The sequence below is a fragment of the Nothoprocta perdicaria genome, unplaced genomic scaffold, assembly GCF_003342845.1.
Source record: "Nothoprocta perdicaria isolate Ctin4 unplaced genomic scaffold, notPer1 scaffold_11, whole genome shotgun sequence".
NCBI lineage: Eukaryota > Metazoa > Chordata > Aves > Tinamiformes > Tinamidae > Nothoprocta > Nothoprocta perdicaria.
The window spans coordinates 8,451,445-8,574,742 of record NW_020454205.1 but is presented as its reverse complement, the minus strand read 5'-3'; the positions used below and the strand labels follow the sequence as shown (position 1 = coordinate 8,574,742).

General features: G+C 49.8%; 2 protein-coding genes across 2 annotated transcripts; both read left to right on the top strand.

The window, feature by feature from the left end:
* The first annotated feature begins 2,797 nt into the window (after nucleotides 1–2,797).
* PCBP3 (poly(rC) binding protein 3) lies at nucleotides 2,798–70,749 on the top strand. The gene is made up of 17 exons (XM_026048898.1): nucleotides 2,798–2,934; nucleotides 10,916–11,003; nucleotides 22,168–22,246; nucleotides 23,447–23,568; nucleotides 45,205–45,276; nucleotides 46,035–46,058; nucleotides 46,660–46,692; nucleotides 47,425–47,541; nucleotides 47,868–47,999; nucleotides 48,246–48,374; nucleotides 49,610–49,684; nucleotides 53,781–53,822; nucleotides 59,452–59,530; nucleotides 60,193–60,252; nucleotides 63,308–63,360; nucleotides 67,722–67,891; nucleotides 70,515–70,749. Exons 4-17 carry the CDS (start codon nucleotides 23,503–23,505, stop codon nucleotides 70,549–70,551), a joined length of 1,089 nt encoding a protein of 362 aa, XP_025904683.1. The 5' UTR covers nucleotides 2,798–2,934; nucleotides 10,916–11,003; nucleotides 22,168–22,246; nucleotides 23,447–23,502; the 3' UTR covers nucleotides 70,552–70,749.
* A 20,435-nt stretch (nucleotides 70,750–91,184) lies between these two features.
* COL6A1 (collagen type VI alpha 1 chain) lies at nucleotides 91,185–118,087 on the top strand. Its single transcript, XM_026049359.1, has 35 exons — nucleotides 91,185–91,293; nucleotides 92,161–92,290; nucleotides 94,218–94,418; nucleotides 94,606–94,765; nucleotides 95,068–95,190; nucleotides 95,282–95,302; nucleotides 95,533–95,553; nucleotides 95,664–95,708; nucleotides 96,111–96,164; nucleotides 97,485–97,529; nucleotides 97,629–97,655; nucleotides 98,041–98,067; nucleotides 98,173–98,217; nucleotides 98,462–98,515; nucleotides 99,422–99,484; nucleotides 99,938–100,000; nucleotides 100,337–100,390; nucleotides 100,472–100,507; nucleotides 100,792–100,854; nucleotides 103,357–103,419; nucleotides 106,720–106,782; nucleotides 107,431–107,493; nucleotides 107,773–107,823; nucleotides 107,908–107,943; nucleotides 108,246–108,308; nucleotides 108,812–108,877; nucleotides 109,629–109,664; nucleotides 110,320–110,356; nucleotides 111,537–111,545; nucleotides 112,383–112,516; nucleotides 113,619–113,728; nucleotides 114,357–114,540; nucleotides 114,901–115,075; nucleotides 115,241–115,270; nucleotides 116,105–118,087. The coding sequence occupies exons 1-35, from the start codon at nucleotides 91,185–91,187 to the stop codon at nucleotides 116,713–116,715; spliced, it is 3,072 nt and encodes a 1,023-aa protein (XP_025905144.1). The 3' UTR covers nucleotides 116,716–118,087.
* The last annotated feature ends 5,211 nt before the right edge of the window (nucleotides 118,088–123,298 follow it).

Here is a 123,298-nt window from a genome sequence, read left to right as displayed (position 1 = left end):
AGGCTCCTGGGCACCCCATCTCCCAACCACCCGAGGTGCACCCAGCACACCAGGAACCTCCCACCTTAGATGCCCGGGGCACCCCAGGCATGTGGCACCCGACATCACCGGCACGCTGTGCACGTGGCACCCCGCAGATCTGGTGGCCCACGCGCGGCGGCACCYGGGGCACCCCACGCATCCCGGCACCCCACGGCACGGACACCCCATGCAGCCGGGCGCCCCACGGCGCGGGCATCCCACTGCRAGGGCACCGCGTGCACCCGGGGCGCCCCATTGCAAGGGCACCCACGCACCCAGGCACCGCGGGGGCGGGCAGCGCTCACCACGGCATTTACCTGGGCATGCGGCGCGCATGGGGGCGGCGGGGCTGGCGCTGCCGCTGCCCGAGCCGCAGGAGCAGGACGGGCAGGAGGCGGGAGCGTGGCGGGGGCTCCCGGGAAATGTAGTCTCTGCCCACGTGCAGCGGGGCCGGGAACTACAAACACCACAGTGCAGTGGGGCAGGGGGAGGAGGAGGAGGCGGGCGGGAAGGCCCGGCTGCCATTTTGGATGCACGCTTGTCTCCTGCGTGTCCTTCTCGCCCCGCCGGCGCTGCAGCCGCCCCAGCTGCCTTAGGGAGCCGGTGCGGCCCCCCTGTCCTGCCCCACTGATGGCCCAGGGSACTCTGCACAGGGCGAGGCAGTCCCCACGTCTCGGTGTGCACCCGAGCGCGCGGGGCTTGTCCGCTGCCGCCTTGCAGGGGCACGGGCACGGGCAGGGCAGAGCCCTCTCCCCCCGCAGCCCGAGCTGTTGGGTAGTGCTGGTTCATTAACTCCGTCGGACTCCGGATGCTGCCAAACACGGGCGCCCGCAGGATGTGTTGCACGAACAGCCCCTGCTTGTCCTTACAGCAAGTTCGGACAGAAAAAATGCATCTCTGGAGGAGGGCAATCCCCGCCGAAAAGCACCCTGTCTTTGCATGCTCTTAGCCTGGGGCCTCCAGCTACCAAACATGCCGGGATCTTCTACCTGCCCGTCTGGGTGGCCTCCGGGCTGGGGCTCGCTCTGCCCTTTCCCAGCAGGCCAGCGGGGTGCCAGRAGGATATCCGGATCCGCGCCTGCTCCCAGCGGGGTCCCTGGCTCCCTACGGCACCRCTGGCTGTCCCATTAATCACGAGGCGCCGCTCTCTCCACGGGCTTCGGTTCCTGCGGGTGCTGCGCGGCCGTGTCCCTGGGGAGACGCTGCCGGCAGCACCGCGCGGGGCCGCCTCCTCGTCTCCCCGCCGCTGATTTAGTGCCCCGCAGTCCATTAGCTGATTGGATTTATTTCTGGCCCCCATCTGTTAGAGGGGGATGCAGCCGCCGAGGCGTCACGTCCCTACGGGCTCTGAGGCTTCGCCGGGGACATCCAAGCCCTCCCCCTTYGTTCCCCACGCTTTCCTCTTGCAGCCCATGCATTTCCCTGCTGCCTGCAGTCTGCATCCTCTGCAGGGACCCCCCGAGGGCCGTGGGGAGGTTTAATCCCCTCCCTGGGGCTAGCTCAGTAGATGGTGCTCTGCTGTGGAGGTACCTGAAAAGAGCTGAAAATCATCCACTGAACTGTGTTGCTTGGCTGCTCCCGGATGCAAGAGCATCCTAGGAGGAGATGGAGACCCTTTAGTGCTGGGGACCAGGTCTGGCACCAGAACCTCCCTCCCCAAGGATGCGCCTCTCAGGACAGAGCTTCCTCCTCCCTCCTTGTCCTTCTTCCCACCCTTCCTCCTCCCCTCCCAGCAGTTACCCTGCCAGAAGCAAATGCAAACTGACAGGCCTCGGCTACAAYGCTTAAATATTTATACTCCCCCGGGCCCGGCTGGAAGCCAGGAGCAGGATTCAACAGCCAGAGCCTGCTATGGTGGCTCTACAGGCAGCCCCCTCAGCTGGCGCTGCGCATTGTCTCCCCGTGCCCAGGCCCTCATGCCCAGGCGGTATTGAACAAATAATGGGGATGTGGACAAGGATGAGATTAAAGGGGTGCAGAAAGTGTAAAGAAGGTGGCTAGGGACAAGCAAGCCTGGCGTCCCACTTGTACCATGCAAGACGGAACCTCATGGAAGCCCCATTTGTGCTGGCCTTGGAGGAATCCCTGTGGTTATCACCACAGGGGTTCATGTGGTCACAGGAGACATGGGAACACATTGTACCTGCAAAAGGACACCAGGTCACCTGCCACATTGGATGCTTAATATGCCACCATGCTGCTGGTGGCCTCCTACACCATCATGAGCATGGGGAGGCTGCCCCGCAGGCTGCATCCCCTCTGACATCCTCAAGTCCCAGCATTCCTTAAGAGCAAACACAGTCCATTAACACAGTGGAGAAATCATCAGAGGAGGCAAACACGGTGCAACTTCCACTTTTTCCTTCCAGCCCAACCTCTCCCCTGGATGGCAGCACATCTGGATGTCTTCCCCCCAGGTAGGAAGCCCATGGGCAGGAGAGCGGGGAGCATGGCTTGCATGGAGCAGAGCCGACTGGGGAAAGCTGCAGGACAAGCCAGCCGCAGGGGGCTGCTAGTTTGCTGGGGCGGTGGCCACTTGCTTATGTGCCTGGGGACGCCAACAGGACCTAGGAGCAAGGCCACTACAGGGCACATGTTCCTGACACCAGTCACAGCACAGATCAGAACAGGAGYTTGCAGTATCCTGCTGGACTATGGGGACCCTCATAAGCTTTAATTGCCCTGAGCAGCCTCACCTGAGACCCCCATCCACCCACCCCTTAGCTTATGGGCCCTATTTAAGGCTCTGCTCTTGGTACTTAGTTTTGCCCTGGGCTGCAGTGAGGTTCTGCATGTCTCCAGCTCTGTTACCTGCTCACTCCCTTTGCAGTTTCTGCAGCTGTTGRTGGACCCTGCACTTGCTCCTGCCTGGTTCAGGCAGGACTGTGGACTCTGTAGGAGTGTGTGCTGTTGGTAAGAGCCCTGCCTGTGCTGGGGTTTCCCCCCCAGCCCATACCACCCCATGGGGCAGCCCTGCTCTTGCTGCTTCCCTGCTGTGAGCTCCAGCCCTGAGCTGCGTATGATGGGAGCCTGCCCTGTGTCTCCACCTGACTGTGTGGTGACTTCTCAGTGATTCCTCTCCCATGTCTACCTGTCCTGGGGCTCCTCAGGGGTGGCCTGACCTTCTCCTACCTAGCTCTGTGTCCCCGTTGCCCTGCTTCCCTGCCGTGGTCTCTGCCCACGGAGTGTCTCTGCTGATGGCCTGGGTGTTTTGGCCCTCTCTTTATCTTACTGCAGGGATGCTCCAGGGCGATGCAGGTATTTGTGTTGTGTCTGGTATCCTCACCCTTGGCTGAGGAGCCTGAGCCCCCTTGGTCCCTGCTGCCTCCCAGTTACCTCGGGATTTTGCTGGCACCCAGCTGCCGGGATGAGGTGTCTCCACGGCCCACCCTTGCCACAAGCACGGCTGCTACCAGCCCRTGTCACTCGCTGGGCCGCTCGGGCCCGCAGCAGAGCAGGGCCCGCGAGGCGGGCGGTGCTCCCCACAGAGGACAGGGTGCTCACAGGACSAGGTGTCCGCGGCCCGGCCGGCAGGGCCGAGCATTCCCGAGAGCCGCCTTCCCTGTGGTGCTGCCGGGCCGCCTGTTGCCGTCCCCGCGGGATGGCCCYGCTGCCGGGGTTGGCTCCGCGTGGGGCCGCACGCCCGCTCCGGCTCCGCGGTGCCCTGTGCGCGGGATGGGAACGGCTGCAGGATGGGGTGGGCTCTGCACGGCGGGGTGGGCAGGGCCTGCGGGATCCAGGGCAGGGAGCATCCTCTGGCTGCTGCCTCATTCGGAGCAAGCCCTGCTGCGCYGCGAGACGCGTCCCCCTCCCCGTCCCCTTCCCCAAACTCTCCCTGCTCTTTCCTCACTCCCCCCTCTCCCCCCCTTCCCAGACAAACCTCCTTCCCCTGCCTGGACCAGCCCTGATCCCTCCCCACCTCTTCAGAGCTCAGGCATCTGTCACTCCACCCATCCGTCTGCGGGACAGGTAGGATTTTTCCTTCTCCGGGGCTTTGTTCTCTTTGCTGGACTCTCGGCACACTCTGCCTGGTGTATCCCCTTCCCCAGCTCCTGCGTGYGAGGAGGGCCAGGTCTGGTGTTGCATGGGTGGCCGCCGTTCCCTACCCTTGTATCCGCTCCGGACGCGCCTGGATGGGACCTCTTGCCAGGCTGGGCTCACTCGGCAGCGTGGAAATGCCTGCGGGTGGCACGGCAGGTCCTGCGTGGGGCCGCGGGAGGCGGGTGGGTGCGGGCGGCGTCTCCCCTCGGCTCCCTCTGAGGCATCAGTCCTGCACAGCCAGCCCGTGAGTCAGCCAGAAGCGGCTGCCGCTGCAACGGGTGGCTGGAGAAGCCGGTCCCATCTCAAATCTAGAGCAGTTTCTCAGAGAGATGAGGTTTCTAATGTCAACCCAAAAGGAGCTTTGTTATCCCACCTCCCTGTGCGTGTGGCTTTGTAAGACGGGGACTCCTGAGGGTTTTTTTTGTTCCCAACTCCCATCTGAAGTTGCTGCCTTGCTTGGCAAGGGTTGGTCTTGAAGGATGCAAGGTACRAAGTGCTGTCTTTGTCCCTGCGGGAGAAGAGGTTTTCCAGGCCTGGTGGGTCTGGGCTGGCATGTGCAGAGTTTCCTTGTTGTGATGGGTGAGGACAGGGGACAGCGGGGTGCTCGCAGGTGTGCTCTGTGTGCTGACTTTCGGATGGTGGCTTTTGGGTGCGAGTTCCCCCAGGGCTCTCCYGGCTCAAGGCAAAGGGCTCCATGGCAGGAGGCTCTTGCAACRTGTCAGCTCGGTGTCTGTTTCTGAGCCCTGGGGCTGGGTGTGCTGCTCTCCAAGTGCCTGCCAAGCCGTTCATCACTGATCACTGCCAACCACGGTGAGCATAGCCCTGCCCTCGGGAGGGAGGAAAGGGGCCCAGGCTTTATCTTTTTGGAGCACACATCTCCAAGCTTGGCAGCGTTCACCCTGCTGAGGAGTCCTCCAGGGTGTGGATGAGGCCTTGCTGCCTTGTCCCGTGATGGGAGCWGCAGGGATCCGTGAGGCCGTGCAGGGCTCCCGTCACTGCCCAGCCCTGTGCAGCCTCCTGCAGCAGCTGTTTTGCTGCAGAGCGTCCCCACCCTGGTGCGGATGCTGCATGGCCCCCCGGGAATGGCGCAGAGTCCGGGCGTCACCGGCATCTCCCCCAGCCTCGGCCTCCTCGGATGGGCCCTTGCGCATGCGGAGGGGTCCTTCTGGTCTGTGATGCCCTCGGAGATGCCCACATCTGCCCACCTGCGGTCCCAAGGATGTGGAGCACAGTTGGAACCTCTTGGATAAGAGGTGAGGGGCGCTTGTCCTGGGGCTTTCCAGGTCTGCAGCCAGTATCAGGCCCTGGGTGATGCCTGTTCTCCATCCCCAGGTGTGGAAAGACCCAACCGCAGGTCCTTTGGAGTTGGGGAGAATTCCCTGTGCCACGCTTCCTCCCTAAGGGAGGGATGCCGGAGGTCTGTACTGGCTGGTCCTGGTGGAGATGCAGCAGATGCTGCTGGTGTTTGTGTGCGTCAGAAGCAGTGGGGTCCCCAAGGGATGTATCCATCCCAGATGGAGGGGGTGGATAGCAGCTCCTAGTGCAGACCAACTCTGGCTGTAAACAAGTGGCCTGGCACTGCTCTGGGATGGGGATTTACGTGGACAGAGAGGTGAGGAAGGCACACAAAATCTCTGTAATGCAGTCTATGCTTTCTAGGACTTTTTCCATTGCAGCCTGCAGGAGGATGTAATAGGAGTCCATACCTGAATCTGTCTTAAATGATGGCCAAGAAGGGGTAGCTCTGCCCCTTAAATCAAGGTGATCTAGCCCAGGTTCCTAAATTGGTGCTGAACACCACCAGGCTGGGTCTAGCAATGCTTTCCCTATCCTGGGCTGAGGACTGCACCTCTGGGTACCATCGGGCTCTATAAGGATATCGTGGGTGAACATATCAAGTGAAGAGGCGTCTCAAATGCAGGTCTACCCATGGTGTCAAATCACGGCAGATGTGAGTGTCCTGAGCTCATTTTGCTGCTTTTGACCGTTGTCCTGAGCGGCTGCAGACCTGACTCGCGTGGCTGCCGGGGGAGCTGTGTGGGCACACTGGGGCTTGCCTCGCAGGTCCTTGTGCACTGCGAGATCTTGGCCCAGTGAGGAGCTCCTTAATGGAATTGCTTCCTCTCAGCATCATCGCCCTCCCGGAAACGATGCTAATCTGCTAATTAGACTGATGAATTAAATGCCCTCTCTGCGAGCAAGCCCCCTCCTGAGCGCTCTGCCTGGTGCTTTGTGCAGCTCATCAGGGCCCCTGTGGTCCCTCCTGGCTYGTGCAGCCCCGCTGTGGAGAATGGCATGGGCTGGCTGGCGATGTGGGGGATGCAGGCCAGGCTGAGGAGCATCCTTCTGTCCCCTTCCCTCCAAGCCATGCCCCAAAGCCCAATGTTATACCAACATGTGCAGCACGGAGGCACAGTGGTGTTCCCTGGGGAAGGGATGCACACAGGAATGCCTTTGAATTTCCCRGTGGAAATATGTTTCCTTTCTAAGACGCAAGTTGTCATAGGATTGCACACTGCAGTTATCAGGAGGGCATCTTCTCCTGACCTTTGGGGGCAACTTGTTAAGACACAGCACCCCTATCAGGGGAAACTTCCTCCCTCTGACATGCACATGTAACCTGCCCACATTTTGCTGCAGTGGAGAGGGAGGGCTGAAGGAGGGATGGAGATGTGAGAGGAAAGATGCTCGACACTGTAATCTTAGGCTCAGCGCTGGGAGGAGACATTCAACAAGATTTCCTCTCTTGGGTGGACCCAGGGTTTTCCTGCAAGGACTTCCCTTGGAACTGAATGCAGCACAAAGTGGTTGTTTGGTTGGCTTGCACCCTGGGAAGAGAAAGAGTGACAACTTTTCACCCTGGATTCAATGAAAGATTTGGATTGACTCAACACCATGTGTGGGGCCTGGTTTACTTGCTCCTCTCAAAGGATTTACAGGAGCTTTGGACAGTTGGTTTTCTAGGTGAATGGGGCACTTGAGAATGGAGCCAAATATTTTTCTTGGGAAATGGCAAAATGGAGCACAAAATGGAATGTCCAGCACTACAGAAGTGGTTTTGATCACCTTGGAAGTGCATTTYTGCTGTGAGCAGTACTGTGAGAAGAGATGGAATGCCTTCCCATCAGCACATCCAGGGACAGGAGCTCTGCCTGGACACACGGGAGCACCTGCAGGGCTTCGAGACCCAGCATTTAAAGGGGGTCGGGTATCCTCGGGGATAGGAGCAGAGAAGACGCTTCCCTGCAACAGTGAAGGAAGCTCAGAGGATGGGAGTCTGCAGACCAGGTGGCAGAGAGCTGRTGCCATTTCATCATGCTCCCAGGAGGAATATGGAAGCTCTGCTCCTGAGGATGTCATCGCCAGAGACCCACAGTGTAAGCCCTGCGTGGGGGCAGCATCATGTTGACTACCTTGCTTGTCCTTCCCGGCTCTCCAAGCTGCAAGGGCTGAGTTTGCACACCTCCACAGCTTGTAAAYGTGATGGTCACTAAAGGACAAGGGTCCATGTGTGACAGCAGTGCCTTTCTGGAGAGCCAGCTGGTGTCTCCCAGGAAGGGGTTAATCCTGGAGGAGCACTCAGGCAATGAACCTCCAAGATCTGATATCCTATTGATGGCTGCTTTGCATCTGGGTTCGGTAAAAGCTTTTATGCCTTGGCTCCATTTCAAGGGCAGACACTTCAGGATGACTCATGCTCCCCTGCCACAAAGAAATAAACCTGTTATTCCAATTTCTTTGCAGAAGGTGAAGCTTTCCTGAAAATTCAAGTGCTTGCAGGGTCCTGGTCTGCTGTTCCAATGGTGTCATGAACACTTAGGAAATGCTGCTGCTCATCAGAGCCTCCAGGTACTAGAAGGACATTCAAAAGGAATACAGGCTGTGATGCCCTTCCTCTTTCACAGATGTAGCAGAGTGGATAAACTCCAGTATCTGTCATGGGTGAGCCTGCATGCATGTCCAAGCATATGGCTGTGCGAGGACCCACCTGGGTGTACATCTGTGTCCYGGGAGGATGCTGCTGCTCGGGGTGAGACAGGTACCGTGGTCTCATGTGGCAAACTCGGAGGCCTTGGAGGTGGGATTTCAGTCTGAGGCGCTGTTGGTGCCAACCCTGTCCCTTCTCYCTAGTTAAGTAAATAGCTCTTTTGAGGTGTCTTTGGGCTTCCTTAGGGCTGTTTCTACCTTTTTAAATGCTCGGTTACTTTGCGCCATCCCTGGTCTGGGCYGCCTACTTTATGTCCTGCCCTATCCAGCTGGGACTCCTGGTATGCTGCTCCTAAGTGCTGTGTCGGACATCTGCTCCCTAAATCTCCAGGGAGCTCAGGCACTTTGGTCTGGCTTCTCTCCTCCGGTTTCACATGGACTCAGGAAAACCATAATGCGCAAGGYAAGCCTGGGGAGAGGAATCCGGCCTGTGACACTCGACTCTAGCACAGGACCTGCTGTGGAGGGCACGTGGTGGCCAAGCCCTGGTGTTGCCCCCCAAGCACTTCCAGCAATGCCCTGCTGCACTGAGAAGGATGCAGGACCAGAGCCATCCTCACCACCACAGACATGCTGTAAGAGATCAGAGATACTGGGTAGCATCCATTGCAATGGAGACTGTCAAACAGAGCCCTTGTTTATGACATTAATGACCAATTTACAGCCAGACTCTTGCCCATCCCAGCTCCTGTGTTTCAGTTCTAGCTTGCAAAGGCCCTCGCAGCCCCTGTGCTGCATGTGGGCACGGCAGCCTGAGTTACAGGGTACCACTGCATCTCTCTGGTTGACTGACTAAAGCTTTTAGCAGRAGGGATAATAAATAATGCACCAGCATTTGGCCTCTCTTCCATTGGTGAAGCTGCCTGGATTTGCAGGGGTTTTACCCACACGCCACAGTCCATGCGAGCTTCATGTCACTGCTGCAACAAGCTCTGCACTTTCAGTTGCACAAAAATGCTCCTTATTGTCTGTTTTTTACCTCAACCCAGCCAACTGTCTGTTATATGACCTATGTATGCCAGGTGGGGACACAGCTGATGGAGTCCCATCAATGAGACTCCCAGGCTCAGCATGCTCAAAATCAAGCCTCTTGCTGCAGGGTGTCCAAGCAGCTGCATGAGGTTCTTCAAGACAGGTTKGGAAGTGCAGCCCGCAGACACGCCGAAGGCTTCCAAAGCTAAAGCAAAATAGCCTGAATTAAAATCATAAATRTTTCAGGCCCCAATGGCTTTTGCTTGAAGCTAGAAGACTGGCAGTAACTGAGACCTTGGGCACATGGCTTGAGTTTGTTTCCCRAAGAAGGTGTGGGGTGTCTTTAACCCCCCCCACAAAAGTTGGACTTTCCTTAAAAGGTATTGAARAATATTAGCTTAATCCTTGCAGTAGGAAATATGAGCAGTGTGTTGCTGCAAATGGACATTATCAAAGACTCTGCTTATCTCAAATTTTGTCGGTTAAAGTGTTGGTTGTAGAGAGAAACAAATGATTAGCAGAAATTTCTTACTGTTACATGCATCTTTATTTGCACAGTTTGCTGTTCCCCCATRAGTGCTCAAAAGTGATCAGTGACTGGTGCAATTTGAAATCTCAGCTGCCATTAAGTAGATGGGCCCTTTCCACAGGGCATTAGATGGTGCTCGTAGGAGGATTGTTTCAAATGAACCTGATAATTTGATATTAGCCCTGCTCGGTTTGAATCTGATGGTCTAATATTGAATTAGAGAAGCTGGCCGGTGATAAGTCTCTGGGGTGTCTCTCTGTTGGCTGTCGGGAGTCTAATCGTGGAAGTGCACATGTGGAGGAGCTGCAGTTGTGGTTTTATTCCAGGAAAGCTATCGGCTTGTCTTTCTTGGGAGCTGTTAACCCCCCCCCCAGCATGTAGACTTGAGCCTCGTTTGTGGGAACGCAGGCCTGCAGGGGCACCCCAATGCCTGGGGTTGGGGTTGGGGCCCTGCCTGTCCCAGCATGTTTCTGTGCAATGGTGCACGGAGCGAAGCAGCTGCCTCTCATTTTAGATGACTTCCTGAGGGACCATMGCATCCTCTGGGAGGCCAGTACCGAGCCCTGGTGGAGCAGGGAGTTCAGTGTCACTGTGGCCCAGAGGAAATGTTCTAGTAACGTGGGTCCTTAGACTGATGCTCCTTCCCTGCCCTTCTCCAAGAGGGTCTGCTCGTCTCTGCAGTCGGTTTAGTGGTCGGTTCCTCTCCATTAATGATTAAAACCAACACGATGGAGCAGAGGTGAAAGGCATTTGGGAAACATGGCGCTTCTGCCAGTGCTGCTGACTAGCACCAGACTGGAGATGTTTCCTCCCACAAATGATGAAAATGGTCGTGGGAGACATTTTAAGCTCACCCTGAGCCGCTCTGGACACATGCCCCTTTGTGCACATACAGGTGCCCAGGACAGCTCAGTGCCAAGGTGAGATGTGGCCCCTGTTTTCCAGTGCCTGCAGGTAAAGCCAGTGCTGTCCAGGTGGGTCCTGAGCCTGCAGAAACAAAAGCACTACTGTCCTCTCAGCTAAACACTGGCTGTCCCGGGGACACCTGCACAGCTGTGTGTCCCAGTGCGGTCTGATTCCTTCATTCTCTCTGCTAGGGCTTTCTTTGGACCATGTCCTTGAAGCCTCTGACCTTGTGCAACCATGAGCTCTGCTCCCTTTTCCCTGCTCTGTATCTCAGATGCTCCTGCGTGGTGGGCATACGTCTCTGGTTTTAGTACCCTGTTCTTCCAAGATTTTTTGGTGGAGGGGTTGCTGCTGGATGGCAGAGCACCTTATATTGCATAGTGGTGTAGGAGATGCTTCCAGTGACGCTAGCCTGACCATAACAAAGCCTGACTCTTGTATCTCCCTTTTTTTCTGCAGGGCAAGAGCTGCTTGGCCAGCACTGCAAACTTCCTCACGCCACCAAATGTGCCTCCGAGTTCCTCTGCCCAGGGGATCAGCTCCAAGGGTAAGGAGACGGGGAAGACCTGCAGCCTCTTGGCATCTCCTGGCTGCTGGGATGGTCCAGGGGCCATGATGTGACAGTGACAAAATCCCTCCCTGCCAAGCAGGTCCAGTCCTGCTCGTGGGACTAATTTGAGGGAGCTGATCTGTGTGTGGAGGTGTTTGCCACAGGTTGCCACTGGCTGTTAAGCCTGCTGGTTGAACACTCACCTCAACAGGCACAGAGACAGTGGCCTGTTGCACYCCTGAAAGGAGAAAGGGAAGACTTAACACTTCTGTACATGTCCAGGTAAYGTGTCAAGGTTCTGGCTTCTGATCATCCTTTACAAAACACCAGCACTTCAACTCTTTATTCATTCTTTATTCTGGGCTCGGCAGAGCCAGTCTGTGATGCAGGATTGCCATCTAGTGCCGTTGCTGAGTCTTTCATGCTTGCAGGAGCAGAGCTCTGAAGGCTGAAGTGTAGCACGCTTGCTGGGCAGAGTAAAATGCAAGAGATGARCATAGTAATCATGGGGAAAAATGTTTGAGTTTTCAGGGTAAAATAATTTCCACTGGACAAAGTCTCAGGCAGTCCTGGAGTTGTCCTGCTTGGACAGGGGTGGAATGGAGGCCTTGGAATGGAGGCTTCCCAAGATGCCTCACAGGCTGAACCTTGCTGTGATTCTCTGTTCTGTTTTCATATTGAAATGACTCGCTATTTAAAGGCATTTTTTGTATTGATAACGTGAAGCTACGGGAATAGCACCGTGGGTATCCCAAYGTGAAACTTCTTTCTGAAGATGCTGCTGGCCTCAGCAGCCTGGATGACGCTCTCCACATCCCCAGCTCCTGGAGCCTGAWGCCACTTTGTGAAAGCATCAGTACCCTGCAGCATGGAGAAAGCTTGGCAAGCCACAATGCTGAAAGCTAGCGGGCAAAAATGTTGTTTCTGAAGTCTCACAGCTTTGGGGAAGATCACACTGATGCAGATATTTTGGATGCTTAGTTTCAGGGACTCTGGGGTCTTAGCAGGGCCTGTGAGAGAGAAGGAATGAGATGCAGGGTCCAGGGACCTGTGCCATCTCTGCAAGATAGAATGAAAATACTGTTTTTTCTTCCTCTTGATCTTCYGAAGCTGTGCTTGACAGCCTCCCATGGGAAATTAAAGCTGCCACGTGTCCTCCTGCAGAGCAGAGACAGTCACAGGGGTCCTCTAGCGGGGACAGCAAGTACAGAGACAGGCTGCCTGCGGAGCAGGAGCAGCCAAGGGGGAGGATATTTTGGGCACTGCTCAGGTTTGGACGCGTGGCTCCTTCCCACCAGCTCTGCAGCAAGACACGGTCCATCCACCGTCCGAGTGCCCACCTCACTGCCCAGCATGGACACCTTCACTGCCTGGTACAGCCAGGATCTCTCGGTTCATCCTTGCAGAGGAAGCCGAACCTGTGCTGGCACCATGCAAGGGGCTCTGAATCCAGAGGTGCATGAAGCTGGGCAGCCTTTGGACAGCCATAAGATGATGGAGCACAGGCTGAAGAGAAGCATCTTGCAGGATGGTGGGGACAGGTGCRAGAGTCGGATGGGAAGGACCCACACACACACCTCATGTGTGCTGAGGTGCAGAGAAACAGCTGTGCGGGTCCTCGACACCCCAAGGAGGTCCGACCCCACTGCCTTTCCTGGGGAGCACTAAGCTGTGGCAGGAGATCACCTGGCACATCCCTGCCAATGTTGCCTGGCTTTCCAAGCTGKACTGCGCTAGCAATGCCTCCTCTCACCCCCCGGGTGGTGACCTACATTGGGTACTTGGATAACTCCCTCTCTGCTGGGCTGCTTGCAGCTGCTGGCCCAGGAATAACGCACAGGCAGGGTTGTCCTCTCCTCTCTCCGCAGCATCCCCCTCCCAGGCCTGAATCCTCGTCTGTTGGGAGTGCATGATTTCCCATTCCCACTGCCTGTGGGGGCTAAGGCCAGGACGTGGCTCTGTTGGGAGACAGTGCTGCACCTGCATGTGGGAATTGGGCATGCAGAGGAGAACCCTCCGCACCCCTGCTCTGCCTGTGCCCTCTGCTAAACCAAGCGCCGGGTCTAGCAGTGTTGGGCCTGGAAAACAGTCCCTGGCCTTGGTGGGAGCTGTGCTGGTGGGGGCTGCTCCTGCCCTGCTCCCAGTCAAACCCCAGCGGAGGCACTTTCCTTAATCCTGCAGCTTCCTGGCTAGCAACTGTGTTGAAATGACCTTTTTAATTCCTGGAGGAAACAGCAGCAACAACAACAACAAAAATCCTTCCCCTGCCACGTCTGCTCTTTACCAATGAGTGCCSTGGATTCTCACGTGGCATGTTAATGCCACGTGGATGAGTGAAGCCCACGACAGAGACTGGGAGAAGAGTGGGGGTCCAGAGGGTCAGCGGCAGATTGTCCCAGCAAAGAGCAGTTCCCCTCTCCTGTATGCCAAGTTTCTCAATGAGAGCCATGGAAAGTTTCTTACTTATCTCTCCCCTCAGTCCAAGTGCTCAGCTCATTCCTGCAGCCCCTCTCCAGGAAGCAAACATCAGCCCTGAGTGATGCTGCTTTGGGGCCAGATAGCTCTCAGTGGTAGTTTTGTCAGCCCTTAAGCAAGGCACAGTGATAAAAACAGTGGAAGGAAAGCAAAAGGAGGAAAGCTGGAGAAGAGTAGCAAATTTGCTGGCTTTCTTGCTCTCATTTTTCCATGGAATAGAAGGAAAATGAACAGGGGCAGGGTTGCTTCTTGGAAATGGCCTGGAGAAGAGGACTAGGCTGTGTGCCCAAATCCAGGCTCAAGGAGCCTTCTGTTTCAATGCCCTCCACTGCAAAGCCACCTAGCACAAGCTTGCTGCAGTACCAAAGCCTGTTAGATCCTTGGACTGACTTTGTTCGCAGATATTTAGAAAGAAGTGCCTCCCAAGTCTTCCCAAATGTGACTTTCCACTGGCAGAGAGGTGGATTTGGCTGCAGCTGTTAGAACTACATCCTGTGTCCCGCTGGTCTGTTGGTGACATTTTCCAGCTAGTGCTCAGCTCTCCTGATGCCTTGGCTAGGTGTTGTGAGAGCTGGTACATAATTGTGGTTTGAAATCAGCTTGCTGTGTCACTCCTAATCCTTTTAGTAATTTCCATGGTTTTGAGAGGGCATCAGCATGTTTGACTCTTCAAATCCCCTCCCAGTGACCCAAAATAGTCCAGTCTAATGGACCTAGTCCTTTTGTTTCCATAAAGACAAAAAAAAAGGGGGGGGGGGAGGGGGGAAAAAAGGAAGGATTTTAGGATTCCTCTGTAAACTCTTCATTTTATCCTGGGGGCAACACCGCAGAGCTTTAGAGCCCTGGGGCAGGGAATGCTTTGGAAGTTTTAAAAACTTGCCAGATGTGGTGCTCCCCAAGTAGAAAAGCATCTGCCTTATCTCCCTATGTAGGGCATGTATCGCTTAGCTCGCTCTGACCTAGAAGCAGTGTCTGCTTGTCTCAAAAATGAGAAGCAATCAGGGCTCCACCAGCTCTGCTGGGAGCTCAGATGCCCACTGCAGAGTGGACCCCAGCGGGTTGTGATGAGCGAAGCTGTTCTCAGCTCTGGGCTTTGTTGCTGCCTGCTCCTTGCCACTGGGGCAGCCTTTCCTTCAGCTCCTCTGAAGACGCTTYGACTCGCTCTCAAGAGCCCTGTTCTCCTGCTGTCATCTTGATGTAGCTACATGTKCTGTTTACATCTCTTCCCCCAGGTGAGGAATAGGACGGTGTGGGTCAAGCACAGCCAGTCTGTACGATGTGATTGCTGGGTTTTTGGTGTAAGATCAAGTATTTGGATCCCATAAGATAACTGACTTTGGCTTTGCCTTAAGCCATAATTCACTATGGCTGTGGCCTTGCACTTCGTTAAAGAGAAAAAGAAGCAAGGAAGCCATTACACAAAAACCTTTGGAGCAAGAGGAGGARAAAGCTGAGATCTGCCTGTGGAGATGACTTTCACCGTGGCTTGTTCTCCTCCTTGAGCTTCCARGTAAAATGACTTTAACCATGGTCAGGAATCAGTTTTTCTTAAGGAGCTCCTGCCTTTGCTGGATATCTGCAGGTCAAGGGATGCAGCACATCCTTCACCAATGTGAAATTTCTGGTTCTGTAAGGAGTAAAACCCCTGCCTGGGCATTGCTGTCATTCGTTTTCGTTCACAGAAAAGCATCTGAAAAGCACCATCAGTTCTCGCTTTAAGAAGGAGAAAAAGCCAAATGCTGAGCTTCCCCCTCGCCACCCGATCTGTCCTCTAAAGATTAGTTGCCTCTGCGGGCTTACAGGAGGATTTGAGGTGGCTCCATCTGCTCGCGTGCAGCGGGTCACCACGAGCCTGCGTGTCCCGGGCAGGGCGCAGGCCCCGTCCGCAGGGCGCGATGTGCAGCCCGGCGCCGCCGCTGCGTTTCCTCCCCGGSACCGTGCTGCGGGTATCAGCATCCTGTTGGGACTTCTCTTACTGGTGGAGTCCACCCTGATGCTGCTGGTGGCCAAGCCTCCGGAAGCCTTGGTCCGCTCCTCTGGTCAATTCCCCAGTAAGAGTTACACCGTGCTCTTTTGTGGGGCTCTGTCTCCTTCCAGCATCCCTCTACCCGGGAAGGTGAAGAGCATCTGGCTTTACATCAGTGTGATTGAAGGCAGCACGTGCTGCTCAGCTCTCAATTTGGAGTGGGTCCCCAGGCACGGACTGTGAGGTCCTCCCAAAGCGGTTCCTTAGCACTGACCTGTGAGCACTGCCACCCTCCTGCCCACTCCCACCGAGGCCCCCAGCCCCTCTCTGGTCCCAGGGCTTCCCTCGCTGTGCCTCACGTGCCCCAAGCCACCCCGGTGGCCACTCATGTACCCCCAGGAGCCCTGCACTGCTGARGAGCAAGAGCTCAGGAAGAACTAAAGGGACAAGCAAAGCCTCCACCAAAGCAGAGGAAGCGAAAGCTCAGCGGAGGAAAGCTGGTGGCCACAAGCTATTTCAGATGCTTGGTGGAAAGCCCTCCCTGAGATCACATGCTGGAAGGGCACACATATCCCAGTGATGCTCTGGGACCAGGGCTGTGCTGGCCCTGCAAGCAGCCCGTGCACCTGGACCTCTGGTTGGAGGCTGTGTCTCRTCTCCTGTTCCCCACTGACTGAAGCTCAGCAGGATTGAGGATTGTGGATCATGACCATGGGTTTGCTGTGCACCCAAATGGCTGCACGTGAAGTTTTGGACCTGCAGATGCACCTCCTCTCCTAGGGCATCACCTTTGCTTCGTGCACACCTTCTGTGCACCAGAATGAGGTACTTCCTTGCCATGATAGTTAGAGACTGCAGAGAGCAAAGGGGGCTATTTGTGGAGCCCCAACCCAGGGAGACGCGACCCACACCAGAAGTAGGATCAAATCCCGCATGCTGTATTCTCATGGCAGGGCAGCTGCATTGTAGGAAGCAAGGCTGGAAAGTTGATGGGAGGAGCAGAGAGAAGCATCTCTGCCTTAATGACAGGAATCTAAATATCCCACCTCAATGGTGCTGATGAAAACAATACAAATTGCTGACAAAGAGGGCATAAAAATAAAAAATAAAGCTTGAGTTAGCTGCTAGAAAGGTTTGCAGATGCTAGAGCATCTCCCTCGAGCTGGGAAGAGCTGAGAGAGAGCTTTTCCCTGGGAAAAAAAWTAAGACTAAACAGACAAACCAAAAAGGTTTGAGAAAGGAAAACACCTTCATGGAGCATGCGAGGAATGAGCTTTCCCAAACGGACGACGTGGGATGGACCTGCAAGGACTTCRGGGTTATTTATAGTGGCAGGGAGGGGGTTATTAGCTGATGTTCACAAGTATTTTAGTGTGAGTGGTTTTTGGAGCTTTGCTGAGGGCTCCGATACTGGAGAGAAGGGAGCTCTATCCCATTGCTCGCGCTCCACTCCGTCAATCCCATCTCGTCACCAGATGCTGTTTCAGGTGCTAGCTAATAAAGAGGCTGGAGGTGAGTTAGGAGAGAAAAAAAAAAAGAAAAAAGAAAAAGAAAAAAGAAAAAAAGAAAAAGTAAGAGCTAATGACAAGCAGGCTTAGGCAGGGTGGATTTATGCGGCCTGACTGAACTAGGTTTGCGGAAGCAGAGGAGGAGGGAGCGGGCTCTGGGGGCGATGCCGGGGGCTGGCKCTTCCCGAGGCGCCTCCCTTGGCTTCCAAGGGGATGGAGGCGCTGAGTACAGCCCTGCTACTCCGGCGCCGACCCCAGCGCAGCCCGAGGCTGCTGGACGGGCTGGTGCCGATGCGTTGCTGAAGCGGTAGAGGGACGTGAGATCGTTCGCTTGTGCTCCRACTGCCCCAAAGCGCTGGAGGGAGCTGGATGCAGGAGTCTCCCCGGCYGAGCGGGCCCCGGGAATGCTCTCTCCCAATGCAGCTGCCTGTCCAAGGGGCGTGCGGTGCGCTGGCTCCCGGTGGGTCTCCTTGGCGGCGCCGCGGAGCGCAGGCTGCTCCTGCAGCGCGGGAACGCGGCTGCAGATCGAGTCGGGCACGAGGTGCTGCACGAGGCGCCGCCGCGGCCCTCTGCCCCGGCCCGCTCACCCGCCCGGCTGCGGAGCCTGCGGCACGGGCTGGGTTTCCATTCCCCCACATCCCTCCTCCTGGCAGGGCTGTTTCCCACAGGAATACTGATGGAGACTACAAGGTGTCAGCATGGAAATCTTTTAACTTTACTTCATCTCCCCAAGTGGACAATGTCTCCGTTCATTAGGTATCCACCCAGGGGGCAGATGTCAGCTCTGCTCATGTAGCTCGTGGCTTTTCTCAGCTTATCTCTGCRGAGGCTCTGATGGCTTCGGAGCGCTCACCTCCTATCACGTCACGCTGGCTCCTCCACGTAGGGCTGTCCCTTCTCCCTCTCGTGCAGCCACCGCGTGCAGGATCTCACCTGCATGCCCCATGCAGTCTTCTCCTCACTTTCCCATCCCCAGGAACTGGGTTTGGGAGAATGATTTATTGGGAAAAACAAAGGAGTAGTGGTGGTGAGCGCGTGTGCAGCACTTGAATCGGTTTTCCGTGGCCAGGCTGCGCCTGGGAGGAGAAACCATCACTGAAAGCTGCCCAGTGAGGCTGATTCGTTCTGACAGCTTTTTCACTGGGACATTAAAATCATTGCCTCTGTCTCTGTAAAACATACAGTAAGTCGAATGATGGGAACACAGGTCAGAAAAGGATTGTTCTCTCTTTTTTTTTTTTTGTGATGAACATTGTCACTAAAAAGAAAAAATAAAGGAAAAAAAARAAAMMCACAAAAACAGCCAGACAAAACCAATCCCACCAGCCCATGCAGAGGAGCTGCTACCCCTCATCTAAGTGGAGCACAGCGTGGGGGTYCCCTCCAGCCAGAGGGGAAGCTGTCAGCCTGAGAACGCAATGCAGATGGAGCCAGCTCCATGAGAGTCCCAGCTATAACATCTGCAAAGTGCATCATGGCTCGTGGACTTGGGGACATGGATGGTGCCAGCTGCAGTGCATGCCCTCCTGGAGATAAATAAAGACGGTTGTGTTTTCCTTGGGGGATTTGCAATAAAGTAAGAGGGTATCTGTGAGCCTTTGTAGCTCCCTGCATGCCTTAGAAGGAGCTCTAAGCCCATGTAGGAGCTTTGGGTTTCCTTTAAGTCCTAAACTCCATACAAAGAACCAAGCAAGCTCCCTTTGAGGAGCTAAGAGTCAAGTATTCACAAGTGAGGATAGGCTGAAATCAAGCTCTATTGCAGATTTAATTTGGGGCAGCTGTGCAGGCAGGTTGCATTAGAGTCTTTAAATAGAGGGGCAGAGGCTGCTTTTGCAGTCTTCAGTATGCAGGAAGGGCAGGTGGGTTCTGCAGTGGGTGTCTTGGGGCTCTTCCCTGCAGCTGAGCTGTGTACAATGAGGTGGAGGACATCAGAAGGTCTGCAGTTGTCTGGGGAGCTGGGGTTGTGGTATGGGGCAGCCGTGCCAGCAGCAGGGGAAAGTTTTAATTCCGGAGGAAGGCAGCTYTTGTGCTCCAGGAGGCAGCCAAGGGCATTAGGGCTGTAGAGTAAACAAGGTGAACCTCTCGTTTCTGCCCTCGAGCTGCCCAGCAGCCCTTGTCCAGCCCCTTTTCCTTGCCAGCTGGGGGGTCTGATGCCCAGGGTGGATGCATGGCTTGCAGGGACCATGCTCTTGGCTGGGGTTTAACCTTTGAGGGAGCAGGCTGGTGATGGTGGTGGGAAGGACCAGCTGCTGAGCCTTATTTTTCATCTCTTCCTTTAGCTGAGGCCGGTTCTTATCCTGCTCTTTTTAGTAAAGAAGAAACCTTGCCCAGCTGTCTTCTAGATTCATCTGAGCATAAAATCTATTAAGAAAAGCTACAGCCTGAACCCCTATTCCCATGTTGCAGAGCTGCAGTAGTCACACTGCCTTGGTGAAGTTTCTGATGCCTTTGAGAAAGGAAAGTTCCTAAGTGCCTGTGTGGTTATTTTTAACTAGTGACTTTCCCAGGTCTGTCCGTGCTATTCCCAAGCAAGGCTGGGAGCCAAYGTGTGGTGCTCCAGGTGTATGTGGCTCTGCCTCTGTCCATTGCCCTAAAGGATGTACAGGCCTGAGGTACWCTTGGAAAATCCACAGAGTGCCAGCTGTAGCTTTGGCTTCCAGATGTCACTTTGGATGGCTGCAAATGTCCTCAGGAGCATTACTTACTCTATTCCAGCCAGCGCRGAAGAGAGAGAACTGTGACAGCCTCCAAGGCGGCCTCGCGGAGACGCGCCCAGGACCAGCTCACGCGTGGAAATACTTGTCAGTGTGCCTCAAAATAGCTCCGTGCACGAGGAGGGGGTTTGCGGCAGCTCCTGTCTCCAATCTGTTCAAGTGGATGATCTCTGCAGGCTCATCCTTCTYGGGGGGAAGAGCAGCGGTGGCTTCGCGGTGGAGCAGGGCTTGTGCCTTGCCCTTGAAACTGCTTCTGCTGCTTTGTGTGTTCCAGTGAGACCCAGTTTCAGCTCTTTGCCTTAGGATGTAGAGCTTGTTTTCCAAGAGCTCGCAAGGAGACCAGTTGTGTGACTATATAGGCTCTCTGATTCCCAAATAATTTTAACAAGAGATCAGACAGGATTTATTTTTGTTTCTTTTGAATTTAATAGGATAGCATGGGCTCATCAGGCTGCTTTCAGATGCTACTGATGGTTTTGGTGTAATGTACCCTAAAACGAAAATCCCAAGGCTTTCCTGTGTCTGTCCATTGTTCAGGGCATGTGTGGTGATCAGCACGGACCTTTGCCTGCCATTGAAATCATATGGTCAAACCTTTCTTTAAAGAATGCTTGGTAACATCAATGTGATTTCCCCCCCCCCCCCCTCTTAACTATGCAAGACTAAATCTGGCAAAACTTTCAGTAGATTGAAGTGGCCAAGTCCCTCAGCATATTCTGGATGCTTCAAGTAAGGAAACAGTCCTGCTGAGCTCTGTGGGAGTCAGCACGTGTGTTTTGGGCTGACCCCACTGGGAAATAATTCCCTAAGTTGGGTTTGTGCTGCTCAGGATAGGACCCAGTTATAAGATTCAGTTGGCCCTTCTCTGGGCAGAGTTAAGGATGTGAAAATGTCCATCTGCCCTGGGTTTTTCTGGAGAACGCTGCTCTGACTGGCTGTGTCTGTGCTCCAGCATCTCCTGATCCTGGCCACCGATGCACACAGTGGGACTGACTGCATCGTCATATGCTCGTATCTGAGAGTAAGAGATGGGATTTTTGTGATGACCTGGATATCTTTGCCACTATTTCGTAAAGAAATACTCATGCATCCTGAGTGGCTTCACTTGAATACTGCGCAGGAGGTCAGGGCTGTTTAATGTTTATTGTTCTAATGAACTTGCGTGGGAAACAGCTGAATTGAGAGGATTGTCTGCAAGACCATACTATTAATGGAGATGAGGGGGGCAAAGGGCTAGGGAACAAGGCAAGCAGAGATTAATGCACTCTTGGTTTATTCTGGATTTATATCAAAAGTGGCCTGAGTGTCCTGAGGCAGAGAAGCAGTTGTGGAGGCAGAGCATAAGAGAGGGCATCTTTCTTCTGYCCTCCTTTGTAGGGCGTAGCTGCCACATGCAGCTGAACCTTCCTCTTTGAGACATAGGCTGAATTTGGGAATAGGACCTGTGTACTTGGTAAATAAGAGCTAATGGGCAAGCGGACCATGTGGGTAGAGAGCAATGCTTTCCAACTCCTCTCCTGTGTGAGGAAAGAGCAAAACATGAGAGGTTTTTTACCTCTGGTTTTGTTTTCTTCTGATCTCATTGCCTCACATTTGCAAGTCAGAGTCAGGCTGTGTACAGAGGAGAAGTGAGCAGGCTGCGGTAGGATGGCTTCTGCTGTGTCCCCTGCTTTAGTCTTTCCTGTGGGATCCTTCTTCCCTGGGTGCTGCAAAATCCTAGATGTTTTGACATYTCTGTGTGTCAGAAGACAGGGATTATTTCAACCCTCTTGAAGCCCCAGGTGCAGGGTGTTGAGGAGTGATGCAGGTGGTGGGAAGTAGGAGCAGGGTTTCCTTCTGCAGGCTGAATCTGAGCTTCCTCCTCTGCATTTGATTTGATGAAGCTCAGCTGAGGTTGGGAGGGATGCAGTGGGAACGGTGTAGGAGAAGGTCAAGGCTGCAGTGTGCTACTCACAGCTGGTCCCTGTTGGCTCTGAAACCCAGAAATCCCCCAAACTTTGCCTTTCTGTACAGCAGCCTCAGCCATCAGAGARGCCTGTGCTGTCCTGGCTATAATATATTTAAGAAAAGCCAGTAGCTGAAGAGGGGCTGCTAAAAGCAGGTATGGATGCCTCTGCAGGACTGTGGCCATGGTGAAAAATATAGAGATTTAATGTAGGAAAGGAGAAGGATAGATATTTAGGCTGTTCTCTTGCCCAGAATCTGAGTTGGTGACAAGCAGTTTGTGCTGACTGGGAAAATTACCAAAATTCCCATCACTTTAAATGAAATTATCAAAATAATTACCCCAAATTCACTAATTTGAGCCTGTTTTGACTGTAACAGACCCTGGGTCTAGACTGCCTGTTTGCTCACCACAGGCTGTCCCCTCCCTGGCCTCAGCAGGGACCTGTCCCCAGCAGGGAAATGCTGCTCTTTGCTGCAGGTCACCCTGCCCACACAGAGGAGAGGGGAATTTCCTGCAAACTCGGGTGCTGAAGTCTTGCTCTCTCTTTCAGGTCTTCCTCCATCGTCTCCATCGCTGACCCCAGAGCCCTCTGCCTCCACTGGCCTCCCTCATCTTCAGCTTCTCCACAGGTGAGTGTCTGGAGGAGGTTGGGAGAGTAGCATAAATCAGTCCTTATGCTGCAGGGCAGGGCTTTTGYTCACAGGGACCTACACACATGGATATTGGGGAGAAAGAAAAATGATGCYGCAGGGGCAGCGAGGCAGCAAAGCACAGATGGCCCAGAGAAGCTRTGTGGTCTCCATCCTTGTTATTTTTTGTAGGCCCAACTGGAGAAAGACTGGTCTGACTTCAGAGATGACCTTGCTCTAAGCAGTAGGTTGGACCAGAGACCTCCTGAGGTCCCTTCAAACCTTGGGAATCCTGTAGGCTCCCATCGCAGCAACAGGCTTTTTCCCATAGCCGCTGCATTAGCATTTCACATCCAATTTATTGGGGACAAACCTAGGGATTCTGGATTTTGCAGTGGCTCCATACACCAGTGGTGGCTGAGTCACTGGAAAGTGAAAGGTTTCCACCAAAAAGCATAAGCTGCCGTGACATGTTAACAACAGCACGAGGTCCAAGCGATGAGTGGGGACTGCAGTTCTCCCATCGTGATGCTCAAAGCTTAGGGTATGGAGAGGTTTTCCTTCCCTCTGGCACTCAGCTTATTAACTGCCCGGGCTGCTCGATTGATTTTATTGATGGGTGATGCATGCCCCAGTTAACTCGTCAGGAGCAGCAGCAAAAATGAAGGGATAAAAATAACCAGGCACCCATGTAACTGGAATGTGCTGGATTATTTCCATTGATGTCTGGAGAAAGCAGAACCACGGCTTGTGCTCTGGTTCTCCCTATGGGGACAGGTCTTGGCAGACAGACCACCTGGCTGTGGGCTGTCTGAGGCACTTGTTAGGGTCATGTCCCATGTGTCCAGATGCTATCAGCGAGTGCAATGGCATCTTGAGGAGAGAAATCAGTCCCATGTGTGTGGGACTTGGCTTTTTTAGTCAGGTAAAAGGCTGTTGTGGAGAACAGCTGGTAGCTGTGGATTCTGTGGACTCAATAGGGAAATGTCAATAACACCTGGATTCTGGCTAGTGATGTTTGATATTTTAGCCTTCTGAAAGAGGAAAATAAGAGCAAGGGCTGAGAAATGTTGCAAGAGCAATGGGTGAGCTCCTGCCAGTTCAGGGCTTTGAGCCGACTCAGTCCCGCATTAGCTGGATTGAGCTGCTGTTGGGCTCAGTTTGCCCTGGCCCTAACCTGTCCCTTGCCCTGGTCTGTAGGTCTGCACTGTCCGGCCGTGCTGTGGACTGTGGCTTTGGGCTCTGCAGCGCTCAGCATGCCCTATTCTGGTGAAACCAGGCTTTCCAAGGAGTCGCTCTGGAGCCTGAGGCCAGCCTGCAGGGTAAGGTAAGGCAAGACCATGCCATCCACTTACAAATGTTATTGTTGGAAGGGAGAGCAGTCTTYGCAGCTGCAGTTCAGTCGTAGTCTGTTACATGCTTGCACAGAGCCTGTTGGGGGTTGGGGTCTCCAGTGGTGTTGTCATGGTGGGGAYCAGCAGTGCTGTGGCATGGTGGAAAATGGCAGTGGGATTTACACCCTGCCAAGTGTGATCCTGGTAAAGGAATGTCTATTAAAGCGGTAAATCGAAGCCCTAGGAAGTGYTTAGTTGCTGTAGGTGTGTGTTGCTGCCAGGGCTTCTTTTGGCAAAGCGGGCAGCGTGGCCCTGCTGTCACAAAGGTTTTCCATCCTGCTGCCTCTGCCTTCTGTTGTACTCTGCTCTTTGCTTTCCACCACGCTGGCCACAGGGGCCCATTTTAACCAGTGAAAGAGCTAAGCTGGGGAGTGCAGAGACGAGGTCATTTTCATCAGCTGCTCTGCTTTTGTTACTAAAATAGATCTGCTTTGGCCTTGAGCCATCATGTTGTCCCACGCATTGACTATTGCAAATGGATGGTGGGGCAACATTTTCCATTAGCAAAGAGGAGAACATGTGTCTTGGTGAGAAGGCAGCTTCATAAAGCAGAAATGCTGTGGCTGGCAGCAGGCAACCCCACCTCTTTTCATTTAAGTGCCAAGCTTGCTAATCCCTGTTTTCTAAGCATAAAGTATTGGGAGAGAGCTGTCAGGGCAAATCTTTGTATCTGTGAAAAGAAGATGCAGTTCGTGTAAGTGGTAATTTTTTTTTTTTTGGAAATGCAGGTGACCCACTAAGCGTTAGGAGGGGTAGAATTTGCCTGAAAAAAAAAAAGAAAAAGTAGATGTACACAGTCATTGGTTATAAGGTGGTTTTCAGCACTTGTAGCTTGAGCTGCAACTTAGGCTCTTGATTCATAAGCAAGCACATGCTAGTGAAGCTGGCAGAAGATAAACGTGCCCCAGATTTGCTTTAGGTGCTGTACCTTGGGCTCCAGGCAGGGAGTTTGGGAAAGGTCAGGGAACACAGACCAGGCTTGTTTTCTCATCTGTAAAAGCACCCTCCTGGAGGACAGGTAAAGCTTGGCAGCTTGATGAAGGCCCCAGGCTCCTGKGGCTCTCTGCAGCTTGCCATCTCTCTGTTCCCTGGAGAACATTGCCCAGGGCTGTGTGYATCTTGACTCTCAGACTGAGTTAGAAGATGCTGTTCCAGCTCTTACCTGACCTTGGTTCACAGGCCCTCTTCTGTCTTGCAGAAATACTGTCTGAGCATAGAACCAATGTGCTTGTGGCCCATCTTTGGGGAAGAATGGGAAGAATCAGTAAATGAGCAGATGGGAACAGGCACATGCTGGCCATGGTGTTGTGGCCTAAGTGGCTGTAGTGTGGGACCTGCTGCCAACCAGTTAGGGCTGCAATGGTTAGGGCCCAGATGCTACAGGTGGGGCCTTCATGTGACAGGACCTCTATTGCCTCTGCTGTGGTGGTTCACTGGTTCTGTGTGCTATGGGCAGTTTCTCATACAAATGGGGTTCAATTGCAGTTTTTACAAGGGGCTGTGACTCTTCTATTTGGAGATTAAAGGTAATTTTGGGACAGGACTGGTTGCTAATAATGCTTTGAGGGGCATCCATTGAGTTCCCAATCTCTTCTCTGCTTGCTAGCTTCTTGCCTGTGCAAGGCAGATCTCAGGTGGGGACTTCTCATAGCCAAATACCAAGAAAAATGGGGGCATCCTTGCTGTGGGGAGCTGACTGTAGTGAGGACCAGCTTGGGATCAAGTCCCAAAGCTGATGTTCCCAAGCTGCCAGGCCATCTGGCACATGCGTTTTTTTTTTTTCTCAAGCTTTAGTGAAGGCAYTCTTCTACAAATAAGTTGTTAAAGCATCATTTGTACAATCTCCATGACACCCTGCAACTCCCACCTTCCTCTGGGCAGGTCTCCAACTTAATTTTTCTACCCTACCATGCAGCCCTGTCAAAAGCACTATTATTTCTACATTATCTGTGCCCCAGCCCTGCTTCTGCATCCCTAATTGGACAGGAGAGGTACCTGTGAGGAGCTCCTGGCTCTTCAACCTCAAAACACAAGGCAAGTTATGATTGTTATTTTTTCCTTAGGGCACCACCATCAGCTAAGCACCAACTAAGCTAAGCATCAGCCAAGTTGTTTTTGACTGCCCCAAAAGAGACCCAAAAAGTCCAAAGTGACCCAAAAGTCCAAAGACTCTCACAGAGGTGACCTGTTCAGCAATAGTGAGCTTGTGGTTACACAGGGCTGTGGTTTGGAGCCTGGTGATTGTCAGCATTGGGTCACACAACCACTGTGAGATGGCTCTGTCCTGCTTACTTGCAATCACACCTGATAATAGAGGTTGGAGGCTATTTAAGCCCATCCTAAGGGGAAGCACGACTCAAGTTCTTGCTGTCTGCAGCTTGAAGGGCAGCACAGCTGTAAGGGAAGGACTTTGCACACTCAAGTTGTGCTTGGCCTGCCCAAGTCCTCATTAAGGGTGCATAAAAGTTCCTTGGCCTGAGACGGAGGACACCGGCAGGTATTGAAATCACAGCGTTGTACGAAAGTGTTTTGCTCTTCCTAGCTTAGCAGCTTCCCGCTACTACAGTTAAAAGCTATCTCATGAAGGGGAGAGTTGTTAAAATGTGTCCGCTTTAGCTCTTTTCTTTTTAATGCTGAATTTTCAAGGTTGTGTCTCAGATCTTTCTCATGGGACCTGTAGGAACAACAGAGCAACACATTATGGAGACCTGGAGCGACAATCTCTGGTGTTGGTGACTTGTCCCTGTGACCTTGAGGATGCCTGCAAGGCCTCTTCTCTTCCCCTTCATCCCCCACCATTATTTGTAACCTCTGTATTGGACCTACTGCCCTGCCTAGAGCTATCTGTTGGCACCAAAACTGGACATGTTCTTATTTACAGCTGGTCTGTGCTGAAAAGCAAGGAAAGATGGRGCTATCTTTCATCCTTTGAACTTGGAGCTGATTCCATGTATGCAGTACAGTGATTTACTTATTGCATGCTGGTTACTTAATAGCAAAAGTACAAGTATGTCAGAAACCTGTTTTTTTCCTTTTTCTTTTTCTTTTAGACCAGCTGGCATCAGGAAATTGCCCTTTTCCTCATGTCTAAGCCATACTGAAGGTAGCCACTGTTGTTCCTGAAGGCTGGGGCTGTTCTGGGGTGAGGAAGGTGCTGGCCGTGATGCTGGCAGGAGAAGCATTGCCTGTGGTGCCGCACCGGTCTGCAAAGGGAACATCCGTGTTGACCACTAATGGCTTTTTAATGTGACCCTTCTGCTTAATCTGAATTTGAAGGTGAACTAGCCCAGCTACCAGCATCGATCCGGGCCACGAATTATCCGCGCGGCGCCCTGCCCTGCGGAGAGCACGGCCGCGAGCCCTCGGTCCCTTTCCCGCTGCTYTTCCCTGCCTCCCCTTCACGCTCTGCCAAGGCGATCAGTCAGCCCCCGTGCTGCGAGCGCCGCTGACCTTGCTGGGGACAGCGGGGACAGGGCACCGAGGCGCCTGCGAGGGCGGCCCACGGCCCTCTGCTTTGTGCTTAGCCGGTGCAAACCACGTGCAAGGGACCACGTTTCTTGTAGGTAACGATATTTTTGTGTTGAACTCCACGGTGATGGTTGTGGCGTGGGGAACTGATGTCTTGGCAAGCAATGCAATATCAATTGGCTAATCCAGCATRAGTTTGCAGAGTTGAAATAACTTGAAGTATTTTTTGACAGTTCTTAGTGAAGTCTGGGAATCTAGAAGCTAGCCTTAACTAACACACATAGTTCTTCTGGGGGGAATAAAAAGATGTTATATGTTTTTTCTGGCATCTTTCATGCCTTAGCCATGATTTTTTCTGCTGCTGAAAATAACCAACCGTTTTAATCTCAGTATTGTTCTGATCTTTTAATCCAGCTTGCTTTCTCTCGACAGAGCAGCCTAAAATGATTTCTGTCTGCCTATTATATAATTATTCAGAAGATTACTGTGGAGCCAGATTTAGCTGGACATTGCCTGCAGAGGGTGAGGGGGCTGTGACTGGAGAGCGAGGGTGCTAAGGTGGAGAGTTTCTCATACTGCTTCCTTGGATGTGTCCATTGCAAGGTGCAGGAGGGAAAAGCAGTGAGCTGGRTGGTTTGGGCTATATGGGGAAAAAAGTGTATTTGAGCATGCAATGGAGAGTAAGGTTGTCCCTTGGTTTGTGTTTAAAATAAAATGCCTCAGCTTCTGCCTGGTGGCTGGAGAAGAATGACCCTCTGGAAGAAATAGGCTTTTAATTGAAATATGGAATAGGTTAATGCTCTGACTGCCTGTCCATGGGGGAAATTGACTGTCTCAGATGGGCCGTGGTTACCTGGCTCCCTTCCCCACAGGGCTGGGAACTCAGCAGTGGGGCCAGCTGATCCCATCCTCCTAGGGCAGAGCATCCTTCGTGCTTCTGGAAACCCGTGTCCTAYCTGATGGTTCTGAAATATTTTCTAGACTTGCATCCACAGGGACATTGCCATAACTACCATTTTCTTTTAGCTCACATGTTGTGTCTACTTCTCTGTCCTGTTCTGATCACTTTATTGCTTTATTTCTGTCTTTGTTAACACCATGCGAGACAATTGAGTCTCATGAATGAACTGGAAAAAACAGACTGCGCATTGCACTTGCGGAAACATCTGACTTCTCCTGTCCTAGTGTAGAGCCGTGTCCTTGGGAAGAACTACAACAATTAGCAGCTGTGCTGAGCACTGGATTTTGGATGTGGTGGTGATGCTTAGAAGGCTCGGAGGTGGTTTTCTCACAGAAATCAAAGCTCAGATGATTCTTCAAGCCCTTACATAGTAGTGTGGATTGGGACAACTGCTTTGCAGAAATAAATTCACTGAAATTYGTGTCCACCTGCCAGAGGCAAGTTCACCTGAAACCTTTAATTTGTCATAAACAAGCATATCATTAGCATGACAAGATGTTATGRTGGGAATGTTTATTCCTTGTTATTCCTTTTTATTATCATTATAATCTTTTCTCCATTCTCCTTGGTGTTCTTTCTCACTTTAATGTGCTAGTACAAAAGAACAATGTTTAACTTCTAAATAAAATAGAAAGAAAATTAAAACCCAGAAGCAAAGTGAGCTCAAGAACATTTCCTCTTTCTTCAGTTGCCTAAAAAGGCAGCAGCTCCAACTCATTGCTCCTTCAGCTTCCAGACCTCAGGATATTCCTGGGGCTTGTGTTCTCGTTGAGCATTGGTGTGTGAGGCCACCAGGACCTGATGTTACCAAGGGAAGGCCAAAAGCTGCTTAGCAGAACTGTTGCTGACTCAGATTTGGTCTTTTTGCTTTTTTTGTGTGTGTGTGTGTGTGTCCTTCCTCCTGTGCTCAGCTGGTGAGAGCCAAGTGCTGGGATTTACAGTCAGACCTTGTATTTACAAACAGCTCCTTGAGTTGGTCCCCAAGATATATATATTTTAACACACCCCACTGCCAGCAGCCCCACAAGCGTTGGGTGCATGCACTGCTGTACAAACTCCTCTTCCTCGCAGAGGCCGTTTTCCCTGCAGCTCACGGACAGACAGCGTTTTGCTGACACCCTGGCTTAGCGGCTCCCAGTTTCCCCACACAAACAGGCAGAGCTCCAGTGTTCATCTCATACTGGGGCTCCTTTCTCTTTCATGTCGAAAGCATTGGCTGGCTTGTCCTCATCGCCTTGAGGCAACCTGATTTGCTCAGTGGCCTTTAAAAAAAAAAAGGAGAGGGAAAAAAAAAAAATCAAAACCCACTGAAATGACAAATATCGGCGGTGGGAGCATYCCCCTTTCCAACAGACCAAGGGATTTGGGAGAAAATAGGTCACATGCTCTCCATCCTATGCCACGTGGTTGCTATCCCGGGGCCAATGAGGCTTTGAGCCCTCTTTGCTCTACAGCAAAAGATCGCGGGGATTTTTCTCCCCGTTGCATTTTCCCTCTTTCCCCAACGTGAGGAGTGGCCATCTGTCCCAACGTCGCTGCCACGCGCCTTCTTTGGGGAAGGTAAGGAGATTTAGAAGGTTGTGCTGGTGGGAGACCACCTGCYGCGTCCAACATCTTGGAGGGGTGAAAAATAGCGTGGAAGCACCAAGTAAGTCCGAGCTCGGATTCCATAAGAGTTAAAAGAGCTCTGAACGCTTAAGAGCCTTCTTAAGTGAATTGCTCGAGTTGGGAAAATTTACGTCTGTGTTAGGTAAGAATAGTGTTATGGGGAAGCTAATTATATGCCTTAATATACTTAATAGCTTCTCTCTGCGTCCCTTCTATAAAATACTTAAATTTGGAAAATCATCGTTACTTGTTACAGWGTGTGCTTTATTTCCTGGAAATTCRGTTTTATTGTATGATTAGTGACCAATTATAAATACTAGTGAAGCTAGTGCCATTGAGCCGTGAAGCCTTTGTTCCTCTGTTAAGCCAGGAGAAGCTATATAGTCTACGTAGACATAACTTCTGGTGCGTGCTCTAGATATGGGTGTTTATATGCAGGCATAGAGTGTTAACAGCACACTCTGAATTGGCTTAAAGGAAATGAAATTTTAATCACTTCTTGGTGTGGCAATATAGCAGATCCCCAGACKAAGATGTTTTTAGGATACAGCATGTGAAACTTACTTGATTACGCTTCTACCTTTCAGTTGTTTCTTTTTTTCTTCTTTTCATGTACTGAAAATAGATTGAAATTTGAATTTTGGAAAGAGGATCATCTTCTATGAAGGTGATTTTTCTTCTTCGTTTGCCTTTTTTTTTTTTTGCTTTTTTTTTTTTAAAGGACGGCTGACGAGATCCACACATTACTATATTTCAGTCGTCTTCTCTTTGGTTAAACCATTGCTTTATCCATACAAAGGCAAAATAATAGTTTCTAATGCTTTGGAGTACTTAGTTGCTGTTAAAATCAATACCAAAATATCAGCATCTTATTATAAAGAGAAAGCTATATATTTTTCCTCTGACATTTTAGTTGAAATTTGAATTTCTGGGATAATGTAGCTTGAATTTCAGCCGTATGAGAAAATCTTACTGTACTAACCAAAAGTCATGTCTGGTTGAATGTCAGGCACAATGGATCAAGGGCATTGTGTTTTAAGTTTCCTTAAAATGATTGATCTTTCATTTTGACAGATGCGAACACAGATGCTCGCTTGCATTTTGATACGGAARCCAAATACTGAAATAAAGAAATTTTGTATAATATCAGGGGTTACATCCTCARTATAGAATTCCCAAACAATTCAATAATATTTTTTGAAACCCTTAATCAGACTCTTCTCTTATGGATTAATTTATATGAATGGTTTTAGTATTCACAGATAAAGGGAAATATWTAAATTTTTTCTTCCTGGAAAAAAATTGTTTAGAAATATTCTCAGACTAGCTAAAGGATATTAAAAKGATATTTCATTCTGAACAGCATAGATTGATTCAGGAGCGGGAGGAAAAAAATAGATCTGATCAAGGTCAAGAGAAAATTCTTCTAAAACAACCTAAAGGTTTTTTTAAATGGTTGTATTGCAATGGATGCAAGTTATCCTCAAAATGTTTTGAAGAAGCCATGGTATTTTAATGCAAATGGTCAGAAAATATGGATGCTGTCGCGATCTGTGCTGGATTGTGTGGCAGAGACCTGGCAAGCATCTCGTGCAGGGGGCAGTGGTTTTGTAGTGACGGATTCCTTTGCATCCATCTACAAAGACAGCGTTTGCCATGTTGTGTAAAGCTCCTTTAGATAACTTACAAGTGGGGATTTCATCCCTCACGTTTTTGCGGTCTGTGTTTGCCTGCACCTCAAGATGTAGAGCTGCCTTTCTAAGGTGATCGGGTAGCTGTGGCTCTCTTTGCCCATCAATCTTGACGTCTACCAGAGAAATAAAATTCCTGCAGTTAGAGGAAGTAGAGTTTGTCCAGGGGCAGAAAAAAAATAGGTCCCTTGTGCCTCTGATAGCCCCATCGGGAGCCCGCAGAGGGCTCAGGGCACCGGCAGCGCCTTCACGGTTAGAGTTTCTGCGTTSCTTGTGAAGCACTAGCTTGTTCTCCACGGCACAGGGACAAAGAAACAGGAATTCCACCAGGAATGGAGCATTCCTCATCCTGGGCTTGCTGCAGACACACGCTAAAACACACGTTTTAGCTTTTTCCCTTGCCTTTGCAGAGCGTTACACTCCGCGGGGTGCGGGTCCCGTGGCTGTGGGCATGGAGAGGGGGCTCGTGGCCGTGCAGGGTGTGCGCGCTGCGCTGGGGCCTGCTCCCCACGAGCTGAACAAAGGGTGCTCCCCGAGCGCGGCTGTGGCCCGGGGCGGTGTCGCATCGCCGGGGTGGTCATGCATCTGGCTTCACGTCTCCTTCCCTGCAGCATGAGGGCGACGGTCGCCGTCGCCTGCAGTCCRTGGAGCTCGGCTTCGGCAGACACCTACTGACTAGGGGAAATGGAAAGGGAATTTAAACTGGGCTTTCCCAGGGATGGGGAGAGGTGTTGAGCTGTCCTGTAGCAAGCTGCTTTCTGCTTTTCATGGTAATACATTCTTTGTGGTGCTACAGTTTTGTGTTTTTATATATCTGTGTATACATATATGTATTACTTGAGCTTTGCTAAACCAGTTGGTAACTTGCAATGGGTGCCAGCGCAGGGTGTCCTGCTGCAACCAGACCTGGTCAAACCCTTGAATGTACCTTTTGGGTACAACCCTAATGTTTTCGGAGAACAAGGAACCTTCAGAGCGGTGGGAAGCTGTAGCTGAACCTTGGCCATCCCTGGCATGCTGCAAGGAGGTGGGAGGAACAGCCCCAGCCTGGGCTGCAAGGTRCAGAGCATCCTTTCAGACAGCAGTGGGTCCCAGCCCCACCTTGCAGTGGCAGGTCCCCTTGCAGCCAGGGGCAGGGATGAGCGGTGCAGGCACAGCCGGGATGGGAGCTGGGGGTCGGAATAGCCCCTTCTCCGACTGCTGGCAGCCTGGCTTCCTGGTGAATCCTGGGCAAGCGGATTTTTGCAAGCCGGCTCATTTACTCGTTGGTGTATTCTGCTCGCTGTTTAGACCTGAGGTTATAGAGGACCTACTATGGGGAGAAGCAGAAAGGAAAACGCAACTCTCCCCTTGATTTTAATCGAGGTTGAGATTTAGTTGAAGTGAAAATAGATCGGGAGTGACAGTTTTGGAGCCTGCTGTCAGGGTCTGAACGCAGCGCGGCCGGCGATCCACCCTCGGCCGTGGAGAGCCGCATAATGACTTCCCCCATCCTTGGCAGCCGAGCTGGGGCACAACGGAGGCCCCGGGAGTCACCACCACCTCCTCCTTGCTGGCATCAGGCTGCCCAGCAAGCTAAGCTTTGCATGGGGCGCCTGCCACGCGGCATGGAGCGGGCTGCAGCGCTGGGCTGCACCTTCTGCATTGCAGATCTCCTGGCCCAAGGGCGGCCGGGCCACCAGCAGGCTCTGCTTCACGTGCCATCCTTGTGTCCTTGTTCCTCACAGTGCTTATGGCTGGAAGTGGGGGACTAGGCAACTCTTTGAGCTTGATTTCGCCCTGCTTCCATCTCCAGATTTCTACACATAGCTGCTTACAAGAAGGAAGGCTGTTGATGTGATGCCTCCCAAGCGGATTTGTGCTCCCCAGAGCTGCTGTGCCTTAGCTGAGCAGTGCCAGGTTGCTTCTCCAAGGCTTGGGAGACCTCTGCCCCAAGGGTCTCCCTCCACATGCTTCCCATGAGATGCCTTTTCCCGAGGAGTATCTCTCAGGAGCATTGCTTGGAAGCTTTTTCTCCAGCCTAGGGACTATTGATTGTGGGTGGAAAATGTGGACTTAGGTTTGCGGAGCAAGCACGAACAGGGGAAATGCTGCAGGCAGAGCATGTGTTTGAGTCCTGACCTGAACTCGCAGGCCCTGGAAGATGGACAAATATAGCCCAAGACTGGAGAAAACAGGGCAGCTTGCTTGCTGCCCTCTGTCTTGCTTTTCCCCCAATGTGTTTTTGCTAAGTGCAGAATTATCAGACGGGGATAAAGGCTTCCAAGCTGTGTCTAAGCTCTCTCCTGCACCCAGCCCATGGTGGGGAATATGGGAAAGCCTGCCCCCTTCCTTCACCTTGGGCTTSTGCTGCGCTGGGAGCAGGAGACATCTGGGCCCAGCCTTGAAGTGCTTTGAAAAATTCAGAAATGCTCGTGAGAGGGGCTCCAAACCCCGGCCCTTTCATACACAGCTTGGGCTTATCTTAATAATAAGAAATTGGCCAAATTGTGTATGTTTTGTAAAGACTGAAGCATGGTCAAAATAATCCCTGAGCATATCTGAGGAGACCTCGTTGTAACAGAATAAAATTCTTCATCAGCTGCACAGGGACACTATGCTAGAACATTGGGTCTAGCCTCTACCCAGTCATTGTAACTGAGAAACATGCGGGGTTTTTTTGTTTTTAAAATTTTTCATCTTTCCCTTTGCCCTAAAATTGATCTTTTTTTTTCCTCCTCTTTAACCTTTCTCTTGGAGGATCCAGTCCTCAGCCCACATCTCTGGTCCCAGGGACCTGGATGTTTTCCTGAGTTTGTAGGTCTTGCCACTAACGGGTTAAAATTTCATGGGTGATTTGGAGAGCAGTGAACTAGATTTTCTTTTCCCCTCCTACTTGGGGAATGTCCATTCAGCTGATAATCAAGGGAAATGTGATTTTTACTGAGCGAGGGATAGAAAATAATCTCATATCTGTTTTATTCAGACCCTCCCCAGCCCACCAAATGGAATTCTGCCCTTCTAGTGGCTTTCCTTGCTGCTCTGGACCTGCTGCATCCTGTTTCTTCTCCTCATATTCCCTTCTCCATGTCTCTCTGTCCGCTAGCTCCGGGACAGACTGCTCTAGAGCAGCCTTCCCTCCGCAGGGCTCATTCCTGTTTCTAGGGATTAGAGACAAAAAAATGAGATGGGATGAGATGAAGCAGTAAAGATTGCTTTGCTCTCAGGATGAGAGGATTTGTGGGCTGCCCCCAGATCAGTAGATTGAAAACTGAGGAAGATTATTGGGATGATGCTGCCTGTGGGATTAAAAGCAGGGCTGTCCATAGGCTCTGGTGGAAGGGACTAGGGGGGCTCCCAGATGGGCAGGCTGTGGGATGCCTGCCTTGTGTGTAAGCTGTGGGAAAATGGTCCTGGCTGCCTCTTTATCTGTTTAAAAGCTGTATGGTGGGGGAGAGGGGAGGGCAGTGCATATTGGAAGGGGAATGCAAAGATCTTTTGTTTTCTGGAATCCATGCAATGTAGGGGTTTGTTTTTTTTTCAATCAAATCTTCAGTTTGACAGGAAGGATTGTGAGAAATGTAGTTTTGGGAATATGGACTGGCTCTAGCCGTCCTTGCTGCTTGGCCAAAGCCTTTGCCTGATTCTTCATCTCCTTTGTCTTCCTGTGACATCTGYATGTGAGCGGATTGAAGCAAAATGGAAATGTCTGATTGAAGGAACACCTTCCTCCAGGGAGAGGGAGACGGAGGGGAAAAGACCTTGTCCCGGGGACAGGGCAGTTTTAGTCTAGCATGTGGTAGGCTCCAGCACGGGAAAGGGCTGACTGTGGCTGTTCCTCTCTGAAGCCCTTTTAGGGGCATTCTCTTTGGGGTGGCTTTTCCTCCTGAGGCCACAGAGGTGCTTTCCTCTAAGCTGTGCTGCTGTTCAATAAGATGCCAGGAATGTACTTGGAGATCTTTGCAGAAGCTGTTCTTATTTCTAGGCTGCTGGAGGTCAAATAGCTTGTCTATAATATTTTTTTGATTATTTATTGTCTCACTTTATTATCAATCCTTGCCAGGCCTAGGGCAGTGTAAAGTCTCTACAGGGCATGCATGACTGGAGGACTGCCATTGCAGGCCTTCCAGCGTGGATGATGTGGATCAAATCCAAGCAGAGGGAGGCGAATGACTTGAAAGTGGGGTTGGCAACCCGTGAGAAGGTGCAGAGAAAACTGCGGAAAGAAGGCCTGGGTTATCTTTGCTGCAGTTTAAGCACCTGATTTGAGGCTGTCGCCCCAAACCTTAGTTCCTCCAGCTTTTCCTCACAGGGAGTGTGTCCTGTCCCTTGGATGTGTCCTGTCCCTTGGGGTTTGTGTTGTTCCCCTTTGATTTATTGTCTTTAGTTTGCATCTTCCATTAAGAAATGCCTCCTCATTTTTCTTTTGTAGAACCTGAACTTTCGTGTTGAGTTGGTGCAACCGCACCATCTCCCTTTTGAGCTGAATGGAAAACTCCTRTTCTGTTTCTGTGCATTTAATTGCAGGCAGCCAAACTCAGTTCTACACCATGTTGAGCTCCATCTTATTTTCTCCCTTTTATCAAGTTCCTTTGGGCTTCTTACTCTATTCTGAATATATTGCCTTTCCTCTCCTGGGTTTTCAGCAGGCGAGATAACAGGACTATCACTAATAAATGTCTTTGGAGGCCCAACTTTCCAATCATCTTCTTATAAGCTCCATCTACACCAACCTTCTAGTTCATTTAGGTCAATGTCACCTAGGACAGTGTTAACTGTCTCACTACTATATTGCCAAATAGGACCTTTCCTCTTTCCTCAAGAGCTCATCACAGGGCATGTGTTTATTACCATTTCTTCCCTATTTCTACCCTTCATTTCAATTTTTTTTTTAATGTTCTCCACTTGCTTAGCCCACCTGCTGTCTGTGGCATAGTTAGTAGTGTTTGCCTGGACATGCTATAGAGTGCAAGCATGGAGTGTGGCATTGATCCAGCTTAGTCCAAGACTCAGCAGTGCAAGGAAGTGCCATTGAGTTAAAGCTTTGGGAGGGTTTCTGTCACTCGAATACTACTGCTTATTCAGCCATGTCACACAGTACYGTGGCCTGTAGCAGGATTCAAACCTGGCTGGGCAATGAGGTGCTTGCAGCTCTTAAGATGAACATACTTAAGATGTCCATGGTAYGTGCAGTAAGTGAAGACTAAACAAATGCTTGCTCCTAGCCGAGTGCCCATCAGCAGCTCTTCCTGGTGCTCTGGTAGACCTTTGCCACTCAGTCTCTACCAAAAAATGGTTCAGGAAAGGGTAGGCATATAATCTCAGAAAAATATTTAATGAACTGGTTTTATGTATTCTTTAATCTGGCCGAGTAAAATACTGCAATTAATGAGAAAGAGTTGCTCCCTTTGTCCTAAGAAATGTTGTTTCTCAGTGCATGGGCTCTTGAGTCTACCTGGCACGTACTAAAGGCTCAGACATCTGCAGAGCTGAGGATGCTCTTGATCATTGAGCAATAATAGTCCCARCAGAGTAGTGCAAATGGCATTGGCTCTCACTTTTGTTGGCAAAACACATAATGGGTTGAAATCTCTGAGGTACTTAAGCAGTTTAACATTCACTGAAAATATTATATGGGAAAAATGTTCCAAAATTAAGCAGGGTGAACTGTAAGCAACTGAATTAAATTTCATTGCCCAACCCCAGGTGGACAACCTCCTAAAAATGGTTTTAAATCACCACAAAGTAGGMGAATTAAATTCAGTGAAGATCTGTTATTCCAAGCAGGGTAATCTAAGCTTGATGAAATACTGCTCTAACAGATTCAGCTCATTATTTTGCTCATGGTCCTGGTGTTGTTGATCGCTGAAGCCAGCTGAGTTAGGGAAGATTTTTGAGGCTGCCCAAGGGCATGTAACCATTTAGTCCCCCTAAACTTAATTTTGCTCGCTGTTCTGTCGCCAGCCTCCGTCTACAGCCCAGCAGTGKTTTATGTGAATGAATGAAAATTCTGTATCCTATAGATATTTAGGTAAGAGTGCCTGAGATTGCCTAAGCCTGGTAATTAATGTGAGCCCGAGTTTTATGTCATTTTCTGATGTTATTGGGGGAAGAAAGCAGGTACTATTATTGTGCTGGCTTGTCATATCAAATGAAGCTATTGTTATATCCTCCTTGTGTGCAAGACCTCTTCCTCCCATGCTGATCAGTAAGAGAAATTGCAGTTTCAATCAACATCCTTCCCATGATAGATCACTATAATGGCATAGATATTGCAACCAATCCAGTTATTTTCAGTTGAGACTTACATTAGACATCAGGGATATTAACACAGTCTGACAAGAGGGGTCCAGTTCTTCACTAGAACATAGGCAATACCCTGCAATTGAGTTACATGCACCACTAATGCCAGGACGGTGCTGTTTTTCTGACATCTGACTTTTACATGAGACCATGATACCACAACCTATTTTCCCAGCATATCTGATGCAAGTTTCCAGTTTTAGATGAACACACACATCAACTATGCCAGGGTTACACTTCTGCTGTAGGCTGCTGCTGGTTTTCATTAACTGTTGAGGTGCAGGAAGTTGTGATGAATGACATGGCTTAACGGAGACTCTTACTGGACATTCCCCCATTCTGGGCATCCAGTGGCTCATTCCAGTGGTCTATGCTGCTCTTCAGTGCAGAGACTTGTCTGCTTTCATTGCATTGTGGGCCAAGTCTGTGTTGGAGGTATGTGATGCTGTGTTTCTGTTCCTTTTGGTTTGTCGATCAGGCCAGGGATCACTTTGAAACACATGAAATCTGGAGTAAAGAACAAAGAGTTCAGCCACTTAATGGTTTTTAAATTGCTACGAAAGGCTTGCAGTTTGTACTAGACATGTGCTCCTCTTTCTCTAGGAGTGAGTTCATCAGAAGTGAACCAGTATACCATGTTATACACTCCCAGCAAGGTGCATAGATGGTGGCTAGCAAAAAAATTAAAATAAATGACAGTTGTTTAAACTAGCTTACAGATGTACTGTATAGAAGAGGACGACTGTGCAAGCAGCAGAGCATTTCCCAAGAGGAAGAGTAGATTAAGCACAGGTTTTTCTAATTCAGAGTAGAGATGTGCGTTTGGTTTGGGTGTAGCAGAATCCATGATGATTTGGTTCAGAGTCCATGTTGATTTGACAGGGCTGGAYCAATGGGCCACTATTCAGAGGTACCTGTTTAGCTGCTCCTAATAATATACAGAGCAACTATCTCCGTGCCAGGCCATCCACTGTGAAAAAAGAACCTAGCTGTCAAGAGGGTAAAGGTGGGGAGGAATGGGAGGGATYTACAGAACCAGAGAGCAAATCTTGCTGACCTACACAGAGCTAGGAAATGATTATAAAATGGGAGACAGGCATTCCAAAGAGCTGTGGTTGGGAAAATTTGGTGGGAGAAGTAGGAATTAGAAGAAATATGAGGAAAGAAGGTAGCTACCAAGAGCAGAAGAGGCTTTGACAGGAGTCAAAGCTCTGAACTTGCAGGTTAAGGAGCTATTAAAWTGGAGAGAGTAAGGGAGGGAGCAGAGCAGGGCTCTTTGCAGGCATTTTGTCCAGCCCTGGTCCAGAGTAAGTCATGTTTGGAAACCCGTGGTAGAAATTGGAGTAATTAAGGTTCTGATCAATCGAGTGTAGAGGTGAGTGGGTCTGGAAGAGCTCTGGAGTGCATGTGAGCAAGGAGGGGAAAGTAGGTTATAATTGCTCATCAGCAGCCAACGAGTGACATCCTAGGCCATGAGTGGTGACACATTGCCTGGAGGAGAGCAGGGAGATGTGAGCAGGTGACCAGGAATGAAGCCTCGGGAGATGCCTGCTGTGAGGGTGAGAGCAGGGAGATGTGTCTCCGATGACACTTTGAAAGGTGAGGCAGATGAGGAGCAGGAATACCGCTGACGTGCTGAGGCCGCGTGGAGATGTGCCCTTGGCAGCAGGGCTTTTGGGGGGTTAGTGGTTTCTAGAGTAATTCCACTGGAATTGGAAAGTACGTTGAAGAAATATGAGCCAAAATGAGCAGCAGCTGGAAATACATCTTTATTGTGAAATAGTATTTGGCACTGTTCACGTAGATTTTTGCTAGTGCTCTCTCCTTAGAGCTTTGGACCTTCTGACAGCTGAATTCTGTTGATGGCTGATGCATTTCCTCATGGAGTCTGTGTTTAAGGAAATACTAAAAATTTACTTGCTGCTGTAGCAATTTATTTCCTTGCTCCTTCCATCTCCAACCTGATCTGGCTGGATTCTATTGACGTCATAATCCTGAATTTGTTGCATTGCGCAGCTTCCCAGCTGCTAAAAAAATTACCGAAAATCACTGGATTAGGCCTTAATGGCAGGATCAAGCTACAGGGAGATGAGTGGGGAGAAAGCTCCTACTTAGGCAACCAGGCAACTCTTCTCAGGAGAACAAACTAGAAAGTGGAAAATGGAGGAAAAGCAGGTGTCTTTCGTCGGTACTTTTTGACRTTTTTAGCACAGAGCTTTCCGTCTCTAAGGATCAGAAATTGTTGGTCTGAATTTTGTGCAGGGAGTGTTAGAAGTCAGAGGTGTTTAAACATTTCCTCCCTCAAAAAAGAATGTTTTTGAGTTAGGGACTTTCTGGCAAAGATGCCGATCTCCTGTGGGAAATTGTCATTCACGTCAGAAATTTGGACCTTGCTGTGGCACATGATGGTGTGCTGAAGAACACCGTAGTTTTGTAGTTTTTTGTTTGAATTTCTGGTCCTGGGAGTCCTGGAGCACCAAAGAGCCCATGACACTTACTGGATGTTTTTAGTAGTGATAGTGCTTTTAAGAAGCTAGCAAGATGATCCTAGGCAGGACCCCAGGGTCAGGCCCTCTGGACAGACTACATAAACTCCTCATGGCGGAGAGAGAAGAGATGGAACCAAAGAATTTACATGCAATTACATGTGCAAAAGTACTAATCATGTCCTATGCCTAATGCATACGTCGTTAACATGCTTTCCTTTACRCTTTCAGTTCAAGGAAGTCTCCTGGTCATAGTGGCTGGTTTCTTCCTGCCTGGTGCTGATGTCTGATGCATGTTCTTACAAACCTTTGAGGCCTTACAAAAACTGGATTTTTCTTTTTTKGGGGAGGCTAGGGAATGGATGATGTGGAATACAAAGATATTTTTCCTAAAGTCTGATTTGGCAGTTTTTACAAATTTCCATCCAAGCTCTTCAGAGAATAGCAAGTTGTGCTTGTGGAATGTTTTTCTGCAACAAGTTCGCCTCTCCGTTCTTCTGACATTTGCATCCCCCAAATATCTAGCTCAGTCCATGAAATGTGGGCTGCAGAACATCGGTGAGGACATTCTGTGATGAAATGTAGAACAAAAAGTCTACTTTGTGTTTAGTGTCTGGCATGAAAGAACCTCCCAGATGCACCAGGGTGACTTAGTGAAGATAACCCAAGTGTGTTGAGGACAGACTTGAAAAAATGCCATCAGCTTAGGGCTGATGGATAATTTTAATATGTATTTCACAGATCTCTAAGAAAGAGATAAAGAGCATCACCTTGCCACGAAGAAGAAGTATAGGAAGGAAAGCACCTGCCAAACCCGTGTGCTGGGAAGCGCGTGCCCTTGCTGGAGCGGTGATCCCAGCCCTGAAAGGCTGAGACCCTCCTCGCTCTGGGCTGAGGGCCTGCAGGAAGCAGCAACACTGCTTCGCAAAGCCACGGGAACGGCTTTGTGATGGACCACGTTTACGGGAGGGCAGCCAGCCCCTCCAGAACACGTGCTGGTGTTCCCAGGTCCTGGGAGAGGAGGCGGCTGTGGCTGCGGAGCTGATCCCAGGGGTGCCCAGCGGTGTCGGCGGCAGATGCCTCGCTCGGCGCTGAACCCTCGCAGCGTGGGGGCACGCGGTGCTGCATGTCGCTGTGCCCAGTGTGCCCAGGGAGCACATGCCGAGGTGCTGGAGGAGGAGGAGGAGGAGGAGGAGGAGGGCTGCCAGGGCAAAGGAGGGCGGCAGGGTGTTTCCGCTCGGTGCGGGCTTTGCTGCCTGCTCGTGTGAAGCAGAGAATGGGAAAGGCGCCTGCACCCATGGCATGGTGCAGCTTCAAGGATAAAGAGGTGCAGGGTGTGGGACAGACAGGAAGAGCCTTTGACCKGAGCTTTGCAGGGGGGAAAGAGTTAAAATGAATTCTGTGAAGAACTGGATTTGCAGGCTGGTTCAGGTGCGCAGGGACCTCCTGAGGTCTCTGGTCTGACCTCCTGTTCAAACAGGGCTGGCTTCAAACTTTGAGTAAAGTGTTTGAGATTTAAAAAAAAAAAAAAAAAAAAAAAAAGGAATGTTTAGAAGGGGAAAATTGGTCCATTTGAGTGTGTGTATTTTTGGGTTTTTTTTCCCCCTCCAAACTCACCTCAGTGACTGCAAGCAGGTGAAATGGCATTTTAGTTGAGAGCAAAATACCCTGAGTTGCTGTGTAGGCATTTGGATGCTGTTCCAGGGAGGCATTTCCAAGATAAACGTGTCGCAAGCTCAGCTGCTGTAACGCCAGGAGGTAGTTCTCCTTTTGAGGTGGCTGGCTGCTCTCTGCACACTGACCATCGTGGGTGTCTGTTGAGCTCTTACATGGAAACCCAACTGGATTGTATAGTCAAGTCCAGAGCTGTTCTGTTCTGCTTCACGTGCCTTATCCCAGCAGTGATCAGCATGAGGAATGACTGTGGAGATAGTCATGACCTGTGATTTAATATGTAATATTTGACATTCTTTTAATAAAGAGCTCAGGAGTAGCTTGGTATTTGGGACATTGGCAAGTCTGTAACAACACAATGTTAACTGATCAGTCTAACCTACTGAAAGACTGAGCTGGAGAACAAGCAATATGTGTGCAGGACAGTCCTGTTCTCATTTTTTATTTTTTCCCTTCTTTCCTTTCCTTTGTTATGTCACTTTCAATCAAGCTGCATGTTCAGACACAGGAAATTCCTGAAAGACTGAGAAAATTTTCCAGATTTTTTTTTTTTTTTGCAGTATCTCCCTGCTTGCAAAATGTTGTCCAGCTCTTTTGGGTCCGATTAGGGTCAAAAACCACATCCCTCTACCCTGTAGAGCTTCCCTTGCTGCAGTAAAGACCCATTCCAAAGACTAGTAAAGGCTGTTCCCTGAGATGCTCCTGCTTGAGGAGATGTTACTCTGGTCCTCAGTATTTATTTGCCTGGGCATTACGTTTGGCAAAGCCTTGATGGGCTAGCCAAAGCACAGATCATCCATCTTCTAATGCAGCATCTTCGGTTTCAGTGGGGCTTTACCTGCTTTGCACGGGGATGGATTTGGGCCTCTTATCTATTTTATCCATTGGACTGGACATAATGGTGTCTTCAGGGCTTTCAAGTAGAAAGACAAAGAAGCAATTTCAAAGCTTCTTTGAAATAAGCAGAATATGATGGCCCTGTGAAGAGGAAGAGCCCTGCATGGGTCTCTCTTCAGGCAGGAAATGCTCTGAAATGCTTAAAATATTGTTTGGGGGAGAATTGTTCTTTGTCCATGAAGAATTAACTATATGGGTGGGGGGAGGCCCATGTAGAGAGTAAATGCCTGTGCCCTATTGTTGCCATCATTTTTGTTGAGTTTATCAGCTCCTTTATAAAAGACATACCTTTCACCAGTATGATTAAGAAAAGGCCAATGTAGCTTTCCTGCTCGCCGGAGCATGAAGCGTGTTTAATTTAATAATGCTGATAAATCTTAAAGCCAGGAGCATTTGGCTAACACATGACCCACTTTTTCAATCAATTGGAAACATTTACATAACGGCCTGATTCAGGGTTCGTCATGTGAGGGATATGGAGCAAGGGATGATGGAAATTGCTGCAGTGATTATGCTGTAGTGTATTTGGGGAAAGCAGAAGGGCAAATCTGGGCAGTTCTTAGAAGGCAAATTGTAASCCATCTATTTGGGACCATTGACTCTTGGGATGAGCAAAGGGGGAAGCACTGTGGCTGTCCTATTGCTTGTGTGTGTGGTGRTGGGCTCTCTCTGTGTAACACCTCTGCCATCTAGATGAGTTTTGGGGTCTTCTACTCTGGTGGCAAAACCCCAGTTGTTCCTCAGTCCCACCCTTAACCTTAGCTGTTGGGCTGACACCCTGGGTCATCACTGCATAGGCCATGACCATCAGGCACGATATGTTGCAGATGACCTTGCAATTAGCACCTTTGGAGGCCAGGAAAGCCTCTGCTGTGAGGATACGTCTTAATTGTGGACATGTCTTAATTGTGGACAGCCTCAACMTTCTTCTGTTTGTATCATTGGCCAGAGATGTGTAGGGTCTGGGGAAGGGAGTTGTGCATCCGTAGTGACGTGCATTGGGCTTGTGGTGGCTGTACTGGAGTTATGCCAGTGTCTTCCCTCATGGCAGGGCTCAATTGCTACTTGTGCAGGATTCCTGGCTCTGTCACTCCAGCAGCTAGCAGTGAAGATCTTCATGACTTAACCCCCAAAAATCTGCATTTCKCACCGCATTTGTCCTCTTCTTGGTTGCCTGCCAAACGTGGGAGTTGGACTGGGCTTGACTAATACAGCCAGTTATTTACTTTTTATTGCTTGCCTGACCTCCATCTTAAAACTGGAAGCTCCTGCTCTTACGTTTTGTACTATTGCACTTCATCCCATTTCCATTACTCTGCTCTTCAAGATTCTCTGCCTATTTCTCTGTGATTTTTCTTCCTTCTCACCTTAATATCTTAACAAAAAATTGGCTTGGTATCTTCAGTACACTTCATTTTACTTTTTCTGCTGAGTRTGCTACAAATGAGGAAAAAGGGGAAAAAACCCCACAACTCTAAGTCAGTGGCCTTAAGACTGGCTTTTAGAAGCAGATTTCAAGCAGTCTCCATACCAGTGAGTTGTTCTCCTGTTAGCTCAATGGGAGTGTCATCTCCCTGATAATCAAGTGGTTTTTAATTCACTTTAGAGTTTTKGTAAGAATCTCTTGGAAGAGGAAGCTCTCTATCAACACCACCTTCCAGCTGTGGTTTGTGCATTGCTGATTTCAATACATCCCATGTGCCTCTTTGCATTAAAGTAAGACTCGAGCAATAGTGTAGCTCCCAAAGCAGCTGTCCTGAGGTTCTTTTATTTTTAGGCCACRTAAGTCCCCATTTGAGCAAAGGAAAGTGCCAGATGCCATCAMATAACCATGATGAAAAAGCTCCCATCAGTAATATACTGAGGGATTAAGTAACATGGAACAGAGTGCTGCAGATCTCAAGGCATTTCACATGGGAGGATCCTTTTTCCACCYTTCTCTGAGATAGGACACAGTATCCTCACTCAGCAGGCTGCAGAGACATTTCTTATATGTGGCCCTTATGCAGATGTTCAGTAATGTGTCATGAAAGAAGAGGGGGCATCTGTTATTTTGCTATGATATTTTGTTCTCCTGCCCTCAAAATATCAGTGATGTTTTTCCCTACAGAGGTCAGAGGAGGGAAGAGAGGGAATGGAAAAGGAAAGGGCAACACCTGGAAAAACTTAGAGATTTTATTAAATAGTATGTAGAGCATTTAGGGTTGGAAATGTCATCTGTTCCTCAAACACAGTGCCCAAAGTGGGGCACTCCAAAATCTGGATGGAAACACAGGAATGTAGTAATCAGGATACCAGCTTGGTCCTTCCTGCTTCTTGCACTTTGGGTCTGGTGCATGTCTGGATAAAGCCACCAAGAGGATCCAGGGGTGCCTGCGTGCAGGGGGTGCCAAGGCCTTTTCCCTTTCTGTCCCCACAGGTGATACKGTCGGGGTGCCGTGTCCTTGTGCGCCGGGGCTCCCCTCCCAGCTAACGCGCGTCTCCCGCCCCTCGCTAGGAAATGGAGTCGAAGGTCTCCGAAGGCGGCCTGAACGTGACCCTCACCATCCGGCTGCTGATGCACGGCAAGGTACCGGGGCCTGACTGTGACCCCTGCCCCAGGCTGCCTTGGGGAGGGCCCTTTCCCTGTGGGAGTCGAGGAGGTGCCAGCTTCTCCTCCTGCCTCCAGCTCCTGCCTGTGTGTTGGCATTCCCAAAGCCCCACGCTGGGCCTGTTGGCGGAGGAGCGGAGCAGCTGTCGAGTTGCTGTGGCCTATGTGGCCTGCTGGCAGGGCATTTGGACTGCTCCAAAGCCCCTGCTCCAAAGGGCTTTGCATGCCCACCAGCTGCCCTAGCCATAGGTCCCCACTGCCACCAGCAGACACCTTCACTGAGGTCCTGACACTCCTTTAGAGCTCAGGTGGGATGGAGCTGATTGCTCATGCTTGCCTTGAGTCTTAGCATGGGACTCCAGCTTGGGAATGGTGGCTTTCCACTATCCCAGGTGGAGGGGAACTATCYCCAGTCAGTTTTTCTCTGCAAAACAAGAACGTGGGAGATGGAGACAAGGTTGCATCTCTCTTCCCCCTTTCCAGCTAGTGTTGCAGCGTGCACTTTCCTTGCATTTGCTGGAGGAGCTGTGGCTGTGCTGAGTGTCTCCACAGCACGCTGCTCGCTGCCTTCTCAGATACTACCCCTGCACCCGCTTGCTGCCCTTAGATAGGGACAGCACACGCCAGTGACATTTAGTGTGTGCTCCAGGTCTCTCTCTTATTATGAAATTTGACTGGGTTATTTTCACATCTTGTAATGTCGTTTTCCTTGTGTCTGTTTTTTTCTTATTTTCTAGGAAGTTGGGAGCATCATTGGAAAGGTAATGATATCTTTAAAAACGTATTCCGATGCTTCTCRAATTGCCCACACTGTTTACTATCTTTGTTCACATAGATGTTAATTATCTTTTTCCAAGATGAAAATGTTCCCTGTGCATGAGCTTATTGCTGTGTTTTCATGATGGAAATGTTAGGAGACCAACAGCGAGATCAAAGAGTAATTCTATTAAAAAATAAAATAAAGCAAAACCTTACTTAATGCTGTTTGTAGCGCCTCTCTGCAGCTATTAAGGCCAGTTTTTATGATCATATTGCCTCAATATGCTAATTATATACATTTATCAAAGAAGATTAAGAAATAGTAGACATGAGAAAAAGCCTAAATTCCATGGCACTTGCCTCTGTATGCCACGGAAAAGCATTTGGCTTGTGAAGAAAGCTTTGTGGGAAGATCTGTTCCCTGGTGCTTCTTATATTGTCAGCTCTGAAGCTTGCCTAGAAAATGCATCACGTGGAATGCACCCCAAGAGCTGCTTATATGTTTGATTTTGTGTGTTGTCAAGTCAGAGAGCGCCTTGATGCGTTATCTGGAAGATTAAATATGACTTTGCAAATGATATGCTTTTCTGTCTCTTGTTTCAGAAAGGAGAGACCGTGAAAAAGATGCGTGAGGAGGTGAGCAACCTTGACCTAAGTTTCTAAGTCGAGCAGAGAYGAGGTGGAAGGACTGGTGGGGCTATAATGTCTGGGGGAGGTGTAGAATGGGCATTTATTTGCCCCATGAAAGAATGTCTAGTCACTCATGGGTTCACCTTTAATGTAAGGAAAAGAATCCTGGTTGCACAACGGTAAAATTTCAGAGCTTTGTCCACAGAGCTCTTTTGTCCATTTTGCCCTCTAAACTCTAGCTAATGTCTGCTACATTTAATGGGAGATTTCCAGGGCCAAGATCTTGATATCAATGAAACAGCAAAATGAATTTACTTGAAAGATGTGTGAGCCTGTCTAAGGCTGTTGTGTTTTAAAATACCAAAGGGTTACCATAGCAGTGGGAAACACGAGCCAACTTCGATCTTGTGGTTTCACCTTGTCGCAAGAGAGATTCAAAGCAGATATTTGGAAATACTTTCTGAGGGTTAGGATAAAGCAGCCTTGGAATATACCTTTGAAGACAGATAAGGAATCTAAATTGCTGGGAATTTTTAAGGTTAGACAGGGTAGCCTGGCACGGGTGATGCCGCAGGCCAAGGGAGCAACCTGCTCCCAGCCCTCCTGGGGCTCTCTGAGCTTCTGCTTTTGTGTGGTGAGTCTTCCTAGACCCGGGCAAGATCAGACTCCATGAAATGATTGCTTATCCCAGGTGGTTGCTTGGCTGTAAATATTTCGTGGCTGCCTTTTTCTTTCTAGAGTGGAGCAAGAATCAACATCTCAGAGGGAAACTGCCCAGAGCGAATTGTGACCATCACGGGCCCCACCGATGCCATCTTCAAGGCTTTCGCCATGATCGCTTACAAATTTGAGGAGGTGAGAAATGTGAGTCTGCTCCCCAAGGAGAGCAGAAGACAAGGAACAAAGGTTGTAGGGACAGAGAGGGCTCAAGTGACACTGTGTTATTTAAAAATGCTGTTTACCACCCCCCTCCTCCTCCTCCTWGAGTTAACCCATCAACTTGCTGAGTCTCATACTGGAGGAAGTCCCAAAGAATCCACCAAACAGGGCAATGGTGTCTGTAGAGCCATCTACATGAGCGTGTAGAACAGCTATGGACAGAAAGCAGGGAGGTGGGAACATCTCTTTAGTGGCAGGTGATCGCATAAGGAGGACTAATTTTCTTGTTCTTTGTTCTCTAGGACATAACCAACTCRATGAGCAACAGCACTGCTACCAGTAAACCTCCGGTGACGCTGAGACTGGTCGTGCCAGCTAGCCAGTGTGGCTCACTGATTGGCAAAGGAGGCTCCAAGATCAAGGAAATCAGGGAGGTAAATCAGATCTGTTTTACTTGTTGCATGTAATCACAGCTCCTCAGATAGGATCTGCAACCAAGGGGAAGCCCTGAAAAGGATGATCTTCACGCAGCCAGCATCAGGAACCACATTGCTTCCCAGGAGAGTCAACTAGCTGGAGCTGGCTGCAAGGGAAAGGGGTGTTGGGCTTTTCCATTCTCACATCTGCCTCAAGTCAGCCTGGGGATTTCTCCTTCTCTCTCTCTCTCTCTTTGTCTCCAGTCCACAGGTGCTCAGGTTCAAGTGGCGGGGGACATGCTGCCCAACTCCACGGAGCGGGCGGTGACAATCTCGGGGACACCCGACGCAATTATCCAGTGTGTCAAACAGATCTGTGTGGTGATGCTGGAGGTACAGTCTGTAACAAAGGGGGTAAAGTATATAGGAAAAACTCACCTGCCACCGCAACAGCACTGAAAGCTGTGGAGAGTGTCCCTGTCGTTGTTCACCACTTGTTATCGGATTACTCTCATTTCCCGGTATCTTTATTTAAAAATCCACCCTGTGTGTTTCCCTTGCTGTGTTCATATATTATTTCTAGAGGCCTGAGCTGGAAATCTGCCTGGTARGAGGCACAAAGGAGATCATTTGTGCCATAGTGCTGGGTGAGCTTTGAGGGTGAGGGGTCTCGAAGAAGGCTACCCAGGCTCTAACAAGCTAGTGGTCACAGCAGCATGGAGGGTGCTGTAGGAAGAAGATAGAGGTTGCCTGAAGTCCTGCAAAACCCTATGGTGTTGGCTACCTCTAAACAGGGGGCACAGATAGCTGTGGTGAGAAGATACGCTACCTCATGCAGATGTTGACATGTGGACTACCACTTCTGCTGTGACATATCCACATGCAGACCAGGCTACAGCATTAAAAAGGAAAAGGTCCTGGCAAACAAGAGTACCCCAGGGTGCTTTGCCAGAAGAGAAGGAGGTGTGAATATGCAYAGCTTGGTGCCTGTGCTGTTGTTACCCATCTCCTGCTTCAAATAAGTAATTTCCAAAGTGCTGTATTAGAATAAAATCTCTAGAAATGGTGATTGTGACTCTCCAAGGGTTATTTCCAACCTCTTGCAGGACTTGTGCTTACCCTGGTGAGCAGAGCTCCCTCCAGTGCTCAACACTCTGGCTGAAGTCAGCACTGCTGCTCAAACTGGCACCTGTGGGTGACAGCACTTTGCAGTGTTCATTACACACCAAGGCATGTGCCAGCTTGGACAGTCAGAAACGAAGCCAAGCAGAGAACACAAAGCTTTCCAGCACGCTGTGGGTCTCTGCAGGGGCTTCTGAGGAAGCTTTAAGTCTAGGCTATAGGCACCAGCTTACAGAGAGCAAAGGCAAGGGAAGCAGCCAAGGTCAAGGAAGTGTTTTGGGGTGCTGTGTGTTGGCAAGAAAATTTCCCTGTATCCGAGGATGTCCTTTTCCTCCACCGAATTTCCCGTGTGTCCTCCTGTCTATAAACACTGTTCACCTGGTGTGGATGTTGCTCACGCATGGTGGCCCATGCTCCGTCGGGTGCTTTCTAACACTCTTTTTGCCACTGTTTCAGGAAAGCTGTTCTCTAATGTTCTCTCTCCCTCTCCTTGTCCCTTTTCCTAGTCCCCACCAAAAGGTGCCACCATTCCCTACCGCCCAAAGCCCGCCTCCACCCCTGTCATTTTTGCAGGTGGTCAGGTAAGAGCCGACCCGCTTGCAGCCTCCACTGCCAACCTCAGCCTTTTACTGCAGCACCAGCCGCTGCCCGTTAGTGCACTCAGGTTTCTTGCCTTCTGACTTGCATGGTATCATCCCATCCATTTCGTGCCACGGCAGATGGACTGAAAGCTCTTTGCAGAACGGCTGCGAGTTTGCAACCACCCCAGGCCCACCCAGCTTAGCTCCTGTGCTCATCGCTGGAGAGGAAGAAGAGGGCTGGCAGGGGAAAGAGGTGTTAGCCYCTCTTGTGCACTCATGCATTTGTATGCCTTGTAGGAAATGGCTGGAGATAGTGCACAGGTTTTGATGTGGCCCGGGGAAACTCATTGTTTCCAATGACTTCATGTGCCCTAAGTACTAATCTTGCAAGGATTCACAGCCTGGTGAGCACTGGTTGTATTTTGTCTTGGTTTTGCTTCATTATACCCAAATTCAGTACTTGCTGACCTACGTGAAAGTGGAAAATAAAGAAATTCTCATACAAGGAGAGGCCGTGAACATGCACCTCAGTGGCTGCCAATATYTCTCATTTTCTGGCATTTCTTGTAATAAAAAATAACTGTGTAGTTAAGTGAACAGAGATAGGAAGGGCTTTTCTGAGCACTGCCAGTATGGTGCTAAGTGCAGTGTCCATGAAAGGGCCATTTGCTGTCACTGGTGCTTCCCTGGTCACACCAAAGAGCATTTTCAGGCTAATCTCCACTGCAAAGTTTGATCTTATCTGTGTCTGTGTGAGAGCTGACATTGCCCTGCCTTTAGCAGCATTATGCAGGGGGTAAACCTGACTTAAAAATGAGGATAACAGTTATGATGCAGTATAGGTAATAACCCTTGGGAAGCAGGAACATGTTTCTGCATGCAGAATAACCACAGCTTCCATGGTATGTGCATGCAGCACAGGCCAGGAGTTCGCACATTGCTCTGTGTTCCTGGTTCATGACATTCAGTTAAGATAATTATGTGATTTGCTCAAGGCATGCATCAGAAATAGATTTAAAGCATTTTTGCTGTAAAGCAATGCCAAGTTAGCCTGTGAKCTCCCCTATTGCGAGACAGGCACCTGCCTTTTGAACCTGGACATCCACCCCTGGTCTTGGAGAAGCCTCAGGGAGAGAGGTCCACGAAGTCCCAAACTGCACTCCTGGCACGAAAGGAATGTATAAACTGAATGTGAGATGCCTCATTTGTGAGACAAGTGCACATAAACCGATGGCAGCTTTTAAAAAGATGATTTTAATCATTCTATCTAATCTCATTGCCTCTCCTTGTAATCAAACCCATGTCCATAGATGCTCCAAGTGCTGTAGTGTATGAGTATCTAATCAGATGAGTAGCAGCTTTGGAGTTCCAACAGACACGTAGATGTGGGAGACAACTGGAGACCAACTAGAAACAAAGTGTGATTTTTGAGGGGAGATAGTCATGTGCCAGCATGTTCATTGCCTTCAAGTCAAGCCCTGAGTTCCAGTTGTTTGTCTGGACTGAGATGACCCTAAACTGCTCYCTTCTCTCCACACCCAAGAGCCCTCTGAGCACAGGCATCAGCATCCAGTATTTTCCTTTGCATTAGCTATGCCTCTGACAAATGATTGCCAGAATAATGCTGTATGAGTTGCTTTGTTTCTCCCAAACCATAATAAATAGCAGAAGAGCACACTACATATAGAAATGCATGACCAAAGCATATGCTATTTCTAGCAGAGTGCTGAACTAGCATCTCCTAGTCATTACCAGCCACCAGAATGGGGATGAGCAGGCCATTTGGTCTGAGCAGCCGTCCTGAAAAAGAGCTTTGAGTCYAACTGTTTGATGAACTGTTATCTTCTCAAAAGGGAGAGTAAGATGGATATTTTTTTTTTCTTCTTGCTGTTAAATGGTTGATGTCTTGCACAGAAGTGACGTTGTGGGAAGATGTGACCTTCCAGAAATAAGAGCTCTTTCTTTGTCCTCTGTCAGCTCTGTTGAGCCTTTTGGGTCTGACTGATGGGCAACATGGAGTGAACTAGTTTCCTGTTCCATGCAAAGGATGCTAGGTTAAAGCAGGCTTGTTTTGCAGCTTGTTTTGTCTTTGAATTCCTGGCAGCTCTTCTGTGCACGGTGGTTTTCTTAGTCGTCAGCATCCAAACCTCGTGCCGGGGAGCCTCGGGGCCTCCAAGCAGCACTTCCCTTTAGGTAACCATGTTAGCAGCTTCAGGGAGACTTTAGTCAGGGGCTGATGGAGAGGGTGAAACCTGCAGCAAGTCAGGAAGCTGCACACAAGTCAGCCAGAGGGTTGCAGTGTCAACCTGCAAGTAGCTCAGCTCTACAGGCTGAATTTCCCATCTAAAATGTTAGTGTTTTAAGCAAGTGAGACCTAGGTAACATAGGAGCTGTGTCTGTGCTGCACGTTGATGCTGCCAGAATTCCCTTGCATCTATCCAAGACACCTTCCTGCCATTATTATTATTATTTTGTATTTGCACGGAGTTTTGGCTAACGTTTCGAGCAGCAGAGCATCCTGGGGAGGCGAGGTGCTTATCTGAGATGTTGGCATTGAGGTTCCAGTGGCCGTGGAGCCGCGTAGTTGCTGCAGCCCCTGCAGAGCAATGCGCACGTGCCCCTCGCCCTGCAGCGGGGTGGACTTGCACAGAGGCAGGACATGCCACCTCTGCGTGGGGACAGCTGGGCATGGGAGAGAGCAGTAAAGCATAGTCTGCCCTCGACAAACCAAAGATCAAATTGAACATCCAGGAAAAGCTGAGCTTTTTAGAGCACCCTCTGTCACGGGTGGTGCTGGCAGGCAGCAGGACTGCCGTTTTTGTGCATGGAGGTTTGCACCTTCRCCAAGCTTTTGCAGAGGGAGTCCTTGACACTGAGCACTTTATTTCCAAATGACACTGCATTTTCCCAGCAGTTTTTCTTTTCTCATCTATTTTGCTATCTTTACTCTCCCTTTTTAAAGTGTTATCCATCTTCTATACCATCTCGTTTGGAATCATCTGAGTAATGTGTCAACTAGCAAGATATATTTTTTGTGAGCTGGTAAAACCCAAAATACTGGGCTCTCTAGCATTTGGCTCTGTATCTGCAATGGTGCTTGTTTTCCGGGTATTTACAGAAGTGAAAGAAGTGCTATAAATGACGGTAAAAATAACAAACTGCCTAGCAAACATCTTCATGTATGCATTCTTTATAAATAATTAAATGCATTACAGTGCTAACTTTGATTTGAGGAGTATCTTCAGTACAGGAAACCACAATAACAACCTTATCTTTCTCTATGGAGTCTGGGGACTTGTAATAGCTTATTCCTTCTTGGACTTCTAAATAGCTTATTCCTTCTTTTGAAAAAGCCAAACTGAGCTCGAACCCTTCGAGAGGTGTGACTGGGTAGCTCAGCACAGTTGTGATACAGAAAGTACGTCCCCGTTGCTGTGATGGAAGTTACCCGAGGACTTGCTGTCCCTGTGAATTTTACTGCATTTGTGCAGCATGGAAAGGGATCTTCACCTGGGATAGCCAGGTGATAGCCAGGACACGTGTGTGGTGGGCAGGGGGAAGCATTTGCCCTCGTTCCTTTCAGCATCAGTGATCAACGTCCATCACTGGCAGCGGGTGATGGCAATAGATGCTTTAAAAAATGGTATTCATTCAACAGATATGCCTGCATACAGGGGGCTGAAAGATGTGTGGTCCAGCTCCATTTCCCAGGACAGGGCATCATGCCACAAAGTCCCCATTTTAGGTGGTTTTTTTTTTTTTTTTTGGCATAGCAGTGGCTGTTTCCCGTAGGGCACTTTGTGAAGAGCTGGAATCCCAGGCTCAATTTTTCACCTCCAGGAGAGCAGAGAGGAGAAGTTCCCTGTCCTCCACCAAGCACCTTGAAGGGCTGGTGCACACAGCAGGGACAGCGCAGGGTCCTGGGCAGGGTCCAAGGTGGGGACGGGATCTTCTGGTCTGTTTGTACATTAACAGCTTTCCCCCACGTTAGACAGCAAAGGAGTAAAGCGCAGGGATGATGGTCCCAGTGGTGAGAGACACAGGGCTTCTCCCTGTAGTATTGCCACCCCTAATAACATGTGTTTTTCTTTTGCAGGCCTATACAATTCAGGGACAATACGCTATTCCACACCCGGATGTGAGTTTTACCCTATTTTTCTTATACCCTTTTATGTCACCTGCATGCTACTGTTAATTAATATAATATTAATATTAGAAAATAATATTAATAGCATATTTTCAAAGTTACTGGCCGTGTGTAGTATCTGTAACACCTTGAATAGCCTTTTAACCTGTTAGTGCTAAACTTTATTAATTTTGAGGACTTGGCCTGATGCTAAATTATTTGTATTGTTCAGTGCTATCCCTTTGTTATCACACAAACTGTATTCTATGCATTTTGTGCCTCAAAATGGTCAAAACAAGCAAAGAAAAAAAAAAACCTTTCCTTTCTATTTTCTCCCATCTTCCTAAAGTGTTGGTAACCCAGTGACACAGTGACTTATTCAGGCACCAAATATCTTCTGGTCTTCTCGAGGGAGGCTCTTCCACTTTCTGAGCACTGCTGGTCTCTCCCAAGCTGGGGTCTCCCTGAACGTGTCCTTTTCCCTACTGCAAAAGGGGCATCCGAGTCTCTAATGATGCTCAGTTATTCCCCTTCTTTCTGGATTAACTGTTGCTTTAGACTGGAGAGTGGCCTTACTGTCCCGCTGTTCAAGATGGACGTGCAACTTCTTGTTCTGTGATGGTGAGGGTGAGACTGTCCTGCTACTCTCTTGTGTGTGGTACCCAAGGCAGGCCTGGCGCTTTCTGATGCATCGTGCTTTCATAATGACTTTGATGGGATGAGGGAGAAACCAGAGGTTTGGAGACACAATAATTCCTGGTTGAAGTTGAGATAGGGTGACGTGGTTTTTTTTTTTTTGTGGTCTTGATTCAAATGTAGACATTGAAGCTGGGCAAGATGTTGTCTGCTGCTTCTGAAGGAAGGAAAGAGGGATGAGTTGAGCACAGGTCTGCAGTATTTGTCCATGTTGCATCTCACCTTACTGACTGGTCTATGAATCCCTAGAGGAACCAGACCAAAACCCAAAGGAGAGGTTAACTGCAACATGGCCACTCCATCAGGGGCAAATCTATAGCTCTCATTGCTCCCTTCCTGCTTTCATGTGAAAACAGCCTTACCAGCACAGACTGAGGACAGGCCGTGCCAGGAAGGGAGCGTGGGGAATGACGGAGCTCTTTCCCTCATAGACACCGTGTGCCAAAGCAAAGGCTCCTAAAGCTCCAGCGTCGAGGAGGAGATGCTGCTGCTCAGGAAGGTCATTCCTTCGACCTTCCCACAATGATTCAGCTACCCTCAGACGCAGGGGCTGACAGGAGAGGCCCTGGGGGCATGTGCTGCAGCTCCTACGCTGTTGTGACAGGGAGTCGTTTGCCAGCACAGCCCTTTCCACTCTCCTAACCCAGGGAGTGCTGCAGTCACCCGGTGACTTTCTGTGACCTTCAGAAGGAGAAAACATYTGGATGGGCAATTTGCTGGGGTTGCAAGATGAGTGGAGGTGGATGTGGACCCTCAAGGATGGTTGAGGGGAAGGAGTGGGGCTGGTAGGAGTTTGCTGACCTGCCCATTCTCAGCACTGGCCAATGTTCTGCAGGGAGATGAGGGACCTGGGCCAGCAAACATCCCATCCCTTGTGTTCCTGACAGCATGTCAGTGCCCTCTCCTCTGCGAAGCACCAGCAGGACATCAGTCGCCCTCCATTTGACAGCTGTCTCATTGGGTTTGGCGCTCTGCCATCCTGGGAGAGGACATCACAGACACGATCCCTGCTGCAACTAGTGTCCTTTACATAGAGGCAAATGCTGTTCATGCTTCCAGTGGAGCTGGATTTGGATCCTGCTCCAATCCCCCTGCTCGTTGTGTGCCTTGGGAATGACAGGGTAGGTTGAGACACACAACATTTTGGAGGGGGACATGTAGGAAAAATGCTAGCATATCTTTGCTTTAAAATACTGATAAAAATAGAAAAACAGTCTCTTTTGAAGGATGGAGAACATTAGCAAAGAAATAAAATGCCAGCACCTCCTTGCTGGTAACATGCCAGTAGGGGTTTTCAGTGCCCAGGTGTCAGGAAGACAGCTGCTCAGCTTCTGTAGCTTGTCACAGCTGATGAGGGGTGGTCAAGAAGCTCTTGGAAAAAGCCAGAATATTCCAAATATGTTGGAATAAGGTGAAAAATCTCCTGTGTGCTAATGCAGAAGCCCCTTCCAACTGGCATTTGTGAAGATCATTGAATCTTCAGTGAGAATGGAGCACCAAAAGCCACTCTGCAGGTGCCAGATAACTATAAATTGTGTGGTCTGGGTGGAAGGGCCTCACCATAAATGTATCACACTTACACAATTTTACATGATTTGTCTTTCTGATGGGCTAGTTGGTTATTAAATCATTTGATCACTTCTTGCAAAATCAAGAACTAGGCAAAGCTGTCTAGTATAAACACAGGATTCCTATGATTGTAATGGAAATTAATAGAAGTTATATTTGTTCAACAGGGTAAACTTTGTTCTTAGCAGCAGTGATTTCACCCRCTCTAATGGAGGACAGAATATGACTTTCCATGAAACATCAAGGACATGCATTTGGATAGCCTGATATAATAGTAGATAAGAAATATTTTTATTTATGCATTTTGTTTTTGTTCCCTGAGTAAAACATAAATACACATGACTGCATATTTTAGTGAGGGCAAATCAATATATCTTTGTCCCAATTTTGCTTTTCAATCAGTATCATTAGACTGTTTTTCTTGTGATTATGTTCCTCTGTTTGACAGCACACATTTTGGTACACGTAGTGCTGAGGCAATATTTACACGTGAGTCAGTGCTGGGAAAACATCATTTGTATCTTTTTGGCCACAGTCTGGCCCACTGCCATCAGATTTGCTGAGACTTGGAAGAAGTTGTTAGGGTAAGAGCTGCATGTTCCCTCCTTGTTCTTGTAGCCCTCTCCCAAGGATCTGTCACTTTTAATACTGCTTACTAATGAAATCGGTCTTGAACAAGTTCTTAAAGTTTTATCCTTGCTCTTACAGATATTTGTGTTTAAGCAAATGCTTTTTATAGGTTCTGCAACAAAGTCTTGACTGTGGAGTGGGCAGGATTTCAAACACCCCTGCTAAAATCTGAGCTCCTGCCTTCCTGTTCTCCCTTGGGCAAAGCCCACCCAGCTCAGYGGGAGAGGTGGCTCATGAGTGGCCTCAGGATTGCCCTGGGTGCTCGTGCTCTGCATGTGACATTGAGCTACCTGCCCTCATTACGTTTGCTGGGAAAGCCAGGAGGACAGCCAGTGGCAGGGCAGCAGGAGTCAGGGGGAYATCAGGACGTTGCATACATGTCCAGTGGAGGAAATTCATGGGCGGGAGCCAGCCTGGCAGATGATGAGATGTGACCAAGCATTTTAGTGGGTGTCTACTGATGCTCTACGTGGATGTATGCTCGTAGAAAGCACTGCTGTCCTTGCCTTTGGGGTGATTTGCCTTTGGTCTGTGCAGGGTAGCAAAGTTGGAGGAAACGCATTTGTGTCTTTGCTTCCAGCTTTTTCCAGCTAGAAACAGCGGGGAGGGCGTTTCATGCAGTGCTAGCGTTTGTGTGACAGCTTTTGTTGGAACCCCCAAACGTAGCCATCCTCTCTTTCTGTGCAGCTATTCTCATTGCTGCCCTTGTATCAGGGGCACTGCTAAATACCACTATTAAAGCTATTCCTGAAAAATGTTCCAGTTCAGCAATAGAACAGATCGTTGTGTTTTCGCCGGGCCCAAGCAGCTGTACCAAGTCCCTCATGTTCTCCTGATGCCACCCATCAGATGAAGCAAGACTCCTTCCCTGGGGCATGATTAGGAGCATGCAGGTCAATGAGCAGCCCAGTGGGCTCCGTTATCTCCATGCTTGGTGGTGGGCGCCTCTGTGCAGCTCCAGCAGCAGGAGGCAGGAGAGCGGTGTTGGGCAAGTCTCCAGATGCTGCAAGGAAGCAGCAAGTTTGCTGCAAGGAAGCAGCAGCTGCCTGCAGTGCTCTTTTGGTGTGAGTCATAAGAATAACCTTGTTGGGCCTCATGCCCTTCAGCTGACCAAGGTCCACTGGCTGTCTTTGAGTCCAACAGGGATGCTGGCATTAAAATAGTGGCAAAAGAACAAGTGAAACGTGCATGGTTGAAGAAAGTAGTACAAACAGGACACATCTGAGTTTAATTATATCAAAAATAAGATGGAAAACAGAAGATTGGGGGAGGTGAGGGAAGGAGACTGCTGAAGACCATGCTATCTGCAGGAGTGCTGTCATTCCCAGTCTTGTCTGGAGCTGGTTGTGGTTCAGCCTGATTCTTCTTCAGCTTATTTTCTGTATGCCACACAGTGAGATGTGTACGTGCCGTGTCTGGTGCAGCAGTGAAAGTTTTGCCTGCCTGAGCAAACAGGCAAAGGCTGAAGGTCCTCAAGGCTTTGCCTTGGTAGGTTTCTCTCTGCTACCTCTCTGGTGACCAGCCAGCATTTCCCGTTCCTGCAGCTCCTTTCCATTCTTTCACCCGATCTCTTCAGCTCCCCGGGTCTTCTCTCTCCAGTGCTTCCCCCTCACCACTGCTGGTGTCGGACCTCCCCGCACTCCCTCCCCTGGACATACTGCAGGAGCAAGGAGTTTCTGAGTATTGTTCTCCCTAACCCCAAATGTTGAAATTGCACCTCCTGCCTCTCCCTTGCTGCAGAGGGGAATGGGTGCAATGGGCTTGTTTGCATCTGGGAGACCATGCGGTCCTGGTAACCCTATGGACACTGATAAATTGCCAAGAGGGAGATAAGCTCCCTTTTGCTCACAGCAGAGCCATGAAATTTCAGCCCACTTATTTATTTTTAATTTGGARTAGTAAAACAGAGCACAAAATGTATTGCAAACAAACTCCTCTCTATGCAATTGCTTCCTGCTGGGGCATGAAAAGATACCCAGCACAACAAGGGATACAAGGATCTGAAATACCTACTGGTTGCAGTTGAAGCCCATATTCCCCTGGTCTGCTGCAAGGCCCGTGTTTGTAATGCACTTGTCAAAGCTGATGTTAAGAGCTGAAATTCATCTGCCTCCAGAGACAGTTCCCCTTGGATGCTCAGCACAAGAGCACGTTGACAGCGCAGGGTGATGGTCACAACGTGGCTCTTGTGGAGCCCCCAGCAATGCAGCAGGAGCTTCTAGCTGTTGGCATGGGGCAGCCCTGGATGTGGCAGCTCCTTTGCAATGCCTCCTTGTCTTTAAAAAATCAACTAAAGGGAGCAGCAGCTATTTGCAGTAAGTTGCAAAGCCTGGGAAGGGAGGCAGGCAGTGGCTGGAAGCTGGTTGTGTATCAGCCCTGTTGCTGCTTTGGCAGCTCCCTGCTTCCTTGAGGCAGAGGGRACTGCTCACCCACAGTGGAGCAGCTAATCCATTTTTATGAGACAGAAACTAAGCATGGGCTTCCTGCTGGTATCGTACTTCAGACCCTGACCAAGCACTTCTGCAAAAGATTTGGGCTTTATTGCATCTTACCCAGGCCAAGTCCTTCTGTTAAAGTTGGTTTTTTGCCATGTCTCATCATGGCTTCCTCGTTTGTTCTCATTTTGTTTTATTTTTTTTGCCTTTTTTTTTTTTCTTTTCCATTATGGTTTTGTTCTTGATTTTCAGTGTGACTTGTACTCTATAACAATAACCTTCTTAGCTCTAATGTCCCTCCTACCCCTCAGCAGTTGACCAAGCTCCACCAGTTGGCTATGCAGCAAACCCCCTTTACTCCCCTTGGACAGACCACCCCCGCTTTCCCTGGTACGTACCCAGACGCCCTTTCTAGATATCCTTCTCTTCTTACCTGTAGAGTTTCTTTCTCTTTCTGAACTCATTTTTGTTTAATGGAGGAAAAAAAAAGAGGAAAAATAGGATGAGTAAGACGGAGGTTGCAATGTCAATGGGCAAGAGCTAACGGAGAGACTAGACGGACGCTTGGTGGTGGCTCTCCTTGCAGGCCAGCAGTTAGCTGTGGGCGCCCGCTTTGCTCTTGTGAAGCCAGGTCTATCCTGCCCCTGGCTTTGCTGGCTCTCGGAGCAGCAGTTGGGCGAACGCCGGGCAGAGCCTCGACCCTTCCTAGCCCGTCCCCGCGGCGCCGGCGGGCCAGGACGGCACCGCTCTGCTGGGAACGGAGGTGACGGGAGACGTGGCTGCAGGGAGGGCGGCCAGCTCCGTAATGTCTCCTTAATTCAGCGCTCTCTGCAAAACTGGTGGCTAAAACACTACGCGGCGAGCTAGGCAGCAGGCAGGGCACTGGGGGCTCAAATGCTCTTAACTATCGTTGTTGCTCAGTGGCCCAAGTGCCAGCTGGAAATGCCTTTTCTGACAATGTGTTCATCATATTTTGAGCTTCCTAGATGAAGTGACATTGCTTATCTCCTTGAAGGCAAAAGCATTAAATCTGTTTCTTCTTTGCTCTTCAGGAGAAAAGCTGCCCTTACATTCCTCCGAAGAAGCTCAAAATCTGATGGGCCAGTCATCAGGTAAAAAATAAAAAAGTAAAACTACAGGGAAATAACTAGGCTTCTATTGTAATATATTCCTTAAGTAGGCCTGTGTCATTGTACTCCTGGATGAATTGTCTTATTTGTGGAGAACACAGTGTGTTTTCTTGTGGGCAGGCAGAGACCAGGGAGTACGTTGCCTTGCCTCTTTTATAGAGCATGTCGAAAGAAATGCACCTGTATTTTATTACCTGTTTACTTTGATGTGTGTGTAAAGCTTCCACCCATATAATGGCAAGACATCAGAGTTACTACCGCTGTTATTGCTTTTAATTTTGTATGATCTCCCAGAAACAATAGAAAAATGCCATGTTGGAACTGAGATAACATGCAGTTTTAGCCATCTCTAAACTATTTGAGGTGAGCTACATTTTTAGTGGGGCAGGACACTGAGGGGTCACAGCACGGCTGTAATCACAGAGGAATTTCTATTTCAAAWGTGCTGTACTGACAGCTGCATGTGGGTCTGTAGGTTCCAAACATACCTTTTTTAATAACCTGCTAATACTCAGATGAGTTTCCTTGTGTCTTGAAGATTCACAGTGAAATGAGAGATACCTGCCCCCTTACCTACCCAGTACATACCCTGGCATCCAGGCTTTACTTGATACATGCCTTGGAAGAGTCTGGGGACATTGCTTAGCAAACACAGACCATGGGAATAGATCCTGCAAAACTTCAGCAAGAAGTGATTCATGAGTTTCAACGTGTAAAACCCTGTTTTCTGTGTGTTCTGCTTTGTCCTTTATGATCTCTCATGACACTAATTCTGCCCTGGCTGAGAACACAGCTTCTTCCCATTGCAGCCACAGGGGTTGTGTGTAYGTGTTGCAGGGAAGGACCTGGTATGCTAAAATAAAAGCTTTCAAGGTGGTCGATGGGTCTGTCTTATCTGTAAGTCTGAGGAGCCACGTTGGGATTTCCAAGGCCATGGACTCCTTAGCACTTTTATGATGCCATCCCATAGTACTCCATTGCCTTCAGGAAATATTTTCTGACAAATCCAAGGCACTATTGGACCAAGCCTTTTAGTTCCTGGTGAGAAGATCAGGAGGCCGGTGGGTCATCCTTGGCCTAGGCAGAGTCTGTCTTCTGCATTGTAGGAAGACTGGCAGGAGTGATAGGCAGTACCAGGCTTGGACAAACATAACCCAGGTAGGGTAGCCCGTGGAGATTTCAGGTGGTCAGTGGGCTTGGGGACAACAAGGTGTTCTTGTGGTCATGCTAGCTCCAAAACAGAGGCAAAGTGGAGGGCAAGGAAGATACCAGGACATGGTATCTTAGCCCCTTTTTTGCAGTCTTTGGTAGAAGTATGCTAGGCACAGTCATAGGCAGGGGTAGAACTGCTAGCTGGAGTATTGGTCTTTGCTTCTGCATTTATCTCCTTTTGTGATCCTAAATAATATGCTAAAGAGACTTTTCAAGTAGGTATGTGTGTGCTTTATTCAGACTCTGCATCGTTGTAGGGGAGATTCGGTGCTTACCCCATCAAATTGGGTAGTTAGKAGGCTACCTTCAGGTAGCAAATGTTATTTCTAGGAGTTTTGATGTACATTTTTGAGTGGGTAGATCTCGGCTGGACTGAGATGTTTGATCTGTGGGAGCTACAATAGGCAAATAGCTACCTGTCTGATTTCTTTAAGGTCAGTCCACCCTCCTTTCCTTCCTGGTGCTATCCCAAGGCCAGTATGGGACACAGAACTGCCATAGTTGCTGTTCTGTGAGAAAATGCTGTTTTGACAATGCTGGTATCTAGACAAATGTCATTTTTGATCTGTTGCTTTTTACAACCTAGACTGTTGCTGCCAACAAAACTGGAGAAGGGAAGTTCTCCTTCACTACATAGAAAGTCTTGATGGAGATGCAGACTGGCMAATCTTGATCTCTGTTTGCATCAGCTGGGTGGTGCTTTTGAGGCAGTGGTGGTGCATTTAGCAGCTTCTCTGGATTTTTTTGGTTAGGTGTTTGAAGCTGCTGCTGTGCTATTTCATAGCAGCAGAGTAAATGGTGCCTTCATTGCAGTGAATCAGGGAAACTGAGAAAAATGCAGCACTTGACCCTGGCAAAATTGCCTTTTCTCTTTTCTTTTTTTTTTTTTTTTTTTCTTTTTCCCTACGTCCCTTCTTTTATTCCCTTATTTTGGTGAATGCAGACTTTGCTGATTCTTAGATTCTTGAGCACGTTGACCTTAAAGGGCTTCATCTGTAGTTTGCATTCTACAGTTAAGTTTCTGTGGTTGCTGGAAAAAAAAAAAATAACAATAATAATAAATATTAGCCATCAGAAAGCTTCTGTCTTGCAGGATTGCAGTAGGGTCTCCCTAATAATGGGATTTAATCTGCAATTAAATCTGGAATTTTATAGGAGTGTTACGAGATGCCATCTACTGTATGCGGTAGYCTTCTGACTCCAGCCTTTTTTTGCCTTATGGGAAAGTCTCCCTCCTTTCCCTGGAGGGACTGGAAGCAGGCTGCTGTATTCCCTGGTGGATACATGCCATGGGGATGAGCAGCCAGCAGTCCCTGGTCCAACTAGCGTGCCCGTCTCTGCAGCCRCTGCCTGGAATTCAGCTTGCAAAGCTCAGGGGCCGTCGCTTGCAGAGCACATTGCAAAGCCCGGCACAGGAGGGCTCCCCGAGGCTGAAACCTTGCATTGCAGCATGCCTGCCTCAAAAGCCCTTCCGTGGGGAAAATTGAGGGCAGGAAGCAAGGAGCAAGGTGAGCAGTAGCGCCGTGATCTCCCTGTGTGCCTTAGGAAAAGGAGGAGAGCCAGGAAAGTGATGCAGTCTGCAGCATGGAGCCTGTGAGAAGCAGCTTGAGGAGCCCAGAGGCAGCAGGTGAAGGTGGTAACCAGCTCTGGAAGAGTTAGGTAGCAACCGTCTTCCTTCTCCTTGTACCAGAATGTGTGATCCCCTTCCCCTCCCGGCCCCGGAGCCAAATGCAGTATTTGTAGTGTCTGCTGTTGCGGTAAAGTACCAGGAGATCCAGCACGCTGCCTCTGCGAGCTATAACCGTTTTCCCTTGCATATGCCCAGGTTTGGATGCCAGTCCCCCGGCCAGTACTCATGAACTCACCATTCCCAATGATGTAAGTATAGTGGCTCCGAATGCTTCCTCTGGGTGTGTGCGCACGCATGTGTGTACGAGTGTCTATATACATATATATATATATTTTAAGTTGTAGATAAACTACCCTGTTAAATACCCTCAGAGAAGCCCCGTCACCAGTTTTTCACTCATGCCATTTGCACAGTTCCTACAGTCTTGTTGCTTGGGGGGGWTGCTCAGACAACACTGTAAAATGCAACTTCCCATTGGACTTTACCCTTCTGATATCATTCCTAGATAAAAATCCTCCTTAATGCTCCTTTTCTTTTCCTTTCAAAGTGAACTTATTGCTCATGAAACATATGCAGAAGGGAGCTCCCTCCCGTCCCGAGCACTGCCAAGCCAGTGTGATTGCAGTGCTCAGCCTCAGCCAAGACTCTGTCTTGTTGGTTCAGGTGGGCTGGGAAGGGAGAGGGCTGCCCAGTCTATTTCTGTGCTCTCTGCTGAATCCCAGCATCAYTCGCTTAATATCCTGCTGGCAGATCTGAAGTTATGTTTCAGCTTAGGTGTCTTTACTGGGCRCTTGCAGAGGATATAAGTAGTGTTACTGGTGCCACAAAGTGTTGAGGTTTTAGCTTTTAAAGGGCAGTGCATTGCTTTCTAGTTCTGGTGGCAGTTAGACTTCAGTCTTACTGATGTGGTAAAGTAGATGTTGGRCTTGGATGGTCATTGGAAGAAAGCTGGAGTCAAGCTGGGCACAGAGTGGTAAAAGGAGGGTGCTCAGGTGCAAGTAGGTAAGATGGAGAGCCCACAAAACTGGCTTCTGTATCCAGGGATCTCACTTTATTCCATGGGTTTCCRCATGATCAGAGCAAGTCGGGAAAAGACTTCCAAGAGGATCCCTCAGCCCACTCTTCTCAACAGTTTCTGCATCAAGTCTGGCTGCTTTGTCCATTCCTTTCTACTATTTCAAGAGTCAGGCTGTGATGGAAAAGAGCAGCGATCTCGGACACAACTGCCTGGAGACCTCCACTTTGGGACACATGCAGGGTTCCTTCCACTTGAGAGATGCAGTGGCCAAGCAGCCTCCAAGGATCTGCCTGCTGGAATCTTCAGCAACATTTCACCCTTGGGCAAACAGATGTGGGAAGGGTGCTGCAGAGGAGACCAAAGTTATGCCTGGCCACCGGACAGCTTTCCCAATCTACTTCTGGTTAAGAAACCTCTCCAGGAAATATGCAAGTGCACCTGAAGCTTCAGCAACCCTMTCTGCCTAATGTGGAGGAACATGGATCTGTCAACCACAAGGACATCTTTGGGAATATGAGCTTCCTTGCAAAGGGGCCTGCTCTGTCATTTAAAGTGCTGGATGACCTCCCATGGGACTCTTAAACTGTTGCTGTCATCTTCTCTTGGACTGGGTRTCTATCTCAAAGTAAAGTGCTGAGAAATTCATTTTTGAGGGCACAAACTAGATGATTGTGCTGCAGAGAAGCAGATCTCAGGAAATCTGATGATGAAATCGCTATCACCTCATTCGTAAGGCTTGTGGCCAGCTCTATCTCCTCAAAACCTTAACAAACAGAGCTGYGAGGGATCCGAGACGTGACCTCGCTTGACTTGGGCGGCATCATGCCCTCACCTCCTAGGTGCCAAATCTTTTCATTCTTTTGACTGTCAGGAGAAACTTGAACACTGTGCAAAGATCTCACTGAAATCTCCTCTCTAAATAGATTTGRCTCCAATTGTCTCCCCGAAAGGTTCCCAAGTATGATTGTCTCTTGCTGAACCCTCTCCAGGCTGAGTTATTTCTGCACTAGGAACACTAGGATAGTGTTGGGCTGTACATCATGCTGCAGCCCAAGAGCTAATCCACATCTTTCCAGTGCTGCAATGGGGCATTCATTCAAGTTTGTTAACCCCCACTACCTCTCTAGCTGATAGGTGAAGAAKAAGGTGATGAGATGGACATAGCTGTGGGTGACCAAAGAACCAAATAGAGCATCTCTTCTAAGTGGGATGTGGTCTGACAACAGACCAGTGAACATCTGGAGAAGTAATCATCTCCAGTTCTACCTACAGCAATAGAAGTCCAGCTGCTGTTAGGCTGAATGTCCCATATTCCAGATTCCCAGGTGTGACCTTGGAAAGGGGTTTAAATGTTCACAGATGATCAGGGCACACAAATATACCTCATGCATAGGCTGGAAAAACTGGTCATCTTGATTAGCTGCAGTGATGCTTAAAGAAGCTGTAAGCTGATGGACAAATGACTAAGAGCAAGTTTTAAAGCCCTCCTCAGGAGCCCCTGAGAAAATGCGGCCCTCTGGATCTCAGGAGGAAAAAAAAAAGTATGAAAGACATTCCTAAGTAGAAGTCTTGTGTTTTGCTAGTGCTCTAACTTKGTAGTGCAATCCATTTGCTCTTCATTCGGTCAGAGACATATGGTGAAACTGAACTTTCACGTGCAGTTTTGTCACTCTGAAGGAGCTAAGAGGGGGTAACAGARAAGAGGCAGATGGACCATCCTCAAAGGGCAAAAGGGTTGGAGGCCAGGGGCACAATCTGTGGCCAGGGCAATCCCATAGAAGTGTAAGGAAATTCCTTTTCTCAGCAGAGTCTCCTTAGGACAGGGCACAGAGAGATGGGAGGCCTTCCCTCCTGAAGTGTCTCACATACCCTATTCCCAGTCCTGAGCACGTGGTCCTAGCTTTGGGGTGTCCCTGTTTGGGGAGGGCCGGGGGCAGGGACCTCTGGCAGTGTCCCCAGCCTGGGGCTGCCTGCAAGGCTGTGAAAGACATGTGCACTGGTGGAGATAAGCCCATGCTTCCTAAACATCAGCTGAGCACCTTTGCTCAGGATGCTGCTGCTTCACGTTGTGCCTCATCTTGGGGCCCTTCCATAGACAGAAGGACAAGGAATTTGTATCTAGTACAGGATCGGGTGAATAATGTGATACTCCAGTAACAGTGCATGATTCCACATACTGAGAGGGCATTTGGGGTTAAATTGACACTTTTGAAAAGTGACGTGCTTGTTTTCTTCTGGGTATACAATCTGTACAAGTATCTTCAGGTTAGATGTGACTAGCAGTGAGATAAAGGTGGAGAACAGTCTGGRAGATGATTTGTTTCCATCTTACCAAGGTGCTGGCTCTGGCACTTCTCTAAATCAGCATCTGATTTACTGATCATGCAAATATTCAGGGATTGCAACTGAGGGAAGCTAATACACTTTCAGAGTGAGCTAAGTGGGCTTCTGCCTCACAAGAGACAGCATTTAATAGGTGTCTTACATTGGGATTCAGATCTCTGTGCCAGACATCCCTGTCCAGAGTTAGCTCCTCCTGTCCATCTCAAGCATTAACTATCTCAAGGAGATGAGCCGCCTTTGGAGCTGTATCTCCTGAAGCGCAGTTCAGAAAAAGGCAGGAACCCCATCACTCTCTACTGCAAGAGCGTACTCTCTTCCCTCTCCCTGTGTCCATCTGTTCTTCATCATTGCCACCTTTTCCATGGGAGTGAGCCTCTGGTAGATGCTGGAACTGGCCACATCAGCCCACAATGGCAGCTAGATGTGAAATGCCAGCCAGCAGAGATGAGTGATCTGATTGATCACTCAACCTAAGAGACATCATCTTGGGAGAAAGATTAGGGGGAATGGTGGAGAGCTTGGCTTATGCTAAATTTCACGTGTTGAAGTGAAGAAGTTATGCTTACAAATGTTAGAGACCATTACTATTGACAGGATCATTTTTCATCAGTGCAGAACCCCTTGACCCCTTCTTTACACAGTATCACCTGTGAGCTCCTGCTTCTCTACCCCTGGGATCCACTGGCCAACAGGGTATGTCAGTGTGCACTGGGTGAGGGAGCTGGGATGGGTCCTCCTCATGGGTGTAAATCCATGGAAAGGGCAGCAAGAGGTTTGCCAGGATATGTCTGGCACTTTGCAAGAGCACAGCCATCCAACAGGTTAAGCTGTCCTATCTTACAGCAAGGTGAGATGTAGAGCTCCCTTTCTTGATGGTTTCTCAAACCATCAGGACACAGCCAGGAATAAACTAAGCAATGTAGAGGCATCTTTCCCCTTCTGAGACCCTCAGAGCTCTTTGGCACTGTGTTCAGATTGTTAAAATTTGCTCCCAATGGACTAGCCTGGGACAAGTTGCTAAAAGTCACAATGAAAGTATCCTCGGAGAATATTGCTCAYATTAAGGTGGGATTCAACCCAGTGCTTTTAGTCGCTTGTTTTCATGAGCATTAAAGTCACTCACACCCTTGAGCAGAGCGAGCAGGGCTTCTGCCAGCCCTCTGACCTTCACCATGTGGTTGCACTTGCATCCCGCCAGTTACTGCCTGAGCTTCTGCTTTAAGACCTTCCCTCCGTACTTTTTTCTAGCTAATAGGCTGCATAATTGGACGCCAAGGGACCAAAATCAATGAAATTCGACAGATGTCTGGAGCGCAGATCAAAATCGCCAATGCCACGGAAGGATCATCGGAACGCCAAATTACCATCACAGGAACCCCCGCCAACATCAGCCTCGCTCAGTACCTCATCAACGCCAGGTGAGAGCCGCTAGCGGAGGCCACACGAGCCCAGCCTTTCTTCCACAACCTTCCCATAAAGAGAGAGGCTGGCRGAATAAATCCTGCAGGAGCTTGGAGAGTAGCACGTGCTCCAGTCACTGCAGGCTAAGAGGGGTGTCATGAGGCTTTCTGGGCCGGCAYGTGACACGCGCACTGATGGTTTCTTGCTGAGTCCTCTGGATGGGGATCAGACGTCACCTGTGGGGCCTCTTCTCAGACGAGCACCTTGGCTGGGGGCCAGAAGCCGCTTTGTTGCTGTTGGAGCAGCCACAGGTTGTGCTAGAGCCAACGGTGGGGCTGGGCACTCGCCCACCTGCCATCCTCGCTTGAGGATTCGTGCTTTATAACTAGGCAAAATCGCTGCTTTTCCCTGCAAACAAGGTAGAGCTCTCGGGCAGGACATGGAGATGGATTTGTTCTGGTGGTGGGAATGCGTAGTCTGAGACTGCCCGGTGGGCTGGCCTTGTCCTCGYGGCAAAATTGTGCAGACCAACTGTCTCAATACCATCTCAGAGGCATYTTAACATGAGTCCAGGCCTCCAAAGTGCTTTCCTCTATCAAGTGAAAATAATCAAATAGTCCAATAAATAAAAGACATGGGAACGGCCTGATTGTTTCCTTTCCATATCAGTATTTCTCTCACAAGTTTGGCACAGCAGGACCTTCCAGGGACACATAGGAGCTGAGCTGAACAGGCTTTCCTAGCACTGAYTCTGGCTGAGGTCCTGATGCTCTCTGTGTTATGTTTGGGTCATGGACCACGCAAGCTGAGCTRGCTTGTGGCAAGCAAGGAGCTGCAAAGGGAGATTATGCAGGATGACAGAGTTAGAGAGAAGCTGGTGCTGAGGTGGAACTGACTGACTTTATGCTGGCTGTGTGCTGTTTCTAGGGGAACTTTGGATTTAATGCAGACCTGTCTGCCTGTGAGCACAAACTTGTACGTGGTGGACAGGGAGTCTAAGAGGAAAYGCTCTTTCCCTGACCTGATGCTCCTCCTTAGAAACCCAGCCTGCATAGCAGTGCACACTGAGGCACCCATCTCATGAAGCCAACTGTCCACACGCTCCAGAGCAGCCGGAGTTGGTACCAGGCCAACCTGCTACCGGCGCCGTTAATGTAGGACAAGCACTGCTCCAAGCAGCCTCTGGCAGAATGAGGGTCCAGAAGAGGGAGAGGCTTTTGGTGAAGACTCTTATGCTCATTTAGGTGAGTGGCTGGGAGCACTGGCAAGACCTGTACGAGCTGTCTTCTCCTTGCACCGACCCACCTCAGCCTTCACCTGCAACAAACTCCGCCATTCTGTCCTGACCCTGCTCCCCCTTTACTGTGCCGAAGCACCTCTGCTCTGACCTGTGGCACCTCTCCGGTGTCCGTGTCTCCTCCAGCCTCACAAGAGAGGGATGGGACCCCCTCACTTCCTGGAGGTGCTTTGGAAGCACTGCGTGAGCTGCTCTCCTGACACCTCTTAATCCCAACAACTTCTTGAGGAAAGAAAAACAAAGCAAGGGGCTCTTGATTCTTGGGGAAGGGCTAACTGAACTGCAGCTTGGGCTGTGACTAACACAGGGAAGGGCAGCGGTTTGTCAGGGAGAGGGCTGGACAGATCCCAAACTCCCGCTGCTTCAATATGCAGGGGAAAACAGAGAGATGCAGGGAGTTTGAAGGTTATAAGCCCAAAAGGGTTCCTGGCAAGAGAGAAGCTAGGATCATTACCCATCTGCGGGATGAGAGAGACTTGTAGAAGTGAGGCAACGTGGGTGGGTTGTCTCCTACCAGCACCCATCAATGATAGCATCTCTGCCACAGCACGGTGCTAAGGATGGCATTTCCTGGATAGCACTAGGTGTTTGTGCCTGCAGGGAGAGAAGGCGTACTTGGTACGCCTTCTTGGTACCAAGAAGGTACTTGGCTGGCCCTGTGTTTCAGGTCCTTGCTTCTGCAGGTGCCTGCCACCTCCTTTAAGGCCCCAAAGTCCAAGCCGACTAGTCATGAAAGTCACMCTCTGTGAGGCCTGTAGCACACAGCCACAAGCTTCAGAGGCCRGTTTCTACCTTCCAATCCTGCTTTAAATACCCTTCCTCCAATCTCCTGAGCAACCCACCAGACTTCAGGGGTTGAAGGAACCCATTGAGAATTCAATTGCTGGAAAAAAAACCCAAAATCACCTACTTCAAGATATTACTATGACTCTAGGTTGGGGGGGAATATGTCTCCCCTGTAGCTGGACCTTTGGCTCTAGGTCTCCCTCTCAGGAATGTGCTGGGAGTCCATGGGTGTCCATTAGAGGATGCCTCTCCATCAAGGGCACTGGGAGAGGGTCAGCCTCCCTTGGGCCACATACTCAGTGTCCAAGCAGCCACTTGTGAGGGAAAAAAAATAGATATTTGAGCCCCTTTCAACATGTTGCTGCTTGTAAGGCTGGCCTGAATCGTTGCCTCGTGCTAGACCCTTAGTGAAGACAGRGTGAGTTGGCAGAAGAGCGGGGTGTAGGCGAGAGGAGGAATGCTGGCCCACAGGATCTTCGTTTTCTTTTCTGCTCTGGTTATTAAGTATTTGTTTTTGTCTCCTCCCTCCCCCCTCTCTTTGCCCCTGTCTATTCTAGGCTGACGTCTGAGGTCACTGGAATGGGCGCACTCTAATTTCCACCCACCATCCTTCATTCTGCATCACCCGACCCTCTCAAGCCAATGACACTCCACCCAGCTTGTACAATCTGTATATTTACCGTCTTCCCCTTTATCTCCATAGATACTCTTTTCTTTACTAACAAATATATATATATATATATAAATACACACATATGCACACACTGGGAAGTTTCTTTACGAGCTCCGTCCTGTGCTCCTGGTACTGCTCCTGACCTCTTTAGTTATGGTCCTTGTTTTTGGTGAATGGTGTTACTACTTCATCTGCTTTTTGGGGGAGTGGGGGAGGGCGGGAGGGGGCTTTCCACTGCTGAGACTTCAGGAGATGAGGTGTCTCTAGTGTCAGTCTAGCTTAGCTATTTAAACGTTTTGAGTTGACATTGACGGTACTTGCTGTAGCCTATGGAACTGTGATGCCATCCAGAGCTGTGCTTGCTTTGAAGTACTTTTTATTATTATTGCTTYAGATGCCCCTGTTTTGTTCATTTTGCTTGTCCTGGCTCACCTTTGCAACCTTGACTCCTTGCCCTGAGATTAAGGCATAGCTTTTTCTTAGCCCRTGTCATTTTGGAAGCGGAACGTGCAGGAGCCAAGCCTACGTTGGTGCATTTGGTTTACATGTGCTCTGTTCCCTTTGCAATGTGGCGGGGTCCAGACAAGCCATTTTTATTACTAAAGAAAGGGAATAAAAATCATGGAAAAAAAAAAACCTCTTTTTTAATTAACAAGCAACTGAAAGTAGGGAGAAATCAATTATGCAAGATTAAACCCCCCTAGGGCCTTTGAAAGCACTCTTATGACAATCCCCACAAGCAACTTTTGGATGATAGCTCAGGAAGCTCTGTGAGCCGGCCGTGTTTGTCAATGTTTGTATTCAATAAATGTCTGTGCAGCTCTGCCACCAACGGGCTCTGACTATTCTTCTGCCGGGTCTCCAGTGTCATTCTTCCCCATGTATCTTTGCCCGCCTTTTCATCTGCCTTGGCATGGATCACTCGCCAAGTGATGTGTTTAGTGAATGGCTCTAGACCTTTGCTTTATAAAGGGGAGGGTATTTGATTTGCACAATGCTTGATGGTTGGTTTTTTTCCCCTAAAATTAATTTACTGCTCTCAGTATGGTGATAAGCGTCTCTCGCTGGCTGCCTTGTCTGGGCAGATTTGCCATGTCTAGGGCACTGCCCTTCCCTGGGATCCTTTGGGCTCATCCCTGCCTTCTGCTGCCAGGCTCCCAGGTCTTTTCATCCATCTCCCACTTCTTACAAGAGGAAACAAATTTATTTTCCATCAATTAATTCCCTATTGGACAAAATGCGTGGTGTACATTTTCCTATTTTGCAAATGAGGAGGGCATAGGATATCATGTCCCCAGATAACTAAGGAGCTGCATAATACATTTTTGCACTGTAACTCTTGGGAAATATGTGTTTTTTCAGATGAGCCCCAAGACCTCGTGGCTCTGCACCCACCCTCCTTCACGGAGGCAGGGGCTTTTCCAGCTCCTCAATAAGATGCTTTGATGCCTCTTCCCAGCCTGCTGTCCCTGGCCATTTGGATTCAGCTGTGCCTTTCACGTGGCCCTGCATCCACAGCATGCCCTTATTCCCTGGCCAGGGGAGCCCAGGTGCATCTGGCAGTGGGAATGGGCACAGATGGGGCCAGCAGCTTCCACTAGGGAAGGTGGCAGCCCTAGTGTACGTGTGTTGAGGTGGAAGCCCTGGCACCGAATGTTGCCTCCCCCAAATCACAGGGCTGGCCGCAGTGAGCCCAGAGCCGAGCGGCAAGGTGGGGATTTAGCTGTGGGCGCCTGGCACTCGTGATGTCCTCCCCCCAGCCCAGCGCAGGTGTTTTTCCTTTTGAAAGAGTGAAATATCCATGCGTGGGTCTCAGCAGGAAAAATCCTTTCTGTGTGATGGGACCTCCGGGCAGCTCCAGAAGGTRACCTGGGATCACGTGGCAGCCAGCAAAAACTTCCCTGCTGCTGCAACAACCCCCTGGGCAGCTCGAATGCAYGTCCTGCAGAGCCACCACCAGTGAGCTGAGGGAAGCGTGGCCTTTTGCAGGGAAAATCTCTTTTTGCCAGCTGCGGGGATGTCCCTCCACTCTGTTGACCTCAGCTGGGCTGCTGTGGCGCATGATTTACATGTGAAATTGAGACCCCCATGCTGCAGCGAGAGACCAAGGCCAGCCAGGGGCATGGGCTGAGGTGCYCTGGGAGGGACGGAGGACAGAGGGAGCCGGCCCATCTCGCTGTGCCTTGGGTCCCAGTGGAGCTGGAGGGTGAGCAGATGCCATAAGCATCGAGAGAGGCAGACGGCAGCATGGGTGCGTGGCAGGARCAGCCTCATTCTGCCTTTTGCTCTGCTTTCTACTCATTCTGGAGCATTTTGCAGCTCCAGCATACAGGGTGCTGCTAGAAACCAGCATTGTAGCTACTGAGAATGGGGAAACCCAGTACAAGCAGGTATTTTCACAGGGGGTTATATGTCAGGACATCACTTAGGCACTGAGGAAGACAGGAGACCTTAATTWGGTGTGCTAATTGCAGTAAGTGATAGAAATTTATTTCTGTGGAGTTTGTGGTTTCTGCAGAGCAGGAATGTCCTGGGTCTCTATGCAAGATGCTGTGCTATGGGATAAATGTGAATGCCCGATAGCATCTGCTGATGCATCCGAGCCCAGAGGTTACTAGAGGGGAGGAGACTTTAGCAATGCTCCTAAGGTAGCTTTYTCTCAGCCAGTGAGTCCGTGCCATGCTCGCATCTGCCAGGAAGATTCCCATAGGAAAGCCCCAGGGTGGAATTTTGCTAACAAGTGGGTTAGCTGTTTCCAGAGCCTTTTGAGAGCATCGCTATGGTGAGTTCATAGGCAAGGAACGGTGGAAACCTAAGAAAAGGAATCGAGTCGTTGCAGCTTCAGCTTTCCATGGAGCATCAGTAGATACTCCATTTCCCAGAATCTAAATAAATAAAAGGGGAAAAAAAAGCTTTTTGGGGCTACTTTTAAATGGAAAATGCAAAATGTTATCGTGCATAACACAGGGCTTGCCTTATCACCTTGGAATTTCATTTTTTTGTATGAAGGATGTTTGCTTGTCTGATCTTTAAATATTAACATATTTCCAAGGTATTTAAATGAATGCATTGACTGACCTGAATTCTGGCTTGAGGAGASAGGGAAGCCCTGATGCTCCAAACTGATCAGAGTGCTGCTCTTACTGTAATGGGATGAGACACAGTATTGGGACTGTATACGATGTGTTTTTTAAAATTACTCTTCTTGCTATCAAGAGACCATTTATAACAGAAAAAAAATGGCAAATGCTTGCTTGCCTCCCCATTGCACAGGAACCCCATTCTGGAGGGACTGAGGGTTGCAGCCAAGCCCACCGTCTCTTCTGCAGGCGAATTTAGGTTTTTACCCCTGTAGGGACWGGGAGAATGTGGGGTGGGATGTCTAATGCGAGGCAACACAGCTGAGCTGCTCCTTGTCCAGGCATTCCTTGCTTCAGTAGTGTTGGACTTTGCACTTTATTTCTGAGACAGACTTCCTGAGAAAGGACTGGGGAAAGAGGAGTTTAAACAACAGTTGTCATATTTTCTGGCAGCGTGTTGATGACAACACCAAAATCAGAGGGAAACGTCCAACTTGGCTTCTTTCAAAAGCAGATAGCACGAAGATATGCTAGTTTCTTTGGAAGAAGCCGGAGTGCTTTGCTTCAGCTAAGCCCTTGTGCTCTGTGCTGGTTTTGCATTTTACATGACCTTAAAATGCTACAGAGGTACATCCACTGCCATGGGGATGGGGAAATAGATGCACATCACTAACGAAGCAGTAAATATTCAATGCAACATGAAAGTTGCAGTTGATCAACAGAATAGCTATAGTGTGATTTTTTTTTCTTTTTTTTCCCCTTTATCAAAGCAATGTATATTATTCAGGCAGATGACTTAACATTTCTGCAAGTAATTCGCTCAATACTCCTCCATCAAACTCTTGGAAATTTACTGTTTTGTGGAAAAGTGTGGCTTTGGCAGAAAGGAGTTAAGCTAATGCCTGATCCTTCCCCCATTGATGGAGCATGATGGCCTTCACTGAGGGTGTCACCTTCCAGGGGCACGCTTCCAAAATTTAAGTCTTTGGAATATTGTTATATGTTTTTTTCACAGGCTGTATTTTCAAAAGCAATATATAGCACAAAATGGAGGTTGGAAAAACAAAACAAACAAAAAAATTATTTCCCCTAAGGGAAAGTGACTTTCACCATGGAAACACTTTATATTTAAATATTCTCTTTTAGTTGTAATTCCTTTTTTTTTTTTTTTTATGTGTTCATGCTAGTCACTTTTAATTATTCTAATTTTGAGCTCATGGCCAGTTTAGAAAGGGTAATTTCCACCCTCTCCCCTCCTGCCTGCAGAGCACAGGGTTTCTAGGGGATGGCTCCGTGCTTGGCGCAATGGGAGGGGGCTGAATCCGTAATCTCATTTTCTCCTTGGTCACGGAGGTGGAAGGATGCTGAGGAGTCTGCATGAAGTCCTCCTGACAGCTTTCCCCTTGCATTTGCAGAAAGGGGGCTCCCCGTGACTGCAGCTGCAGCAGAGCCTGACTGAAAAGAGCCCCGGTGTTTGGGAGCCAGCCCTGCCACGGCTGGTGCTGCAGCTGAATTTGGGGCTTTTTGAGCCCTCCTCCCACACCCTGCCATGGCAAATCCCAGGGGAGGACGTTGCTCCTTCTTTGCTGCTCCACAGCAGGTGGAAGAGAGCGGTAGGGCTGTTGGGATGTATGGTTTGGCCAAGGAAATCCCATCTGGCACCCCTTCCTCAGGAGGAAGGATGTGGATTAAGTCTCCTGGGCATATCTTGGTGGTTGGGATTTAAGCCTACTCCGAATCAGTGCCTGTAGGTAGRGCTGTCTTGCTCACTTGGGCAAGGTGTCATCTGTGGCCTTCTGGTTGTATTGAGAGGTGGCAAGCCCATGATGAGGGACGTCCCTCCAATTCCTGGAGTCAGCCTGTATGGAGAAACTCCCTCCAGCTGGTCACTAGATGTCTCTCTCGGCTTGCTCTTTGAAGACACCCTGCTCCTGCTGAGTTCCTGGCTCTGGTAACTGTGTGGGGCCTGGCCACCATCCAGTTTTTCTGCAAGCTGCCCCAAGTGCGTTATTTCCATCACCCACCACAGGCTGCCCAGGCTGGTCATCCTCCCCGGTGCCAGCGCCCATGGGTGTCCATCACAGAGCGGAGTCGTGGGGGCTTTGGGCACTGCTGGGGAGTGTTTCCCACAGCCCAGGATGGGACCCTGCATGAGCACAGCGAGGTGCAGGAGGGCATCTGTGGGTGTGCARTGCTCCTGGCCTCCCATGTGCAGGAAATCAGTGCTGTTGGGAAGAACATGTGAGAAACGGTGCTTGAGAAGGGATCAATATCCACAGCAAGTAGAGAGGGTCTCCCCTGGTGATAACCRGTGCATACGCCCAGCTGAGCCAGGCACTGTTTTCATGGATCTTTATGGAGATGGCTCTGCCCATCTGGTAAGCCAGTGCTTGGCCAGACCGGTGAGTGGGACGTTRAGTGGTCAGCCTCAGGCCTCCCCAAGGTTACACCAAGGGAAGAGGTTCTCAGCACGAAACCCCCAAATTTCATTGCAACAGGCCTTAGCACGTACGATTCYGGTGTCCTGCCATTTTGCAATGGAAGGACATTTTGTTAGAAAGGTCCCGAGCAGCTCCCGTCCTCTCAATGGACCCTCAGTGCCTTGCGTGCACAGATGTGGAGCGGATCTCCTTGGTTCCAGCGCAGAGCTCAGGTTGGAAGGACTTGCAGGAAGGTCGAGGGCTCGCTGTGATTCCCCTGCTCCTGCATTCAGTGCCGCTAGGAACGGCACGCTGCTCACAGGGTTATTTTTACTTTCCCTTCAAAAAAATGCAGCTACGGATCTTAATCCTACTGTGCTATGCATCAAGCCCGAGGCCTCCATCCAAAGGGTAACGTGGCAGGGACTTTTAGGAAGCACTGAATGTACCAGATGTGCAACTCAGCTCCAGATGTGCAGCTCCCCCCACTCACCCTCAGCCTAGTTGTCTTGAAAAGAGGAACAAGAGGTACCGAATCACTCCAAAAGCATCCACAGTCTAAATCCATCCAAGTGCGAAACCAGAATGTCTCAGGATTCCCACACCAGTGTTTATGCAGCTTAACCACAGGGATGTCTCTTCCCAGAAACCTGCAGTCATGTCAGCTCCATGCGTAGGGAGCAAAACCATTTGGGAGATGAGTGAGATAAAATGGAGTGGTGGGAGCGAGCCCTGCGTGCCATCAGGAGAAGGCTCTGTAGTTGCACCATGCGCTTAATGCCACGCTCAGTTGTGGGCTCTTGCTGATTTAAAACACAGTTGCTGTTGCTACGATGAGCTGTTCTGAGCCTGAAAGGGAAGGCTGGGATGTGCATGAGGGCTACTTGCATATTTGAAACACTCCTAGCAYGCTGCCTTCTGCTTTCTTCTTTCCTGAGGTACCAGTGGCGTTTTTGTACCCAGAGGAAAGTTTGTGAGCCGTTTGTGACTGTTTATGAGCAGGCCAAAAGAGGAGCTTTGCTGGATGAGGCCTTGGGCCACTTGGCTCTGCCCCTCTCTGAGTTTTGACTCTGCAGATGAGACACTGAGGGGCAAAGCTGCTCCCAGGCCTTTGTGATGGCACACCATCCAGCAGCAGGATCGCAGCTGAGCACCAAGAGTCCTGACCAAGTAGGGTGACCCCCGAGTGCTCTTCAGTGCGCTCCAGAGAGTGGGATGGAGGGTTGGAGTAACGCTAGCCCCAAATTTGGGATTGCATCCATTGTTTAGGGTCAAACTGAAACAGAAATCCGGCAGGATTTTCATTGCAAAGGAGAGAGAAATTTATTTGACATTCACTTGRTGGTTTTCATTCAGGGTTTTCTGGTCTTTTCATGTTGGGGAAGAGCTCCCATCTGAGGAGCGTGCCCATGCCCCAGGGTGCCATAAACCAGCTGTGCAATGCCATCCTTTGAGGTGACTGCTGCAGGCACTGCTGCCCTCGTCCAAGGGACATTTCTGCATTTTGCTAAGCRCACAGCCATGCCCCAAAATATATGTACCACGGAGGAGTGGTGCACTGTTGGCCACTCTCTAAAGTCAGTTAAAAAGTGCAGATTTGGCATGTCAGAGAAACTTCCATTTGTGCTTAAAACAAATTTCCAGTTGCAGACGTGGAACAAGCAGTTGCTTGTCAAGTGGCTGGAGGCCACATGGTGCAATGGTGACCTGAAGGGAAAGATGGGGAGCATGACCTGCCCAAAGGTCCCCTGCTTGCCCCGTCCCTCAGGTGCACTTGCTGCTTGTGATGCTCCTGTGCAGACCAAGGTGAAGATGCAGCTAACCTGGCCTGTGCAACCCCTCCMTGCCACCCCTCTACCAGCATGTGGTAACAACGCATTTTCCTGCAGGGAGCCAATTTGTGCTTTTGAATGTCTCCTCCAAGACTCCCAAAGGGCCGCTTTTGGTCCAGGTAGAGCCCACAGTCCATATCTGCACCACGGCTGGCCACACCATCACTYTGAAATGAAGGATAAATGCCAGTCCTTCACAGGAAAAAGCCTGAAACCTTCCCAGTCCTTCATGCAGGCTGTTTCCCTGCCACCTTTTGTCCTTTTTTCCTTCCCAAACAGCCCAGTAGTTGCCATACCCCAGGGTTCATCCACTCCTCTCTCCCTCTCCCCACCTCTGCCTTGGGAAGATGCTGAGAGGGTCTCCAATGCACATTGGAGACTTTCCCTGCATCCCCATGATCTTTGCATCCATCCACCTTCCAGGCACAGGAGCCATACAGACAGTGTAGGGCTATTTGGTACTTGTGGTCCTGGGGTCCACAGCCTCTCTGTGGAGCAGCAGTAGGTTGTGTGGGCACCTTGGACGCCTGGCATGCTTGTGCAAACTCGTGCTATATGTTAGGGGGTGAACTTGAAATGACAAAAGGAGTGATTTGCTGGTGTTGTTGCRTTGTCAGACTGTGAGTGAAGAGTTTGACATCCTGGCCCAGGCTTGGCCATGAGGGCACAGATGTCTTAAACATGGCCTGGGAGCATTTCAGAAGCAATGGGGGAGTTGCTGAGAGCGTGGTGGGGGGTCCCTGAGACCCTATGTGATTGCAGAGCCCAAGGCATGGCTGGGGACAGAGCTGGGAGGAGGAGGAGGAGGAGACCTCTGGGATCCTCAGCTGAGCCCTGACCATTTTCATTGATTGACTTCCCAGTTCTCTGGATCCAGAGCCCCATGTGAGAAACACCTTCACTGCCTAACTGGAGCGTCGCAGCAGACGTGGCACCACCGGGGGCTTGTGCTGGAGCTGCCCCTGAAGACACTGCCAGCTTCTTGCTAGCTTCTCCCTCACCCACCGCGGTCACACTGTCGCCCCCTCGCATGGCTCAACTGGAAGCTCCAAACCGCCCCGCCTGTAGCTGCACGGACTTGCGCGGCGCTAGGTGGTCCCTGGCGCGTCTGCTCCCTCTGCAATGGCTCGGAGGACCGGCAGGGACCGGAGATCTTGAGCGGCGGCTTGGAAGAGGACGGGAGCTTGCAACCAGCTTGCATGGCATGTGGCCACTTGCGATCCAGCAGTTCCTGCTTTTGCAAATGAGCACYTCCCTGCTTCTTCTCCTTGCCTTTCTTTTCCCCTCCCTAACCCTCYGCCAACACGGCTCCAACTTAGTGCTTCTTCCCCCGCTCGTGACATGTATTCACTCATGCAGCCCCCGGCCTCGACATCAGTCCCTTCTGGCTCCGCGCGCCCTAGGCGATCAAGCGTTATCTTGTCCTTCATGTCCTGTTTGTGTAAAAGCAATAAAGCGCTCGCTCTTCACAGCCCTCAGCCCCGCCAGCGGGAGAAACCCGGGGGGAAGGACCACCAGACCTCCCTGCGCCCTCCAGGTGGAGAGGGGCAGCCCGGGGTCCCCAGCCCCTTGCACCGCGGTCCCGGCGCCAGCGGGATGCCCTCTCCCAGCGCGGAGCAGCGGTGCGGTGGGAGGGATCCCGGCGCCGCAGGAGCTCCCGCGCCCATCRCCCCCGAAGGGTTAACAGCCCACGCAGTCCTTGAAGCAAACCAGTCCTTGAAGCAACTCGTAACCCAGAGGCGGCCGGCTGGAAAAAGCGCCTCAGATTCCTGGCTGGGCTCGGCAGCAGGAAACGATCACGCACGGCAGCGGGGCTGCCAGCCGGGGAAGGGGAGCGGGCTGGGGGGAGCAACGCAGAGAAAGCCCAGTGCTTTCCCAAAAGGCATCCAGGCGGGATTCATTAGGAGACATGTTTATAGCAAATGTGAGTCACCGCTGGGCCCCCGGAAGGGAGCAGCCCATGGCGGGGCCGTGCGCCGGCCGGGAGGCAACTCTTCAGCAAGGGGGACACGGCGCGTACAAGGGCTCCTCTCGGCTCGGGCCGCCACGTGCCAGCCCTGGAGCTTGGCAGGCACCCCCGGAGCTATTTCGAGCTGCGCTGCAGCGCGCGCCTTCCCCGGGGAGCCCCGGTGTGTCGCGTGGGGCGCGAGGCCGCAGCGCTCCCCGTCCCCGCTGCTCGCCCCGCGCGCCRCAGACCAAACCTCTGCTTCGCTGCTGGCCCGGGGCACACGGCGCTGGCACCGGCACTGAGGGTCAGCCAGGCGGCCAGCACACCCAGCGCTGCCCTCCCAGTCTCAGCGGGCCTGATGGGGAAATGAGGGTGAAATGCCCGTTCCGACGCTTTTCTCCATTTGGACGGGTGAGCTGTGTTCTCCTCGTTGCCCCTGCTCCCCCTTGGCTCTTACAGTTCTGGGCCAAGCAGTAAGTTAGGAGCACGTACCCGGGCTCAGCATCTGGCCAGAGAGCTGCTCCCCATCTGCACAAAGAGCTGGTTTGGGTCCATGTTTTGGGACAAGAACCTTCTCAGCCCTCCCTGCTGCATCTCCTGCCCAGTCCTGCTAGCAGTGGCTTTGCACTGGGCTGGACAGGGACACTATCCAAGCCTGGGTGGACAGGGATGTTCATCAGGCTGCTGATGGCCCTTTCAAGGACAAGGTGCTGCCTGCCCTCAGACTATCCCCGTGGCAGGTCTATAAACTMCTGTTAACTGCTGACCCTGTTCCCGGTTATGCCATGCTCAGGATACGAGTGTCACAGGGACCTCTGGTAAGTGTGCGTCACGCTGAAGCCACCCTGCAGCACCTCGCAGCAGGGTCTCTCCTGCCCATCTCACCCAGGACTCTCGGATTTGCAACGGGCACACGAAACGGGGTTGCAAAGTCAGCGAGCCAGACAGGGCTCATCTCAAGCGTTCCTGGTGTACGGCTGCACCGTAGAACATGAGTAAGAAGGAAAGAAAAGGAAGAACATGAGTAAGAAGGAAAAAAGCCATTTATCCTGACTTGCAGAAAAGCCTGGGACCCTGTCCCTTCCACAGTAGGAAGTCAGCTGAAACTGTCTTTAAAAAACACGCATTTGTCTATTCTAAGGTGAGAATTTGCCTTAAAAAAAAAAAAAAAAAAAAAAAAGATTTTTTTTTTTAAAAGCCACTCTTTATTTTGGAGCAGATGCCACAAGAGAGAAACTAGAGAAGCTTGCATGGACTGAACATGCAAACTGCTCTCCGCTGGTAACAGTGCCTGTGGTTTATCAGCGTCTGTAATGCCAGCAGCCAGACAGGCTGAGTGCCTGGCCTGGGCAATGCACAGAGCTGCTTGCAGCACGCAGCTCCAGGCCTGGACACCCAACTTTGGCAAAAAAACACCCTCTTTGGGTCTGTCATTCATGGCCCTGCTTGGGTTTAGAAAAGAAATTCCTTGTCCCCTGAGTCTCCTGCAAGAAGYGCTCTGAGACCCCTGCAAGAAGCAGGACTTGCCTGAGCCAGACACCTGGGTCTGGCTGGCCCTGGCACATCTCTGATCCGCGAGGGCCCCTTGCCCACCTCGCTGCAAGTCACAGGACGCCTCCAAGCACTTTGTGTGGCTGCAGTGCCAGCCCAGCCCTTGCACAGCGCTTGCCTGTGGTGCTGAGGCTCCTTGCAGAGATAGTCAGTGGGCAGCACCTACTTAGGAGCTGGCCTTGCACCTGGAGCAAACACTCCAAGCTCCACCCATGTCTGGCTATTTAAGAGGAGGGGCAGCCCTACTTTCSTTTCCAATGAGCCCACAGGTGCCTGCTGTTTTCCCTCGTGGTTTGAATCCTTGCCCAGGAAGAGCAAGGGATGGTAACCTGCACTGCTCTTCACTTGCTTGGCCTGTTCTTTCCTTCAGGAGCTCTCAAGGTTGTGGATGGGTGCTGATCCTGCAGGTAGGAGGGCTGTGGAAGTGCAGAGCATTTGTGTCCCTGGTTAGCCTGGGGCTCAGTGGCTTGGGAGGGTGTTTAGGAGAGGTGGTGGTGTCCTTGCTTCCCACCCCTCAGCCATCTGCTGCAGGACATCTGCTGCAGTGTTTGGTTGCTCCTTCCTGAGAAGGTTAGAAACAGGCAGAGTGTTTGGAGACTTGGAACTGCCTGTTTACCTTTGAGTGTGCCTATGAAAGAGCAGTGAAGGAAGGCTGTTTATCTTTGTGTCCTGTTGGGATCTCCCTTGCAGCAGACTGTGCCTGTGGCCTCTTATCTGTCTGCTGTGTGCCTCTCGGGAGGGTCTGGCTCTGTCTGCTGCACAGCCCCTATGCGTGCAGTGGAAAATGGAGGTTTAGTCTATCCTCCCCCACTTCCCTTAATCTCCTTTTCTCTGGACTGAAGAARTGCAGCCCCTCCTTGCAGAGCAGTCCACATGTTCCAGCCTCCGACCATCTTGGTGGCCCATCATTTTTTAATGGAAGACTTCAAGTGTTTCTGCCCACATGCAGCAGTTGTTCAGCCACCCCCGTGTGTTTGGCGTGTCCTGGGGCCCTACCCTGGTAGAGTCACGGCACTTACATGATGCTGATCCTTTTTTAGCAGCAATAAAGGGTCGCCCACTCTAGAGCTGCAGGGCTGAGCTAAGCACGAGCGCTGGGAGCACAGCCCTGGCGTGGTGATGCTGGCACGTCTGGCTCGTAGCACTGGGAGGACACCAGGCAAGCAGGACTTGGGGTCAGCAAGGACGTGCAAKCTGCTCTTCTGCAGCAAGCCCGTCCCCGGGAGGTATCTGCTAGAGATGGGCTAATGCCATCAAGCAACAGCCACCTTGTTTCTCCTCCAGCTCTGTGTCCTCCCTGCTGTCTCCATTACAGTTAATGCTGAGCAGAGGGAGAAGACTTCTCGGGATAGCAAAGCCTTTGAGTGTTTTCCATCTGCTTCACTGCCTGCAAAAGAGCCAAGGGCGATGCTTGGCATCCCTCAGAGTGGGCTGGGAAGCTGCCCCTGCCAGAAAGGGTAGCTAGTTTGTTTTACACTTCTAGGAAAAAGCGATGGGCTGGGTCTGGCTCTACTCTAACGAGCACTCAGCTGCAAATGTTGATGCATCCTTTGAATGCTCTTGAAGAGCAAATCCGCCAATAAGCTGTGATACCTGTTGTCATGATATAAATGAGTATAAATGATCCATGGGGAGATAAACAGTCTGAGAATGGGCTGACAGGGATCTCAGCTCATCTCCTAGGTCTGCATTCTCCATGGGCAGAGTGAAGTGCACTATATTGCTGTGTGGCAGCAAACTGGAGCATGTGCAAATAAGGGGAGTTTAGGAACAGCACCATAACCCACACCTAGATTGCAGAAGAAATACGAGTTTTTAACCTGGCTAACTTGTGTCTCTGCATTTTGACACATGCTGGCCCAGGCTTACAAATTAAGGAGTGGCACAGGAGCCTTGGACCACCCCAGCCTTCTGGTAAGGGAGCTGATGACTGCCTGGCAGTTGGTAGCAGATGTTCCACGTTCTTCCAGCTGGAGGCAAAGCCATTTTGCTGTTCCTAGAATGCCCGGTGCCTCCTTCCCGAGAAAGATGTGCTTGGCCCAGCAAATTCCCTCTACTCTCTGGGAATTGCCCAAGCAATGTATTTTGCTGCAGAGAAATGGAAAATCTTTTCTGTCCAACTGCTCTAGGGATTAGCATATGTTTTTCCAGAGAGTCTYCATACTGTGCCTGCTGGATATCCTCCATGAGGCCACATGGGAGAACACCTAAGTTTAACAGCTTTGTTATGGCCCATGGAAACTGTAACTGCTCTCTTCTCAGTAYCAGCGATGGTGGCATTTCCTGAGCACCCTACTCTGTCTTGGGATGATCACAGGGAGAGAGGGCGGGCTATGGTTGGCACAACAAGGTCCAGCTGGAGGAGAAGAAAATAATTATTTGGCTATGAATTAATGAGTAATAACTCTGAAGCATTGACACTTACTGTAATTTCCTTTCCCATCTTCATCAGAAAAACAGAAATTCCCCTCCTCCTTTTTTCCCTTTTCGAAAATCAGAGAACACTGGAGGTTTTGATGATCTTTTTCCTGTTTTGGTCAATTTTATCCCCAAACTAAGATATTTCTGACCCTTAAAAGTGAGCTGTGCTCTGTGATGAAAATTAATTTTGCTTTATTTGGTTTCAAATTTTGATGGTGTGGTGGGAGGAAGATTGGGAAACTCAGTCTCTGCAAGGTTAGCAAGGTCCTTCCTGGTAGGTTGAGAGAGTGCATCCTGATGTCTCWCAAAGCCTAACTGGTAGTAATCCCTTTGGGAAAGGGGTTTTCTCCCTGGCCCATAGATCATCCAGGGTCAGGCTGTGGTGAGCTTTATGTGAGAACTGACTCAAACACCAAGTTATTCYGTCTTCCTGATGATACTTTTGTTCTTCCATCTGCTCCATTTTTTGGCTTTCTCTCCAACCTCTGAAGAAGCTGGAAATATCCTTCCAAATTTGCAGGCTGGGTGACTGGTTGGTTCAGGCTGCTATAGCTACTTCACCAGCCTTTTCAGCTCTTGGTGCCAGCTTCAAAAGGGAGCACTTGGAGCAAGGGTTTATTGGCTTAGACTCCTGAGAGGGAGAAGTGGAGCTTCTCCAMGTCTTTACACTTTAAACAAGGATTTAGGCCCAGTTTGCCTGCTTCTGAAGCAAAACCCCAAACCAGAACCTGAGATGCAGAAGTGGCATTACTTGAGTTGTGAAGGTTTCAATGCCAAGGTACACTGCCACAATGGTGCGGAACAAGTTCATTCTAGCAATTTTAAAATGCTAAAGAAAGGAAAAGAGCAGCTCTGTGGTTGTTTGACAAGAGGCAAATGCTGGCTGTGATGCCCAAAGAGCTTCATCTCTGCCTAGTGCTAATTCCTTTTCTAAGGACAATTGGTTTCTGACTCCCATGGGACTTCAGCACCAGCTCCTGGAGGTGTCACCTGGGGCTCAGATCTACTCTCAGCTTTTTGCATCCCTGGGGAAGGAAGACCTTTCTAAGATTATCTGCAAGACTGTTGAAGACTTGGGCCTGACCACCCTTGCTGGGCTGCCAAGGGTTGGCTCTACTGGAGGAGGTACGTGCCCTGAGCTGGGAGGAGAGGGACAGGCTCCATCCTGAGTAGCTCTGGAGAAGGCCAGAGCTTTGCTCCTTCCTCACTCCTCTGCAGCAGAGACTGGAAGCGAGGAACAGAGCCTGGAAATGGGGAATGGTCAGCGCAGGGAGATTTCAGGGCAGTGCTGCTCTCCTTCCTTTTGCTTGTCAGCATCTGTGCAGTGGGATGGGGTGAACAAGCAGTAGCTGCGGGTCTGGTCTCTGTTGGTAAAGGAATGCTTTAGGCCTAGCTGTAGTAAGCCTGGAAGCAGGGGAGAAGAGGGCAGAGATGGSCACCATGTCCTGCTTCTAACCCACAGAGATAACTAATGACTCCCTGGGGCGGTTGGGATGGGTGTGGGACAGGGGCCTGCTGCTGGAGGGGACGGATCCATCCCCTTGAAGATGTCCTCAGCTGACACAGTGTGAACGTGAAGGCACTGGCCGCCCTGGGCAAGCCACAGGGCAGGTGGCTCTGGGGACAGTATGTGGACGTACCTCTGACACAGGGGGACATGGAAGTAACAGAGGTGGCTGGAGAAAGGGCCAAAAAAGTATTATCTCCTCTCTGTGAGCTTCAACGCTGCCTTTAAAACCTCCCTTCTCACTTGATCTCTCCTCCTTTTCTAAGAAACGAAGCCAAGCTTTCCCACAGACTCAGACAGCTATTAAAGAAGTATTATTACCAGATGGTTTGTTTTTCCATAGAACTGGAGGCCAGCGTGAGGTAACGGGGAGAAGAAATTAACCCGTCCCCAGCCAGCAGCGTGCATGGGCGCTGCAGCTCCGTCACGGGGCCGGCCCTGCCTTGCCCCTGCTCCGGCATGCGAGGGGTCTGCGGAGCGAGGCCGCCCGCACAGCTGCTGCCAGCACAGGGATTTGCACCCCACGTGCTGGCTCGGCCGGGGTGGCTGGAGATTCCCCCCCAGCGCAGGCAAAGGTTCCTCTGAAACCTTGAACTTGCTGCAGCTGCATGGGGTGGCTCTTTGTGGCTTCAGGAGTTGTTGATGGCGGCTGCTTGTTGGAGCAAGTCTCCCTTGGTTCTCTGGGAGCATTCCCTTTTAGGGGATATATATATATATTTAATAAAAAGTGGAGGGGGGAGAGAGGCTGGGACTCTTGGAGCTGCTTTAGCCTCCACTTTGAAGGCAGCCCATAGGGGAGCTGCTGCAGCCTGTGTGCTACGCAATGCCATCAGCCTCTAGTGGGAGCTGGAAATCTTCTTCCCAAGCTCTGCTGAAACGYTGGGAAGGAGCAGTCCTTCTGGGCCTATTTGAACCTATTTAGTAAAGGAGAAACCCAGCTGGCAAGCTGCAAAGTGGGGAAGTTCACATTAGGTCAGATGAGCCGGTGATTGGAACGGACGGGAAGCGCCGCGTTCTGGCTGTCTTGCCTTTTGCAAGATTTATAAGACAGTTAGGAGATGAAAAAACTGCAGAGGTGCCATTTAAAGTAAAAATGTCAAGGTATTCCGAAGATGCTCCCTGGTGTGGGTTGGGTTTTCTCCTCTGCCTGTGGCTGCCAGAGCAGCTGACGGGATGAGCTGCTTTCCATTGCACTCGTGCTGCTGCAGCTGYTTTGGGGCCTGCAGGAGGAAGCTGCAGGCCTGCTTGGTGGGAGGTACTACCTATACATGCTGCAAGAACCTCTTTACCAACTACAGCCCTCTGCATCCCACCTGGAGATGTCACCATCTGCCTAGCTGAAGGCACTGGTGCTCTCCTTGCTCTGTTCCTGCGTGGGGGTGGGAGAAGTGGGGCTGCCACTGCCTTTTCCTGCAAAAATCCACTGTGGGAACTCAAATTAGCATGTGTGGAAACACCACAAACAACACTCTTTTCAGCGGAGTTTGTGGTTGGCTCGGTGCTCATCTTGGACCATGGCTGTTCCCACCACAGTGAGGCAGAGAAGACTCTCAATAGGGGCCCTACTGACTCATGGACAAGGAAGTTTGTGCCTTCTTGCAACTTCAGGGGCTAGGGTTGTGCAGGCAGCCCAGGGCTAAGTAGCCTGTGGTCACTCCATGGTAGTCACAGCRAAGTCTTTCCTAGCATACACCTCCGTCATCCCAAACACTTAGTAAGGCTTAGGTATTTATGTCCCCAGGAAATGGAGGAATGTAATTCAGGCAGTTCGGAGGKCTGGGTGGCACTGGTGTTTGTTTGGTGTGGTTGCAACCAGGGAAATTCTGGTTGTTTCTGAGTTTTGGTCTCTCCCAGGGATGTGTAATGGGATGAAGCTGCCCCAGCTACAGAACATGGAACTGGAAACCTGGTGCTCTGCCAATACCCACTGTCTAAACTAACCATTTGGCTATGAGATTGCCAGGAAGGTTGGTCCTGGCTTTCCCCAGGGGAATTCATTTCAGTTCATTTCCTTATTTCTTTTGGAAAGAGCATGTTCCGTTTCAAGACTCTTGATTGAAGAGAAAAAAAAAGGTTGCATGAAGGAGTTGATATCAGAAAAAAAGGAGCAAACTGATTCCTTTCTCTGTTGCTAAACAAAGCAAAGAGTCTTAATTGTTTTTATTTTTTTTTTTCTCCCCACATACACCCCGATTCAGTCAGGAATTGTCCTGAAAATATCTTGCTCTGATCCCACTGTGTGAAATGCCTCTGCAATTGCGACTGGCAGTCCAAAGCCCAGCTGGGTGACTTCTTCTCTTGCTAGGGAGGGACTTGCCCACTGGGGCAAACAGGCCTTGCAGAAGGTTTCCCTTTGCTTCCCTGCACYGTGTTTTGGATGGAGGCTGCCCCCAAAGAGGTGCGTGGAGAAGAGAACCCCAGTTTGGGGTTCATCATGAAGACACCTGAGGATTTGGTGTGGGCTGGCCCTGTGTGGCACAGAGGAGGACTCTGAGGGATGGTGTGGAGGAGGCAGGGCCAAGAGCTGGGCTGTCAGGTGTAATGAGTTTTGCCAAGCTTGAGGGCTCAGCTGTGCYGGTGTCTTCCAGAGAAAGGGGATGTTCTTTGCAGGCGCATGTCCATAGCTTCCAGGACATGGCAGCATAGCATGAGGCTGAAAGAYTGCAACATGGGTCTGGGTCTGCCTCCAAACTCCTAGCAAAGGGCTGAACAGGTATCAGCTCAATTTCTTCAAAATGTGCTTATACTTTTCTAATGAAATAGCAACTGAATTCCTGGGGAATACTGTCAACTGTTAACCCTGTCTTAATGCTGTTGTCCTGGAAAAGGCAAAAAAGAAATCCCTTGAAACTGTATGAATCCAAGCTTACAAACATATTAGACATCCCAGAAGACACAGATGGGATATTATTCCCAGGAACAGCCCTCCAGACCTCTAGAGTTAAGGGCAAAGGCACTAGTCTCTTGGGGAATTGCTCCCTTGGGATGCCYGGACACTGCAGGCTGCTTGGGAGACCCTGCTTTGCCCAGCTCCCTGCCCCGCTTGCAGGGGCTGTGGGATGGAGCTGTGGGATGCTGGGGAGCGGGTGCAGCCGGGCCTCGTGGGCTCGTGCTGCCTCAGCTGAGATCTCTTCCCAAAGTGCCTCTTGCTATTTCTAAAAGCTCAGGTGAGCTCTGTGACTCTATTCCCAAGGAGGTGTCTTAGCTGTAGCACCAGGTGAGGAGTGCTACACCTCAGAATTGGCCCCTAGGAAAGGGAAGGGACATGGGCAGGGAGCCCCAAGCCTGCTCTTGTGCTTCTCTTATACCTTCATTCAGCAGGAAGCAACTCACAGACATGCTGCATCTCTGGGAGAACATCTTCAGTTAGTATGAACACCTTCAGGGAGATTGGAGAGGTAAGATGCCTTGAAAATTTACCTGTCACTACCTTCATCTGCTGGTGCCACCAGCATAGCTTTGAAAAGCTCCCCCACCTCTGTTCAAGAGTTCAGCCTTGTTGGTTTTATAGACTGATCAGATCTGCACTGATATTAAAAGCAAACAGGAGCCCGAGGCTCTCCACAGGCTGCTCTTGCAGTTCTCTTCCACTTCCCCAAGGAAGAAGAGGGTCTATGGGATATCTATTCCCACCACAGGGATTCTCCCTCTGATCCACCCTGATGAAATCACAGAGAACTGAGTGAAACACTGCTGTGGTGCCCAACTTGAGAGGCTGGACTTGAAAGGCATGTTGTTCCTTCCCAGCTTTGGCAGCATGGAGAAACTGTGGGAACAGAGCCACAGGGACTCCCCAGCAATGGTCCTGTCCCACCTTGAGACCACTAGCTTCTCTTGCTTTAACTTCAGTTTCTACATATACTTAAATTGCATACTTAAATTGCTCTATTCATGTTTTCAATATGGATTTGACATGAAAAAATGTCTATTGTTCTGTTTGGTTATTAGATTTCATTTTAGCGGGGTCTGTATTTTCTTCCACTGATTTTTAGGTAGTGTTGCTTATTCAGAGAGTCATTATCTGATAGATCTGCCTCAGTTGTTTGTGGATGGCTCATCCACTAATGTAATTTCAAATTGGTAGAAGTACAGCTCTATTTAATGCTAACTGAAGCTCTCAGCCTGAGGCTTCTTCCCACATCTATTCTTTTCTGAATCACTTCATAACCAAGGTGTTTTTTTTGTGTATGAAAGATGGACAAGCTGCTACGTTTTTGTGGTTAGGAATGATGGGAGGTGGAAGAGGAGAAGGAAGGAAAAAAGKTGGGTGATTTTTCTAGGAGGAGAATTTAGGACTGTATAAAGATGACTTCCAGGGAGTGATGCAATCCCAAAGTGGATCTTCATATGARTATAAAAGAGTGGAATCACAATGCTGCAGGGAAAATAAATTATTCTTCACTGTGGAGAAGGGTGATGATTTCCTGCTGGTGTGACATGGGTATGACCTGAGTCCTCCCACATCTAAGAGAAGAAATGGTCTTAACTGAATTATATGARGTATAATTTCAGGACCTTTTGGAAGATTAGGTAAAAGACCAGACATACGTTGTTAAGTTTTCTCTTAAATGAGATACTTAAAGAACCCACTTTGTGCTGGAGTTAATGCTTATAGGACATTTACAGTCAGTAGTAATGTTGTGCAGAGAGTAAATGCCTTACTTTGTGTCAAAGGAAGGGGGCATAAGAATAAGAGTTTAGCCTTTTTTTCCTTCGTTCTTGAGTTTTTGACCCTTCTTTATGATGCTGGCAGTCAAACTTCTGCCAAGGACAGTTAATGGATGGCTATACTGTGACTAGACAGAAGTGCMGGGAAAAGGGTTATTTTGAGTAAACTGAAAGACAAAGAGGAAAGTAGTTTCCAGTGAGTGTGGAAGTCCTTCTTTAAAAGGTTGTGCAAAAACCTGTGGTGGAAAAGCTTTATGTAAATGCATTAGTGGGAGCGTAGGTATGGACAAAAGTGAGAAGTGATAAAAACAGGGTGGGAGAGCACCTACCTCCAAGCCTACCTATAGGCTTTGGACTTTAGCTTCTACCTCCTGGGCTTGGCAGCTCTTTTCTCCTGTCTCTGCTAGAGATCTAGTCTCAATCTCCGTGTTGTAGGGAGCAGATTATGGTCTATGATGAGGTAGCAGTTGCTGTGTTAAGATGGGTCAAACATAACAAAAATGTGTCATCACTCGAGCCAGCAGCTGCCTCTCCCACTGCCCCTCGCTTTCCCAGACTACAAGCCCACTCTCCTGCTGATAGCTGRCCAGTAGCCCTGGGCACAGAGTGGGCAATCTGCACCCTTCACCAGGTGTCCCAAGCTTTCTCCCAGCTCCATCCTGCATCCCTGGCCATGTGCAGGCCAAGCTGGTCCCAAAATGTGTTTCTGTTGAGTGGCATGTGGGGGTGTCCTTTGCTAGGCTTTGCTAAGCTTGCAGCACTCCCAGTTTCTCCATAAGGAGTTCCCCATCTCTGGGGCATCAGCAGCTCGGGTGCAGGTGCAGAGCCCGGGGGTGCTCGTGCAGGTACAGCGACATCCAGGGAAAAGGATAACAAAAAATGCCTCATTCGTTTCTGACTAACAGCTGACATCCCTGATCCCTCCCTCCKTTCTCAGACTGAAAAAATCTCCTCCTCATCCTAACATTCCTGCCTTCTTCCTTCCACACAGAAACCAAGGAGAAAGCAATAAAAATTTCTTCACTGACTCCTTCCTCTGGATTGTGGCCCCTCTTGGCTAAGARTTTCTCCTTCCCTTTTCGTTTCCCCCCCAAATCCAACTAAATGGTCATCTGAAGCAAGCAAAAATGAGGCTGAAAAACTTTTTCTTCACTTTGCTACTTCAAGTCTGTTTCCTGAAGGGAGGCTCGTGGGCTCAGCGCRCGGAAATCACCAGCCGAGTTGCAAATGCTCAAGGTAAGCCTGGGCCACCTTCCAAGGTGTCTCACTGCTTTCCAGCTACCCTGAGATTAGCTGATAAACCCGGCTGCCGTTTCGCTGCCTGCATGGCTGAGCTGAGCTGCATTTTGCTGTTGCAGCTTTGTCGGGAAGTTTTGGAGTGCAGTAGTATTTCCAGTGCAGGGCAGTGCGTGTTTGAAGAGTGTTTGCAAGATACACCTACCTATTTTTAAGGTTTTTTTTTTTCCTGCTTCTCCTTATCTCTGTCTTATCAGATGTGTAGTTACTGGGACCTGGGGTGTAGAAGGGGAAAATGAGAGACAACTGCTTTCGGTTGAGCTTTGTGTAAGAGTTTGATTTTTGTTACCGGTTGCTAAGTGCTATTTTTGTTTTTTCTCTCTTATACAGGAATATTTGTGCCAACATGCTTTAGAAAATCATTAATTTCTTGTTGTGCTCATTATTATTATATGTTGTTGGGGGGGATTCAAGTTGCTGCTGTAGCTGCCGATTATATTAAATAATACTGGTCTCACAGAGATGCCCTTTGAATGCGAAGGGGACAAAAATACATAGGAGGCTGTTAAATACAACAAACTGATATTTTCTGAATGCATGCTCAGATGTAATCCTGCTTATTCTTCATGGCAAGGTTGAAATTCCGTGGGAGAGCGAGCTCAGCTACACACGCATGCCTGCATGTTCTCACCGGGGATGGTTGTTTGAAAGCAGCCCCCTTAACACAAAGCCCCCGAGCACCGTAAGAAGGGAGTGGGATTGCAGATGTGCCTGGGCGAGGGCACGCGAGCCCCGCGCAGCCTGGGCCCAGGCGAGGGGCGTAGTGGGGACGCCCTGCGACTCCTCCGTCTCTGCGCTTGTCCCCAGACTGCCCTGTGGACCTGTTCTTTGTGCTGGATACCTCGGAAAGCGTCGCCTTAAGGGTGAAGCCCTTTGGGGACCTGGTCACGCAAGTGAAAGATTTCACCAACCGGTTCATTGATAAGTTGACAGACAGGTAACTCTTTCTGTTGTGGTGGTGTTTTCTTTTTTCTTTTCCTTTTTTTTTTTTTTTTGCTATGTCTGCAAGAGACAAGTGTGGGGAAGGGCCTTGGGTACGAGGGGATGCCCCGGCGGAGCTGGGAGGAAGGCCGGTCTGCCCGGGCCTCCCCGCGCTGGCCCCGTGTCTGCTCCGGCCGTGCTGAGGGCGGCAGTGTGTCTCCAGCAATGCTGTCTGTGCCGCCCCTGGGAAAGCCGGGGCTTCCTGGGAGCTGCYGAAATGGCTTCCGCCACTCGACAGGGGTGCAGGCCTGGGAGCAGGGTGGCCCTGCTGGGAGATGGAGCTCCCAGGGCGTGCGGAGCCCCTGTGCTGGGGCTTTGGGCCTGCTGTGGACCCTTTCTGGCAACAGAGTCCATTGGAGGTGGTTCTCAAGATGTGATGAAGCTGGAYGCAGCTTTCTCCTCCATTCAGCTTGAGGATTCGCTCCTCCCCGCCTATCCCAAATGTAGATGCCCTGGCAGAAGGTCCTGCGTGGCCTCGCGGTGAGGAAGCCTGTGGATGCCTGGCTGCATCCTTGTGGCAGCAAGCTCTGTGCTAAGACCTGGCCCAGCAGCCTGGCAGCTCCCTGCTTTGCAAGCCTCTCTAGGCAGGAGGAAAAGGGCGCTGCTGCCCAAATGTGCACCTGGAAGGATGTCCTGATGCTGTGAGAACCGAAAGGGGAAAAGGCCCCTTGCTCAGGATGAGTGAGAGGCAGTGGCCATTTTCCCTGCTCTTTGTGTAGGCATAAAGACTGTGGTGTTTAGGTGACCAGGAGCCTCGTGCTTGGAAATAATCTGCCAGGTCTCTATTATTGCGTCCTGACACTTCTTAAACAAGGCACTTGGTTCCTAAAGAACCGCTGCAGCATGCAGGCAGGAGGGCTGGCTTCCCAAGTATGCCCCAAATGCCTCCATGCCAGCCCTGCTGCTTTTCACTCCCTCAGAGAAGTCACCCTGGATCCATCATGATGCCCGTRGTGCTGCCAGGCATCTGGAGTGTGCAGTGCTGCAGGCGGCACGAGGTGATGGCAAGGGCCTGGTTGTGGCAAACGGGAGAGGGTAAGGAAGGTTGGGAGGGATGCTCATAGGGATCGGGGAAAAGTTGTTGCTATGTACAGAGAAGCTGATTTTGGAGGAGTGAAGGGCTTTCATGCAGGCCCTATGGGAGGCTACGCAGCCTCATCCATTCAGAAGTGGTCCCAGCCTCCAAACATCCTGAAAAGACCCTTTTTTAGGCACTAGGTTTGACCCCTGGCTGAGGCCTTTGGAAGCAGCAATGCCTCTGTCCTGCAGGCACATACCCATGTACTTGTAGGCACAGGTTCCCTTGGCTCTACAAAGCAAACCCAGATCAGCCTGCAGAGGAGGGGCTTCAATGCGCTGCTTGTCCCTCTGTGTGTGAGCATCTTTTGGAGGGAGACACCCCCTATGTTGATTTTAATGTGCCCAAAATGAAAAATTCATTACAGCCTCCTTGGAAATGTTGTATCAGTGGTTACCTATGTTGAACATACGTGCCTTATCTGTATGAAAGTCTCTCGCTCAGTTGGAGTCACTGCAGTTCAGTATCTCTTTGAGGAGCCTCTCTGCTAAAGCGTCTGACCCTTGTGGGTGGCTACCAGCCATTCCTCAGCTACTCTGGACAAGCCAACCAGTTCCCACAGCTGGAATTTGCACCTAAAGCACATCCCAGGCCCCCAGGTTGCCCTGTGTGCGGAAGCACAAGGGTGTGACTTGCAGGAAATCAGCGAGCCCTTGCAAGGTCCTGCTATACTTGGTTGAGGATTTGCGTTTTGCATTGYGAGCTGGTACGAGTGAAGCAGAGCCAGAGGTGTGTGGCAAGGCCCAAGCAAGGTCAGGGCCTGTCCAGATGGCTTGAAAGCTTATATCCTTGCCTGTCCMTGCAGGTACTACCGCTGTGACCGAAACTTGGTGTGGAATGCAGGGGCGCTGCATTACAGTGACGAGGTTGTGCTCATTAAGAGCCTCACCGCGATGCCCAGCGGCAGGAATGAGCTGAAGAACCGAGTGTCAGCCGTGAACTACATTGGGAAGGGCACATACACGGACTGTGCCATCAAGCGAGGCATTGAGGAACTGCTCATTGGGTAAGGTGGTGGGCCACGTTGGTGCCATGGCTGGATGTGCCTGGGGAGATGGATGGGGCAATTCCAGCACCTGCTGGTGCTTCAGCTTGGCTGGGATGGAGATATGTTGATGTGCTGCCCAGGGTGAATGTCTAGAGGTGCCCAAGCTGCCTCTCTTGGGCTAAGTGTGTGCATTAAACCCTTACAGTGGCTCCCATCACAAGGAGAATAAATACCTGATCGTGGTGACWGATGGACACCCCTTGGAAGGATACAAGGAGCCCTGTGGGGGTCTGGATGATGCAGCCAATGAAGCCAAACATCTGGGAATCAAAGTCTTCTCTGTTGCCATTTCTCCCAACCATCTGGTATGATCATGTAGCACTCGCATGGTGTCCCAAGTGGTCCCAGAGGACTACCAGYCAGTAGCACTTGGTGCAAAAGAGAGGCCAAATGCCCCAAGCACAGCAGCTGTATTCAGTGATGAAGGGTCATACCACACAGATGGCTAGTGGGGCCCTGAAGCTCCAGACAGGCCACAACATGGGAAGATGGTGAGGGATGGAGGGAGAGTGCAGCTCCCCAGAGTGTTCTATGGAAACCCAGCCCTGATGCATCCCCAAGGATGCACCCAGGCACCCACAGGTCTCACTCTACCTCTCCACCCCAGGATCAGCGGCTCAACATCATTGCCACRGATCATACCTACAGGCGCAACTTCACTGCCACCAGCCTGAAGCCAACCCGGGAGCTTGACGTGGAGGAAACCATAAACACCATCATCAACATGATTGTAAGCATCAGCTTGCTCCCCTCTGTAGCTTGGCCCTTCCTGGGCTTGCTCGTCCMTCACAAACGCCTTTTCTCTACTTTTTGTCTTGCAGAAAGATAATGTGGAGCAAGTGGTGAGTGTACTCCGGTCACAGCAGCAACCCCACTTCCTTGTGGCAGGCACCATCCTTGGTGCCTGAGCTGATCCTCAGCCCCAGCATGGAGAGGCAATGCCTCCCTGCCCGTGCACATGTTGTCCCAGGCTCTGCAGGGGCTCCATGATTTTATGCCCTTGCCGGCCTGAACATCTGCTCTCTATGTTTCCCACTGCCTCTAATGCTGTTTTTTCCTTCTCTCCGAACAGTGCTGCTCCTTTGAGTGTCAGGTGAGTTGGACTTTTGAGGCCCTCCATTCCCTTTCCTTGTGTCCCTGCACTGCAAGCTGTGTCTCTTTTCCCCCTGATCTAATCTGYGCTTCTCTCCTGCCCTCTTGCAGCCTCCCAGAGGACCCCCTGGACCTCCTGGTGATCCAGGCAATGAGGTGAGGAAACAGCCACCAGYCATGGCTGTTCTGTTGGGGGATTTGAGCAGTAGGACCAGGTTCATCAAAGAATGCTTTGACACCATAGAGGAAACCATGCCCTCCRCTGATCTTGGCGTCAATGGGAGCATGGGGAAAAGAATGTCTGTCCTTCACAGCCAGCTACCTGGCAGCTTTCCACATGGGACCCCATGGTGGGGTGTAGGACCTTAGTGCCCTGGTGCTGCACCCCAGTGATGTGGGTGTGRATTTGCTATGCACTTCTTTGTACCCTCTGTCCAGGCAACTCCCCACCTTCTCCTTCCTGAGTGTAGAGAGCACTGGTGCTAGGAGTGTCTCTCCCTACTTTGGCCCAAAAGACCATCATTTTATGCTGATTTTTTTTTCTGTCTTGTGTTTCAGGGAGAAAGAGGCAAGCCAGGTCTTCCTGGCCAAAAAGGAGATGCTGGAGATCCAGTAAGTCATCTGTTGAAACCCTCCAAATTTTTTCTGTCTACTTTGCCTTTTGTCTGGAGTTCACAAATGCATCTTCAGTATTTGAGCAACTGTGCAAGGGATGGGCACCTATTTGAGGGCTGTGGTAGGGCCTGCCAACCTGCATCCAACACCTGGCATGGCCAGGGTGTAGCCCTAGGACTCCACCCTCACTGTCACAGCTTTGCATCTCCCTCRCTGTCTGCTGTGGGATGACAACTTTGCCCCTGTGTCGCCATGTTTCCATGGGATGTATGGTGGGACTGCAGCCAGCTCTTTCAGGGATGAGAAGGATGATGTTGAGACATCTCCACCACAAGCCTGTATCCACCCCACTGACTGGAGGCTTCTGGTCCACTCTTCTCCCTGGTGGGTAGCAGTGTGGGCACAGCAGGGCAGCCTGGGCCCAGCAAGCTGGCCTGCTTCTCAAGAACATCACTACAAGGCTTCCTTGTTCCTTACCCAAAATAGCCACTCTTTCTGGAGGGCACTGCTGTGACTCATGTATGCTGGCACGAGGATGAATTCTGGGCTCCTTTTCGTGCCCTCTGCCACTACAAGCACAGCAGTGTTGCAGGGAAGSCTTTGGTAAATAATAAGCTAATAGCGTGAAGAATTTTCTTTCCTCCGCCCTTTTTTACTAGGTACATTTATTTTAGGAGGTGCATTTCTCCCGTACTTGTAAGTGCAGCTAGTCTGTGTGTGTGTGTGTGTGTTCCCAATTTGGAAACCCCATGACATGAACTATGKTTTTTTTATTATTTTTTCTTCCCAAGTGTTTTCTGCCCTCCACATCCATCCGAGATGATGTGCCCCAAGCTCATAGTTTCCCTCACCCTGAGGAAGGGCTAGGTTATTGGTGTGGGAGGGACAGGAGATGAGCACAGGTCCCTCTGCCACCCGCAGTAATCCAGTGTTCCTGGCCTCCTATGCGCTGGAGGAGGGAGCAAGCGAGGGGTCATGGCTGGAGTCCAACCCAGCAGCARTTTGCACTGAGACCCTGCATGCCCCTGGCTGGAATAATAAACTTGACCTACTTCTCCACTGTGTTTTCAGCTAAAATAAGAGCTGCCACCATGGGCACGTGGGTGTTACATGAAGGACAAAAGCACAGCCCAAGAGGATGACCTTTTTGAGAGGCAATGCAGAACCACATTTCAAAGCCTGGCTATGTGTGCATGTTAAAAAATGGGGGTCAGTTGCAGATCGAGAGACGGGAGGAACCTGCCCCCATAGGGACGGGGACTTGTGCCCAGCTGCTGCTAGTACCTGCCTTTGTAACACTGTGTTTCTGTCCTCTAGGGTAGGCCGGGGGACATGGGACCTGTYGGCTACCAAGGAATGAAGGTACTTGATGTTTTGGGCCATGGGCGTGATTTTTAGGTAAGCTGTAGGCTCCACAGTACTTTTTTTCATCCTTCTTTCTCTCTCTTCTTTCATCTCTAGGGTGACAAAGGAACCCGAGGAGAAAAGGTGAGGGTGGCAAGGATGTCCTGAGGGCCTTTCTGAGACCCCCTGCCAACTTAACCCAGCCTGTGCTACCATGCGTGGAGCAGCCATGGGGCTGGCCAGTGCCGTGTAGCTGGATGGCATGGAGGTCAGGTCCACATCCACACGGGTGTGCACAGATGTTCCTCCTGCCCAGCCCAGTGACCACCGCATCCTGGACCCCTCTTGGCACTTGCCATGCCAGGAGAGAAGGGGGTTCTGGTAGAGGCAGCCTCACGTACCCTGTATGTTGTGAGACCAGCAGCATATGAAATCCTGCCACCTCTGACTGGCATGGAGGCAGCACCGTGCCAGAAGGATGAATCTGCTCTGCATTAGGGGCCTGACCTCTCTCTCTTTCCCTTCACAGGGCTCAAGAGGAGCCAAGGGAGCCAAGGTCAGCTTCTGGTTTTGTACCACTTATTCTTTTGCACTTGATGCTCAGCAGTGGGGAAAGGGCCCTTGGAAATCCCTTCTTCACAGTGTCTTRTCTCCATTTCAGGGTGAGAAAGGCAGACGTGGGATCGATGGTATCGATGGCATGAAGGTAAATCTCTGCTCTGGAGCACTTGACTTATCCTGAAGATGCTGGATTTTGCACAGACACTGCTCCAAAACCATTGTGGTGTCCTGGAACTGAAGCCCATGCAACACAGTACTGTGGGGCTCCCTCCCTGTGGGGCCCTCTGCCAGTCAGAGACAGGGCTGGGAACATCCCTGTTGTGGGAACTATGGGCAGGATCTTCTCACAGGCACTGTTCATGGAGATGCTCATTGTATCTTTCTAACAGGGTGAAGCTGGATATCCTGGTTTACCTGGCTGCAAAGGCTCACCTGGATTTGATGTATGTACTCCCTGGGTTCAACTTTTCATTCAAATGAATGAGTGCATCCCACTGAAAAGCAATTCCTATGGGTCTACAGTTGTGGGGAGCACCAGAGGAGGGGAGCTGTGGCCAGGGAATAGCTAATTGCCAGGCCAATTCCAGCCTGCMGTGCCCAGCCCCTATGTGAACAGCTCTTCTGGAGAACCTGAAAATGGCTTCGCTCTCAAAGAGCCAAGGAAGGGAAAGAAAATCCTAATTGAATCACTACAAGACCCASCAGGCAAAATTGAGTCCATGTTATATCTGGTAATTTTATACCCATGCACTGCAGTGGGTGTTTTCTGCCCCTGTGTGAATAAAAAGACCTTCTGTTGCTGCAAGGTAGGCTTGAAGCACCAGAGCTATTTGTTTATGGTCTGTGCTATGCAGAAGACAAGAGAGGCTCTTGGGTTTCCTTCTGGCGTTAGACTTGTGGATCTGACACTTGTGAGAAGTTGCTCGTGTGCATATGGCAAGTACAGACCCAATCTTTGCAAGTTAGATTTTCTGAATCTAAATACCTCATTGAAAAAAATGTTAACCTGAAATAAGGCATGATTCTTCCCCCCAGAATCAATATAGTATTTTAATATTCAAAAAAGGATATTCAGTTACCCTTTTATGTTAAACTGTGCCTTGTTTATCAAGATCAGGACACTTTCAAACTAAGAGGGCCATGTAGATAACCAGTGAGTCCTTCCTTGAGTCTTGGAAATAGGTCATCCCATACTAAGTAGAAAAGCAGTGAGAGGTTTTAGAGGTTCTGGATACCATTCTTCTGAAATTACATTTCTTCAGTTTCATCTCCTCATTTCTTATGGAGAGGGACATCTTTTCTGTGCCTTATTACCTGCAGGTAGTGATTCTGGTTTGGTTTTTCAACAGGGTGTTCAAGGTCCACCTGGACCCAAGGGAGATCCTGGTGCTTATGGACCAAAGGGACAAAAGGTAAGCGATGATGTTCCCATGATACATGCCTCCTCCCACCCTCTCCCCAGCATGATGGAACTGTGCAGGGGTAGGGGAAACGTTTGCCTGAACAGGGAGATGGTCCTTACCCSCTCTGCAGATGGTGAAAGCACAACAAGACCGTACAGGAGAGACGGATACCCTGGATTTAGGGGCACAACCAAGAGCAGTCAATCCATTTCCTTGTGCTSAAAAGTGGCTCCTGCAGAAGAGCAGTTTGTATTGGGCTAGTGGGTTGGTGAAGGGATCTATTGGGATAGGGGAACAGTCCAGAGAAATGCTGTCCAGGCAGGATAGCCGGGGAGAGACTGCAGACTGGATAAAAGTAAAGGACATTTTGTGGCATGTTTTGACTCCTGATAGTATAGATAGCATGGGATCCATCCTTCAGTACTGAGCAAAGTCTTAATGACACCTTGTACCCTTCTCAAGGGGGAACCTGGAGAAGATGGAAAACCTGGCCGACAAGGGATCCCTGGAAGTCCTGGAGAGAAGGTTGGTGAAATGTCTCTGTGTGCCTTGTCCTCAGCTTTGCCTGGCTCCAACAGAGCTCCATGGTCAGTCTGATGCAAGGCAAGATCCACCTGCTGCCCCACTGCTTCCCCAGGATGCTGCCAGTCCTGGAAGGTGTTGGCAGCATCCCTTGGGGCTTTCAATATGTGTGAAGCCCCAAGCCCTGCTTTGCAGGCAGGCAGAAGGGATGCTCGCTGCAGCCATAGCCTCAAAACAGAGGCTGCCCAAGAATAAGTTGTGCTGTGCTCTGCTAGCACATGGGGCTTTGCTCTAAAATCAACTTTGTCTTGTCTGAACCTCTGTGATTTCCTTACGTAGGGTGCACCTGGCAACATTGGTGAACCTGGACCGACAGGGGAGACAGGAGATGAAGTGAGTCCTCTACACAGGCCAGTGGTTGTCCCCTGTGTCGGCAGTCCTTAGAGCCTGACCACCTCTTCTGTTTTTTGGCAGGGCTCTCCAGGWGCAGATGGCCCAACTGGAGAACGGGTAAGAGAGTCCTGCTGCGGGGCACCTTGCAGGCAAGGCCGGGGTAAGAGCTGGCAGGGCTTATCCCTGTGCTTGTGAGCTGATACCACATCAAAAAGAACAGCTGGGTGAACAGTCCGGGGGTAGAATTCATGSAGATGGGAGCTTCAAGGGAGGATTTTATCCTCTACATGGTCATCTTATGTCTGTGCAGAGGTGCTGGAAGCAGGCAGGGAAGCATAGACTTGATGGGGAGCAACTCCTGAATTCACATTATCTCACATTACATCTGCATCTCCTTGCAGGGAGGCAACGGAGAAAGAGGCGCCCCAGGATCTCCTGGCGACCGTGGGCCCAGAGGAGAGCCGGTAACTGCATCTGCTGAGCAGCTTCTGGCATTTCCCTGCAAATAGGAGCATGTTGGACAGCGAGGGGCTAGAAATGGGTGCTCGGTGGACACCCATGGGTGCACATCAGTCTGCAGGCCAGCTTGACAGTCCTTTCTCTTGGCAGACACCCAGGTGTTCGAGTGCCCCAGCAAACACTGCGTATGGGGACAGCAGAGCTTGGAGAGAGCAGGCTCAGTAAGCCTAGCACATGCGTCTCCAGCATTGGGACCATAAAGTAGTGGTTTGTTGGTTCTGGAGAGCAGAAGCTAAGCGTGGGACAGCCAGTTTGTCCACAGGCTCCTGCAATGAGATGCATTAGGACCCTGCATCTTTGTCACCAGGGTTAGGAACATCTACCTTCACCCAAGGAGGTGGGAGAAGGGGAGCTAAGCAAAATCCATCTTGCTCTGGTCATTAGAGTCCAGAAAGACATGGCTGCTGTCATGATCCAGGAGGCAAGTTCAGCGTTTCAGTGCCATCCTGAGAGTGCTCTGCTATTGCCTCTCTGCAATTGTCTCTAACTTTGTGTCTCAGTAGCAAAACAGCTAAAACCCAGGGGACAGTGTGCCCAGAAAGCTAAGAACAGACAGGGAGCAGTCAGCCCTAGCCTGGCAGCTACAAAGCCATCTGCAAGGGACCATGAGGACAAGTGAGGAGCCAAGGTTTCCTCCTTAGCACGTACACCCTCCTTGGGCTCAAGGCTGGGTGTGGATCTGTGCAGGGTCTGGGGGCCTAGGTACCTGTGACTCACTAAGGAGGGCATGGATGCTGTTATCCACAGGGCGGTGTGCAGGAAAATGTGTGTGGATGAGGAAGAAAGGGGCAAACATCCCTTTCTTCCCCTTTACTGAGGCTAGAGCTACGCTGGCCRAGCAGGAGTCACTAGGAAAGTATTTTGCACGCCTGCCATGGCTGAGTCACCGAGCGTGTGCGTGTGTGTGGGAGGAATGGGCAGAAGCCACTGTCCAGCCAGGACAAACATGTTACAAATGGCAGGAGGTGCCACGTGCCAGGAAGAGGGACCAGGAGCAGTGGCTGAGCTGGTGGGAAGGAGGGTGTCTGCAAGGAGGACCCTGGCAGATCGCCAGCAGCATCCTGCCTTCCTCTGCCACTGTCTGTACCTAGTGCCCAGGCCAGCAGAAGACTYGGAGGGACCCTGGGAGACAGAGAAAATAAAATGCAAGGAGAGGAAATGTTCTGTCCTTGACAACAGCCATCCTATGGCTGGTGACAGGAAGGCAGAGCCTGTCGAGGCCGTGCAAGGATGGGGCTGGGACCTTGGATCTTGGCCTGCTCGTCTCCTCTTCGTCATTACAAGGACAGCCAGGACCTGCCACCACCACGTACCAGCTTGGTGGGACAGCTCTGGGGAGGGCAGGGGGAGAGAGCCCAGCCAAGCAGGACACTGAGCCGTGCCGGGGAGGGGGCAGCCTGCAGCTGGCATGTGAGGAGGAGCCCTGGAAAGGGGTTCCTGGCACATTCCCATTTCCTGTTTACTGCTCCGGGAACAGCATCTCCACTGCATGTGGTGTGCGAGGCAGATGTGCGCGAGGGACGAAGGCACGTCAGTGCCTTGGAGTTAAACTGTTAAGCAGACGGTGGTCTGCTTTGTTCCAAGTTTCAGTCCAAGCACGAGGCTTGCTAAGCTTGCCAGAAACGTCTCCACCAGTGTTCAGGGCCCTTTGGAAGTTATGTTTCATATTTACTGTTTGGCTTAGGCGTATAGAAGCTTCTCGCTTGCAAACAATGGCTTTTGGTTGTGGCGCTTTGGCTGCTTTCTTCAAGGTTTTAAGTCAGGGGTGGCTGCCGCAGCAGATTGCTGGACTTCTCGGGGGGCTGGGAGTGTCTGAATCTTCATGCTGGGGGCTGCAGGTGGATCTGTGCCTCTCGCAAAGATGCRTGCCTTGCAGCATGTGTTGCTGGCCACTCAGTGGGTGAGGACTTGATTTTAAGGCCTTGACCTGTCCAATTCATCATGCTGGGCATTAGCAAACAAAAATTGAGTGTCAACAGTGAAAGAGGACGATACTGAGCACATCTTYCCACCCCCTTTCTGTGTGAGATATCCTCTAGCTGCATTTTATTAGAAATTTTGTTAACTTGGCAAAGACCAAGCCTATGTGTAGGCAAAGGCACATACTACCACACAGGGGCTATTATCAAAGCAAAGTGGGCTGGTTCTCTCCTGCTGTTTGCTTTTTTGGATTAAAAATGTGCTGAAACAATGCTGAAGTCAGGCAATCTCATCCTGGGAGAAGCTTCATCTTAGGATCATCTTTGCTCCAAGGTAGCTGCGTTATCCAATGTGAGTTCTTCCTCCCCATGCTTCTGATAGTTTCCTGCCAAACTTCTGTGACCTGATTCTGTCTTGAGAGCCGGCTTTAGATGACTGAATTTGTCGCATGCGTTATTGGTGCAGCATTGCTGCATGCAAAACCCTCACCACCCTCTTTGGGTTTCTTACCTYTTCTGTCTTTTCAGGGAGAGCCTGGACCACCGGGAGACCAGGGGCGGGAAGGACCCCTCGGGCCACCTGGAGATGTGGTGAGTGTGTGGATAAACCTTCTGGATCACACCTAGAAATGGCTRGGGCAGCAGAGAGACTGGGATTGAGGGCCAACTGATGGCACAGCATCTAGGCGAAAGGTTCTCAGCATCTTCCAGATTGGAAAATGGAGCCAGTGCAGAGGGATAGAGATTTCTAGGAGAATCTAGAGCATGAACATGGCTGTAATATGGAGGGTTGGCTGGTAGAGTGGAGACAGAGAAACCTCCACGTCATTTCCCAGTCCTCATAGAAACAGATGCCAGCAATCTGACAGGCAGGTTTGGAAACTGGCAAGTGTGAACTGCAGCAATGCACAAAATGTTCAGGCCTGGGGCCAAACCTGGCTTGTCCCGGTCATAGGAGCCAATGAGACAGTTTGTGTGAGTAAGGCCTGATGGAGCCCTAGAAGTGTCTCTGCCACTGTTGGCATCTGCAACTGATCCATCCCAAAGCCAGCATTTTTCAAGTACGCTCACTGAGAAGTCTGGCTCTCCCACTCTGGAATCAGCTTGTCCTCACTTCCCTGGAGATCACAGTAGCTTTCTGGAGAGCAGAATTGTCTACCTGTGACCTAAGAAAGGATTCTTTCCACAGATAAAGGCTCTTTCCTCTCAATGCTCTACTAGCTCCCAGTCAAAGCCTCCAAGTGCTGAGATGCTGCTGGGTTAATCTTCAATGGATATAGTACTGATTGCAATAACCAGTAGGATCTTTCTACCCAAGCAAACCTGTGGTGATGTACCACAGGGCCTGCCCAAGGGTAACAACATCCTTGACCCTTACCAAAAAGAGCTCAAAGCCATAGCAAAATATTGGGATACATGTTCCTGTGCTGTTGGAGTAAGACTTAGCTAGGGAATGAGATGTCAAAATTGGTATGGATCAAAATTTATATGAATAAATATGAGACAGATTTTAAGCCTCCTATAGTGAAACAGAGTGTCAAGGAGTCCTGAAGGAGATCTGTAGTATAGGACAGCTGTGAAGAGGCCACTACTTTGTTCACATCATCTCTGGCATGGGCAACCCTGATGTGGGGCAAGTCCTCCATAACAGCATGAGGAGAGGCATGATATGCCAGCATTTTTCTTGCCCACAGCCAAGCTGCCCTCAAGTCTGCTTTCGGCTCGCAAAGGACACCAGACTCATTCTGGAGGGATTCTCCAACTCCTGCGGCCGTTAGCTGAGCTAAGCTTCTGCTGCAGCTGAAGAACATCTGGCAGTATCTGTTTTGTTCAGCRCCACTGTAATTTCCTCTGAACTTTGTTGTTTTCAGAGGTGGTACTGGTAGAGAGGCAACTCTTTGGGTGTATGTGTGTAACGGACCAGTGCTGCATGTTGACAACAGCAGATGAGGAAGGACTAGAATTGATCTCTGTGTGATAGAGATCAGCTCAGACTAGGGTCAAGAAAGGAAAATACATGTCCAGAAGAAGATAGAGTTCAGGTGGAGATTTGATGCAAACCTGAAAGCAAAGGCTGTGTAAGTGCGCAGGGAAACAGGATGGAAAAGACCCTGCCTTCAATCCACCTTCATTAGTGGAGAGGAGGAGAAACAGGACAGCTGCAGAAGGTCTCTGTCCTCTCATGGAGCCTGCGTGGGACATCAATCTTCAGTTCCCAGGGATTCTGGATCTCAGTCAATCCCCTGTCGGATAACAAACTGTTACAGCAGCAGCTCCAGTACCTTTCCAGACCAAAGGGCTGCCCTAGTGCCTCAGTTGTCAGGGAGATTTTAAAAGCAGTTGCAAAGCTAAGAATTTGTTTCCATAAACTGAGGAAAAATGCTTTTGCTTGGCCRAATTAAAAATAAATGTGTAATTGGGCTTGGGGAAGACTTTGGCAAACGCAAGTATTTTTCAAGTCATGTTATCTGCAAACTCTGACTCATGGAGTGTTATTGCTCTTGGCGAGAGCAAAAGGCTCCCTCTAACCTGTGACTCCATTTCACCCTCTTTCTGCCTATGAGAGAAGCTAAAGGTCAGTTTGCTCCTTCTTTGATCTCCCTAGCAGGTTTTAGTGGTCCCTGGCTGTAATGGTCGCACCTCCTGTGGTCTTTGTTGCACCCAGGGAAGAAGTGGACGGGGGATTGCTGAAGATTTCCTCTTCTACAGTTCTACATTTTCACTAACYCCTGTGCTAGTGAAGCTATTTACAGACAGCGTGAGCCAAGGGTATCTTGGATTCAGCTTTGGCTGATGTTGAGCGATCATGTGTTTCTACCCTCTCCCTCTCTGCTCTCATATGGGAATAGTCATATGYCTTTAAACAGTCTAGAGCTCCACACTGCACTCTGTAAATCTAAAATCTCTGCCCCCATCCATGTATGTTCGCTTGTAACAAGGTGGATGAAGTGACCAGGGATGTTTGGCAACTGCTTTTCCCATAGGAATGTCATGTAAAGAGGAACAAAGCTGATAGAGAGGATTTTGGCTTCCTCAACTTCTGGGTGACAAGAAAGAACAGCAGCAAAGTTGGACTAGATTGAATACCATGTTAAACGGCTCATGCTCCTGCTGGGCACCACAGTAAATGGATCTGGCACAAGTTGCTGATATCTCAGAACAGCATTGGAAGTATGAAGAAGAGGTGGACAAACATTCTCAAAACAGAAATTATTCCTATGTCCAGGTTATTCAGTTCCACTAAGGGCAGAAGGAATCTGAATTCATAGGAACTTCATAGGATTTTCAAGTTACGATTAATTTTTAGGGATAGGCAGACTTCTCACACAGGACAGACCTACTGCATGTTATACCTGGACCAGCTCTTGGCAGGACATGTTTGTCTCAAGCTGCTCTAAGACCCTTTCCAAGGTTGGCCTTCCTAGATCTTCACAGAGCTCAACTTCAACTCTGACTTGAAACTGGGCACTTCAACAGCCCCTCTGTATTTTTAAACAGGGATTACCCTAGAGCTCTTCCTTGCTGCTGGTAGTGACAGCAAGGCTCCTACTGCACAGCATCAATAATACCAACAGAATGGAGTCTGTGACAGGTCTCTCTTGCCTACCACTAAGTAGGGTACTCAACTGGAAGCCATTTTATGCAGCCTCATAATGAGCCCTATTGCTCCTTGAACAGCTCTTGGAGGATCTTCTCACTTCTATTAATCCCATCAATAGAGCCTTTTTTRTTTTTTCCTTCTGGCCAAAGCACAGGTGACTCATTGATGAGAGCAAAGCACAAGGTGACTGCCACCACCCACCGTGTCATGAAGTGAAGGGACCAGCCCTTCACTACAGAAGAACCAGAGGAAAAAGAAAATCACTGTGAGAGCTCTTTGTGTTTTTCTAGGGTGAGGCTGGACCGCCAGGACCCAAAGGGTACAGGGGAGATGACGGCCCCCGTGGAAATGAGGTCAGTGTTGTTTCTTCACTTTGCCCTCCTGGTGGGAGGGAACACAGCAAGGGAAGACCAGGAGATGCTGCTCTCTAGGGCTGTCCCTGAATGCCACAGATCTTGGAAATGCTTTGTGTATGAAAACTGGGCTGCTAGCTTGCTGGTGGACATATCAAAGCATTTTTTTGGTTGGCCCCTTAGGTYGGAACCASCTTTTGTCCAACAGGCTAGAGACTRTTTCTGAGAGAGGAAGTGGCCACACCATAAATGATGTGGCTTCACATCATTTGCTTGTCCTGTGGGAGAAGCATATGGAATTACTCTCCAAGGGCCTCAAATGTCAACAGCCTAGAGAAGCTCAATTCCTGGACCAGCTATGGGCTGTGCATTGCTCTCATGTGAGCAGAGCATCTCCTATCATGGTCTTGAAGCAGCCCTTTGGGGCCCAGGGGCCTGTAGTTTTTCTTGCCTGTTGCCCTTGAAAGAAAGCAGCCTTCTTGTAAGCTCCCATTTGTGTTCTTCCAGAACAGTGGGGCTGGTCTAAGGTAGGGTGTGAGATCAGAGCACTGCTGGAAAATGAGCAGCAGGTAGTTTCCTCAGAAGACATCATCTTCCCAGCTCTCAGGACTTTGCAGAATGATTCACTGCTGCTTCAYCTCCTTTCAGGGCCCAAAGGGAGCACCTGGAGCACCTGGGTTGCCTGGAGACCCTGGCTTGATGGGAGAAAGGGTGAGTAGGTTTTTTTTGTTTGTTTTGTTGTTTTCTCTCTCCTCTCCCGCCCCCAGATTGACATGCAATGTGGAAAGGATCAATGGCAAGTTGGCCCCACACAGCACTTTCCAACTCAGAGGGTACTTTCTAAGTGTCTGCACTAGTGCTCAAGCCACCAGTTGTACATTTTCCAACAGATAATCTGCTGTGGTGATCAGCTGCCTGAGGAGAGCAGCATCTTGCTGCCGTGCTATCTAAAGGGTCAGCTTTTCATGTCTTTCATTCCTTCCTTTCCAGGGGGAAGACGGCCCTCCCGGGAATGGCACGATTGGATTCCCAGGTGCCCCTGTAAGTTTAATGTACCCCTYTGAAACCATAAGATTATTATTTCTGCTTATCGGATCTAACATGCTTCCTTTCCCTCATCCCCAGGGGCAGCCAGGCGACAGAGGTGGACCAGGCATTAATGTAAGTTTGTTGCTCGCTCTCATACTCAGTGCAGATGGTTGATGTGTTCTGGCTGGTGCTTTGGTGAAATGGCTTTCCCAACACAGACTACTCCTCCAAAAGCAGTTGCACTCATAAGGGCAAAATTTGGGGTGACAAGTGCTACTGCAGAGAAAGCTCTGAAAGTATCTTGTCTCTTGATAGCCCTGTAGTTTGGTGCTAAGCAGCTGTGCATCTCACCATGCCAGTTCTCCTCATGTCACTGCATGAACCAACCTTATCATGCACTTTCTATGCAAAGTCTCCTCTTTATCATTTTTCAGGGATCAAAGGGCTATGTTGGTCCCAAAGGAGATGAAGGAGAAGCCGGAGACCCTGGCAATGATGTGAGTAATCTGTATAAAGCTGAATTGGTTTTCTCCCTGAACATGCTGTGGAAGCTCGGGGCTGTATCTAGCATTATCATGCTGGTGGGCCAAAGCTTGTCAGATTTTGTTGGATTACAGGCCCCCTTTGCCACTGGGCAAYATCTGATGACAAGGGTACTGTGCCCTAGACATTCAATTTTCACCCTATGGCTTATGGTTGGCACACCTCCAGATTGATTGGTTTGAAATTATTAATGCCTCCAGCATGGTCTTGTATGCTTCCAGGTTTTGTACCTGTGCTGAGCCATTAGCCTGGAGAAGGAGATTTTTCTTGTGTCCATCCCAAACCCAAGTCCTATTTTCTCTTGGTTCATTGGGCACAGTAAGCTCAGATAATGCTCTCATGACAACACTACTGTTCAGTAGGGCTCAGCTGATGTGTGGAAGTATAAAGTGCTGTACATTATTCTGACATGTACAGGTCTATAGTTTTTKGTTGTTGTTGTTTTTTCTTAATTCAGAACCCAACATCAGGTCCCAGGGGCAGCAAAGGTGCAAAGGGTCACAGGGGACCTGAAGGCCGTCCGGTAAGTAAAGACCCTGAAAAGATTTGCACCAAAGGGCATGGCATRCTGGCTGCTATAGCAGAGCTCACAGCAGACTTCCTCAGGGTGACCCCACGTACAGCAGTAGCAAGGCAGTTTGAAAATTCATTGCTGTGGCCTAGTACTTGGGTCTCTGAAATTAGCAGCAGATGTTTATGCAGAGCCAAGCAGAATTCCCTCTGAGGGRAATTCGTCTTCTCTGACATTCACGTTCATCCCAAATCAGAACAGCAAACACAAGTGTTTGTGCATTTCCCTGAACAAAACATTCTCAAATGACCGGGTTCAGTAAGGCTGAACTATCAGGTTACAGCATTTTGGAGTGGCCATCCCAAGCATGAAGTAATTCCAGCTCGTGCCGAGTCACTGATTGCTTGTGTTGCCCTGAATTGTCCTGGGGGTACAGGGGAGGCATCCCCAGAGTGAAATGCATCCATTGCCCCCAGGCATMATGATGGCAACGAAGGGGTGCATCCTGGCTCGCCCCAGCAGGACACGTGATGTGTGTGTTTGCTGCCTGTGATGAACGTTTGCCCTCTCACCATGGGAGGCCCRGTGCATGTGGTGGCAGGGCACTGTCTCAGGGCAGCGTGCAAGCAAATGGACCTCAGCTGCTGAAGAGCTAAACGACTTTTCCAGCCTATGCTCTGCAGCTCTGCGTTGCTTGCTAAGAAACAGGCAGAGCTCACTGGCTGCTTTTGTAAACATTCCCTTGAACTTTTCTGTTTGACAGGGACCACCAGGACCTGTCGGGCCTCCAGGACCAGATGTGAGTGAGATGGGATCTGGGCTCTGCTTGTTTCCTCAGTCTGCACTTCCCCTGCACCACTCTGCAGCTCTTGGGAGGGGGGTTTCTGCTGGGAAGGCCTCAGAATCAGGGGCTTTTCCAAGGAATATGAAACTGGATGGTGGTTATTCCCCATTACTGTCCCTGTGAACCTCTGGGAGCAGATTTCTTTCCTTCAGTGCCAGTCCAGCAATAGCAAGTCTCTGGGCTAGTGTAGAAACATCATGTCTCACATACGTAGAAAGCATTTGGTATTTTTCCCAGCCTAGCCCTCCAATTTAAGACGAATTCCATGACATTTGCCTAGCAGGGAGGGGCATTGCTAAGATCAGGGTCTCCACATGCTCTGATAAATGACCAGCTCCTAGTCTGCAGCAGCCAGCAGAGGTCCAGCAAGTTGGATGTTAATCTGGGAACTTTTCATGCAGACTCTTCTGGGCAGTCAGAGCAGTGGGTGCAGTTCATTGCCAACAAATCCTAGTCTTCACTTACTCCAAGACAAGCAACACATCACTCACTTSCAGATGAGATTGTGCTTTGAGGGTGCACAGCAGCAGCTGGGCTGGTGAGCATCAGAGACACTTGGGTCAATGGGAACCACACAGCCTGTTTTTCAGAGGTTGTTCTCTGTTTTCAGGAATGTGAAATTTTGGACATCATCATGAAGATGTGCTGTGAGTATCCCTGTGTCACTTCTCCAGCTTTTTGGCCCTGTTTAGGTCCTTACAGAGAGGGAGGTGGCTGTTTTGCGCAACCCTGTCCTAGACAGGAGGGCCCAGCAAGCACTCTGCATCCTCAGAAGGGATGAGCAGTAAAGCCATGCTCTCCTCTGCCAGCCAGAGTGTTGCAGAGATTGGCTTGGTGGTGCAGGTCTTCCAGCAAGCCAGACAGTCCCCAAGCAGCATGGGGAGTGATGCTGTCCAGTTAGGACTGGGCCATGGCTCCCTTTGAGTGAGTAACCTGCTGGGAGCCATGGCAGGGAGCTCAGCAATGGTGGGGTTGGTGCGTTGGAGAGCACAGACTGAAGGGCACACTGGCAATCAAGCCAAAGTGCTGGGAGAGAAAAGGGGTGAAAGTCCTTTCTGCAGTTAGAAATGTAGRCCAAAAAAAGAAAGGAAAAGAGAAGAAAAGTGAGTCTCCTATGTATTGCTATCCATTCCCCAAGCTCTGGGACTTCCAGACAGTCCAAGCTTGATTTCTAAAACCGGTTGCGAAAGAGCATGTGTGYGCACTGCAGACCAGTTTGTCCTGCCTGTGCTGGTCTTGTGCCTGTTGCCCTGTATGCATAAAGTAACTCTTCAGCAAAATTGCAAGCAGAGTTGTGTGCAAAATCTGTGTGTGGACCATTTTATAGGGATTTTTCAAGAGCAAGACCTGACTTTTCCCCTTTAGAAAATGGGAATCTGCTTTCAGACTGTGACCGATATCTCTCAGAGTGTCCTGACCATAAAGGAACTGAAGTAAACACACTTTGCAAAGGATTTTAGGCGCCTCGCCAGTAATGAAGTGCTGGAGTAGCACATAGTACTTAGAGAGTATAGTTTGTGCTCCATAGTTTGATGATTTACTTAATCATTCCAGGATTAGCCTTTATTTATATTTGAAAAGGAAACATCAGCGTGTCCAGAATCAGCTCTGCCACACAGTGTTTCAGGTCACGGCATCACGGTCTGAAGCAGGAGGGAGCTTGATGTTTCAGATGGGAGGAAAACCTCCAGAGCAAGCAAGAATTTGAAATGTCCAGACAAGTTGTCTTTAGATTTGCAGAAACACAGACTTGCTGTCTAGTTAGTGTATGCAAAATGGTTATATCCAGTGTTTTAATGTTCTCTCTTTCTCTCCCTTCTCCTCTAGCTTGCTGCGGTGAGTATTACTTGGTTAAGTCTTCTATAAATATGTGCTGGTTCTTCTTGCTTCCACAACTCCCTTTCCCTGCACCTTTACTTATACCGTATGTGATGAGAGTACAGGAGTGAGGACCAAGCACAAGCAAAGCAAGGGAAGGCAGCAAGCTCTCTAGAAGGGCACACAGAGGATGCTGTGACTCAGTCCCAAACCATAGAAAATTTCTGTCAAGGTGCCCTATGCCAGCAAAGCTACAGGCAATTTTCTCTACCTTTTATGAAATGAAAGCTTTACTATATGCCGTGGATCCAGCACTGTTTCATTCTAACAAAATCTTGCTCCGATTTGCAGAGCAAGTTACCAAATTTGTTTCTCCAGAGATGTCTAGATGGGTTGGTTGGCAATCTATAAGCCTGAAGCAACGGCCAAGGATGCAAGATGCCCATCAGCCATGGGAAAGAGTGGAACAAGCTCAGGCTACCTCCTCAAGCCCAACTGTATCACCTCTGTCCTCCTGGACTGGGTGAATGGAAGTGAGAAAGATTCTAAGGAAATGTATTCCATAATAGGTTATTGTGTGTTTTATGGCTACTGACATCTTTGAAATGTCTTAAAAGGGATACCAAGAAAGTTCTGAGTGGAAAAAGTAGCAAACTGATCGAAGTGAACAAACTTGCATCTTCCATGCATCTGTTCTGCAGTTACATCTTGTATTGTGCTTTGTGGATGAATAGAGCACAGGGCACCTGTTCTGTCACCCTTGTTTTCTGGGCTATACTACTTAGTTCTACCAGAGCAGCATATTTGGATATTGAGACAAAGAACATAAAGCTCTGCTCCTGTGCTTTGTTGCAGAGTGCACGTGTGGCCCTGTTGACCTCCTCTTTGTGCTGGACAGTTCAGAGAGTATCGGTCTGCAGAACTTCCAGATCGCCAAGGATTTCATCATTAAGGTCATTGATCGGCTAAGCAAGGATGAGCGTGTGAAGGTGAGATATACCAGATGTGAGATATGCTCATGCATTCACATTTAACTCTCACTGCAAACAAATGGACAGGGAGAAACCTCCACACACAAGTGAACTCCCCAGGCCTCAGCTTCAAGTGTGTAAGATAGGCCTTGATTCCTTTCAGACTCAGAGTAGCAGAGATGAGATGGTGGAGTCTGTTATTCCAAAATACAGACACTTATTTTCTGGGCAAAGGGACTCTGTTATGGCTGTGGCCTCTTCCTCTGTGTCCTACATAAGAGGAGCTCATAGGGGACTGCGTTCTCCTAACCCATCAGTCAGTCTCTTGAATTCTTGCTTACTCTTTTGGGAGACTGCAGCAGATAGCACATGAGATGTGTTGCGGTTTCCCAGAGTTATGGCAGTTACCAGCTCCTTAGACACCCTCTGCATGCCCACAAGTCTGGATGTATGTAGTCATTTAAACCCGCTACTAACAATCCTTTCTAACCAAAACAGCAGTATTCTTTTAACAATAAGTCTTTCAGTCCGAATAGGAACAAAAATGTTTACTATCCATACCCTTCCCTGTAACCTGCTAAGCATGGGAAAGTCCACTAACTCCCATGCTTTGCAAGAAAGAGTTGGGATCCAGTTTTTCCTTTAGGTATAATCAGATACATCTGTAGCGCAGAAGGAATGTAAAGCTGTGAAGATCTGTCTCCAGGCACTGCTGTGGGCATACATGGGTCTCCTTAGCTGGCAGAGTGCTAGTAGGAAGCCCAAGAGACTACAGCTGTTCAGCAAAAGACTGTTTTGGAAGAAAAGCACAAGTTTTGAGAAAGGATCTGTTGCAGCCACTCACTGCAGTCAGTGTCTTGTGTTGAGACCACTGATCTGTGAAACCTGGATTGAGATCTTGTTCTAATACCGCTGACTCAGCATGTCCATTCTCCTTTGCATCTGCTCTAGCTGGTGTTCATCTGCTCTGAATAAAGAGTGCTCCTAAGGAGAGGCAGCAGAGCTTGTCAGTAAAGGCCTTCAGTATGGAAGGTGTAAAAYAAACCTTCAGCAGTTTTTTTCTGAGCAATCGGGGGCCTTGCAAGTATCTGGCTCTAACTTAATTCTGTTTCTTCAACAGTTTGAACCTGGTGAGTCCCGCGTGGGAGTCGTGCAGTACAGTCATGACAACACACAGGAGCTGGTGGCCATGGGGGATGCCAACATAGACAACATTGGGGCACTCAAACAGTAAGTCCACACACTGTTCAGAGACCCAAGCAAGGGCCTCTCTACTCACAGCTCAGCTTCCACCCCTGAGCCAATGGCTCCTGCGGGTGGTAAAGATGCTAAGATGGAGAACAATGACTGCTATTATATCAATCAGATGTACATTGGCAGTGCCAGGCCCATCCTCTGTTTCCCCCCTCTATCTCCAACAGGCAGTATAAGCTTGTCACTTGAGTAGTACAAACATGTTCACTACAGCTTTGCATGCTCTCAGCTCCATGGACACAGAAGTTGCACCAAAAGCTCATCTCCTTGGTTTACTGACACTTGGGCATGGGCAGAGTGCAGGCTTGATGTTAGCCTCTGGCTTTTCCCTTATTGCCCTTCAGTCTGGAAAGGGCTATCCTGCCAGGTCATAGGTTCTAGCTCCCCTGGAGCATCACTGTGATAAGTCACATGCAAGAGCAGCCAAACCTCTGGCTAGCAGCTTTGTAGGTGGTGCTGCTGCCAAGGAACTGCCTTCCCAAAGTCCTGAGCAGGTGGGATGAGGCCTTACCTCGAAAATATGTTTGTGGACTATATGTTCCCAGACATTTCAGAGATACCTGTGGGGCAGGACTTGCAGACTCACTGATGTCTGAACTTGCAGGGCAGTCAAGAACCTGAAATGGATAGCTGGTGGCACCTACACTGGAGAGGCTCTGCAGTTCACCAGGGAAAACCTGCTGCGGAGATTCACGTCTGACAAGCGTGTTGCCATTGTCATCACAGATGGACGCTCTGACACTCTGCGGGACCCTACACCGCTCTCTTCCCTGTGCGATGTCACACCGGTAAGAGCATGGGAGCCCTGGGCAGACTGCTAGTGTGGAGAAGCACCCTGAGTGACCGACTGCAAGAAGCACCACGTGCCAGAGCAGTGCAAACTCTCTAGGTATCTCCACATCTCTGCTCCCTAAGGCCAGGCCGGGGAGGAATACAAGTGTTCTCATGGAGAGTGAGAGACTGACTGGAAGGCTGTTTGCTGTTGAACTTAGTCATGCTGTGCCCATCTCACCTGGTCTGTCTGCCTGTTTGAGAGAACCTGGTGCTTCTAAGCAGCCTAAGCAATGGGCAGCCATATCTGTGAACTGAACATGTTTGTTAGACACCAGTAATGGATGGACTTTTTTTTTCTTCTAATTTTCCTGCAGGTGGTTTCCCTTGGGATAGGTGACATTTTCCGGAATCCCCCAAATCCAGACCACCTGAACGACATTGCTTGTTTAAGCAGACCCACCAGACCAGGACTGTCTATTCAGAGGGACAACTATGCCGAGCTATTGGATGATACCTTCTTGCAGAATATCACCTCATATGTCTGCCAAGGTGGGTGAAAGCCCTGTGTGAGGACTAGTGGAAACTATGGGATGTCCTGACCCCAGACTGGTCTTGTTTGCCACCCCTGTAAAATTGTAGAAGCCCCAGGGATCGAATTGAAGGCAACAAGGAACATGGCAAGTAATATATTCTTTTTCTTAATCTTTTTAACAGAGAAGAAATGTCCAGACTACACCTGCCCAAGTGAGTATTCACTTTGCATGCCATAAAACACAAGGAGGGCTTGTGGATGTTGTAGTGGGGCCAGGGGACATGTCTATCTGTAAGAATGTAGAGCTGGGAGACCTTTGGCAAGGGTATAAGCAACGAGAAGGCTCCTGTGTCCTGCTTCTGGCYTTAAATACACAGCATGGAGACCTGGGCTGGAAAAGTTAACCTGGTCAAACTCGAGCAGTTATTGCAGGCTGAGTGCGTCAGCTCAAAGCACCTGGGGGACTGGGCTAAGAAAAGCCTGAACTTTGCTTTTCTGGTACCTCTGAAAGGAAAGCTTTGCCAGACTTGGTCCTGACTTATGGATTTTCACTGAGTCAGGCAGCAAGAAATCCGTCACTATGCAGTAGTTGGAGCACTGAATCAGGAATACACTGGGAAAGGAAAAACAAGAAAAACAGTACCCTAACAGGATGCTTGAAAAAGCAGATTGAAGAGAGAGTGCAAGGAGGAGTTTAGTCAGATACACCTGAAAGGCAGAAGTAAAGCAAATGTAAACCGTAGACCCTTCATGGTAACAAGTCTTCCCAGGAGATGAATTTGTGTCCCCAGATGAGAAAGAGCAGTGTAACTCAAGAAGGGGGGAAAAAAATTAATTAGATTAAGTCAAAATGGAAGAACAGAAGTGCAGGATAGTGTTACGTAGGGGAAACTGAGGCAATAAGTAGTCCTAGAGTGGAGATTTTCTCTCTACTTAGATTTTCTAAGCATGCCAAAACAGGAAACCTGTGAGGCAGCTGGTGACTTCTGAGGCCTTCCACATGGAAAGGCCCAGGGAAAGAGCATGACAACCCTTTCTCCTTGCAGTCACCTTTGCTGGACCGGCAGACATCACCCTCCTGGTGGACAGCTCCACCAGTGTCGGGAGCAAGAACTTTGAGACCACCAAGAAGTTTGTGAAGCGGCTGGCGGAACGGTTCCTGGAGGCAGGCAAGCCCGCCGACGACTCCGTGCGCGTCTCGGTGGTCCAGTACAGTGGCAGGAACCAGCAGAAGGTAGAAGCACAGTTTCAGTACAACTACACGGTGATTGCCAAAGCCATTGACAACATGGAGTTCATTAACGATGCCACGGATGTCAATGCCGCTCTGCGGTACGTCATGGGGCTATACCAGAGGTCCTCCCGTGGTGGAGCAAAGAAGAGGGTGCTGGTGTTTTCTGATGGCAACTCCCAGGGAATCACCACGAGGGCCATTGAGAGGGCTGTGCAGGAAGCTCAGCAGGCTGGCATTGAAATCTATGTGTTGGCGGTGGGCAGCCAAGTCAATGAGCCCAACATCCGTGTCCTGGTCACGGGGAAGAGYGCAGACTATGACGTGGTTTATGGGGAGCGCCACCTCTTCCGTGTGCCTGACTATACCTCTCTGCTGCGTGGTGTCTTCTACCAAACTGTCTCCAGGAAAATAGCTGTTGACTGAGCAGCTAGGTGGGTTTCTGCCAGAGCTGTGCCTGCTTCCATCTTCCCTAAAAATGAAAAACAAGCCAAAAAAAAAAAATTAACAGTATTCTTGATCAACCTGAGAAACTTGTGTCTATACAGATAGCCATAGTGCCACAGTCTGTCTGTGCACAGTCCTTTTTCCTTTGTCCTCCCAGCTTTTTCCTCTATACCTCTACCCTCTTGGCCCCCAAATCTTTCCTCTGACTTCCTTCCCTCCTCTCCCCCTGCCCCTAGCAGGCAAACACAAGAACACCTAGCAATAAAGCCTCCAGAACAACAGAAACACTCTCATTCCACCAGTTTTGCCAAGAAAGAATCAGGATGAGGAATTTCATACCACTAAAGTACTTGCCAGGTCTTGCAAGGTTGATTATGCTATTTCAGATACCGTTTTTCATTTCCTCAACCTTCAGCTGAGCGCTTGCCTGGCTCACAACRGTCCTAACCCAACACTGTGTTTCAAGAGAAGCTTCTGACACTTCAGCAAGCTTTGAGAGGGGATYGTTGTCTCTGCTGGCAAGTTTGAGTTGGATCTGCCTTGCTGGTGAGGGAGAATTGGACTTCATCACCTAAACTACCTGCACACTAGACATGGGTGGAAAGTCTCTTAGGTCTTCAGTGTTGTGGGACTGGGCCCTGACTTCCCAGGGATGGGGTGGAGGTGGGTGGTGGAACGTATTTCATTGCTGATGCTCTCTTCTGGAGCAGAGGGGCTGGACACCGACCAAAGGAAAGACAGAATATTGCCTTCGGACGTGGGGAAAACAAGGGAAGAAGCTGTGTAACTGCACTCCTTCACAAAAGTAATCTCATGGTCCTATAGTGAAACCAGGAACCTCACAAATGACCTGATGACTTTTTTTATGGCCCAAACTCCATTTTTGGAAAATCTTTCTGAGCCCAGCTAGTGGATTTTTTTTTCTCCAAAAGCACCAAGCTGTCTCATTCCCAGTGTATTCTGTGGGCAGAGTCCACAGGAGCAGGGAGGAATCAGGCTCCTGGTCCCTAGGGATATGCACTAACTGTACTTATATATTGAAGGAGGGCCTAATCAGCAGTTCAGCCAAGTCAAGGGAAAGACAGCCATTCTCTACCAGGGGCTTTGAATCACACTCTCCAGATATACTGACAAAGGTGCTATCACTACATGGGTGAAGTGGGCCCTTGGTGTTTACACGGTGATTTCCAAGACCGCACTAAATGCGGGATTTGGCTGGGCAAGATTTTTGTTCAGTGCTTCCAGTGGTGCTCTTGCTACAAATCCATGCGCTTCTAAGAAAACCACAGTGATTACCAGGTATCAACATCCAAACTCTTTACTCTGTATCCAAAAATCCAACTCTAGTTTTATTTTATGCGTATGTTTTGCTAAAATTGTCCATTTCAGATATTTGACAAATAAATTGTTTTCCACAGTCTTGTTGGAACTTTGTCTGTCTTGAATAGCAGAAGCCCAGTATGCTTTAAAATCTATGCTGTGAAATACAGACCTCTGGAATCAGAAGAACTTCAGCCAGACTTTGTATGTATGTGTTTCTTTTTTAAAGTAAATTTTCCTTTTTTTTCCCCCATCATAAAGCTATTAGTCACTATCGAATGCTGTGGATTTAAGAAGTCTAGTCAATACTGCATTAAAAAACTAGATGCAAAGAACACTGAGTGCTCATAAAATAGGAAATGTTCTACAGCTTTTGTTTTCCTTTCAGTTATGATGTGATATGTCACAGTATGGTCTTTATGCAATTATGCACAGTTGTTTCCAGAAACCAGACCACATTCAGTCCTGCAGAAAGGTGATGATCTCTACATGGAGAGCATTTGCTTGCTGCRTATATTCAGTGTCTGGGCTTTAGTACCTCCTTTCCTGGGTAGCCAAGGACCCTGCTCTGGAGGGAGAGCTGGTGAAATTCTTCATCCACCTTTGCCAGGCTGAGCACTCTCCAAATACTTTTCTTTTTTCCTCCCAGCAGGACATCAGATGCAGAAGACCTACTCATTTTACAGATGGACAGTACAGATCTAAGGCTTTAGGCAACTGCTGATTTCAGTTGCCTGCTTTGAGACATGTAAGCCCTGATGGAAATGATAGGATTAAAAGGAGAAAGAGGGAACATAAAAAGGTTAACTAAAATGTTATAATTTTAAAGTTGTTTCAAACTTCTCTTCTGCAAACATATCACTCCCATATGCCCGTGTGTATCTTCCTAAAACAATTCAAAAGGGTGTCTTTCTTTGGGCAATGTTGCATGCCATTTCTGTAGGACCCAGATGCTCATTGCAACCTTTTGTTGTGGAAGCGTAAAACCATGCTTGCCTTCCTGCAGATGGTCCTGCATTTGTGTCATGTCTGGTAGTAGAAAGACATGCTTTTTTTTTGCATTGCCTTTTATCATCCTCTCCCTTTAGTCATAGTCGCTCCCAGGTCAAGCATCTCCATTGAGAACTATGGGTTCCTGGGAAGTTCTACAAGGTCAGGGCCATTTTACAGCTGGGAGCTCTGAGGAGCACTGTTACCGAGGCTGTACAAGTGGCTGCAGCTTGTGTGCTGCCCTCTCACCAGAGGACACATCACTGTCAGATGGCCCGCTGCCCTCTCAACAGAAAGTTAGGAAAGAATGCCTTCATGTCTGTATGTAATAGTCTGCTGCTGTTCCAGCTCAAGCAGTATTTCTTAACGGGCCACTGCAATCGTCCGTGTGAGTCATCCATTAGGGGAAAGGAACATGATCCATACAAGCCACTGGGTTACACACCTACTGCTGGCCAGCCGGGCACTGGAGGGCCTGGTGGTGTCTCCAGGCCGTCACGGGCTTTGCTAGCCAGACTGGAGAGTTGCTAGTCACCCGGAGATCTTGCATTTGCACAGCACCTAGTCCCCTTGGGTCACTGTGAAGAGATGGGTGGGCAGGGACAGGATTTGCGAGGCAGGCACCAGAGCCAAGTGCTTGAGCAGAGTTATGTTTATGAGCAGCATGTGGAAAAGCAACCAGCTTGTTTGGTGTCTGCCCCAGTGAGGAGCAGCAGAGGAGGGAGGGCTGCAGTGGAAAGCATCAGCTCTGCCCAGCTGCACACAGTGCTTTGTCTCAGCGAGATGTTGGAAGCAGCTGGATCTGGAAGGAAGACCTGAAATGGGATTTTATCTCTCCAGAAATCACGAGGTGAGAGTCAAGGGCTGAGAGAACAGCTCATCACCCATATGAACTGACAAAGCCATGCAGGGAGGTCCATGGGTGCCTCACCTGGATGTGGCTCCTCCTGCAGCCGCTCACTTCTTTAGGGAGGCAGTAGCAGCTGGGTGCTCCCAGGTGGAGACAGTTGTTGCCCTAGCCATGAGCATCACCCCCAGGCCTCCCTGAGGGAGAGCTCCCTCTGCTTCCAGCTGGAGCCCTTCCTTTATGATTCCTGGCACACAACGCTCTGTGAGGATGAAGAAGATGGTCCCCATGTGACTTGCTTGCAAAAGGCAGCGTTCCTTAGGCTAGAGCTTTGCGGCCTGCGCCAGGCTGGTACTGAGCGCTTTATCCAGAGGTTTCTCCAAAGGCTGCTAAGGGAGCAGGCTGGAGCGGCTGCAGTAAAGCTTCCCTGTGAAAGAAAAGCTGYGTTAGCACAAATGTGTGAGAGGGGCCAGCTGCAGGGGAAACGCATGCATCCTTCCTCGGGGATGAAGGCCCGCAGAGGCAGCCAGGGCGAGTGGGAGCAAGCAGCCCTTCGTGATGCAGTAATTTCCTCTCTCGCCAGTACGGGGAGGCGGTTTGGAAAGGTCTGACACCCTGGGCTTCTTCCTGGAGATGTTGGCCTGTCTTGGTCCACTTCTCTGTAATAGAAACCAAATGTTCTTTGTTTCTCCCTTCCTCCGGGCTCGGCCGCTTTGCTCTCGGTCTGCTCCTTTGCTGAGTCACTGTCAGCTGCAAGCAGGGGGACCAGGGGGCTGCCTGCATCTGTCACAGGCGGGGAGCTGCTTAATGTCTCCCCAAGGACTTAGGAAGATTGATTTTTATTTATTTATTTTCCCATTGAGACGTGTCTCCCTTYTCCCCTCCCCAGGGGAGCATGCGTTATCCAGGCCCCTGTGCTGAGCACGCACGCAGAAGCCACCCTRTATTTGCTGCAGAAATGCTTGGAAGAGAGGAAGAAATGGTTGTTTTGCTTCTAGCTACGTGTTGTGCCCCTAAGAGAAAAAAAAAGGGAAGGTAAAAGGCACCTAGAAAAAAAAGTGTGGAAAGCTTTCTCTTACATTTGGCTGGGTTGCAACTTTTTTTTTCTGATTTAAGCTAAAAATGTGGGTGAAAGGATGGATTTTTCTTGCTCCCTTGCGCCTTTTTTTTTTTAATCTAACCATGTCCTTAATTCTTTTTCCCTCCTACTGAAATGCTGAAGCAAACTCAGCAAAAACTGTGAAGTGTTTGAAGTGTTCCTCAGTTGCCACCCAAGTAAAAAAAAATCAAAATATTCCCTTTAGGCTCCGGTTTGTCCAGAGGAACCAGCATCTAAAAGAACCCATGTTTCATCACGTCCTTTCTCAGAAAACAGGGACCAGCAGGGACTTTTCAGCGGTATCTGATGCTTTGTTTTTAYATACGTTACTTGTCTCTCCCCACATCTGTGTGCTGTCCAGGCAGGATCACAGCAGTCATTGCCGAGTGGCTGGGCCAAAGTCAACCCCTATATGCTGGACCCATTTTGTCTTCCATTTCTAGCTACATTTGCCTCTGTTGTTTCAGTCTCGATTTTTATGCTTCCATTACAGGGAGGGTCAAAAATGTCTCTGCCTGCGGGTCTGCTTTGTTAAACTTCAGATGCTCTCCAGATGTTCAGCAAGGGGATTTATGTAACAATGACAGGATTTGGGCCATATTTCTGTGTTTTCCTCTGACTCAAATCTCCTCTTTTGAGGCTGTGCTGATTCACAGCCCTTCACAGAAAGATGATAGGGAAGGTGAGTTCCACTGTTGCTGCCCTGCTGGTGAGGTGGGACTCCTTGAACACATACCCTATGAGCAATGCAAAAAATAATAATGCAACAGGCAATAATGCAGCACTGTAGGACTAAAGTCCTAATAGACAGAGCAAAGTGACATAAGTGAGGAGAGCAAGAGAGAAATATCCTGCCCAGTGAGGATATTGGGCTGCTTGCTCTTTGGAAGCCCCAAGTTGCTGAGCTACTTCAGTTTGCTGGCACTGTTAGTCGCTGCCCAGACCTCCTTAGCTTTCTAGTTTTGCCCTAGGACAGATCTTTTAATCAGCTGAGTGCCCTGGTCATTGCTTCTCCGGGGACACCAGGTATGGCAGGAGGCTTTGCCCTGAACCACCATATCAYATACCATACCATAGCATATCGCAGGACCTGGGCAGGGTTGTGTCCAGCCCCAGCTGCCAAAATAAGACAACTTTAACCCATTCCCCATCAAATGCTGGGAGGTTTTAAGTCCATCTTGTCTCTCCTTGTTTACCTTGCAGAATGTGTCCTAGTCTGGCCAATGCAGCCTCCTCTCAGCTGCAGCTTACGCCGAATTCTATCTCGGAATAGCTATTCCCCCAAGGATAACCTCTCTAGCACCAGGGCATGGCTAAATAGCCAGTCCTGAGGTCTAAGTCACTTCACTGTGCTCTGTCAATGCATGCTTGGGTCTGCAGTGCTCCCAGCACAGACAGGAATATGCTGTAATGTCGCGGATGCTACCTCTGGGTCAGGGAATGGTGGTGACATCCTGCAACTCCACCAGCACATCACTGATCTTGCCCYGTGCAGAGCCTCAGGAGAAGATGTGAGCTCCAGGACTCAGGCAGCATTGCACTGGGGGTGTAAAGAGGAAGAGCAGCAAGGACACTGCAGAGGTAGGAGCCTGAGCCGTGTGATGCAGGGAAGGAGGGAATGGCAGCTCTCAGGATGGGAGAGGCTGGAAGTGTGTGACTTCTGGCAACACAAAAAGGCCCCCGTTTCTAAGGTCTGCGTGATTCTTTGCATGAGGTTTTTTATTCGCTGCTCTTCATGCATCTTCTCTGTGGGTTTGTCTGCTCCTTCGCTTCTGTGGGTTTGTCTGCTTGTTTGCTGGCTGCTCTCAGGCTAGTAATTTAGCCTAATTTCACAGACCTCTCATGGCAACTCTTCTCACAGCCAAACGGGTGTTCACAAAGCCAGTGATGGGCCTCAAGCGCTATAATAACCAGCTGCTGTAGCCTGATTCTTAATTGTGTATACAAAGTTACTTAAGAAACTTTTGCCRTGTCTGCAGTTTGCCCAGGGAGCACAGGACCCTTGTCCCAGCTGAACAGCAAATCCACTGATGTTCAAATGCCTGTTGCCTATCCTGTGTTTTTTGACTGAATTTATTTTTGTTCATGTTTATGCTTTGTTTTGTGCAACTGCATGGTCCTCTGCCTTATGAGAAATGCCATATATGGAGAAGGAATCACCATGTATCTAAGTTTGTGGGGAACAGCAGAGAAAAGACCATAACCCATTAAAATTATGGATGTGAAATGAAAAAGGAATTCTGAGCAAATCTAAGACCAAGGAGGAAGAAAAAAAAACCCTRATTATGATCCCCCAAAATAGCTTA